Genomic DNA, 104,007 nt, shown 5'->3' on the forward strand with positions numbered 1-104,007 from the left:
TAATTTGTACAGAGAAAGCAATAATTGAAAACCTAAAGTAGGGGTACAATGCAGTGGTTGCTGAGGTAACAAAAGTGAAATAAATGAAATATGCATTGTGTGAAAAAAGCAGGGACCCACTAAAAAGACAAAGCTTGTGAAGTACGGTCCCTTCTCCGATTGAAAAAAAAAATCGACGCAAAGATTGATTGAAAACAGCAACAAAGAAACTCTTTAAAAATCTGACTATTCTTTATCGGAGCAGATCCAGGAATTCCGTAAATGGGGTGGGGGTGGGGATGGGGGAGGGATCTGTCATGGTGCCACTTCCGCAATTAAAGGGGGGAGACACGCCCATTTTCATTTTGTTTTCTTTTTATTTATCTATTTTTATCTTATCAAAAATTAAAGAAGGGGCCCCCTGGAGCTATCACTGCTGTAACATTAATCACTGCGATTGATTGATCTTATGCTAATTATGGTATAAAAGTGGTCAATGAGAATCTCATAAGAAAACAAAGGAAACAATAAAAAAACAAAGAAATACATTTGAAACTCAAAAAAAAATCATATACTAGTACATAATAAATTGGCTTTTGGAAGTCCTTTAATGTCTGAAGCATGGTCTTTAAACATGTAAAAACAGACTTACAAATGATTAAGAAATAGACTCTTAATGCTTTTAATTAGGCTAAAATAAGATGATGGGCCTAATTTGCACAAATCATTAATTGATTAATTAAAATTAGAAATTGACAATAAAAAAAAATATTATAAGATATATAACACATAATTTTGTAGATTACAATGTGGTTGTAACTTGGGCCAAATTTCGCTACGATCGTAATACTAATGGTTGAGATCTTGTGGAGGGGGGGGGGGGGGAGGCGAAATTCCCTCCCAAATTGCAATTTTTAGCATTTATAGCCAAATAAGCCTGGCCCGTTAAAGATAAGCAAAGTTTTGGAACTAATTCACATTGTGCGTTATCTCATACAAATTCCAAGTACGACCCAAAATATTATACCGGTATGTTCATGTAATAAATGTACTACAGCCTGTATTTAGTATATGTGTGAATGTGTGTAGTGTGTGTATGTGTGTATGTATGTGCTTGTGTGTGTGGGGGGGGGGGGGGGGTGTGGGTGAGTGCAAACACCCGGTTAGTACTAATATATCCATGGTACCAAGAACTGACTTCTTCCCATGCAGTTTAAACCTCATTAACCCAACTGGAAAATGTAACACAAGTTGATTCAAGTTGCACGAACCATGTTTTGACTTGGTTTCTGTATCGCTCATGAATATTCATGAGAGAGCATCTAACATGCAAAAGTGAGAAAATAGATAAAAGACATAAAAACCCAAAGTATATATTCTGGGTTTAAACTTTGAAGTATGTTGGGAAATTTCTCTTTTGTTACCAACTATTTTAACTTGTGTTATAACAATGCATATTCATATTTTGATAGGACTAATATTATGCATGACATGTAGTTAGTAACCATGCCTTAAACCTTTTCAGATATCAGCCCATATATAAAGAACTGATACACTAGCAATGTATGTAGGAATAGGATGTATACTCTAGGTATACAGATAGGTAGACCTGTATAGATTAGGATGTAGGTCTTGTACAATAGTGTAGAAACAGGTGTTTGAGGCCAGGTTATGTAGGTAACATACTAGTACTGCATGCTGTAAACACACGACCTTTAATGTTATTTTTCTTTTCAAATTGTAAATACCATGGTAATACCATGGTAATACCATGGTAATACCATGGTAAAATCACCTCAGAAATACCATGGTATTGTACCATGGTACCGGTAGGGCCTACCATGGTATTTGGTAAGCACAGTAATACCATGGTAATATACCATGGTACATGGTAAGAGCAGTAATACCATGGTATTTTGCCATGGTAATACCATGGTAATGTACCATGGTTTTACCAGGGCAAAATTACCAGGTTTCCATGGTTCATTACCATACCATGGTATTACCATGGTAAAACCATGGTTCTTTTTTGTAAGGGTTTAGTCTAATCAGGCCTCTTAAATTGAGAAAAAAGTCAGAAAACGTTGTGCTACTTTGCACATTGCAGACATTTTCCACAAAACATCCAGATCCCCCCACTATATATGTATGTATGTATGATGATGGTAACAGTGATGATAAAGATAGAGTTTTGATAGAATTAACAAGTGGGAAAAGGGTAACTGCTAGTTTCATCGTTTACTAGTACATGTAATTTGTTTCAAACACAGAGTGGAGGGAGCATTCAAGATTTTCTGGATGGCACCAAACAGACCCAGAGCCAACCGTTCCTTCTTGGAATTGGAAATTCTAAGGCCTGTATCAGCAGTTACTTGCTCATTGTCGATCACAAGGCCATTCCATGTGGTGCCCGTACGGTGGAAGGAGCAGTAGATGAACTCTTCAAGACGCACTTTGTCTTTGGCTTGCATTACTGCCAGTCTCTTCATCAGTTCTGGACCTTCATCCAGACAGCTGTTTTCGAGATTGATGTTGGAGTTTCCCGCGAATCACCGAGAGTGCGTGAACTAAGATCCAAATTATTCACACCATGATTTGCTTCAAATGCAAGAGAAATTTTGCAATACCAAAGTTGGTGCAACATTTAAGATTAAGTCATGGACTAAGTGAAGGAGGAAAAGAGGTGTTAATCTGTGGACAGGGAGCTTGTGCAAGAACATTTTATTCTTTTCGTGGATTTCGAGGGCATTTGCAGACTCACCTTAAATCTGGTTTGCCAGATAATCAAGAACAGTTTACTGAAAATGAGAAAGCTGGTGAATCATTCGAAGAGAGCTTTGCAGGAAACAGTAATGATAATGACGACAGTGATCAAGATCAGGATATAAATGCAGAAGATGACATTTTATCCGCTGAAGATTTGAATAGGCAGTGTGCAAAAGTAATTTCAAAATTTTCAGCAAACAGTGCAAACTCTGGAAAAGTTGTAAATGACATCGTGGAATCAACCAGTTTGATTGTAGGTGATGTAGTAAAAAGTGCATCAGCGGCAGTTAAGGCTACTTTCTTGAAACATAAACTGCCCATTGAGTCCGAAGCTTATAGAGAAATACAGACGCATTTTGCTATGCTTGAAAAGCCATTTGAAAATTTGAACTCAGAATATAAGCGGATGAAATATTGTGCAACACTTGGACTTGTTGAACCACAAGAAATAAAGTTAGCATCCGGTATGAAAGTCGTCTAAATAAAAGAAGTAAGCAGTATGAACAGATTGCTATTGAAGATACCTTTGTTTATATACCCATTTTAGAATCTTTAAAGCAACTTTTGAGCAATGAAGATATATTGCATTTTGCTACTCATGACCATAGGAGCACTGATGGTGTAATGAGAGATTACTGTGATGGTGCACAATTTGAGAAAATCCCTCTTTTCCATGAAGATGAAAATGCCCTACAAATTCACTGTTTTTATGATGACTTTGAAACTGTAAACCCCATCGGTTCAAAAACAAAAATTCACAAGTTAGGTGCCTTTTATTTCATTTTGAAAAATCTGCCACCAAAGTATAATTCTATTCTTTCCAATATCAATCTTGTAGCTCTGTGGTATGCTGAAGATGCCAAAAAATATGGATTTAATGCTATTCTCAAGCATATTGTGAAAGACATTAACATTCTGTCAACAGTTGGCATTACTCTTCCTAATGGCATTGTGAAGAGGGGAACCATTACTCAAATTAGTGCTGATAATCTAGGTGCAAATGCCCTGTTTGGTTTTGTACAGAGCTTTTCTGCTAATTATTACTGTCGATTGTGTGTGACAAGCAAGGAAGAGGCGCAGAACACATTAAAAGAGGTGTTAATGGAAATGCGCACCAGGCAGACTTATGAGCAACATTTACAAGAAGCTGAAGCTCAAACTACACTACTGTCACATGTGTTTGGAGTTAAACAAAAAACTGTATTGAATGATTGTATTTACTTTCATATCTTGACAAATTTTTAACTTGATATAATGCATGATCTGTTGGAAGGCATAGTTCAGTATGAGCTGAAACTTGTACTAGAATATTTCATCTATGAAAGGCAACCACCACTCTTGACCCGGCCATGATGAACTGAATCAGAGAGTTGCCAGCCATTGCTTAAACCGTACAGATAACAAGAACAAACCATCCTACATTAAACTGAGAACAGCTGGCAATGATGTGGGTCAAAAGGCAATGCAGGCTTGGTGCTTGATAAGAAATCTTCCATTCATCATAGCTCATGACATTGAAGAAGGAAACGTCTACTGGGAACTGCTGCTAAGATTACTAGATTGTATGGATATTATTTTTGCTCCCCAATTAACAGCAGGCTTGATAGCCCAGTTGTCTGTTCTCACTGAAGAACATCACACACACTTTCAAAAAACATTTCCTGCCAATAGGTTGTTGCCAAAGCATCATTTCATGGTGCATTATGCTACATGTTTGAGAGAAGTTGGGCCACTCGTACATGTATGGTGTATGCGGTACGAAGCGAAACATCACTATTTTGGCCGTGTTGCAGAATCTGTATGTAATTACAAAAACATATGTAAATCACTTGCAAAGAAACATCAGACAGCACTAACGTTCCATCTTCAGTCAAACCATCCTTTGGAGTGTCTCGAGGTTGGGCCAGGTACTTCACTTTTATTGTCAGATTTAGATGAAAATATTAGACAGACTGTGCAAGAGAAACTCCAAGTAGAGGAACTCTCTTCTGAAGTCTTTGATGCCAATTGGGTTAAAGTGTATGGTACACATTATCAGTTGTCTCTTTTGGTCTGCCATGATGTCAATGAGCTTCCACTGTTTGGTCAAATAGAGCATATCATTGTACACAACAATGACATTTTTTTTGTACTTCTCTTGCTAGATACATTGCATTATAATTCACACTATCATGCCTTTACAGTAGAAATAAGTTTTCCACGTGGTCATGTTGTCAAGAATCAAAAGGAACTTGTTGACTACAAACCACTAGATTTAATGACAAATTTGTCAAACACAGACTCGAGGAAGTACGTGGCACCAAGGCATGTTTTTTTCAAGTAATTTAGACCTGTAGAGCCGATGTTATGTATGGTTTTGGTAAATGGTAACAAAATGTTCAAAAATAACTTCAATCAATAAGATATTGTGGACTCTTGTTAACCCTATGTAGCCCGGGCTATATTTATCTGTAGCCCCCCCCCCCCCCCCCCAGATCTTGGCCGCCGATCATTAATTTAATCTTAAAGAATGCTAATTTTTGGTACATTTTTCCTTTTGAACATCTGACCAAGTGTGCACTGAAAAATTTTATAATATTTTTGTAATGTAATATATGTAATATTTTCCATCTTTTTTTCTTTCGGGAAAAGCAAATTTATGATGCATTTTTTTTTTTTTTTTTTTTTTTTTTTTTTTTTTTGGTGTGCGCCTGGTCTAGGTAGCCCCACTCAAATTGGGCTCTGTAATATTTCCTTCTGCAAAGTGTTTTATGTTGATTGTTTGGTACCTAATATGTAACACTTTATTTTTGTTGTCATCAGGGTTCTCCTAGACAATTTTGGTGCATCCTTGGTGTTAGATTTGCTATATTTTCCTTATACTTTATTTCAATGTCATTCTGCTACCCTGTGCCACCATTTTGTACATGGGTAAAGGTACCCATTCTGTATATTTTGCTTCAGTGGAGACTGATCCCTGTGTAGACAGACTCTTGTATTCAGTGTGTACTGACTCTTGTTCTTGAGCAACCATCAATGGAGGAGATTACCAAGCAGCTTGTCATCCATTCTTGTGAGCGGACACAAATTCCTGTGTAGACAGACTCTTGTATTCAGTGTGTACTGACTCTTGTACTTGATCGAGCAACCATCAATGGAGGTGATCACCAAGCAGCTTTTCATCCATTCTTGTGAGCTGACACAAATTCCTGTGTAGACAGACTCTTGTATTCAGTGTGTACTGACTCTTGTACTTGAGCTATCATCAATGGAGGGGTTTTGCAGGTGGCTTTTCATCTTTTGTGCAGTTCTGTCACCATTCAATTCATCCGCAGAGGATCAGTTCATTCAGCCTCTGGACCTCTTCAAGTGCGTGAATACCACCAAACATGACTCGTGGAAGTACCATGGTCATCCAATTGCATACTACAGTAACCACCATGCATGTTTCCAGCTTTCTATCTTGTTGTGTGGGGACATACAGCTGAATCCTGGCCCGACTCAGCTAGACCATCACCAACGTGACAATGTAAGCCTACGTGTGCATCATGACTCTGATCCACCCCATCGTGTAAGATATGATGTTCGCGCACTAACTGATTTTAACATAGGTACCAACCAATTTCTTCACCAAGATGTCTGGCAAAGGGTCTGTGAGCTTGGCATCAGACGACGTCGTCGTACACATCGTGGTCGCAGAGCTCACAAACCACATATTTCATCTCGTGTTTCAACAGATCGTCAGACAAGAACTACAGTAAGTGACAAATCCTCTGTAACTCGTATTGGTGTTTGGAATGCTCGCTCCCTGAGCAACAAGTCTGCGTACATATGTGATTTAGTAGTTGATGCCAAGCTCGATATTCTCGTTATAACTGAGACTTGGTTAACTGGTACACAAAGAGACAATCTGATAATAGCGGATCTGAAGGTCTCTCTTCCAAACTTTGATTTTGTACACTGCCCTCGAACGAATTCCAGAGGTGGCGGCATCTGCTTGCTTGTCCGTTCATCTGCACGTATTTCCATAAATGACACTTTCACGTTCTCATCATTTGAACTCCTTGATGTCACAATCAACCTTTCTCACTCATCTGCTCTGAGAGTATATGGCATCTACAGACCACCTCCTTCTGCTAAGAACAATTTAACCAATAACTTATTTCTGTCAGAATTCCCTACACTTCTGGAATCAGTGGCAATCGATGACTATCGTTCCATTCTGCTTGGGGATTACAACATACATGTTGACGATTGCTCGGATAATTTGGCTGTATCTTTTCTAAGCACCATTAACTCTCTAGGATTTCAACAGCATGTTAAAGAGGCAACTCATAAAGCTGGACACACATTAGACCTAGTTCTAAGCAGAAAAGTTGACAACATTGTATCGAATGTTAATCTTGTCACATTTCTGCCCTCTGACCACTCCGCCATCATCACCACTCTCAACCTCAAAGGCCCAGTGAACCCCAAGAAGCAGACTACCTCCAGAAATCTACGGTCTATGGACCTCTGCTCCTTTAAAAATGACATTGCTGCATCACTTTTCCAGATCAGAGAGCCAGCGTGTCCCTCCGAGGCTGTCCTGCTGCTCAACTCTCATGTAACGAGACTTCTTGATAAGTACGCTCCGCTCAAGACTAGATCTGTAACAGTGCGGCCAAATAATCCCTGGTACACGACAGAAGTGAAGGAGGCTAAGAAGCGTAGACGCCGTGCAGAGCGCCGCATGATCAAGTCTGGTCTTTGCATTGACAGAGAGCTGTATCGGCAAGAGTGTGAGTCCTACTACAGCCACCTTGCCGACGCCAAGTCAAGGCACCTAAGAGAGGAGATTGCTGCTGCAGACACCAAACAACTTTTCAACATCATCAAAAGACTCACAATTGCACATCCAGATTCTTCTCTTCCTGACCATACTTCAAATCCTGCACTTGCCAATCAGTTTGCTGAGTTTTTCGACAACAAGATTAGTACCATTGCATCTTCATTCCCGGTGTCTCCTGAAATCTCTCTCTCTAATTCCTCTCGCATAAATATAAACACTGAGTGTGTATTTTCTGAGTTTGGTTTAATCACTGAGTCACAAATGAAACGTCTCATCAATTCTCTTCCGTCCAAGTCTTGTTCTCTTGATCCTCTCCCCACATGGCTACTAAAAGAGTGTCTGGATGAATTTCTTCCTGCAATAACTCACATTCTGAACTTCTCGTTGTCATCAGGCGTAGTTCCTAAGCACTTCAAAAGGTCGCTCATATTGCCCTTTCTAAAGAAACCCAGCTTAGACCGTAATGATTTGAATAATTTTCGCCCCATTGCTAATCTGTCTTTTCTTGGTAAAGTTCTTGAGAAAGTGGTTGCTCGCCAACTCAGAGATCATCTTGATGAACACCAGTTGTTTCCTAGTAATCAGTCTGCCTACAGGCACTTCCACTCCACCGAAACCGCCTTATTGAAGGTACTCAATGACCTCCTCTTAGCAGTAGACAAAGGCCATGAAGTTGCTCTTCTGCTTTTAGATTATTCTGCTGCGTTTGATACTATCAATCATGAAATTCTCCTTAACAGATTGGAGACTAATTTTGGTCTAACGGGAATAGTCTTGAGATGGATTGCATCTTACTTACACGACCGCCACCAGATGGTTACTGTGAACGGTGCATTTTCTCAGTCGTTCCCTCTTAGACATGGTGTCCCCCAGGGGTCTGTGGTTGGTCCTTTACTATTTCTTCTATACACAGCCCCTCTGTCTTCAGTAATCAACTCTCATAACGATATTTTACATGTTATGTATGCCGACGATACTCAAATCTACATAATCATACAACCAAATACCCAAGTCGAAGCACTCTGCAAGCTTAGTAGATGCGTTGATGATATCAAGCAATGGTCTCACGATAATTATTTGAAATTGAATTGTGTTAAATCGGAATTTTTATATGTTCATTCTCAGTTCAGGCGGGGTAGCTCTCTAACAGAATTTTCCTTTGAAGATAGTACTATCCCCATCTCTCAGTCCGTCAGAGATCTCGGAGTTATTGTAGATAAGCATCTGAACTTTCAACAACATATTAAGAATTCATGTCGTTCTGCTGCTTGGGGTATTTGTAAAATTGGTAAAATACGTAAATTATTGGATCAGTCTTCCACGGAACGTCTCATTCACGCATTTGTTTCCTCTCATCTTGACTACTGCAATTCCCTTCTTGTTGGTCTCCCTGCTTCAAGTACTGCACCACTTCAAAGAATTCAAAATACAGCTGCTAGGCTTGTGACCCTTACAAAAAGATCTGACCACATTACTCCAGTTTTCCAATCCCTCCACTGGCTCCCCATCCATCAACGTATCACTTTTAAAATCCTCCTTATTGTTTACAAGATTTGTAATAATCTTGCCCCATCTTATCTTAAAGATTTAATTTCCTTCCGCTCCTCCACTTCAACCCGTTCTCTTCGTTCTTCCTCCGCTCTCCAATTATCACGTGGTCCCCGCACCTGTACACGTTATGGTGATAGGGCCTTTTCAGTTATTTCCCCACTTCTTTGGAATGAACTCCCTTTTTATATTCGTAACGCTGAAAATGTTGATAGGTTTAAGTCATTGTTGAAAACTCATCTGTTTACACAACCTTAATTTTGCTGTTGTTGTTGTTGCTGTCGTTATCATAATATGTACATAATGCTGTATTTTGTTTTTACGTTATATATGTTATTTTTCCCCGATTCGATGCGCTTAGAAACATCAGTATTAAGCGCTATATAAATGTTATTCATTATCATTATCATTATGAAAGCCAAGGATTTGGAAATGCACAGATTGATTTGTTGTTGCTTATTTCCTGGAGGAAAAAGAGAAAGGAAAATGCATGTTTTGATGTACAAATAGCTTTTTGTTAACTTGAATGACAAATTTGTCAAACACAGACTCGAGGAAGTACGTGGCACCAAGGCATGTTCTTTTCAAGTAATTTAGACCTGTAGAGCCGATGTTATGTATGGTTTTGGTAAATGGTAACAAAATGTTCAAAAATAACTTCAATCAATAAGATATTGTGGACTCTTGTTAACCCTATGTAGCCCGGGCTATATTTATCTGTAGCCCCCCCCCCCCCCCCCCCCAGATCTTGGCCGCCGATCATTAATTTAATCTTAAAGAGTACTAATTTTTGGTACATTTTTCCTTTTGAACATCCTGACCAAGTGTGCACTGAAAAATTTTATAATATTTTTGTAATGTAATATATGTAATATTTTCCATCTTTTTTTCTTTCAGGAAAAGCAAATTTATGATGCATGTGCATGAAAGCCAAGGATTTGGAAATGCACAGATTGATTTGTTGTTGCTTATTTCCTGGAGGAAAAAGAGAAAGGAAAATGCATGTTTTGATGTACAAATAGCTTTTTGTTAACTTGAATGACAAATTTGTCAAACACAGACTCGAGGAAGTACGTGGCACCAAGGCATGTTCTTTTCAAGTAATTTAGACCTGTAGAGCCGATGTTATGTATGGTTTTGGTAAATGGTAACAAAATGTGCAAAAATAACTTCAATCAATAAGATATTGTGGACTCTTGTTAACCCTATGTAGCCCGGGCTATATTTATCTGTAGCCCCCCCCCCCCCCCTCCAGATCTTGGCCGCCGATCATTAATTTAATCTTAAAGAGTGTACTAATTTTTGGTACATTTTTCCTTTTGAACATCCTGACCAAGTGTGCACTGAAAAATTTTATAATATTTTTGTAATGTAATATATGTAATATTTTCCATCTTTTTTTCTTTCGGGAAAAGCAAATTTATGATGCATGTGCATGAAAGCCAAGGATTTGGAAATGCACAGATTGATTTGTTGTTGCTTATTTCCTGGAGGAAAAAGAGAAAGGAAAATGCATGTTTTGATGTACAAATAGCTTTTTGTTAACTTGGTTGAGGAAAAAAAAAATGAGAAAGAGACTCAAGACAACCAAGTACCTACATGGGTATTTCTTTTCATATGGGTACCAGGAGTAATTGTGTGATATCATGTGATGTCATGTTCATGTTACACATGAAACATTTAGGGGCTAATTGTGAATGAACATGTTACCAAAGAAATATGCGAGTGTTTGTGAGTGTAATGATTATTGGCTTTTATCTTAGGTATAACACAGTACAAAACAGCTTAGTTTCATTACGTATTAACCAATTTGAGGTCATACTTTGGTACCCATATAAATAGAAATACCCACATGCATATTTTTTGCCTTTAACTACTTTAGTATACAGGGTGGCTCCCAAATTGGGCAAAACTTTGTACATTTTAACATTTTCTTCTCTTGATCCAGATGTAGAATACAAGTTGTATTCTTTAGGTGTAAGTTGTGTATTGTTCATCATGATAATTCCTTTTTCCAGTTTCTTGAATAAACAAGAACCAAGTTTTGTTTGTCAAGATAATTTGGTTTGTTCCTTTTCCCTTCTCTATGTGTAATGTGTAATGAATTTCTGTGTTTGATTCTAATGCATTGATAGAGTGAGTTGGATTGAATTGTTGGTGCTAAATCGTTGGTTTTTGTTTTAACAACAATTTGGGGTTGAATTCTGCATATCACTGTTGTTAAAATAATGGTGTTAAATTTTATCACCGAAAATAGAATTGAATTGCAACACCAAAGATTGGTGTTGGAATCTTTCTTTTTTTTTTCTTTTTAACACCAAAAATAGAATTGAATTGCAACACCAAAAATTGGTGTTGGAATCTTGTTTTTTACACCAAAAACAGAATTAAATTGCAACACCAAACATTGGTGTTGGATTTTTTTTTAACACCAAAAACAGAATTAAATTGCAACACCAAAGATTGGTGTTGGACTCTTCTTTAACACCAAAAACAGAATTGAATTGCAACACCAAGAGTAGGATTGAATTGTTTAATTCCAGAACTTGGTGTTAAATAACACCAACCGGTGTTTTCCGATATAGATACCGGGAAAGTGTTAAAATCAACACCCATGGTGTTGGATTTAACACCATTGTTTTTGCAGTGTACCATCTTGCTGAAAGGATGTTGGCGTCTTTTGCACTCTTTTTCGTTTAGAGGGAACCAACCTAAGTCTGCGATACCACTCGGTCTTGTGTTATGATTTAAAGGTGGAAGACGGGATAGGTTAGTTGTTCTCATCGTGTATATCTATAGGGGTTATAAAGCGACATAAAGGAGACTTTTAGTTTTTGGCCTATTGTGGGAAGAGGAAACTTTATATCTTCATTACAAAGGTGGCAGCAACAAATATATCTTTTCTATACATTCTGGTACTGGTATCATCAAATATACTTCCGAGTTGTTCATTAAACATGCACTTAATTGAAAAACGGCCCCCGGAATTGCACGTTTTGACCCTTACGCACTGTTCGCTTTCGATCGGCTTTTCGTCCGCTTGCGCGCTACGTACGCCTCCCCCGCGCGCGCCGTTGCATGATAATGTCGCGGCAGTACCAAAACACTTGCACCCAGAACGTGTGAAGAAGAAAAGAAAGAAAGAAAGAAAACACCTAAAATATAGACAGTTACTAACGTTATTCTGTACATTGTACCAACGGCGTAAATCTGTCCTGACGAGTGAGGGGGGGGGGGGAGGGGGGGAGGGGGGGGGGGGGGGAGAGGGGAGAGAGAAAGAGAGAGAGAGAGAGAAGCTTGGTGCCCCCCCTCCCATACACACACACTTTACAGGGATTGAATGTCCCACTCTTTTGTATGAAATAAAAAGTGGGAGGAAAGTGGCAGCAAAAAATATGAATACTTTTGTTGTTGTTGTTGTTGGGTTTTTTTTTTTTGTTTTTTTTTTTTCTTGTCAGATGACTTTCGGCGGAAAATCAGACCTTAAAAGTATGAAGACCTTTTCTGTGTTTGTAATATCTGTGCGAGGAAGAGGAGCGACCAAGCGGGAGGAGGGTGTGGGAGGGGGGTATCCCACAAGAGGAAGATTTTGCATTTTCAGACCCGAATTCCAGCGATATGGTGCACACTTTTGGTGAAATTGTGCATTTTTCTGTCAAAAAAATACAAATAAGAAAAGAAAATGAATATAATTGAATGACTAAATCGGGGTATTTCAGCTCTTGCTCCGCCTGTGCGACATAACTGTGAAGGCCTATCACCGGCGTAGCCGGGGGATGCGAGGGAGCGAAGCGAGCGAGGGGGGAGGGTGTAGGGAGGCCTTCCGCTTCCCACGGTGAGAACTTTTTGCATTTTCAATCTGTAAATGGTGCAATTTGATGCAATTTTTGCGTGTTTTATCGATTTGAAACAGTCCCACATCATTAAGGTAGCACTTAATTGTGATATAGATTATCATTGAAAGTTTTTGCCTATAAAATATTATGATTTATAAACATCTTGTACTAATTATTACACTGAATATCATGAACACGACCGAGCCCGAGCGAGCGAAGGGAGCGAGGGGGGGGGGGAGGGGTCCCCTCCCACGATGAGAACTTTTTGCATTATGATGTTGTGCATGGTGCAATTTGAGGCATTTTTGTTTAAGGTAGCAGTACATTTTGATGTAGATTATCATTGAACAACTTTAACTATAAAATTGTATCATTTGAATAAACTTCTTGTACATTTGTATTAATCATCACCGTGGGAGGGGCTATCTCCCCTTCCATGGTGAGAACTTTTTGCATTTTGATTTCGAACATGGTGCAATTTGATGCATGTTTTTGCGTGTTTTATCGACTTCAAATAGTCCCAATTGTTTAAGGTGGCAATGAATTTTGATGTAGTATTATTGAACAATTTACCTTTAATAGCATCATTTAAATAAACTTCTTGTATTAATTCTTCAACTGAATATCATGAACGCAACCGAGCCCGAGCGAGCGGAAGCGAGCGAAGGTGGGTGGGGGTGGGGGGTGGGGAGGGCGTTACACTGAATATCATGAACACGAGCGAGCGGACGGAGCGAGGGGGCGGGGGCGGTGGTGGGTGGGAGGGAGAGGGGTGTCCTCCTCCCACGGTGAAAACTTTTTGCATTTTAATGTTGTAAGTTGTGCAATTTTATGCATATTTGCGTGTTTTATCGACTTGAAATTGCTATAAAGTACAGCATGTTACGTGCACGAAGAACGCACGAAGGAAATGCGAACAACCCAAATTTTTCAATAATCATGGGAGAATTTAATGTACCCAAGGGTTGGTGGGAGCTGTCTTGAGTTTTTTTTTTTCTTTCATGAAATTTTCCTTTCTTTTTCTCTCATTTCTCTATTGTGTGCTGGCCTAGAGTTTTTTCATGGGACCTATCTCCACTAGTAAACCATTTGATTTTTTTTTTGGGCAGTTTCTTCAACACATAATCTCTAGTTTCAGATGTAGTTTTGGCATACTTTAGATTCTGCGATTTTTTGTACATCAAACATTTCTTTCTCTTTGGTGGTCTTTAATTTCTTTTTTACTATATAGTTGTTAATAGTTGTTCAGATATATGCTACAATTCTGATTTGTAGAAAAAGTAGGTCATCCAAACAAGCGCTAAACGTGCGTGAGAATGCCTCAGAAAGTACGCGAACAGTTTGCGGTTTGAAGTAAAAACGACATTCGCGAACGATTAACGACGCTTCCGAACCTTCACGCTCGTTTGGCGATCTACGGAAGCTTATAAGCGCCAACCAGATGACGAGATAAGAAGACGAGAAGACAAGTTAAATACCGAGAAGCCGAGTTATTGGAACTCGGCAAGTCGACTTGTTTGGATCAAGAAGACAAGAAGCCGAGTTGTTGAGTCGATTTGTTTGGGACGAATAGACAAGATGATGAGCTGTCGAAACTCGGCAAGTCGACTTGCTTTGGACAAAAATACAAGATGACGGGTTGTTGGAACTCGGCAAGTCGACTTGTTTGGGTCAAGAAGACAAGCAGCCGAGTTGTTGGAACTCGGCAAGTTGACTTGTTTGGGACAAGATTTCAAGATAACAAGTTGTTTGGGATAAGAGGCCGAGTTGAAAAAGATAACGAGTTGTTGAAACTCGGAATTTGACTTTTGGGGGATAAGAAGACAAGATGATGAACTGTTGGAACTCTCCAAGTCGACATGTTTAGGACAAGAAAACAAGATGACAAGTTGTTTGGACAAGGAGACAAGGAGCCGTGTTGTTGAAACTCTTCAAGTCAATATACATATTTCTTTGCGACATTTGCAACCTCATTGCGTCGTGGATTTGCATACTGAGTTTCTCTTCCACACGACAGCAATATCTGGGAAAATTGACATTCTTCCTGATTTTTAAGCTATTTGCCATATTCCACGAATTGTTAACATGGAAAGAATAGTACTGGAATACGTATTTGACAGACGGAAGGCAGCAACTTGCTCTTTAAAACATCTGAAACTATCTGAAATTATATTAAACTATAGGAATTAATTGCGACAGTAAATAAGCCTCTTCATTTGACATTTTGAAATTTTGTGGAAAAACTGAAAATAAATTATGCAACTAATTGGGATTAAAACCAAATCAAAGACATGGACTATTGAGCCATTCACTCTGGAAATTTAAAATAGAATCATTAAATAAGCGTTGACAATTGACACAAGTATTATCATAAGCATTTCTCAACAAAATGTGATATCAACACATAGCATTGATTTACCAAGGGCGGAATGGGGAGAGGGCATAGATTTTATCTACGGCCACTAGCACTAACTTTTTTGACAAGCTGCAAGAACTAGAAAAAAAAAAGATACAAGAGTCAAGCTTATAGATCGATTTACGGAGGTGGGGGGGGGGGGGGAGAAGGCAGCTCAGTTCATAAACCTGTCATTTATGTATATTATGGTCGTTCCTTTACTTCTACAGCAATATCATATTTCGCAAACATATTGTTCCCATCTCCCAGAGCACCCCTCCCCACCAAGCAGGGGCGTAGATAGCAGGGGGGGGGGGGGTGGTATGCACAATCATTCCCCGCAGGTTTCAGAGATAGTAAAATATATGTGTTCCTAATAAATCGCCTGATTTTTCCTCGTGAAGGGTGGGGGCAGTTGGCAATGAAAATATTGGGGGGGGGGGGGAATATTGTCCCCGGCCCCCATAATCAGGTCGCTTAATGTCAAAATTTGGGCTTACCGTTACAGGGCGGATACAATCACCAAATTTGGAGAGGTGATCCCCTAGGACCTACTCATTGATATTAGAGCAGGAGCCCTCTGGATTTTTTTTTTTTTTGATTTTTAGGGTGAAAATGCTGAATTTCAATATTTCTCAATTTATGATAGATACATACCGTATTTGCGTAATATATAGGGGAATATGGTGACATATAGGTTCAGATCTGTTGTGAATTGATTTATGTTTTCATGGATTGAAAATATTTAACGTAAACTTGAAACCATGATCAACATCATACCATATGAAACATGGAGTTGGTGGAATTAATTACCGATCAAATATGATATACATATATTACATACCAATCAAATATATGTATACAGTTTAAAAAGAAAATAGTTTCTGACATAAACGGTTTTCCTATACTCAATAGTGGATCCAGGTGGGGGCGCACCGGCCCCTCTTCTTTGTTGAAATAAAATAAATGAATAGAAAAAAAAAACATAGAGGGGGAGCACGTACCCCCCCCCCTTTTTTTTTTTTTTTTTTTTTGTAAAGGCGCCCCTCCCCCTCGTGGAATTCCTGCATCTGTCCCTGCTTCTCCCATAATCTGACACTTATTTTACACTGAAATTATTGTGCAGTAAGATTTTGAACTGTTTTCAGGTACAGTGCACCCTTGTAATAACGAACGTGGTAATAATTTTCGTCATTATAAACGTTTTCGTTTAAAGTTAAAAACCAGGTCCCAAAGCTATCATATATCCTTCTATTAATACTTTACTGTTCGGTTGTAACGAAATTTCGATATTACGGGAAGAAAACTGCTGGTCCCGACGACGTTTGTTATAATGGGGGTGCATTGTACTGCAGTCTTTTGGAAAACATTATTTTGACTCCCATCATTATTTTGACTCCCATCGTAAATCTAGCAAGGTCTAAATTGCATGAAATTGAATGGTCATCGATTAACTAATTACTTAAACCACGAACAACTTCCTGTTGTGCTACGGAAGGTCATGCTGAGATAAGTTATTCATCTAGAAACAGCCAAAGATAGACATCTTAGAAACCACTGGTGAGGATGTTTGACTACATTCAGCTACTGCATTATTCTTCTTGTGCCACCGAAACGTGTCTCAGCAACCGAAAACTTCCCTTCTGAGATTATGGGTGAACTTTATCTTTTACCAGGAATTTCACTGAATCAGATAATCATACCAAATGAGGACAGAAAAATATACACGATGTCTTGTCATAGTTGTGTTGGCCATAATCTATATTTGTGTTTACAGATGTTTGAAGTTTTGTGGGATGAGGGAGGTTTGTTTTGCAGAATGTTTCATCAGACGAAAGAAACTAGCTGACTGGCATAGTCGCTTTGTCCTTTTTCCCCCCAGAGGATTACCTTTATCATGTACATGTGTTTTCTGCTGTAACAGCCCAAGGCATCATAAATGTACATACCTAGAGATCAATTTTCACCAGAAAATGTCTTTGCTGCCAAATACATGACAATATTACTCCAATCCACCTTAAGTGAAATGATTGAATGGAATTCAAAGGTTTATACGATAATTGGATTAAATTCCAATACTTTTGCTTTTCAGAATGTAATCCATCATGGTAATAAAGTGGGATCGTTGCGTGATTTGCCAGCAAGACACCGATGAACCCTTGAAGTGTCCCTTGAAGAGTTCAAGGGCAAGTGGTGACAAGACAGATCCCTACAAGTCTTTCCTGTCGAATGTCGAACAGTTCCGAGTCATTAATGCTGTTCCAGTTTAACTCTGTTTTGGAACGAAGAAAGTGTTGAAAGCTTTGTTACAACTAAACTCTGCTCAATGGCACAGAGCTTACCATTTGCAATTCAATAAATCTAAAGTGGAGAAGCCAAAGAAAAGAGAGTTCACACCCAAAATAAAGACCAAAAAAGGCTCACCAAGCGCAGAGATGTTCAAAAATGTTTCTTCTGTGAGAAAGGAGCAGAGGGTGGAGGATGTCCTCCATGAAGTGTCAACATCCGACGCTGATAAAAATATCATTGACATGATCACAGAGCTCAATGACACCTTACTAATGGCCAGAATAGTCGTAGGAGATGTCATTACAATGGAAGCAAAATATCATTTGACCTGTCTCCTCAAGCTTAGAAATCAATATCGCAGTCACACTCGCAAGACAGGCCAGTCGCCAGAAACATATACAGTGAAACCCCGTTATAACGAGGTCCGTGGGACCGCCGAATTGTAACTGGTTCCTCGTTATCAACGTACGCACTAAAAACAAAGAAAAACATAAGCGTGGAGTCGCATACCAAGGAATCAAACTTATGAGCAGTCTTTGTATTGTTATTACACAAGTAAATGTATCATTATTATTGAGAAAGAATAAAAAGGAATCATTTGTGAGTTGATACCGTAGCCAAAAGAATAAAAAAGAAGGGGTTGAAAACGTGTTCTTTGTTTTTCTTCCGAAAAATCTCTTCGCGTGTGTTGTGCATGCGTTCTTGAAAAGTGCACGGCAGGGTTGAATTCGTAATCCTTTCTACACCTATCTCTTCCTCGTGTTTTGAACCATTCTGAAAGAATGAAAATATCATTTGTGAAACACAGTATAAAATTTTAATAAGCAAAGTCATATTGTATTAAAAACGTTTGTTACTTTTTTTTCTGAACATGGGTGCAAGCAGAGTAACATGCATTATTCAAAATCATTTTACGCTGTGTGCGCCCAGCGGGATCGCGATGATTACATTAATTATTTATGCTGTACTTAGTATTCCATGTCTGCACTTTGCGTTATTACATTACACAAGTAAATGTATCATTATTATTGAGAAAGAATAAGAAGGAATCATTTGTGAGTTGATACCAAAAGAATAAAAAAGAAGGGGTTGAAAACGCGTTCTTTGTTTTTCTTCCGAAAAATCTCTTCGCGTGTGTTGTGTATGCGTTCTTGAAAAGTGCACGGCAGGGTTGAACTCGTAATCCTTTCTACACTGACACCTATCTCTTCCTCTTGTTTTGAACCATTCTGAAAGAATAGAAATATCGTTTGTGAAACATAGTATAAAATTTTAACAAACAAAATCATTATTGTATTAAAAACGTTTGTTACTTTTTTTCTGAACATGGGTGCAAGCAGAGTAACATGCATTATTCACAGTCATTTTACGCTGTGTGCGCCCAGCGGGATCGCGATGATTACATTAAATATTTATGCTGTATTCCATGTCTGCATCAGCAGGGGTTGAAAATGCGTTTTGTATTTTTCTCCCCAAAATCTATTCGCATTTTATACATGCGTTCTGGAAAGGTAGACGACATGGTTGAATTCGTGATCCTTTTTACGCCTATCTCTTCCTCATTATAACGGACCATTCTGAAAGAATGAAATTATTCATTTGTAAAGATACAGTGTGAAATAATAATGGACATCACGATGATTTCATAAATTATTTCGGCTGTAATCTTTTACGTATAGTGTACACATCAATGTTTCCTAACCAGCAAAACAACTGGAAGTCGGAACTAATATGGAAAGGATTATGATAAGCTGCACATGCATTCCAAAAATATATTTCTCAATGTTCTGTCACCAGTTTGTTTTACTGGATGAAACATTTTTGAATGAGTTTTTTTTTTTTTTTTGGTCACATATTATAAGGCTCAAGAAAGGGACACAGAGCGGGAGGGTTTAGGAGAGGTACGATCCCCTCGTAAGCACAAGAGATTTTACATTGCATGCATTCTGGTGCATACTTTGGAAAAGATATTTAGACAAACGCAAGAAAATTTTCCTCATTTCGGGAATTATTTGGCGACAAAATGACATGTTTACCCCCACCCCCCCCCCCCCCCCCCCCCCCGTCGTCCAGAATCTACGTCCCTGCATACGAACTGGGCTTTTGCGTTCTTAGAATACAGATACAAATGAAAAAAATTTTGATGGCAAATTTGGAAAGCTGTCAACCCCCAGAATGTACTATAAGGTTTTTAATGGGAAACAAAGTGGGGAAAAGATGGATTCAAAGAAGATATCCCCTCCCACCGCGATGGATCTGTCGTGTTCTCTCTTGTAACTGAAGTGAGAGACCTGGTGCACTCTTAAGATAAAACTTTTGGGAATCTTGTAATCTAAAAAGAAAAAAAGAAAAGGACCGAAAGGGGAGGGGGTATCCCCCTCCCACGCGAGATATTTTTTTTTTTTCGCATTTTCAGAATTGAAATTCTGCAATGTGTTGCACACTTTGGATAAGATGTTTGGACAGTTTTCTATCCAAAAACGCAAGAAAAGTTTCCTCATTTCGGGAATCATTGGGGATCAAAATTATATGTTTGGTACCCCCTTGCATTTTTAGAATTCAGATGAAAATATGTCGCAAACACATTTATAAGGTAATCTGGGAAAATTTCAATCCCAGAAGTGTATATATTTTTTTTTTTTTTTGAGGGGGGGGGGGGGGGGGGACCCTTCAAAAATTGAAAGCATCTAGATATCTCCTCCCACCCACTGAACTTTTGCATTTTCTTTTAATTGAAGTAACAGACCTGGTGCACACTTTAGATGAAACATTTTAAAATCTGTCAATCTGAAGTGTACGGGGAGGGTATGGGAGGGGGTAGGCCTAGGCCTATCCCCCTCTTACTCGAAGGAGATTTTGTATTTTAAGAATTGAAATTCCGCCATCTTTTGGTGAAATATTAAAACAGTTTTCTATTTTGAAAAAAAAAAAGGTAAGAACATTTCCACATCTCGGGAGTTACGAGGAGGAGCAAAATGATATGTTTGTCCACGATACTTTTATTGGGGAACCCCCCCCCCCCCCCCACCGACGCCTCTGCATATGAGGGAGCTTTGTAAGTGAAAGATCTGCTGCACACTCTGTGATAAATTATTTGGAAATATACGTCAATCTCAAAAGTGTACAAAGTATATTGTAAGGGATCCAGTATATAGCGGAGCTTTTGCAGGTTTATGAGTGCAATTCAACGATCTGGGTCATAGCTCTGGCGGCATTTGGTCAATTTTCCATGAAGAAAGTTCGAGATTTGTCCTCATCTTGAAAATTCGTGGGGGACAGATGATTTGTCTGCCCAAACACTCCCATAGGGGCGGGGCAAATGCCCCTTTGCCTCCCCCCAGATAGATTCGACGCCCCTGCATCCCTTAGTATACCCATAGATGTATCCTGACTGAGTCAGCAGAGTCATCATCGTTTCTCAGGAATGATTCAGGAATTAATGGAGAGGGTTCAATTATGGCGGTATAGTTTTTGTTATTGTTTGTTTGTTTGTTTTTCGTACATATTTTGCAGATGGTCCCGAGTTGCTCGCGTCATAGCACGTTTACATGTAGGTCTATATCTATTGACGTTGTTAACGTCTGGGCCATTCCTTACAGTGTATGTCGATTATTACTTTCTTCAGCGCTTGAGAAAAATATGTATTTACACAACATCCTACAAGATAGAATACTGTTCAGTTCTGTTACCTGTATTTCGGGGGGGGGGGGGGGGGGAGGGATTCATACCCCCATCCCCTAGTATTTACGCCCATGCCTTGTACTCGTGGTAGGGTCATTGTCATGCTACTTAAATTCTGCAACATTGAATCGTGATATTTTGCAAATTGTATAAGCTTGCGTACTGATCATGGAAGATAGTAAAAAAAAACACTACAAATACAAATGTGCGAGCTTTTTTTTCTTACGATTGACACCCATGACACTATGTGACCGTGCACCACAAAACGAACAAAAAGTCGTACAAACTGATTTTGTGTGAGGACTGAAAATAAGTGAAATGGGCCAACTTAACCGATCTTGAGTTTTTCATATTTTCTGACAGAGCAAGTCTTCTTCTACATTATGCTAAAATTTGGGATCATAAAACGGGTAGAAAAGTGTGTTTTTTAGCAGTTTATCTTGAACATGTTTTGGTAGAATAGTGTTATCAGGTGTGTTTTTAGAGTCCCTTTTTCATTTCTTAAGAACCTTGTGCGTACTCTTCACTTTCAACTCTGATAACTTTTTAAAGGATGATGCTACTGCTTTGAAAGTTAGCATCAATTATGAACAAAATATGTTGATAAGGCACGCTCAATTTCAGTTTAATCTGATAATCTCTTCATTATTGTTACTTTTGTGGTTCACATCCTGTTTTTTGTCCCATTCATTGCACAGCCAGCGCGGCTTGGTAAAGATTTAGTTAGCGCTTGAATAGACACTGCACTTCAGAGCCTCTTTTCTCAGTTCACACTTTTCCTGAGTGTGTGTTTTCATTTCAATATTCAGATAAAAATATGTTAGGAGAGTCCATTTGATTTGAGTTATACATCATTTTAAAACTTAAAGTCTGCTATTTTAGACTATGCTCTTAACTAAAATTTCATGTCTGGCGACTTTCTGTGCGTTTTGTGATGCAGGATCACCTATAGTCTGTGGCAACATCTGACAGATTTTAGGATTTGTTAGGATTTAGCCCCCCCCCCCCCCCCCCCCAAAAAAAAAAAAAAAAAAAAAAAAGCCCAAGCTATTTTGACCCTTCCCAAGCACGGGGGGGGGGGGGGGGGGGCTAACTTTTTTTTAAAATCATTTAATGTATCACCGTCATATTTGGCACATGGATAGAGCAACTCACATGCTGCATGACCGTACATTTGAATTTTCTCATGGTCACCCATGGAGGGCGCTATTTACGAGAAACGATAAAGAAATACATAGGAAATATGCTAAAAACATGATTTTCCTGTGTAATATCTTCATCCCGGTATACATGTCTTATTATAGACCAATCATTCTCATATTTGCCACAAATGATAAGTAAGTAGAATCTCATTATTGGCTATGGTGGAAATTTCTCAAGATCATCACATGGAGCGCTATTCATATGACATAAAAAATACATTTTGAGACCTGTGACCTGGGATAGGTAGGCGTACATGTATAGTTATCACATTTCACATTTGCATGATATTGGAATTTTGAGTTTGTAGATAGATAATAATTGATTATGATAATGTAATGATATTACAGGCATAACTAGAGTGAAGGAATCAAAATGATTCATTATAGAAGGGCAATCGTTGTAAAAAGCGGGTTTTTTTATTTTCGCTATCAACGTTTGATGCTTTTGTCACATACAAACAATGGACATGATAAGAAAAACATTTTTAGGACCATAATCACTTCACATGTTGCTTCTCCAGCAAATTTCAGCCCAGAAACTCCCATTCCATTCATTGTAATTTTGTTAATTGAAAGTGGAACAGAAAAAAAAAATGAATCTGACTGACATGGTTATCAGTTTATGGTTGCCATGGTAGCCAGCAATATCAAATATAGCTAAATGTATATCGAAATGTTTGCAATAAGATGTTAGGATAAGTCACTAAATCTGGTTGAAATTGGATAGAGGGCAAAGGAAAGGCAAATGAAAATCGGAACGGGCTCAGTGCCCCCCTCCCCTTAATGGGCTTTAAAGGGTTAAGCTTATGGGGAAGGGTATGAAACTTTAAGTTACGAGTACTTAATTATTAAAACAACATAAGAATTGAATATTTCCTTGTGAACAATAGCAATAGCGTAGCAACAGAAATGCTATTAAAATGATAAGAAAAAGAAGGAAGAAAAAAATAATGTACGTATTGCTGTCAATATGTATGTGAATACGTGTGTACTTAAACTCTGTCTCCCTAATATGTGATACATAAATATGAAATGTGATATTGGCACATTATGGAAACAGGTCTCCCAGAGATACTTGTTTTTCAAAGTGTCTCCCTAAGGTGGACTCTTGGGTTAGAAAACCTAACGGAGACAAAATTATCACTTTTAGAATAAATATCTGAAATGAATTTTCTTGGCTCCAATTTATATTTCGGATTAAAAAGAGATCTTCATTTCCAATGTTTTAACGTAATATGCAAAAATAGAAACTACGACAAAATCACTCTTTTCAGGGTTTACCATATTGTCGCTGTAAGGTATGTATTTCACGAACGTCTCCCTAAGGTTTCTTCCAGGAGTATATATATATATATATATATATATATATATTGTATATAATGTGTGTGTGTGTGTGTTCTAAGAAAATTGTTCAATTTCTGTCACCGAAGAATTCATAATCCAACTAGTGGCTTGAAATAGCGCATGAAATGTTTTCCCGACATCCCTCCATCTTATCTAATAATGAAAAAAAAAAATTAAGAAAGAAAAATAGAAAAAATGGCGACGAAAAATGTAGCGCGGTTGACGAAATCTATTCAAACAGTAATTTACTATAGTATATAGGGCCGATGCCAATAGCACTTTTAAACACGCTATCGATAATCACACACACACACACACACACACACACACACACACACACACACACACACACACACACATACTCAAGCTATTCAATATTGAAGCATTACACGTAGTATTTTGTTGTATTGTGTACAATTCCGTGAATGTTACGTCACGGTATCCTCATCTTTTTTTTTTCTTCTCCATTTTGTCTTCAACACAGCAATGTTAAGTTCGGTCACATGAAGCTATGTAGACCAAATAGTGTAGGCCTACATGCATTTCATTAATGAAGGGTCAATAGTAATCATGGATATATATTTGATGTGGGAACGCTTGAAAATCTGGCGTGGCCTTGGCCTTAATGATTTATGTATCCGAATTGACACCTGAACGTTCATTTCACAGCCTTGGTCACTAACTCGCTGCTGAGAAAGCAACCAATAATATTATCAAACTCAGATTTTACATACAGTATTCATGGTATAGCTTTGTATATCATACACAGCTGAGTTTAATAGAAATTCACCTGCATCGTACATGTTAATCATATTAGTTACAAGGGAACATGCGAGTTATGCCAAGATCAAGGAACGTTCCATTCCAACATCTTTTGTTAACTACACCGTACAGTGTTTTAGAAATGGTTGACAGATTGTGTCAGAAGAATATTTCTTTGTTTCTTTGTTTGGAAGTTTTTTGTGGGCAGAAAAATATTTTTCATTTTGCCACATGTCGAGGGCACCGTTAATCAAGTCAAGAGAACATCCATTTTGCATGTTGTTTCTTTAAAATGTTGCATCCGCCAAGGAGGTTATTGCTGGTGTTGGTATGTTTGCTTGTCCGTTTGCCCGTATGTCAGTTTGTAAATAACCCCAAAAGTTTTGAACGGATTGGGTAAAATTTTCAGGAAAAGTTGGGTATGACACATGGAACAGATTATAGATTGGAAGTGGCTGCCGTATCAGTGTCTGGAACCAGGATTTTTTTTTTTGAAATATCTTTGTTTTGTTTTGTTTTGTTTTGTAAGTTGTACGGACTATTCGTCATTGGTAGCCGCGGGTTCATCACGAACGCTATATAGATGGCGCGCTTGTCTTTGCGACCTCCATGACTGTCGCCTCCAGTATTTGCACAAAGTAGGTACACAAAGTACTAGTAGGCCTACTTGTTCGGCGGATCGGGCAGCGGAAGTGCATGTATGATCCTCAGTGATGGTGACCAAATCTAATAACGCAGATGATTATTATGAATGTATATAGGATTATGATATACAATATGGTGAGTATCACAAGATTGGTGGAGAATGAGCTGCTTGGCGAAGGTCTGCGTTTTCCGAGTGCTTTTCTAGTTCACTTCTATGCACTTTCGTGACACAGGCAGTCACATTCTATTTCAGGAGGCAAAGGGCCTGTTCGGTAATACCCACGGTGTTAGAAGAGACTGGAGATTGATGTAACTGAAGACCTACCTTTGAAACATGATGCTAACGAGAAGACGAAATCGTACAGGCCTGCATATCCGTTGGGAAAGGTCCATAACTTGTCCTCGCCAACGGAGGAAAGAAATTTTTTGCATGTTTTTTATCTCTTCGACCCAACTTCCTTCTCCCCTCACCAAACCCCTCCGATCCTCCCACCCTTCCTTCTGGCTCTCTCTCCCTATGGGCTCTCCCTCCCCCTCCCCCTCTCTCTCCCTCCCTCTCTTTCCCTTTTCTCTCCCACAGAGTTCACTAGTGAAACCCTCCGTTTCACTACATTATATTACATTTTGTTATAAGAGTGTATTATAGTGATGTACCAAACATCATTCTGCAAGTGATAGGCCCCTATTCAGCACGCAGAGTATGGGCATGTAGTTGATTGTGGGATGTGTGTTGTATGCAGGGTGAATGGCGACGATTAATTTGTATGTTTCAGAACGATCGAGTTGGGGGGGGGGGAGGGGTGGAAACACCGGAGGCAAAATAATAATATCCTCAGGAGAGAAAATAATACAGATAAACACAGGAAAATACATTCGTTGTCATACGCACGATTTCTTTCGGGGGAGGGGAGCCTTATTTGGCAATTTGAATTTAGTGTTGTGTTCAATATGGGGGAGGGGGTCATTGGGGTACGCAAGCGAGGGAGCGCAGCGACCGAGAGGGAGAGGGGGAGAGAGAGAGAGAGGGGGGGGGGGGATGTAGAGGTGTATCTCCGTTTACCTTGGCAGGAAGTCTTTTCTTTTTTGATGAAATTCAACGATCTGACTGCACACTGTTTGGTGGAATATTTGTAACAATTTCAATTAAATGAAAAGGCTTATTTTTGGTACAGGTCAACACAGATGCAACAAAAACTATCCGAAATTCTCAAATCTTACTCGATTAGTTTGGAACCCGAAATTTCAGTGATATCAATGAATAATTTCTCAAGTGGTTGGGCACATACAGAACCTATCCGCTGACGAGGACATGCTAAAACGTCACTTCTATTCTGCAAGAGCAGGGCCTTTTGCATAAAGTTGGGATCATAATATAAAACTGAATGTCACTGACAAGTTCTGATTGGCTAATACCTGACTTATGCTTTGTTTCCTAACTTATACTTTGAATTGCTTCTTTTTATGCGAAAGGATCTCAAACTTAGAGGAAGATTGTCATCTTTCCACAGATTATAATATATTTGATTGCACCAAAGAACTTAAAAACTACTTTTGCGTGCATTTTTTCTTTTGTGTATATACCCGCTTTTATATTCTATCGCAACTCATCTAAGTTTAGAAAAGAGATGCCTCATTTTCAATCTCTTCCGTCTTTTACAGGAGAAAAAAACGAATATTACTAAATACGTTATTGCTGTTAATGATAAGACTAGGCAAGACTTTCAAAAGTTTGTATTACTTTATCATATTATCATTATTATTATTTTTTTTATATTATTATTATTATTATTATTATTATTATCATTATTATTATTATTATTATTATTATTATTATTATCACCGTTCTTATATAGCGCGTAATACCTTTGGCAATGTCTCTATGCGCTATGATTATTTGTATAAGCTAGCACTGTGTTTTTGAGAGATATTTTATACATGTATACTAATACTTGCAACAGGTGGGCTCAGGTGCATGAAGGCTCTAACCTCGATTGCGCAATACCTTGTTCGGCGCCATCATTGTCACTTGTTCGATCGTAGACTAGGGTGAAAGGCGTTTCAATGATTAATCACTTTATACATAGCTGTTAAATCAAGTGATATACCAAAAATTAGACCCAAATCATCCTTGGTATGTTTTTATGACCAAAATAACATATTTTTAAATGCAAAAATATTCAGGGTTTTAATTCTAATTATCAGTTCTTTCATATGAATGCTTTTCCACAACTGACGCAACATCTGTGGTTATGCATCGATTTGATAACAAAAATTACACAATCATTACACACACGCTGCGCGCACATACACAGCTAGCATCGAAGGGATCTTGTTTTGAATGAAATTCCACTATGCAAGCATGTACGTACGAGTAGTATTAGTAACACACACACGTACCACCACCGCTTTGCGCCAGCTACTGTAGCTAGCTATGTAGGTGACAGTAAAAATAGGAGTATTCTACCGCTGAAGACACTCGGCCATACTCATTTTCTTGACGTAAGTATTTCAAGAAGACACTTGAAACCTTACTTACTAGACAGCATTGGTGACGGCGAGGATTTTGACCAGCAAAAGACCGAGAACCTGAGCTGGAAAGAATTTTGTCTGGTGAGACTTTGCTTTGTTTTTGACCAAGACTTTGCACAAGTGTTAGCGTATGCATGACATACGGCTCTACCACAGCACACATGCACACAGACTACCGAGTGAATGCGGCATTATGTCGCTCTGTGAGTCTTAGCTCTTCCTCTCGAGCTCTCGACCAACTGTAATTTACTCAACTGCCTTTCAACGTTACCATTCTTGGCTGGGAATGTCAGCTGTCTGTTATGCGTTTGATGTTCAATGCCGTTGCATACATTGTCAAATTGGCCATTTTAGGGCCCTGGGGTGGTATTCTGTAAGGATCCTAGGACAGCTCTCGCTCCTAAATACGCGATTGGTATTCTGTAACACCGCGCGTAGGAGGAGAAATAGGATAGTGACGTCAGGGATCCTTATTTCTCTCCCAGCTTAGGATAGGGGTGTAACTTGATATGTTAATTAGATATAATTAGATGTTAATGAGATCTTAAGATAAGTGGTATTCTGTAAGCACAAGTAGGATCAAGTTTAGGAGCAAAAATAAGGATAGCCTCTAGGCAATCTTTCTCTGGCGCTTTATGCCGGGCTATTGCGTATATAGGCCATACTGCCGACCTACTGTCTCTTATTTTGTATGTTCATACATGAACGAGAAAATAAATACATGAATCGTATAACAGAGTTATCTGTTCCTCTCATAATGAGGATTCTAAAACTGCAGTCTATAATGTTCGAAACAATTGTATTCTTTATCTAGCTGGTATGTGTTTATTCGTTTATTGTTCGCCATTTTCAATTCAATTCACACTTCATTAATTCGGCACAAAATAAATCAAAAGTATATTATGTGCACAATAACAACAAAAGCTATTATTATGATTATTAATATGGTAACAATGATAATCATTATTAATATCATTATTATCATTTTCATTATCATTATTACTATCATTATCATTATTATTATTATTGTCATTATTGTTGTTATCATTATCATTATGCTCAGCGTAGGCCCGAACGTCATGCGGACGCAGTGTAAGTAGCCTACCTTCGCCGCCCACATTATGTAACCCTCGAAGACGTTGCTATGAAGATCTAAACCAAAGAAAAAGAAACGTACGCAGTGCGCTTCTAGGTTGCGTGTAGAATATGAAAAGTACTAGTAACGCAACGATCCATACGCACACTTTATTGTTAAGACGTACGTATAGTGTGTGACGCAACCCGGTGACCTAACAGTCTATGTGCATGGGTTAACTTTTTTTTTTTTCAAAATGTAGTGAACTTACGTGTTTATACAAGGATATCATGGAGCTACAGTATAGTAGCTCCGTGTTTATATCTTTGTTTAATCTATCAGTAATCTCCTTTATTTATTATGTTATCATTGCCAAGCATGTAAGTCTATACTACCATAAAGATAGGGGAGAGCTAGCGGGGTGAATTAAATGGGACAAGAAAATTGTGATTTGATGAATTTTCTCGAATAACTTTCTGATATTTAGAATGGGGCACACATGTTAAATCGGACCCAAAGACTTTTGATGCTAGCCACAACGGGTTGCTACGCTATATTCCTGTAAGTGTCGTATTTGTGTTGTCTTTGGTTTTTTTTTTTCCTGGGAGAAATGCAACATTGGTTTGGTTTAAGTGGGACAAACAGTAACTATAAGCAAGACATTATTATTACAAGCATATCGATCATAAAATAATGTGAGCGCATGTGTGTGTGTATGTGTGTGTATGTGTGCATCTATTATTATCATTATTTTTATATTTAAGAAAATCTTATATATTTTATAATAACTTTGAATTAAGGGCGAAGTTTGGTATGCAGTGATGATTTACCAGTTTACCCCAACATCCTCCAAAAGTTCAAAATTTGAGCTAATTTCTGCAAAAACAAATTAATGGAACTCGTAAGGTCTACATTTATTATGGTGGGCTAAGTGCGTGCTAAAGCTTTGATGATCGAAATTCTATTCTTAACTGTAAAATTAGACTGACAATTACATTTTTAACTCCTCGCACAGTAGAGCTGCGTGAAGCGCACTCTTGAGCGATGTAGATCTTGGGCGCGCATTGCGTAAAATTAGCCAGATGATTGGCTTATAGATACTGCGTCGGGCGTGTCCTGTCTTTCCTCATTGCGAAATATTCATTATTCATAAATGACTGTCCTAGGATAGGCTTAGGACAGGCTTACAGAATACCGATTTTGCCTGTCCTAAGGGTATCCTATTTTCTGTCCTACGCGCGCTCCTAGGATCGAAATAAGGATCGCGCTTACAGAATACCACCCCGGGAGTGGGTGTACCCTGCTCTGGAATTGTACGAAGCTGCACAGTCAAGGCCGGTACCGGGTAAAACTTTCACACAGCCCCAGTCGCTGTATAAATGCGCACCTGTAACTGTTAGCGTCTGGTCGGGCTAAGTCAAGGCAAGAAATATGCAGATGTGTTGTCTGTGTGTGTACATGTATTGTAAATTTAGTCAATATCGTGTGTTCAGGATTTTAACCACTGCAGAAGCAGAGACTCCAACCCAAAGTACCTTCTGATCTGGAGATTCTCCCGCCAGAAACCCCTAGCAAACGGGAGACTCAAAGTTGATGTGTGGGAAGCGCGAAATTCCGAGGGCTCTAGATGCTCTCTGGTACTATCTAAGGCTTATTTTTTCAACATACCATAGACATAATGTAAGAAATCCTTTCCAACGGGAGACAAAGAGCCAGGGCGGGAGAAATTAAATCTCAAACGGGAGAACGGGAGATTTTGCAAAAATGGGTTTTCGGCGGGAGATCTCCCGTCGAAAACGGGAGAGTTGGAGTCTCTGCAGAAGTGATGTAGGCTTTGTATAAATGAGCCATTTCCAAAAGCTTCCGCTTTCTTTATAAAATAGATCTACAAACTGTATTTCTGTGTAAAACCATCAAAGATTTTTGTTTCTTATTGCTGTGGCTTTAATTACGTATTTAGAAAATCGTAGAGGAGAGTGCTGAAATTGTATTTGTAATGGCAGTTTTTAGTATTTTGTGAATCCATAATTTTCAGCTATTCCTTGGCTATGCTCTTTTCCTCTTATTTCTGAACTCCTAAAACAGGGAATATGGACTAACTCCTTATCCCCAAGTATGGAAAGGAAAAGTGATACAGGTAAGTGACATTCAGTGATAGGCACATGTTTTATGGTCGCATAATGACAATTAGATATGATTTGCCACATTGTTCAGTTTCAGGGGATAATTATTATTATTAATAGATGCTGGGCACATCCAAAAACAAAATAAAAACACAATTTTCAAGTGTTCAGTTATAAATACATGTGTACCTACGGGGTACACATGTGCATCAACAACTTAAATCATGTATGTTTAAATGAATTTAGAAAGTCGTAGAGGAGAGTGCCAAAATTGTATTTGTAATGTGCATCAACAGGCAGGTGTGCATCAACAGGCAGGTCGTGATGCACAAGATGATCCACAACAATGTAGATCTCCCTATTACGGATTACTTGGAATTTAAGAAACGAGACCCCTCTGTGTCTACAAGAAGATCTCACCCGCTCTCCCTTGAAGTTCCTTTTACTAGTTTTAGCAAGACCAACTACTTCAAACAGTCTTTTTTCCCCAAATCTGCCAAAGATTGGAACTCCCTTCCCCACTCATTAATTTCCATCAAGTATTCAATTATATTTGGGCAATTCCATGAAAAATGTTACCTGAGGGTGGAAAAATGAAACTCAAGAAACAACTTTGTTTTACCCTGGAAAGTATTCAGGAAGGGTCATATCAAACTGATATGATGAAAAAATTTGGTACAATATGGAAAAAATATAATTTTTTAGGTATTGAAATCGTGTGTTTTTTCTAAGACATTGCAGAAAAATTCAGTATAATTTGCATGTAATTCTTCTGAAGTAGAAATTTTCCCTATAAAATGACTTTCAGGCAACCATTTTTATGCTATGATAAAGCTAATGACTCATTTTTACATCATCCTCCTTGATATCAAAAGAAAATAATTCTTTCTTAAAAGATGAGCATTTCAATTTTTTGAATTTCCACCTCTTTCAAAGTGTAATGTCCGTAACGTTTTAGATGTAAAAGTTCTTGTAACACACTGTGTTTTGGTCTAATTTTGTTCTAAATTCAAATGCAAAGCTAAAATGTGATATCACACAACATATCCACACAGTTTTTCGGGAACCTGCATAATTCCTTTTAAAAAGCGTTACGGACATTACATAACTAATGCGTTACGGACATTACACATTTGTGGCAAAAGTATTAGCTACATATGATTATTAGGAATAGCTTGGATTCTACCCTACAATATTGATATACTGTCACAATGAATGCCCTAGCCCTTGCGTGAAAATTGATTAGGGACTTTACTCAGCAACAAGTGCAGTGTTTCAACAAGGTTTTGACTAATCTTCTGCATTCCTCTACAATCTTATTTCTTGTGTCTACTTATTTCTCCCATGAAATATGTGTACGTGGATGCAAGCTATCTTACAGCAACAGCATATCAAGTTGAGTAATTATACTATGATGGCAAGAATGTATATTAAAACATTGTTAAAGAAGAGAAACAGTCAAAAACATCTCTGGACAAGGCCTTTTACACAATGTATGGTCAGTTGTGGTCTGACTTGTCTGTTAAGGAAATACAGTCCAACCTCAAGTTCCAACCATATCGTGAACAGTAGCCATCTGGATAAAATGATATTGCTGGATAAGGGAGATATTATGCTCATGCATGACACTTGTAAGCAAATTGTGTAGGATATTATTAATTGACTATTCAATATTATAGTTTACATGAAAATTTCATGTTTTATTATTCAATAATGTGGAAATCAAATGGAATGTGAATGAAATACACTTCCTCATTATTCCTTCTAGCAACAGTATTTTGGTTGTTAGAAATATAATGTTTTACCATAGCGATTAACATTTATGTCCTAAATCACAATTACCTTGTAAAGAATAAAAAAGTGATACGTACTTTTAGTCATATTTTGCACCGAATTATCCAAAAATAAATTATGTGCCAGTCCATATCTGGATAATAGAGCAATCCAGAAAAGTGATTGCTGGATAACTGAGGTTGAACTTTATGTAATGAGGATAGTCCATCGATTATGAAATTTCTGAAAAGACAAGGATTCATGAATATTTCTTTGAGTGTAGTGAAGGAGAGCCATTTTTAGAACAGGATGGAATCATTAGTATTAGACCCTCTCCAACAATTGGTCAAGAACACCTTTCTTGCTTCCAAGGTGATTGATTTGGAAGCAGAATAAACAATATTCTCCAAAACAGACTTTCCTGACCCTGGAAAAGACTGTTGTACTTCAACAAACTGTTGGGGGAAAAAGAAAGTAAAACTAAACATTCATTGTGTAAAAATACATACTAAGCATTTGTTGAACCATTATTTTATTTGATTTTGATTATGGGCAAGTCCAAGATAAGGTCCCCTCAGAAGGCAAAATTTCATCTTTGCTCAATATTGACATGTTTGGTATCATTTTGAAGCTTATGAGTTGAAGTTTTGATTTCCATGGAGGAAAAAATTATATTATGTAAATTTATGCAAATTTCACGGGCTTCATTTGCATAAATGTGAAACACAGCGTTACGTATGGGACATTTATAAAAATTCATATTAATTCAAAGGAAAGCAAATGATATTTGATTAATATGTGGACATAAGAAGTTCATCAAATAGTTTAACTTGGTATGAAAATTTAGGGATTATGCAAATGATTATGCAAATTAGCTCGTGTCCTATCATGAGATGTCCCATACGTAACAAATTGAGGTCATTTTTTTAGGTTTTTTCTGAAATTGCTAAGGTTATATTAATGCCCTTTTGGAAACTTCTAATTTATCGTTTAGAGAAATTAAATACCATAGAAAAAAGAAAAAACAGTAAAAGAAATATTTTTTATTAGGCATTGAAATAATGTTACGTATGGGACAAATGCGTTACGTATGGGACATCCTCATACATATTGCATGTGAATGCATGTAGCTAGCTGGGAAGGTCTCTCAGCACACAAATGGTCAATCATCCTGAAGAAAGCATCCCAACATTGTAGCTACTTTTTGAGTTATAGACACTTTAAACAATACATGTACTTGACTGAACAATTTCCAGAAAGGGGGAGGGGAAAATGGCAAAATACACAATGAAAAATCAGCATTAAAGGGATGGTATAGTTTTTTGTAGAAATGGGGATTCAGTTTTCAACATTTAATGAGATGATTGGAAACCAATTATATGAATTACTAAAGAGCATACAATCCGAAGACTAGAGGAATTCAAAGTTTATGTGATGGAGATCCAATTTGAAATGGTTGTGATATATATTTAAAAAAAATGTAATGATATAAATATATAATGATTTTTTTTTTATTGCAAGTGATACACAAATTGTCCTTATTCAGTTTTCAATAGTAGCCACGACAAAATTCATGGGTATACATACTGAGGTGTGACTCGAATCAATGACCTGACTGCTAGACAGACATCATATCTACTTGATCACTGGGGTTCCACGCAGCAGGTATTGCTTATTTATAAAAAGTAATATTTCTTGTGTCAAGTTGTTTTTTATTGAAAATAAAAGCCAAACTGCCCTTCATCAATGGAAGTAAACACTTTAAACTATTCAATTTTTCAGTAGTAACTATCCTGATAAAAATAGGGCATGCATACTCAGGTTGGTCATAAAAATATAGAATATGATTAAATATGATTATGATGGTAAATATTTGAGGAATATTGTTCCCTTGTCAATCTGGCTCAGTATTTGAGTAATTTCAACTGATTCCATTTCAGTAATTATGCAAAAATTTGTTTATGGCTATTTTCCAAAATCATTTTGCAAAATACCCATAAACATGGTTCTCCACACACTAAACGAATGGGGGACAAAGGGCATGCATACTCAGGTTGGTCATAAAAATATAAAAATAAGATTGAATATGATTATGATGGTGAATATTTGGGGAATACTGTTTCCTTGACAATCTGGATCAGTATTTGAGTAGTTTCAACTGATTTTACTTCAATAATTATGCAAAATACCCATAAACATGGTTCTTCACACACTAAATGAATGGGGGACAAACTGTCCCATACGTAACTGTCCCATACGTAACACGTCATGTCTGTCTTTAATTAGAGCCTGTAATTATAGCTTTTTACCTAATGACATGAAACTTACCTGTGATAATCTTGAGTGTTGTGACTTTCATCACAGTGAGTTACAAGTTGTAGAATGAAATACTTTCAGAGAGTTTTGAGGGTGAAAAAAATGTTCAAAAAAACAAAATTTTTCTGGTCCCATACGTAACGGCACATATTTTCTCTTCTAGAATATAATTGTCAAGGTCATTTTTCTCAATTTTTTACATGATTATACTTCTCCTAGATATCAATCACCATGATAAAGTTCAATATGATCAAAGGCCATTAACACTATTTTTCAGGTCATAAAAGTCTCTGAATGTCCCATACGTAACGTGCGCGTTATCTTGGACTTGCCCTCATGCATTAGTTTTGATTAAAATAAAAGTTGTTTATTCGTGCAGAGTTATGCTCAGTGATGGCTATGTAGATGTGAATAAAAAGTGTAATGTCCGTAACATTTCTTTAAAATTACATTTTGAGTAATTAAAAGTTTGAATATCATAATAGAAAGTCAAAAGGCTGATCTATATGTTATTTATAGATCATAACTTTATTGCAGGCATTAAGTAAGTTGATTAAATTCCAATATGATAGAAAAGTCAACAAATTGTTAAAGTAGGGGTCCATACTGACCAAATAGTCCTCAAATTGGCAACTCCTGAAATAAAAAATCTCCTGAAAGGGCTATAGTAGCATTGTCCAATGTGTATTGATTACCATCCAAGTGAAAAGGATAAAAAATATTAATACTTGCATGTGACTCCTGCCACTTAATGAAAGTGGACAAATCTGTAATGTCCGTAACGCTTAGAATGTAATGTCCGTAACACCACAATTATGGCTATAGGAGGTACATGTGCCATCTGTTTCACTAAATTTGATTTTATTTTCTTTAAACATTTCTTTACCTTTCAATTTATTCCTACATTGGTCTAATTATGTGCTTAAACTCACAGACTTTTCAATGGTTGTATAGGCATGCAAAAAATCATGTCCAAAAAATGTAATGTCCGTAACGGCCAACATTTTATGCAGTAAGTGCCATATGATGTGGTGAAATGGATTGAAATTTTCACTGTTTATGATTTAGCCTCATATGTGAGTGATTCCATTGTATGAGTTCAGAATGAAAATATTTTGTTATCTTAATGACCTTTTAAAGTTGCAAATTTTGTCTGAAATGTAATGTCCGTAACGCTGGAACTGCCCATTTAAATAAAAGCTAAAGAGCACACAGCTTGATTAGATAACGTTCCCTCACAGACCGCTATCAACGTTGAGTGATGTTCCGGATGGAGCTTTTCAACCGTGATACCGTGAAACCGTGAAACCGGTATGTTTGGTGATACATGTATGTTGAGAAATGGACATGCACATTCTTTTTTTAAGTGACATACACCAATGTAAACCCACACTATATCATGAACAAATGTAGAACTGAATTGTTCCATGTACTGTTTATGTGCTTGATTAGCTGTGTGTTTGTTTTCTGTACAAGATCTCTGAGAATAGCACTTTGAATATGTTGGCATTCATACAACAATGAGTAGCACTGTGCTGATCTTGTGTATTTCTCATATCTTAGGAGTTAGGCACAGTAGGCTACGATGTGACACAGCAACAAGCTTTACCGACACAGACCAAGAGAGAGAGTGGGATCAACCTCGAGGTAGGCAAGACCGTGACAGGAGACAACGTTCTAAGTCACCTAGGCACCCAAAACATTCCCGCCACCTCGACCATCATTCACGGAGAAGCGAGAGTCCAGGAGATGGTGACGGGTACCACCACCACCACCACCGAGAAGGCAGTGCAGGACAGCGATCTCAGCGGAGGCATGTTCAAGTGTTGCAAAGGACAGGACACTCGTCGAGTCTTCCAGGTCGTAGACCCCTCAGTGAGCTCAACTCTGGTTTCAGGGGGTCATCTCCGGATGTTATTGAGCTGGATGATGGAGACGGAGAGTCAGTGAGCAGTCGGGAGGCTCACGGAGCCTCGGCTGGCCAGGGCTCAAGTCCTCCAACGACATTTGAAGATGAACGGCACGTGAGCCCAGTGGAGTCAGAGAAATTATGCTCTAAGGCAGGAGGTGATGGACTAAAGCCAAAGGTTGCCTGCGATGCCGGTGGAACCCCATTGCTCACTGCAAGTAGTCTTCCCCAGTTAGCTGGCCTTGCTGGCCTGCAGCCATCAGCTGTTCTCGATGCCAGCATCTCCTCCAGCATACAAATCTTACAGTATTTCCAGCAGCAGCAACAGCTCCTAGCAGCCATAGGACTGACTGGCCTGGGACAGCCAGGGTTCTTTCCCGGTCACCCACTTTCCACCCCATACGCAATGCCCTGTGCCAACGCTCTCCATGCACCATTGCATCCGTGCTCCTGCATGACTTGCCAGTCAGCCCTTTTGTCTCAGGACTGTGCCCGATACTTGCCCCAGTATGCCCACACAGGACAATTGCCGCTCCCTGTGGCTCCCATGCCAATGCCACCTTCTCAGAGTGTGATGCCCCCTGCCAATCAGGATGTCCAGGCCCTTCTCCAGCTTCTACGCCAGAATGACGGTCACGACTCGCCAGCGTCAGACTGCCAGGAGTGCGCATGTAACGCCGACTGCGAAGAAGCGGCATGTACAGCACCACCCTGTGAGCAACCCGCACCGGCCACACCGCAGAGGACCACAGCCCTGCCACCAATGCAGCAACCCGTACATCTCAAGACCCACCAAGGATTGCCTGGTAGCCCCCAACAGTCTGTGAGAGGTTTACAAGGACCCACTCCTGCTGCCATGACACCCTTAAGACAGGCCCTGACCAGCACCCTGTGCAGCAGCCCCCTGCACTCCCTCATGACACAGCTGAATGAGAGTGGGCTCTCAGCTGTGAGTGCCATACAGTTCCAAAGCCCCGACAGGCATAACTCCTCAAGAGGTAAATATGCAACAAATTCAGTGAAAATCTCAGCTATGCTGTTTTGACTGGTGATTTGCTACTGGTTCAGCAAATTGATTTGAAACATAAGCCAAAGGATTATTGAGCTATTGCAAGGTCATTTCTATAGTTGCCAGCTGTCATGCATTGTTTTCAACTCAATACTGAAAGCAAATGTACCAAGTGTGTTCATATTAATATTCTGTACTTGTTAATATCTCTGTATTGAAAGTGAGTGAATGGTTTCTGGCTGAGAACATTTTCTGATTCAGCTCAGAATACAGCTAATATAGCTGTTTGTATTTATTAGTAACATTGAGAGGTCCTTTCATTTCGAAACTCTTTGATTTTTTTTTTAATGACCTCATGTACAACTTGTTACAGATTGACAGTGGATTCTGTAGTGTAAATGCTCTGTATCAAATTGTAATGTCTCTGTCTATACATAGACGACCGCAACTCAGAGAATCCACCAATCGGAGTGTTTTGGGATATAGAGAACTGTGCTGTCCCCAGAGGGAAGTCCGCCCTGGCTGTTGTCCAGCGTATCAGGGACCGATTCTTTGCCGGGCACAGAGAGGCGGAGTTCATGTGCGTCTGTGACATTAACAAAGAGAGCAGTACCATTATACAGGAACTCAACGATGCACAGGTAGGCGTAAGGAAGGGTAGACTTGTTGGAAAGTAATATATTTATCTGTTACTTTCAGCTTTTTCCGAGATGTACCTACAGTGTAGGCCTACATTGTAGAAACCTTGTGGCAAACCTTGCACAAGATTGAACTTATTGCAGTCTGCAGAGCTCTGTAATTCTGCAGGCTCCCTGAAAAATTGAACTGTCTGTATGTCATGAAAAGAGATAAAGAAGCTCTCGATTTTGGAACTACTTGTGCCTATTGAGGTGTGGCCAACTCACAAGTACAAGTATCTTCAAGATGACGTTGTCGAACCTCTCTGATTATATGTGAATGCAGACACCTCCACCCTGAGTATAATGAAGTTGCAGTTATTTGTATTAGTGGTTGGTCACAGAGAGTGGTAAATTTGAAATATTCTGCCATTTGTGCACTACAAAAATTGGGCAAATTTGAATTGTATGGTTTCATGTATTTTTATTTCCCATCACATTAACGAATGTATCTGTATGTTTTATGCTCCCATCATTTTATGTACAGTATCAAGAGGTGAATTTGCTTGGTACAGGGGAAACTCGGTATAACGAACACTGCTATAACGAGATATCGGTTATAACGAGGAAATTTTCTCGGTCCCAAATTTCCTTCCACACAAGTCTATGTAAAATGCTACTCTTATAGCGAGATCGGCTATAACGAAATAACTGCTATAACGAGATAAATTTTGTGACTTCCAAACAAAGAAAAACATTGTAAATCAAACCTGCTATAGCGAGGTAAAGCAAAATGCCTTCGGTAAAGCTTTACTTCGCCTGTGCTATCATCTTCCGAGATAGTAAAGCTTGATGCGCCAAAAACTGTCTTGTACACACATAATCATTGTCTTCAGTGCACTCCAGCTAGCAGTGCATGTTGTACGTGTTAAGTGTGTGTGTGCACGCACACTGATACATGCAGAAAATGTGGTGGGACGGCCATATGTATACATGACATCATCATGACGTTTAGCAGGTGTGAGGCAATCTGATGCTGTGATTGGCCTTCTACTTAGGGAATTCCCCGTCTTCACACACACGCAGTCATAATGTGCATACAGAATGTGTCACATACACACACAGCATTGTGCAGGCCATATTCAAGCTTTCCACACAACACACACCCATACGATAACCACATACCAATCCACAGACGATCTTGATACAATCGCTAGCTATATAAATTTACAAATTAAAACATCTACAATTAATAAGAAACACATTCTTGATATTGGATTTCCTTGGCGAAAAACATCTTCTTACCCATAAAGGTGAGTAATTCCCTCACACGCAATATCAAGTTATCAGTATTGATTGAAATGTGATGGGTAGTCCCACATGTGCAAATTAATGTCTTTATTTTATGCCTTCTTTTATGCCTACTGATATAACGAGATATCGGCTATAACGAGGAAAATGACTCGGTCCCGACCATCTCGTTATATCGAGTTTCCACTGTACTCACGTTATGTTCATTTCACTATTGCTATGTAGTGTGGCAATAATATGTACACGTATGAACTGTTTTCTCACAGGTGACTGTGGCACACATCAATGCCACGGCTAAGAACGCTGCTGATGACAAGCTGAGGCAGAGTCTGAGGCGCTTTGCAGACACCCACAGCCCACCAGCCACTGTTGTCCTCATCTCAGGTGAAACCTACGTGTAACTTGTCCCATCTGTTAGTATCAGGGTATGGAAGGTAGAAGCCCACGATAACGAAACTAGACTTCTGAATTGTACGGTTAGTCACATAGGGATGGGATGATGACACACACTCTGTGTTTTACATCATTCGATGTATACTCCAAGTCATAGTTAGAAATTAGAGTGACCGTGGGGATAGTCACCCCAACTAGCACTGTCATTGTGATGGCTTAAAAGCTAACGTGACATTTGCTGTCAGCAGTGCTCGAAATACCCATCGGCCATCTACAGTATGCCACCATGCCCCTCCCACTGGTCGGAATGCCCCTTTCAAAATCAAACTGTTCACGACCACAGCATTTTATTACTCTCTTGTGCCCCCTCTATAAAGTGGCCTTGACCCAAATTTTACGAATTTTGAGGCACGCATTAGAATACAGGGATATTGTGTGTAGATGTAGGTGTGATGTGCAGTTGAGTTGAGTAGCATATGCCACAACACTTGAAATTCGCGGAGTGATAGTTTTTATAGAAGCCAATCACACACCAAGAATTTGTTATGGCTGAAGTGCCTTTTCTTTGCCAGGCATGATAATGTTTAACAAGCAACTTGAAATTATGGTACGATTTTAGTGGATAAATGAGTGGATAAATGATTGCATGAATGAATGAATACATATTTAGACATGAGTCATTTAACAACTTAATGAATGATTTATGTCTTCACATCCACATTCACTCTGGCCTGCCTATCGTTGAAGGTGATATCAACTTTGCCCGAGACCTGTCGGACCTGAGGCACCGGAACGGACTGAACGTGATTCTGATCCATGGCCAGGCAGCCTCGGAGGCTCTCAAGACCTGCGCCAACAAGTCTGAGAGATACGACGAGCTCCTGGCTGACCTGCCATTCAGATCACCTGCCAAGGTGAGTGCTTCTATCAAAGTCCAGCGTAGGACTGGTCAGTGACTCCTAGTGACCATGGCGGCTACACCCCCTGGGAGAGGCTGTGTTCTGTAAAACGAGGAATGTTCGCGATGTGGCAAATTTCGCAAGAGCCGAGATTCATGAAATTAAAATGTATGCGAAAGTTCTTATGGACACTGTATGCATTGAATGCTAGAGGCAACTTGCGAAAATTTCATGCTACGAAAAAAGGCCATGAGCTCCAATTCACGAAAATTTCATGTTCCGAAAATATCGTGCTTTAGAGTAACTCTTTCTTGTTCGGTCCTACTTTGGTAGATGCATCTTCCGGAAAACAGGAAAATTAATGCTCACTTGAATGTTCTTATTTTGGATTTTGGGTATATTTTGTTCACATAGCAGTGAATAATATTGAAAGCCCCAAAATTAGATAATCTTCTGAAAAATCCCTTTCTCTAGGAGTAGACACAATCCAGTCAATGATGATGTGAGTAAATACATTTGTGTGTGGACTTCTCCAAAGTTGTTTGTTTGTTGTTGTTGTTGGGTTTTTTCTTTAATGGCAGATCCAAGGTTGGCCCTTTTTGGGGCTGGGACCAATTTTATTGGATGCCAGTTTTCACATTTTGATCTCCTGTTTGAAAATGCATGATAACGTTTTCTATTAAATTGACAGATATTATCACTGGTGTGGTAGAATATGGTACAAAATATGGACACCATGCCCCCTGGGGGCTCCCAACCCCAAGTTTACTATGTTCTCCTTATGTAATAGTCTGCATGGTAATGCATAGAAGGTGAACTTGCAAAGTGCAAGACCCACTGGATCTGTCATTAAATGATGAATTTAATGGTTATTAACCCATTCAGGAGGAGTCCCAAGTGTACTCGGGCAGGTGTCTATGGGAAATGCGTGTCGTAGAAAAATCTTGACCTCAACGGGTTAAAACAATAACATTGTTTATTCCATGACCCAGACTGGCAGCTTTGAAAGCTCTGAGCTGGTCATCCACAACCTACCTCCCTGGAAGGACAACAACCTGCTGAGAGCTCGCCTCAAGCAGCTCTCAGAAAACTGTGGTGGCAGGGTCGGCAATGTTGTCAATAATACCGGCTTCATCAAGTTCCCAAGTCATGAAATTGCAAGCAGGTAATCTAACCCCTGTTTGTAATATGTGTCATGCCTCTTTGGAAATTAATCATGAACTCAATTCATACATGGAGCACTCAGAATCTGTTTGTGTATAATGTATTTAAGTAGTAACATAAAGAACATATTTCTTGGTTTGCAGGATTTGTTTGTTGTCCCCGCCGAACGAGTTCGAGCAGGGGACTATGAAACGGGCTCCGTACGTGTGTGTGTCCGTGTGTCCGTCCGTCCGTCCGTGTGTCCGTCCGTGTGTCCGTCCGTGTGTGCGTCCGTGTGTGATCAAAATGTTCCAAATGCTACTCCTTCGCCATTTCTAACCCGATTTTGATTCTGTTTGCTTTATATGATAGCACTACATGGGAGCTTTGAAACTTGTATACAGAATTTCAGTTGTGACCTTTGACCTTGACCTTTGACCTATATTGTACATTTTGCTTCAAAATGCTACTCCTTCGCCATTTCTAACCCGATTTTGATTCCGTTTGCTTTATATGATGGCACTAGGTAAGGGCTTCAAAACTTCTACACAGAATTTTGACCTTTGACTTCTTTGACCTTTGACCTTGATTTTTGACCTATATTGTACATTTTGCTACAAAATGCTACTCCTTCGCCATTTGTAACCCGATTTCAATTCCGTTTGCTTTAAGTGATGGCACTAGGTGAGGGCTTCAAAACTTCTACACAAAATTTTGACCTTTGACTTCTTTGACCTTTGACCTTGATTTTTAACCTGTATTGTTCATTTTGCTACCAAATGCTACTCCTTCGCCATTTCTAACCCGATTTTGATTCTGTTTGCTTTATGTGAGGGCACTAGGTGAGGGCTTCAAAACTTCTACACAGAATTTTGACCTTTGACTTCTTTGACCTTTGACCTTGATTTTTTTACCTATATTGTACATTGGCTACAAAATGCTACTCCTTCGCCATTTCTAACCCGATTTCGATTCCGTTTGCTTTATGTGATGGCACTAGGTGAGGGCTTCAGAACTTCTACATAGAATTTTGACCTTTGACTTCTTTGACCTTTGACCTTCATCTTTTTACCTATATTGTACATTTTGCTACTAAATGCTACTTCCGGCGGGGACATATATTACGCACCGCGTAATTTCTACTTTTCCTTGTTTTAGTTTGTGTAGGGATCTAACTTTTTGTTCTGCTTTAATTCAGTGAGTTGAAGAATTTTTGTGGATAACTTTGTTTTGAAGTTGGATTTCATGGTTTTGCCCCCCCCCCCCCCCAAGTTCTGTTTGACATTATTGTATCCAGCGTTGACCACTCTGAGAAATTGGCAGTAATGCGTGTAGGATCAGACTGACATCCCTCTTTGCAAAGCACACATTGAAGGCTACTTAGTAGTATATTGTATATTATATATACATCAACATTTCTTTTACTTGGATTGATTACCACATTCAGCGATGACTTGCTGGAACATGTCACCAGTAAATGACCAGTACATGCAGCAAAGGGATGCAAAAAAAAAAAAGTTTTAAAGACTTGCTATGATGAGTCCTCATGTGGATGTACTTATCGTTTTTCCCATAGGGCAAAGAAGCGATTGGACGGGGAGAAAGTCTATGGCAACGTCATCAACACGTCTTTCTCGCGGGGCCGTCCTGGATTTGGCAGTCCCCGCTACCTCAGGCACAACTACCACAGGAGGGACACCGAAAGCTTCAATGAGTCGAGAGAGAGGCAAGATGAGGTGTCGAGTCATGGTGAGTATGTCAGGGAAACAAGAGAGAGAGATTTTAAAAAAAGGAAAAAAAGAGAGGAAATGTATTATGCTGTATGTCCCAAAAAGAAATACAATGGGATCCTCCGCTATGATAACTTTAAAAATAGTGAATCAATCCAAATACAAGTTGAGGGCATGAAACTATAACTCATTGCCCACATCTTACAGAAACCCCATTCAATTTGCTTCAGTGGTCAAAAAGAATTGAGGAATTTTGTAGAGCATGTCAGGAATCTCTTCCCTCCAAGTACTGTCCATTATCTTTTCACACTAACCCGTTCCTTCCGCAATTCTTTGTGTGTCTTAAATGCCTCCAAACGAGATTCTGTTTGCCTGTCAACAGAGAACAGGTTGGTAATCCACCTGAGCGAAAGCAGTCAAGCGCTACATGTATCCCCTTTTCACGGTCAACTACATGTGCCATCGAACAATGAAAACTATATCCATCGAGTGCAAGGTATGAATAGAGCGTGCGCTGATGGGCTCACAAACTCTTTTGTTCTACACAAAACCGGGCACTTGAATGGGATGACTGGGGTCAGCGAACACAGAAATCTACTCGAGCTCAGCTTTGATGGCTATGTACATGTTCATACGAGTTTTGCAGCAGAGCAGACACAAGATAAATCAGAAAAAGAAGATAATAATGCTGTGATATACACATTTTTCCAACAGAAAGAGAACATATGGTGATAGAATGAACTCTTATCTTTTTGTCGACCCATTTTTCTGGGCATTACAACACAAAGAAACATGAATTTAGGCCTCGAAAGTAGGAACTCTTATCTTCATCTTGGGAACCTGGTATACCAGGTTCTGTATATCAGTTGCACCCACGGGAACCTGGTATACCAGTTTCCCATAAGGAACGGGTTAATATGCAGTTCCAAGAGCATCCAAGTGCTAAACTTGGAAGAATCTGATCCATGACATGCTTTACAACAATCAACATTTCTCTGTGACTGCTTGACCAAATTGAATGGGTTTTCTGCAAAATAGAGCTAAGATGTTATGTTTTAAGACCATGAAGTAGCATTTATACAGTTTAATCACATTGGGAGTTATCACATGCAAAAATCCAATTGTAATTTTTTTGGGGACATACTATATTTCCATCTGGTGAATGTGTCATCAATCATTTCAATCATTTAGTTCACACTATGTTGACTAAGCTTGATTTGTTTTACATGCAGGTTGAGAGAGGATTGATATGCATAGATTATGAGATGCTCTCTGTAAAATCTAGAGAATTCAAATTTTGGTGATGGATAGGCTACTCAACCAACGAAGTTTGTTTTCCGCTAGTTTGCATACCTTGATACTTGGGTCTTGGCATTCTGTAGAAGTACCAACCAAATCTTTCCTAGCTTGTGGAAAAGTGAAGGTGTAAAAAAATCTAATGGTAACAATATCAAGAGTGATTATTGATGTCATAGAGATATTTGAATATGCCCCTAAGCTGTGTGTTAATTTCCACTTTTTTTTGCCCATGTTAATACAGTATTCATCGCATAATCGGGCATCTGATAATCGGGATCCTCGCTTAAATGATATACGCTTCCCAGAAACATTTCCAACGCACGTTATTTTCACTGGATAATCGGGCGGGGACCTCTGATAAACGGGACAATTTTTCTTCAAGCGATCTTTGATTTTGTTAATATTTTACACAAAAAATCTACCAAAATACCACAACAATATTTCAAAGATAGCCACGAATGCGCCGTGTATAAGTATCCATGCCATTGCAAAGCACATGCCTTCGCGAACATTCTTCTCCCCTACATAAGCAAAGCCATGTGCTCGCTTGCAATTCCTACTCGACTCACATCCAATAAAAAACATGCCTCGCTCATACAGCCCAGGCTGTGTGCGTTGTTTAATCTCAGTCATACACTCTGAGGGCAAAGTCCATTGTTATCGCGCGCCTTCGTATCTTGTTAATCTGCTGTCTTTGGTTTCAACTTTCAATACAGCTGTACACTGTGATCTGTGTGTACGTCACAATCTTCCTCAGTTGTGACTGGGCAAAAGTTACGTGATTGAAATGAGGGCTATGAACAGTTACATATTCAGTGAAATGGGGGAGAGAGTGGGAGGGAGAGCGTGAAAGATGAGAAGGGTTCAGTGTATGTGCGAATACGTAACGTTTTATGAATCTAGACTATGAGCTGACATTGATTACGTGTACACGCGTGTTTGACAGAAGAATCGAACCCGGTTGCGATTACTCTACATCATTGCGAGAATGCAGGGAGAGCTGGAGGGTCGCACCGAGGGGTAGCGTGTTGTGTATTCATGTACATGTACAGTACGTCAGTATGCATGTGTGTGTGTGTGTGTGTGTGTGTGTGTGTGTGCACTACATGTATATGTCGTATGCCGTTAGTGTATGGTGAGTACTCATCGCGAAATCGGGCACCTCGCTTAAAGGGGCCGTGTTTGCTACTCCCAACCTGTCCCGATTATGCGATGAATACTGTAATAATACATTTTACTATTAGGGATTTCATGTCAAAGTCTGTGCTACAAGATGGATGTCACATATAGTATGCAAAAATGTTGTGTTTTTATCTTTGGTGGAACATAAGAAGAGACAATGGTGTTTGCTTCTGTCCATGTAAAACCTTACAGATTGCCGTGGTTTATAGTCAGTTTTGTGTATCTCCATCTTCATCTATAGACTCCAGTAGCAGCCAGGGTACCAGTGAGCCGCCAAAAGAAGAAGTCAAGGATGGAAGAGACCGGTCCTGCTCCCAGCATGGACCATGCCCTAAACCCACTCCCATGCCATCCTCGCGGTACGTGGAAAACGCTAGCCCACTGGGAGGGCGAACCAACATGGAGATCAGCCGGGGGCTGGCAGAAGCATTCCGTCCCATCCAGCCCATGCCTCCGGCCTCCGACCCCACCCATGTAATGGCCCCGCCCCCGCCCCCTCCTGGGTCCATCAATCTGGTGATGGATGGTGCTGCCAAGGGTCCCTATCCACCACACCTTCCTCCTCATCCACCTCATCCACCTCATCCTCCTCCGCCTCCGTCACAGAGCTGTGATGCACCCAATTCCAGCGGACGATCGGAGTGGAAGCCCTTGATACCAACTCCCCCACCCCCGCAGGAATCTACCTCGTACGGCAGTGGTGCAACATTCCGTCCCATCCCGGCAGTGCAGAGGATCGCCGGTTCCCAGGGACCCTACATGAATCTCAGGAAGGACGGCACCCCGGGCAATCCATGTCTCAAGGGCTGCTATAGGTCAGTGACAGGTCAACCCCCAAGATTGCTTTCTTTGTAACTAAGTCAGTAAATGCAAGATTGTAGAGAACACTTAAACTCTACAAATGAGTCTTTTTATGATACCAGCAGCTAAATTTCGGTGGACAAAAGTCTAAGATTATTCAGTCTATATAGTGTCTTCAAAGATGCTCCTAGAAATAGAAGGGCATGAAACGGACCAATTGACCCCTCCCTCTTGCACCATAATCTCAGCTACGGTACAATTCTACAATATTCACACAAATGATTTAATGTGCTAAGCTAATTTCAGTAAATTCCACTTGTTGGAAGTTTACTTCGTTGAATGTAATTCCGTACATATTTTGATATATCACCTGCTGTTATTTTCATGCTAATTTGGTAGAGCATACGTGCACACTGCAAAACATTCCATACTTATAGTATGTAGCATTGAATTAAGCACATTTCAAGAATTGAGAGAATAGTTTTAGGTCTCAGAATGACATCTAAGAACAAATCTATGATTTATGCTGACCCTCTTTGCCTCTTCTTAGTCATTAGTGAGTAAGAAATGTCACATTGCAACTTCTCTTTGCATCTCCATCATTGTACCAGCAACTTCCCGCAAATGTGGCAAACACCGGCATGAATATAATTAGTGCATGGCTGTTCAATCATTTTTGTAAATGGGCACAGTACTGCTCTCCTATTATTTCTCTGAATGAATAACGCTGTGTAACAACTGACCGTTTGACCTTCCCTATGTGTTCAGAGCACCATCTCCTCTAATGGTCACCAGCAAACTCAAGCCCAGCTGGCAGCAGCAGCAACAGCAACAGCCTCAGGGCATGCCAGTGCCCCCTGGGGTCAAGCCATGGACACCCATGCCGGGCATCGACCTCCTGGTCACCAACCTGGACATCCAGATGTCACGCAAGGAGCTGAAGCGCCATCTAGTGGCGGCAATTAGCGAGCACTGTCGGGTAAGGGGAGATCTTGTGCAAGGCCCTTTGTATTATAAAAAGCACCTACCCTCGGTGAATGGCTTGTTGGTCTTTTTCACAGGATTATCTGTTTTCATTGATCATCGAAATGTATAAAACAGAAAAATAGAGATGTATTCATGCTTGTTAAGATACCTCAGAAATGCGAGATTACAGAAAAACCTTGTTAATACTGTGTATCGCAGCCCTGCCTTTTCTGTCATTGTTTATGCTGTTTTTGACCAAGAAAAATGTATCTAAAGAAGGAGACTCCAGCTCATTCACTTATTCGTGATTTGAAAGAAATAGAAATGGCTTAGAGTGACATTTTCAGCAATTATGTACCAAAATAAGAAATATTGGAAGAAATATTTTTGTTGATGGTGACGACAAAGATAACAATAGATTTCTACCAGTATCTTAACATCAGCTTAAACATGTTTAATAACAGCACAGCAGAGCACCGTAATGCACTGTCCTGCTCTCACTCTCTCTCACAAGGTCCTACATGTGTTCCTGGCAGCCCCCAGCCAGGGTCACTTCCAGGCGGTGGTTAGGGTGCCCTCTATGGGTGACGCTATCGGAGTCCTGGCCAATGTGAATCGGAAGCAGATCGGCTCCCGGATCCTCCACCTCTCCATCATGCCCCCAGGAGACTGCAACGCCGACAGACTGAGGTGAGGGGAGGCTACCAAAGCCAATAGTACATACTGGTATCTGAATGAAATCAGGGTTTATCTACTACTGTGCATGCTTAAGTGCTGATTGATTTAAAATACATTTCTCCTAACCTTTTATGTGTCAAGCACTTAGCTTAACTGGCCAAGCTTTTCCATCAGCTTTCATCAAGCCATCATGAAGTGACCTCCTTGTGAATTACAGTGCACTCCTGTTATAACGAACACGGTTATAGCAAAATTCTGGTTACAACGAAATAAAAATTCAGGCCGCAACATTATCAGCTCTTTGTATTTTCATTGTTATTTTGTTTGGTTATAGCGAAATTTTGATATGACGAAAGAAAAATGCCAGTCCCAAGGACTTCGTTATAATGGGAGTCCACTGTAGTAAGGTCTAGTTGTGGGTAAGTAAGCCCCCACTCAGGTTTAGCAACATGCCTCAGTCCAACTGCAAGGCCATGGTGACACAATGGGGATTAGGGGGATTAGGTAATCTCTTGTCATTGACAGTTAGTTTAGAGACAGCTGCACAGTCTGCAGAGAAAGCAGTCTAGCTGCATGCCAGTAGGCAAACATGGCACAGTAAGGGTTAGACTCCTACTGGAGTTATAGTATTGAAGCTGTACTTACAGAATAGGTCTAGTCTTACAGAACAAGGCGATTCTCTCAGTTTGACATAAATTGTCTTTAACAAGATATGATTCTTGGTTGGCTGGCTTTTACAATTGAACAATGTGATGAGTGACCACTGCACCTGACTATCCATGGCAATGTTGGGATGAGAAGTGCTATGTACGTTATTTACTCTGTTGATCAAAGGAAGAAGTTGTCTAGATTGCTTTATTCATAATGCTTCCTATTTTTTTTTTTCCTCTGCCAATTTTGGTGGACACAGAATGATGCTGATCCAGATGCTGCAAGAGGTACCTGGCATGAGTATGCCTCTCTGCAAACTGAAGCCAGGATTTGAGAACAAGTGAGTTGAATGACTCTTCCTTCCCTCCCTCCTATTCCTCCTCCTTTATCATTCTCCTCCTCCCCCATCATTATCAGCATTAACCCTAAAAAGACTGGGGGGGGGGGGCCCTAAAAGGCCCCCCCCCTCGACATTTCGCGCGATTACTCAGCAACACGCAATGCTCTCGCCGCGATGCTCTATGACTTTTTTCTTTCGAGTTTCCCGCACATTTTGACACCAAATTTGTGACGCCCGGGGGTACGGTTCTGAAGTTACATAACTTTTTGTACATGCACGTGAGACCGAAAATGGCTCAAAAATGTGATTTTGTGTACAAAGTCAATACAAATTGAGTTTTATCACATGGTTCATATAAATATGCTTATTTTTACTCTCAATGGCTAAAATCAATTTGTTTTAGTAGTATTATGCTTCAAAAAGGGTCTGCCACAAATTTTGCTGAAAAAAACAATAAAAACAAAAGGTCAAAAAACAAAGAAATACATAAGAAATTCATAAAACAATAAAATGAATAAGAAATTAATTTTGATACCGAATTTTTTTTCAAGTACATTTGCTAAGAATGCTACAAAGAATATCTAGACCAAAAATGAGCACTTTTGGAGCTTTATTTACTGATTTAGATAAAAAAGTCTGATTTCTCGCATAAATTAGCATAATTAATCAAAATAAAATAAAAGAAGACTATTGTGGAAAATTTAAGTATATGATCTTGTAGAGTACATCGCACACTACCATTGTGCAAATTTCCGCGGCGATCGCGCGATCCACGGCCGAGATCTTAAGGGGGGGCCCTTTAGGCCCCCCCCCCCCCCCCCCCCCCAGTCTTTCGAGCTACCAAAATAGCCCAGTCTTTTTAGGGTTAAGACAACATTGTTACCATTTTGTGTCAACCTCCAAGTCATGTAATCACTGCAACCACCCTCATCATCATTTTCATTCTTACCCTCATCCTCTGAATAGTTGTCATATGTCTTTATTCTACTTCTCATCACCACCACCATATGTCATCATTGGCTACCATCATCATCAGTATCACATTTACCATCATCAATATTGTCATCTCATTCTCAGAGATGACTAGTGCACCTGCAACCCAATTTTGTAATACATTTCTTCCCTGTTGCAAAATATGTCTGCCCATGGTTATAAGCAGCGCATGGTAAAGGGAAATAAGTCTATCATAGGAAAACCCCCCACAAAGCTCACACTAGTGGAGTTAAGTAAAACGATGAAAATACCCAAATAAGAGCACATAGATTAGAGTCAAGTCAAGTCAAATCAACCAAATTGAAGTACCCTTTGAAACAGAAAGTGAGATAGGTAAAAGTGATACAAAGCAAAGTGAAATGAAATGAAGCAAAGCACAGTTACACAAAGCCAGACAAAATGAAGATTAGTCTTCCCCACAATGAAAAAGGATTATCAGACCATCGCACTATCAGTCCCGTCTTTGTGCTGGGTTCTGTTTTCTCCACCAGGTACCAGCAGCAGCTGTACGTAGCCGATCTCTACCAGATACCAGACACCGTCACCATGAAGGATGGTCCCGTCGGCAAGCTGGTCTGTCTGACGGCTCACAGTGCCTCCAACTCACCGGCTCCCGGTGGTTACTCCTCCCCCATGGGATGGCAGTCCCCAGCCATGCCGTTTGTTCCCCCCAGGTACGTTGCCCTCAATAAACTTGAATTTATCCTTCTTAGTTGTGTTTGTATGCATAAAAATACTGCAGTCCAACATGCATTGGGACCTGACACTGTATTGATATATAATTTGTTAAGTCCATTGCATGCCAATGCACCTGGGTGTCTGTGGTACAAAGTAAACAATGGCCAGTCACCCTCTGTGGGATTTCTTCTCACAAGGTATAACAACATTGATGCAGTGGAGTTTTCCCAGTATGTGAAAGACTTGCATGCAGGTAAATCCAGCTTGTGCCCTGCTTGGAGAGAGAGAGAGAGTTTACTTACCTTTTTCAGAAACTGTTAGCTTCTGTATTTTATGCTTTGATGCCACCACTCCAAAGAGGCCTGTGTGTGGAGTTATTCAAACATAAATTCAGACAGTGATGACGTTTTGCAGAAGAAGCTTGACCTAACTGAAAGTGTGCAACTTTGATTCCTATCTCTCTCCACAATCTCCTCCTCCTTCTCCTCCCCTCCCCCTCCTCATCATGTCTCCTCATGATTCATTTGCCCCCTTCCTCTTCCTGCCTTCATCTCCCCAGTTCCTCTCTTTGTAACTACAAAAAGAATACTGCCATCTGTTTCAATTCATTTTTTTTTTTTTTTTTTTACAATCAGGGAGCCCAGCCCGGAGCCACCAGAGCGATACTGCAGCCAGCACGACTCTGACGGCCAGAGCCAGTACAGGTTGCTGGACACTGACCTCTGCGTCATGGTGGCCTACCAGTCCTTCACTGCCCAGGTCACTACTCTGCTCCACATGCACAACGGCTCCATGTCTCTTCTCAGGTCAGTGCACCATGGTCATGTATATCGATTGGTGTGGACATAAATGTCACATGTGTTGTTGTTGTTGTTCAAATACATTTGCGTCAAGAGTAGGGAAGTAGACCCCACCAACCAATAACAGAAACAGAAACCTAAATGAAATAGTTCAGCTAAAAAGTTACTTCTCTTGGGAAGAGTGTACATGGATTATGTAGGTTTTAGAGGAAATACATTTTTTGATAGAGGTTACCCATTTGCATTTCTGATATCTGTCAATCAGTTCTAAGTGATACTAATCTTTTGTCATTTAGACAACTGGTTTTTATGTAACCTTTAGTTTAGAGCTGGAATATTATAATTTTTTAATAGTCCATATTAGGTAGGATTTTGTAGAATCTGGGGCTTCAGGCGCTGATCTGGGATTTACATTGTACCTCTGTGTTTATTTCCATTCGCAGCTTTCCGCTCTGCTACCAGTCTGAGTTTGACCCGCTGGAGGAAGACTTTGAGCGGGGAATCCCCCTGGAGCACCTCTTGAGCTCTGTGCCTGGAGTGAGGGTAGCTTTCTGCCGGGAGGGCTTCAAGGTGGTGTGCTGGAGCCAGCAGAAGGAGGAAATTATCACAGAAGGTCAGTTCATCACCAAAATTTTTTGTGGAAATATATGAATTATGAATTTCTGCTCCTAAATGTAGAAGATCCTTGTACAATGTGCCTGACTGGAGTTTGTAGGTATCATCAGTTTCATCTTTGCATATGTGACCGTGCACCTCAAAACGAACATAAAGTCGCACACACTGATTTTGCGTGAGGACTGAAAATAAGTGAAATGGGTCAACCTAGCCGAACTTGACTTTTTCATATTTTCTGAAAGAGCGGGTCTTCTTTTACATTATGCTAAAATTTGGTATCATAAAACGGGCAGGAAAGTGTATTTTTTAGCAATTTATCTCGAACATTTTTGGTAGAATAGTGTGATTAGGTGTGTCTTTAGAATCTCTTTTTATGCCTCCGCCACGAAGTGGTGCCGGAGGCATTATGTTTTCGGGTTGTCCGTCCGTCCGTCCGTCCTTCCGTCCGTCCGTCCGTCCGTCCGTCTTTCCGTCCGTCCGTAATGAATTTTGTGGACAAGGTAACTATCAAAAGCTGTTGAGGTATCCTGATGAAACTTAGCATGTATGTGTATTAGGGGGTGAAGTTGTGCCTATCAACTTTTGGGTGCATGTGCTCAAGGTCAAAGGTCAAAAGGTCAAGGTCAAATACATAAAATTTCACTATTTCCACCATATCTATGCAATGCCAGAAGATATTTTCTTGAAACTTAGTGTATACATGTATTACCCAATTTAGATTCTCTGGTGAAAGTTTGGGTCATGAGGTCAAAGGTCAAAGGTCAAAAGGTCGAGTAAAAGTATTAAAACTTCTTTTTTTTCTCTGTAAATTGGAAAATTGTTCAAGGTATCTTCATGGAACATAGTATATATACATGTACTGACTGGCAGTGATTATCTAGGGAATGTAGGGTTCATGGGGTCAAAGGTCAGGGGTCAAAGGTCAAGTGCAACACTTCAAAATTTTACTATTTCCCTCATGTTCATGCAATGCCAGCAGGATTAGTATTTTTTTTTTTACACTTGGTGTATGCATGTGTAACCTAATAGAAATTCTCTGGAGAGTTTTTTTTCTTTTTCTTTTTTTATTACCTCAAAGGTCAAAAGGTCAAAGATCAAGTGAAAGTGCTGAACTAACTTTTTCCTCCATATCTCGGAAGTGGCTCAATTTATCGTGAAACCTACTGCATATCTATGCATGTTCTACCTGAAAGTGATTATCTTATGAATTTTAGGGTCTAGGGCCAGATGAACATGGTAACAATTTACTATTCAGTACAGAAATTGCACTTTTTCTCCATACCGGTACCATGAAAATTACTCAATGCATAAATGTATGAATGGGTCAAAGTCAAGTTAAAGTCCTTAAATCCCCAAATACATGCTCTCCTATTCATCCAATTAAACCAAGTTCAAGGAAGGTGAACATTTAACACATTTCTGACAAACTTGTCATTTCAATATTTTGCCAGTTTTGTGAAAATGTAATCACACATTGTCCACATGGACTATCTAGACCTATTAGGAGAATCATGCATTATGGCGGAGGCATACCAGTCGCCATAGCGACATTTCTAGTTCATTTCTGAAAAACCTTGTCCACACTCTTCACTTTCAACTCTAATAACTTTTGAAAGGATAGTGCTACTGCTTTGAAATTTGGCATTGATTGTGGACAGAATGTGTTAATGAGGCATGCTTAATTTCATTTTAATCTGATAATTCCTTCAGTGTTGTTACTCTGGTGGTTTACTTCCTGTTTTTGTCCCATTCATCGCACAGCCAGCACGGTTTGGTAAAGATTAAGCGCTTGAATAGACACTGTACTTCAGAGCCTCTTTTCTCAGTTCAAACTTTTCCTGAGTTTGTGCTTTCTTTCAAATATTTAGATAGGTTAAGAGAGTCCATTTGATTTGAGTTATACATCATTTTAAAGCTTAAAGTCTACTCTTTCAGAATATGGTCTTAACTAAAAATTCATGTCTGGCGACTTTTTGTTTGTTTTGAGGTGCAGGGTCACATATATACATTGAAACTGAATTCCTTTGGTCTTGAAGATTACAGCTCATATTTCACTACTTTCTTATGGGAGAAGTTAGTCTCATCACACAGACATTCAGAGCCTTGTTCCTACAATGGCAAGATACAGTGTTTTGATGCTTTTTGCATTTTCTTCTGCCTTGTAGATGGTCAGCCCATGTGTCCACCCCTGCTTGGCCGTGCCACGCCCCTCCTCCCGCCGCCCCTCTTCCAGTTCAGCAAGGAGGTGGTGGAGCTCCTGAAGCACTCCAATAAGTGCCGCCTCCCCTTCACCCGCTTTGTGCCCGCCTACCACCACCACTTCGGCCGGCAGGTGCGGGTGGCGGACTATGGCTACCTCAAACTGATTGAGCTGTTTGAGGCTATCTCTCATGTCCTTGAGGTAGGGAGACAATAAAATTTTTGTGGATTCTAGTTGTAAATGTAGCCCCTCCCACAAAAAACACACACAACATCAACAAAAAGGCAACAACATACTGAGGCAGTAGCACAACAGTGAAAGTCTCCCAAAATACAGCTACCAACTGTAACTCATGTTGGTCTCCAGGATCAGACTGCTTTTATTTATTATTAAGAAGCACAAAAACTGAAAGAGAGAAAAACATTTACTGTGAAGATCTGTGTCCTTTAATATCTCATAGCAAATTGGGCAAATTCTTTTCATTTTGTCTCCAAAGTTGTTAGCTTTGCATTAACTTAACCATGCATATAGATGTTCTGAAGAGATAAGCTACTTTGATGGAGTATGCAAAAACTGCGCTTTCAGATTATCTACTCTAAACTTCTTTCAGTGATGGTTCTTGCTGAAGTAGAGCTGTTAATCACTTTAGAAAGATGTATGTGGTTTGCTTTACTGAAATGTGAGTAGATAATTTTTCAAGATAGGGCACCATGCAGAGTGTTATTTTGTGAAGAGTTGGCAATCATATTCATTTTTATATAGAGAAGCTGAAACCTGTTGCATGCAAAAAAAAATATATATATGATTTATGACAAGCCAAAAAGATAAAACCCCCAAAGCTCTTTTAACTGCCTGTATTAGTTTGTCAAGAAAACTGTCTTTCTATGTTGAAGTTGTGATTCAATACTACCTGTACATGCACCAGGGTCCTGAATGACACCTGCTGCTGTATTTACTGTGTTATTTTCTTCCCCTTCAGATATTGGGAGCCACAGAAAATAAGACACTGACCCTGACTCACAGGTCACAGGTCAAGCGGTTTGGACAAGATCTCCTCAAGGTCCTCAAGTCACAGGCCAGCAAGAAAGTAAGTGATGTCCACTCAGACAGGTCAAAGTAACACGCTTCTGATATTTTTTTTGTGTGTGTGTGAAGAAAGAGAATTCTCAAGAAAGAAGACAATATCATCAGAATATGAAGGTTGGATATTCAGCAGATCAGCCACATTTTTATGAGTTTTTATAGATGCATTATATGAGTCAAGGGCTTTTAGAATTGCAATTTATTTCTGCGTTTTTGAGTTAGGAGATATAAACTTTTATTCATAGATACCTTTGTACAAGTTATATTCCAAAATGAAGACATGCCTGTGTAAAAGAGACCACAAAATCACTGATTATTCTTACTCATGACTGAATGTTGGGCAGATAAACTTCAGCACATCACGAAAGTCTTTGTTTCATTAGGAAATTTGTCTGCTTTACACATTTTCCCCATACCTTCATGATGTAAACTATAATGAGGTGGTTTGTAAGCTAACTGTGTGCCAAATGACTCACACATAAAAGCAAATAAAAGCTGAATGGGACATTGTTCCTTTGAATTACATCCCCACCACAAAGAGGTAGGAACGAGGTCCTCCTGAACAATACTTGTTCCTGTGCTTGTCAGAAACATAATTGCATCTCAGTTCAGTTCAGTGATAGTGGTCTCAAAAGTTTATTTCTCCTCCCGCAATTTAACTCACCCATCACTTCACGTTACCTTTCAGGTCACCATCCACGACTTTCCATCTGCATTCCAGCGGTGTCTAGGTCGTCCTTGGAACACGGTTGATTACGGAGTTTGCGATGTCCAAGATCTTCTCTTCGACCTACCAGAGAACTGGGTCACAGTGAGAATTGAAATGTTTTGAAATGCTCATGAAACAAAGCAAAAGACTCTAATGTAGCGTTTCTAATGACTAGAAAGCAATATACATTTACATGTATGTGCACACCCACACACATAATAGCATATACAGTTTGTATTTATATATATTTTCTTTTCTTTTCTTTTTTCATGAAAAGCATGGTAGGAAAACAGGGGTAGGGACTGGTGTGTTCTTTGCTTCTTTATCACTCAAATGATAGTTTCCTTTATTTTTATTTTTTTGTATATAGCATAGGTCGAGAAAAACAGCTCTTTCTTTTCTGAGTATTTCTGAGTATTTTCTTTACAAGATAAGGATGTTAATTATACAATAATTTGCATTTGTTTTAAATGGGAAGAAAAAAATCAAAGCTTTCATGTGTTGGGAAATGAAACAGAATAGATTGTGATCAAGAGATGGTGTCACTTCACCCATTGTAATTATTTTTGGTTGCTCAACGCTGACTTAATGCTTGGTATGCTTCTTTCAGGTTTTCACCTCAACTAATTTTTGAGCCATTGTTATCTTCAACAGACTTGATTCAATAGGCTGTCCTGACATCTTTGTTTTGTCTTTTATTTTCTCTGCAGATTGAATGGGATGGGGACAACACTGAAATTTCCATTCCAAAAAGAGGTAAGGAAACTTGCTGCTCATTTTGTACCGGTAGTGAGTGTGTGTGTGTGTGTGTGTGTGTGTGTGTGTGTGTTTGTATATTATAAAGTACTAAGTATGTGTAAGTATGCGTGCATGTAGGATATTACATGTGTGTGTTTGCACTTGCATATAATAGATATATGAAACTGTCATACTGGTGACGTGAATGATTATTAAAGACTTTACGTTTTGTCTCAAAAAAATCCAATTTTTCCATTTGACAGAATGTTTCTCCCTGTGTTGGATCTCATTCAGGCATGAATGCTAATCCAAAAAGAGAAGTGTATGATGTGATATGCTTGATCTGCTTAAGCAGGAAGATCCATCAAAACTACTAAAAGAGCACTTCCAATTCTTTTCTCTGCAAATCATAATTGAGTGTGAGAGATTAGTCTCCAAGTCTCGTCAATGTTTACCAGCCTGTGAAATGAAGTGACTCACTTTGCTTTTACTTGCATGATGCCAGTTTCACAGGCATCTGAAACATGATCATAGTTGAGAAGTTTGAATTTAGAACATAATGACTTTTGAAAGAAGTTCATGATTTCTTTTGTGGATTTGTTCAAAATAAAGAGCAAACCGATGAGGAGCGGATTCGCACCAGAAAGTTCAGCCGGGAGATCGTCGACCTCCTGAGCCGGCAGCCACGATGTCGCATCACCTTCTCCAAGTTCATCCCCGCCTATCACCACCACTTTGGCCGGCAGTGCCGTGTTGGGGAGTACGGCTTCAACAAGCTGGCTGAACTCCTCGGGGCTCTGCCTGAAGTGGTACAGGTAATGGTGATGTTCATCATTTCTTTTTTAACCCTTTGCATTTCTCTTTACTTCCCCTGAAGGATGTGGCAGTCGAAAGTTCAATTTGTTTCTCAGATCACTGATATTTTTATTTTGATTGAAACTGGTTCTCAAGCACCATCCTTTTTATGCAGCATTCACCCAATTCTAAAATAGATTAGGATTTTTTTGCGTCAAATATGTCTTTTAGAGCGCATCAGTTTGTATTTTGGTTGGCAGAGATTGGTTGCCTTGAGAAGAGCCCTGATACACCTTCACTGATGTATTTAAGGTAAAGTGTAAAACTGATCACCCGTCTGCCCTGCCCTACCCTGCCCTACCCTGCCCTAATATGCCCTGATATGCCTCGTTCATTGCAAATACTTCCCTCTCACACCCTCTTTCCTTACATCGTTCTTGACTTTAGATTGAGGAGTCTGGTGACGAGCGATGCGTGCGCCTGAGCGAGGCGGAGCGCCTCTCCGTCATGGCGCGTCGCATCAGCCAGCTGGTGCCGCGGAACCGCCAGCACTCCCTGGCGCTGTCGGCTCTCCTGCCAGCATACTGCAAGGTGTTTGGCCACCCAGTGTGCCTAGAGGACTATGGGGTGAGGGACCTTGAGGCCCTGGTTCGTCGGTTCTGCCACATGGTGGAGGTAAGGAGTTTGACAGGGAATTATTTTTTTTCATTGTTACTGTATAAGCTGTTATTTTCATGACGGTTTCATTTTTCGCAAATTTCATGAATCTTTGTTGGGCCGTGAATTTAACAACACACAAAGCTGTCGCCACGTGCTGGGGTATTACTATTAGTGCACTTTTGATGCTATCCATGTCCATTCGCGAAAACAACATCTTGTGAAAATGTCCGTAGTCTCCTCAATTGCAAAAATATAATGTATGTGAAAATTACAGCTTATACAGTATGCCATAATTTGTTGATCACATTATGATACATTGATAGTGGTTTGTTCAGATGCTCAAGGGATAATTCGTTACCCAGAAATCACAAGAGTAGCTTAATCTCTTCCAGTACCATTTATTCCTTTGAAAACTGTAAGAATGATCGGTTATCAACTTGTACGAATTGTAGTAATATCGATATAGTACAATGTATGTACTTGTGTATGTGCATATCTGTATGTGTGTGTGTGTGTGTGTGTGTGTGTGTTTGTTTGTGCATATTTGTACATGTGTTTGTACAGTACTTTTCTTTCTAGATTTTTTGAATGAATGCTCCCTTGCACCAGTACTAGCCAAGTCCAGAGGTTATGCTTGGTTTTCTTTTTACACTCTTCCAGATCATCACAGAGGACGATGACAAGCGTCTGCGCTCCGTGGAGCGCCAGCACCTCAGCGACCTCACCCAGCAGATCCTGGTGGTGCTCCTCCTGGAACCCCAGGGTAGGGCACTGGTGGAGCAGGCCCAGCGGAGCTACGCCCAGTTGTGGGGCCAGGAACTGGTGGCCACACAGTACGGCTTCAGCAGCGGCACCCTCCTCATGAAGGCTCTCCATCATGTTGTCACTGTGAGTCATCGGTTTCCATGGTGATGATGAGGAGGAGGATAATTATCCCATCATTGCTTTTATTATCTTTATTTTAGTCCTCCTCCTCCTCCATTAGTATTGCTATAATGATTATAATAGTCATTGTTGTCATCATCATTATCGTCAATATCATTATCATCATCATTACTATGATTATCAAGTTTGATCAAGTACCTGCCCACAATGAAGTGTTTAAAACACGCTACAAGAATGTGTTAACTGGATCAGTGGCTATGAGGTCGGTACACAGAATTGCAATAGTGTATTGAGACTTTAATCATGTTTTTGCACTCTGAAAATGGCTTTTCATGAAATATCTTCATTATCTGGCTACATTTAATTGCTGAAGGATAAGAGTCTGAATATTTTGTCTCTGAGCCATCATACTATTCTCCAGTTTGCCTCCAGTTTGCCACTGTAATGTCTGAGCATTGAGACTGCTGAATCTAAATACCCTTACTTTATCTAAAATTCATACACCCACAATATCAGTCCAGTAGAAATGTCACTCTACGGTAAGAATCACAGATTCCTGGATCAAAATACCCTCATTCTTTCTCTGTTTGGTTTGTACACTGATTGTTTTTTCCCTCCTACTGTAGGTGAAGGATGAGTGGTCCGATGACCCTGCTGTGGAGTTGACCCCAACCTACCAGTTTGCCCGGAGTGCTCGGGCCGTGCTCCTGGGGGCACCCAGCCAGACCCTCAGCCTCCAGGCGTTTGTGGCCCGGTACCAGACCACTCACGGCTGCGAGCTTCAGCCCTATGACTACGGCCAGACCACGATCTCGGCGCTCATCTCCTCGGTGCCGCGGGTCCTCACGCTGATGGGACGTGGGTCCAAGCGTGCCATCATGCTCAACCCGTGCTGTAATGGTGAGCCTCATGCACCATCATGTCTTCGATTTATGTTAATTCAAACACCGCCTGTATCGAGTCCTCTTACCAACTGCCAGCATAGTGATGCAGAGTTACGTACAGCTTACATTTGCAAGCACAAGACAGTTTGTGGGAGCTGTAGAAGTCATGTTTTGTAAAATTTGATTGCTGTTAGATACAGTATTCTTTTGTTAATCAATTGGCAGAAATGAACATTTTATGTGTAGTCATAAAGTCTAATGTGCAAGGCCCCTTTGGTGATAAGAACCCTTCAAAACTTACGTTGGGCATCGCTACGCTGCTACAGAGGAAACTACAATTGTTTGAGTTGTTTTGAACTGCTTTTTGAAGCCCAAGATTTGACTTCACAGCACACCCGAGGTGTGAACTGAAAATATTTCATATTTCATATTATTTCCTGAGAGTGTGTGATACTGTAGATTTCGAACTAAAATATGAAAGACTTTGACACTTGACATTCTGTAAGACCGATATGACTCAAGGAGCAGTTTGTGGTGCCTTATGAAAACCTGACACATTTTAGTGTATGGAATGATTGTGCATCTCAATAATAGAACATTCAACGTTCTTTTAAGCAGGGGATGGATTGACCAAGACATTGTACCCAGAAGTTGAGATCTCATTACCACATCTTTTCTGTGGATGTAGTTTCAGGTGGAGGCAACACCTACCAGGATCCCTCCCTCTCTTCCGAGGACACCAAGGCATCGCAGAGTACCGGAACAGGTTCGTTGCCAACATTACCCTCAACCACTCACTGTTAACTAGAGTGCTGGTATTAGCCATTCTAAGAGACATTCTGAGACCTTTCCCAGTGCACACAGGGCACACAGGAAATTTCAGATGAAGACTCCTGTTTTAAAGGACAAGTTCACCTTCATAGACATGTAGGTTGTGTGAATGCAGCAATATTAGTAGAACACTCCATTGAGAGATTGAGGAAAATCGGACAATCCGTTCAAAAGTTATGAATTTTGTAAGTTCTGTTCAGTCACGGCTGGATGAGAAGACTACTATAGCTTGTGATGTCACATGTGTACAACGATATAAAGAAAGTATAAAGAAAATTCTACGCATTTTTATTTTTCTCCCATAACACAAGAACATTCAACTTCTCTCTTTCAAAAGGCATGGGGAATAATATTACCTGTAACATACATCAGTGACAAGTTGAAGAAATGTGCACTTTATTCAAAAAGTAAAGTTTTGTGAAATTCTCTTTTTATTTTCCTTATATCGTTGTACGCATGTGACATCATACACTGTAGTAGTCTTCTCATCCAGCAGTGATTGTGCAGATACTAAAAAATTTAATAACTTTTTAACGGATTGTCGGATTTTCTCCAAACTTTCAGTGATGGGTTTCACTAATATTATTGCAGTCACTCAATCCACATGTATATGAAGGTGGACTTGTCCTTTAAACACCACATTGGATTTTCTGTCATGGTGAATTATTTACAAGCCAAGAATTCAGCATGTTCATGTGGATTCCCTCATATTTTCAGAGAAAGGTGCAATCAAACATAAAGAATTATTCTGCATCTCGCCAAACTGAAAGCAGTGCACTACCTCCCCTTGATGCCCTGGTTTAGATGAGATTTCATGCAAAATTGGAATGATTAGCATATGTGATATTAGTGTGTCATTGGAAGGCTTGCAGGAGTTGATTATCTTTGGAATTTGAGGGTTTGCAGGGCAAGATTTGAGATGAAATCATTTCTAGTATATCCAGTCATACCACCATCAAATCGAGCTATGTGGATATATTACATGTTGAGTTAGATTGTATTTACTTACCTAGTTTTTGTCATCGCCACTTTGTTTTTCTACCAGAATGCTTACTATTGCAATTATGATATATCTTGAAAGAGAAATCCCTCTATGTGAATTGTGACATATGATTTCACTGCTTGCCTCCATCACAGCGCCCTCTTCCAGCAATAGTGAGAAGGATAGCAGAAAGTCTTCTTCCAGCAACTCAACATCAGGTTTGTCTCCAAATCACAGAGCAGAAGATGAAATATTCTTCAATCTTGTAGAAATCCTGCTATAAACTGGATAGCACCAACAGATTCGTATCAATAAATGACTGTGTAGAGCACTACCCCCCCCCCCCCACAGTCCCAAAGTTTGAGTGAATGGTAGTAAGCTTTTCAAGTTTTCAGTTCTCACGATCTGATCCTGAGCACTGTGCAAATAAAGGCTATTATGAGATCCTCAACCACCAAATAGGAATGGGGATAGTTTATCATTTGAAGTTGCAACAAACATAAAATACCCATCACCATGAAAGGCTGACGAATAGCTGATAATCCTCTCATTAGTACTGCTGAAATTCTCTGCCTACTAACCTTCCTGTTGTATAATTTGTCCCTGTTAATCTGAGAAAAAACCTAAACAATGACAGTAACCTACAATAGACAAGTAGATACAAAATGGTAAGAAGACTAAAAGTAAACTATAATAACTTGACATATATAGAATCAGTTAAACATGCATTACACAAATGATCATGTAAACAAGTGGAGTGGTGTAGCTGTGTAAGGTACTGTAGTAACATTCTCCATCAAACTGAAAAGAACATCAGAAAGTTTGAGGAAACGGTTAAACCAAACCTTTTCAAACCAAAAATTATAAAACATTCATAGTATGGTCGTAACCATTGATTTCTTGACAAGATATTAAGTAAAATGCACTTGATACTACATTACAATATTGTACGTTACACATGTACTCTATACTGCCTTAAATATGATCATACAGTAAGTACATGTAGTTGCTCTTGAACTTCCCACTCACTAGAGATGGTAGCAGCATGTAGACATCATTCACCACACAGTTGTGTTGACACCATCTAGAAATGAGAGTGGGCTCTTGTTTTCATCGAAATATCATTATTTAGCTCTCATGTACCCATCATGTGAATAGTTCATCACTCTCCTAGGTGTATCACATAACAGAATGATATGGTGCTGTTGGTGTGGTTGTTTTTTAATCTTTTCAAGATTCACCCCAAACCCTTAATCTGTACTTCTTGATTACCCTCACAGAGTCGGATCTCATGAAGGCTTCCCCTCCCACGTGTCCAGAGGACCTCCTAACCCAGGGGGCCACACCCTCGGGAGACCAGGCGCCGTTCCTTGAGCCATCCATAGCCCCGATACCACCTGCCAGGGATCTCATCAGCTTCACCAGCCCCAGTCACTCACTGCCGGGTAAGGGATAGGGAATCGTCTTGCTGGTACAGAATCAAACAGGCCATCAAACTGAGAAACAAACATGTCATACAAAACTTGCCCTCCTTACCAGCTACCTAAAGCTGCAAGGGCTTCCTTCACCTGTGAGAGGTGAAAATTCTGACTAAAGTTAAAGTTCTGGCTTTGAAGTTAAAAGTTCCGACTCTCAAAGTTGTGAGGTCATTTTTGGGTGATATCAAATCATTGAGTAGCAGTCAGTGAAAGTGGAAGATAATGCTGTCAAATTAAATCTGCACTTGTATGGAACTGTTTCTCCCTCCACAGACACAAGTATGTGGGACTATTACAAGCTATGCCTTTCTGCAGTTTACATGCTTTTGCTTCGTGATTGTTATTTGTTAGCCATCATTGGCAAAGCATTCTCTTATATGGCCAAATGAGAAGGGAAACATATGCAGTAGACATAATTAACACATTCACTTATGAACCATGGTATAATTATATTATATTGGATGGCTATGAATGGAATACCAGGGAATATTGCACGAGTTAGGGCCAATATTGAACAAATCGAAGATGAGTGCAATATTGACCCTAACAAGTGCAATATTCCATAGTATCCCATGAATCAAGGCCATCCAATATAATTATTATCATCTATACAATCAAGTAGAGCAAGCATAAACTGCACAAAATTACCGGCTTCTACTCGTCTTTGAAGTTGACTCGGCAGTCACATCCCAGCGTTGAAAAGGGGAAGCCCCTAAAACATGTATGAAACAAGCAACACTACACATAGCAAGTTATAGAATGGGTAGCGAGAATGCTGCGATCTGATTGGTCGAGAGCTGTGTGTTCATTTTTACTGGCCGCACGCTGAGTCACAGTGGTAAACATGTTATCGCGCACTTAGCAAGAGTACGCGTACTTGTAACAAAGGTTCGCGCACTAAAGCAAGCGTTCGCGCACTCGGCTTGGCCATGCATCCAGTAAAAACTTATGCATGGCTGGCCATGCATCCAGTAAAAACCGTAAGTACGGGTATGCATGCCCTTTACGGAAAGCCAAAAGGAAATGCATCCAGTAATTTTGTCATCGGGTAACACGATAGAAAACTGGGTTTTTGACAAGAAAATTACCCATTCTATAAATCAAATGACGCACATGTCTTTTCGTGCGTCAGTCGGAATATAGTGTGCATGCGGTAACTATGGAATTTAGCCTAAACCCACTCGGCTTCGCCTCGTGGGTTAAGCATTCCATAGTTACCTTATGCACACAATTCCGACTGACGCACTCAGACCTGTGCGTCATTTGTATAATGTTTGCGCGCTTGTGAAATGTAACAAAATGATGCACACTAGTAGCAAGCGTTTGTGCATTCAGCAAGTGCTCGTGCAACAGACAAGGCAGAATTGAATATGATGTGATCTTGCTTGAACGGCAAGTACATGTAACTATGGTAGCCTATGGGGAATTAATGCGTTGGCCTATGAGTTTCGTCAAATATGCTCTGATATTGAACGGTAAAAACTGAGCGGACAACAACACGCGTTTTTTAATGCGCCGCTAAAACGTCCTATATAGATGATAATATCTATGGATTCTTCGTCTTGATGTCAGCTGATCAATATGATATTCCATGTCGTGAAAATTTGAGCAGTCTTTTCTCAGCTAACTTTGTATTCGCACTGGATGATTTTGATAGCAGAGGCTGTAAAATATGGAATTTGATATGCATGAAAAGGACTTGTCAGTAAAGCCATTGCAAATCCCAAAACATTTTTTAACTATTCCTTCAAAAAATAGATATATATATACATATATAACATGCTGCACTATTTCATCCATGGTATTTTATTTCTTTTCCTTGTGGGTCTATCCCTTTGCAGAGGCGGTTGGCCAATCCAGCGGTCAAGCTGGTAACTTCGAGCACATCGATCTGATGCAACTCATCCACCTTCTCCCAGACAAGGCTGGTCAGGAGGGCAGTGGCATCGGCTTTGGTCTCAGCCCCACCCCCACCCAGCTCAACCCGGCCTCCTACCCGAGCCCCGCCTCACTCCCCCACTCGATGTCATTCAGCGTGGACGGCAGCGAGCGGCCCATCCGTCAGGCCAGCTCGCTGCCCTCCTCGGCCGCCTCCTCGCCCCGACGCGACCTAGCCCGTGGCCGCTCCCGCTTCCGACTGGCCGCCAACTTCTCCCTGGGCTTCCAAGACGCTCTGCGCCCTGAAGAAGAAGACATGTAACCTCCCAGCGTATGTCATCTCACCCACTGCTGTGTGTATGGATGTACTAATAGGGGTATGACAATCTGAAACTACTTGCCTGTTTGATAAAGGGCAGGTGTTGCACCATGGAAATGACCAGTAGAATGATGTATTCATGGGATGTATTTCACCATACCTCTTTGAGCAATATTAAGAAAGCAAAACAAAAACAAATCTACGTACCAGAGAAGCATTCAAGGCTGTTGATAGTCTTTCCACATCCGGGTGACATAATTTAGCAGAGGACATTTCACTTTTCAGAAGGGATGTGGGTATTATTGTCCATGTGTTTATGATTAGGTCTGTTTCACCGTCTGAATGTATTTTGTAGCAACAGCAAGGTATGACAAGACAAGTGTGTGGTACATGGAGTTAATCTGGCATATTTCATTTCACTGGAATCAAGGCACACAAGGACATGACTATTGTTTTATATGTGTATGTTTAAAGAATGGAGTACTCTTGTAGTTTTGAAGTATTGCCAGTGAGTATTACTATGTACCAGCTATACGCTGTCTTTTCTGTACTTTACAAACTCAGGTTCTGCAACCAAAAATGCATCCATTGAATGATATCATTTTTATCTTGTGAATATTAAGAGTGTAGTGTTGAAGAAATTATTTTGTTACTTTGAGGATATTTGTCAATATTTTATCATAACTTGCCATTCACTGAGTTGTGGATTCATTTTGTTTGTTCCATTTGTTGATTATGTAAGATAAAGTTGATGTTGTTTCAGTTGCTGAAGAAAAGGGAAGGAAAAAAGAACAATCTGTAGTTCCCTCTTCATCAAGGGTATTAAGTGAAGTTTAATGAGCAAAGTTCCGTGAGATTAGGCCCAATTTGCACTGCAGTGTATAAAGGTTTCTGTCTCTGAAATATTCAAAGACATCTTTTGGTGTTTTTTCTAAGTCTAGAGTTATGGTTTGATGGATGGTGAATGCAATATTTCTGTTATTGCTGAAGAATGGCATCTGAGGGGAATTCCTGTATTAACCAGTGATCATTTGTTAGATGCTCTCCATTTTTAATGAAGGGGACGGGAGTGATGCCTGGCTTATCTCCCACGTTTAGTTTGGTCTAAGTTGTAGGAGATTACTTATTTTCTGATAGATACTTAACGAGAATACTTTACCAGGAGATGGTATTCACACGTAATTATATCTTTGAAGTTCATTAGATCACTTGTATGTGAAGTTGTATCGTCATGTTTGTTGGAGGTTGACAATTGCATGAAGAGTGACATATTTTTTTGTTGATTTCCTTTTTTTTTGCCAAACAAGCAAAAAGTGCAATGAATGGGATATTTGTGGAAAACTAGCAAATAGACACCATACTTATACAAGCATTACTTCTTTTTTTGTGTGTGTGTGTGTGTGTGTACATGTGGGGCAGGTGTCCCCATATGTACCCCAGTGTGAGAGCGAGGGACTTGCAAAAATGGTACATTTTGCATTAGTGTCCACGATGCGATATTTGTGGTGGAGTAAAGTTTGTGCTTGTGGTGTATGAGAAGCCAAGACAAATATATGCTTTGTCAGTATTTTAGATTGTGGATATGTTTGTTTTGTCATTGCAGCTTGTGAAGAGCAGAAATGTGTTCAAAGTAGAACAATGTTCTTGCGTATTCCCTGAAGTGGAGGGGAATATTGCAGTTTAGTGTAATATTTCTCTTTATTGTGTAGATGTTTGTAGGCATGTTGGTTGTTCTAAAGTCATTGTGATTCAGATTATTCATTGTTTCCTTCTTGTTTCTTATGTGCCAGCCCGTATTGGCACGTTTCAATGCCAACTTAAAATCCATGATTAACTTTCTTTGGCATGCAGAGAGACATTCTTGGAAATGTAATACATGCAGATGTGTTCACAGCAATATATATATTTCTGTATGTATAGAAATAATGCCAGCACATGGGAATTTATTGCTGTGATGTGTGTGACAAGACATCTGCTGTGGAGTATACTCTATAAATTTTTTTTTTAAATGATGGATTCGTACTTCAGGTCCTCTTCCAGTGGAGCTTTGCAGACAATGGACTCCTATCTTTCTAAATGATTTTAGAGATACTCAAGTGCTATTAATGTATTTTCTGACAGTATTACAAGTGGTTGGACAGAATGTTGTATTTCAGACACTTTGATGTCGTAGGACAAACCGTGATAGCTGAAAGGACTCGGTGCAGATTTACTAAGACATTGGCTGTAGAGTGGTCTTCTGGTGTGCAATTCAAAGGGGCACATGATATGTACAAGGCCCACTTTCTATGCTAGTGCATGTGATGAACAAGGTAGATGAAGTATTATGTAGTTGTAGACGGTAGCTAGAATTAGCATCTGATAATCAGGGCAAAAAAACACACAAAGATCCAGTGTGAATTCATTCAATATGTGTGTGCAGATATTCGTAGGGGAGTTTTCGGCAATTTGATATTTTGTTATTTTTTGTGACATTCCGATTCATTCTTCAAAGTGTAGCGTACAATAATCATTACATACTTAGGTGAAGAAAGCGGAGGAAAAAAAAAAACTTACGATGTCACTTTTTTTTGAAGGATCAGATTATTTCTTCGAAAATGATAATTCCCCAAATGTTGCATGTTTGATTAAGTGCATTTTCTTGTGATTCTGTGCAAAGAATGAACAGAAGCTTAAAGGGTGTGTACAGTTCTGGTCGAGGTGAAGATTTAGCTTTTAATGTTTTGCGAGATATTCAGAAACTACTCTATGAGATGTCAAAGAGCATGCAGTTCTAAGGGGGTATCAAAAGTTTATTCGATGAAAATCGGTTTTGAAATGGCTGAGATATCCAAAAACAAGGTGAAACAAAGATATCCTAATAAAGTTGGGGCATGTCGCCTTTTATTATTAGCACTTTTTTGGATATCTCAGCCATTTGAAAACCAATTTTCATCAAATAAACGTTGAATCCTTCTTAAAATTACATGCTCTTTCATATATCATAAGAGGCTTTTCATTATCTCACTTAGGAATGTTCAAAACATGAATATCTACCTCAACCAGTACTGTACAGTTTTAAGGAGATCTCTTGTCCATTGCTGCTTTATGTTATGATGGAATCAGCTATGGCAATTGCATTGGTAAATTCCAATGAATTGGCACTGGGAGGATACTACACAGTTACTGAAGAAAAGTGAAGATAACAACTCTACACTTATTGGCCCGAATTCACGAAGGTGGTACAAATGAAACCATGGTTTAAACCATGGACAAAAACCATGGAGTGCCAAGTGTCGCACAGAATATTTCGTTTCGATGAAATGATTATTTTATAACGAAATGACAACATTGTGTAACTAAATAAACACTTCGTCCAAGAAATGATAATTTCGTTGACCAAACGGTCATTTTGTCGACGAAATGACCAATTTCGCAACAAAATATTCTGTGCGACACTTGACGCTCCATGGTTTTTGTCCATGGTTTAAACCATGGTTTCATTTGTACCACCTTCGTGAATTCGGGCCAATGCCTCTTAGCTTGACCAGACGCCCATGTTTTTACAGCGACTGGGCTGTCTATAGTTAAATTGCCTCGGAGAATTCCCTGCTCATGTATGTAATTGTCTGATACTTGCAGCCATCGTAGGTGTTGGTTGGTATGTGTTTTAGAAAGTTACCTCCACGTTTCTTTCTATTCTAGATGGATAGAGTATATTTAATTCTATGCATAGAGGTCCTGTACCTTGTTATAGCATGCTAATGACCAACTGCAGCACTGGTTTACTACGGTGCTATACCTTGCTAAGGGTAATGAACTTTTTTTTTCAAAATTATGCTGTGAGTTTGATTAATTGCCATGTGTTTCTTTTTTTTTCTTTTCTTTTCTTTTTTTTTTCATTTTTTGAGGGTGGTATTTTTTGGGGGGGGCATGGGGAGGGCTGGGGGCATTTTTGTTGTGGTTTGTTGAGTTTGTGTTTGTGTTTTGTTGTGTTTATTGTTGTTGTTGTGGTTTTTTTCGGGGGGGGGGGGGTTCTGACAGCTACTTTGGCACCTCGAGAGCACTGCATAATTGATTGAAAGGCTTTTCCATAAACCTTGAGTTTCATGGTTTAGAGTGTAGGTTAGGCAGTATAGTCATGTGGTTCTATGCTCACTCGTATGTGTAGCATGACCAAATATGGCATTATCTGTCTGGAAATGGGAAGCACTCCTTGAAAATTCACATTTCCACCTTGTTCAAAGTTTTAAAGAAAAGGGTTTGTCTATCTTTACAAATAACAGGGATACACTTACGTAAATACTACTCATACATTCCAGGGGGAGAAGGCATTTTCTTTCTTTCTTGTTTGTTTTGTCTTAGTGGTTGTTTTGGAGAGGGTGTCTTTTTTTTCTTTTTTTCTTTTTTTGAGGGGGGGGGGAGGTAGGTGGTTGGTTTGTTTGGGGGAAGGTTGGAGGGAGCCAGGTTTGGTGTTTGTTATTTTGTGGTGTTTTTTTTTTTTTTTTTTTTTGGGGGGGGGGGGTTGTTTATTGCTGACAAGTGTAATTGTCATAAATGAAATAGTACTTCAATTGAAAAATGTAAGAGAGATGTATCCACTTCACAGTGTTGTTAATCAGAACTCCTTATTGGCAGAATCTGTGACTGTGCTTCATTTGATAAAAGTGAAATGCTCTTGACAATGCAAATGATTGAAATATGTCAAAGATGTGGTGGTGTTAGCTAAAAATTGGCTTCAAGGTGGTAGCAATGACTCTGCGCTTTGAAATAGTGAAATATTGTTTGCCATTGAAAACATTTCAGATGTCTGTGTCAAATTTAGGGCTCGTTTTCTTTGAGGCTGAACTTTGGCTGTGTGTGCCAGACTGGTTACATTTTGTAGAGATTGGAGAAGGAAAGAATTACTTTTCTTCCTCTTTTTATTTTTTATTTTTTGTATTTATTTTTTATTTTTTGTATTCATTTGTATGTGTACTTTTAGGTTACGTGTCATACAGTTATCTTTGAGTGACATGTAATTGAAATGGTAAACTTGTCATTGAAGATATTTATGCATGTCAATACCTTTTCTTTATGGTGCAAACATGAATGGAAAAAGAGAAGGCAAAATGAGAGGATGTACATCATTTCATCACTTGAACTTCCGTCTTGTTTGCCGTTTCGTACAAATAATCAAAATGCGAAGAAAAGAGTGGCGAATTGTGTAAACCATGAGACCAGTGAATTGGTCAAGAAATATGTTTAATGTCATCCCGCACCTCTGTTTTTCTTTCTTTTTAGTGTGTAGAAGTAAGGTAAGAAATTATGAGGCATTTATAGTGAGGTAAACTAATGTTCAACTGATGTATTGATGGATGTTTTCTTTCTTGTAATCAATGTATTAAATAGAAAAGAAATGTGAATGTACAGACAGGCAAATCTTGTTGAGAATTTCCATTGTGTGATCTCCTTGTTCAATGTCCACTATGCATTCAGTACACCATCACAGAGGTGAGAGATTAGTGGTGAATCGTTGCACCGACAGGATTCACTCGAGGCAGATTTTTGTAACATTTTGCAACCTGCAACTACAATAGTCTTGTAGGCAGGATCAGTAGCCTCCACAATCCAGTCTCCTCAAAGATGTGTGGTGTCTGTGATGCACAAAGGACAAGACGTTGGAGACCGCAAGAAAGTGGCTGGAAATTCTCCTTACCCTAAGAATGCAAGTTGCAGGTCTTTCCTACATGTAGAAGCTGTCTTGAGCAGGGTCAGCTCATGTGTAGACAGGTGTTTAGCTTGTCAGTTCTTGTGATCGTAGGATCTACATTTCATTTGCTGAAGTATGGTTTCATCAGTTTCCTTGCGAAAATATTGTCATTCGGCAAGAAATTATTTGTCTGACAAACCAAAGATCTGATTCGCTTGAGCCTTGAGATGAGAATAATTGGATGATTTGGGACTACATTGTACATACACTTTTAGTTTTCTGCATTCTCCACATCTCAAGAATTTCTCATCAGTCGATGTATGAAGGCTGAAATGAGAGAGAGGTGCTGTAATACAAGTCTATCCATGGATACATTATTTTTTCTGCTAGCATGCCAGTACATTTGTCCCTGTGAGCAACTGCAGAAAATTTGGTACTTGTATTTGCAGGAGGCATTCAACATAGATGCATGTGTCCATGAAGAGCTTCTGTGTGTGGTATCATAGAGTGCAAAGGTATAAGTCAAGTACTACTGATAGACCAATCAGAGAAATCTTTTTATACCCAAAGCACTTGGAAGTTGCCATAAACTAGAAGTTGTCTTCCAGAGATTTGGCCAATGATAGCCTGCCATCCTGTTGCCATGAATGAGTCTGTGTCTTCAGATTCATGGCATGTCGTGATGGCCGTTCAGTGGTAATGGATGGATGGATAGGAATTGCCTGGTTCATGGTCCATGTCTTCTTCAGCATTTAGTTGAATGTTAAAGGACAAGTTCACCTTCATAAACATAAGGATTGAGAAAATGCAACAATATTAGTAGAACACATCAGTGAAAGTTTGAGGAAAATTGCACAATCGATGCAAAAGTTATGAATTTTTTTAATTTTTGTGTTGGAACCGCTGGATGAGGAGACTACTACAGCTTGTGAGTCATATGCGTACAACAGTATAAAGAAAATGTAAAAGAAAATTCAACATATTTTCACTTTTTTGGCATAATAAAAGTGCACTTGACTTGCCTCTTTCTAAAGGCAGGGGGAATAATATTACCCATAACATTTGTCGGTAACGAGTCAGGGGAATGTGTACTTTTTTCAAAAGATGGAATTTTGTGAAATTCTCTTTATATTTTCCTTATATTGTTGTACGCATGTGACATCTAAGTTATTCATACACTGCAGTAGTCTTCTCATCCAGCGGGTACTGCACAAAAACTTCAAAAATTCATAACTTTTGAACGGATTGTCTGATTTTCCTCAAACTTTCAATGATGTGTTCTACTGATATTGCTACATTCTCTCAATCCTTATGTTTATGAAGGTGAACTTGTCCTTTAAACCGAAAGGGAAATACATGGAATATATACAGTATATACTGTATATTTGCCTTGTGTGGAAATGTATTGTTTTGTTACAAGAGGGTTATCTTTTCCCTCAGAAAAGGGTAGAATAGCCTGAGGGTAGTCCGTCTTAAATGTATGTGGAAAAAAATCCATGTGTAATTGTACTTTTTGAAGCGTCATTACGATATGTTTGTATGTTTCTCGTAGTGTATACGGTAGCTGTGCAAATGCCAGAAATGAGCAGAAAAATAAGTTTAACTTCATTCTGTGTTTTTTCTCTTATAATCATTCCTAGTCCTTGTGATTCAGATGTAGGCACTTTTCTTTTCCAGATGTTTGTCATCAGAAAAATAAAGGTTTCATGATGAAGTTTAGCCTAGTGTGTCAACCTTCCTCTGTGTTTGAGGAAATGGGAAGAAGTGTTGTGACAATCTCTGTATGTCTGTTATTCATACAAGTGTCATGATTTAACATTTTGATTGTTAAAGGGGAATTCCAGACCAGTTCATAAGGGTAGAGTAAAATTTAATGAGCACAACGGTGAAAATTTGATTTAAAAATTTGATAGAGGAAGGTATGATACATGTGTTGTGCAGTTTTGCTAAATTTCACGGAACAGTTCTTGGGTAGTCAATATAAATAATTCAAATGAGAGGGTTGGTGATGTCATCACCTCACGACTTGCCTTACAGTTTGTACACAAACTCTTGAAATGTTTTTGTTTCAAATGCTAGTGTGTCACAGTCTCAAATCCAAATATATCTGACTGATTATTACTTTGAAGTTGTTTAGTCAGGAATAACATTAAGTCTTAAACTTTTATAGCAGATTTTTATTTTGTCAGTTGTTATAAACTCAACAGATAATTTTGATTGTGACCATTTGCATATTCATATCAACTGTTTAGGAACTGTTATGCAAATATGTGCAAAACTTTGCGATATCATAACTTCCTTCTTTTTATCCAATTTTTATCCAATTTTCACTATTGTGCATCAGAAAAGTATTAATCTGTCTTATCAAACTACATTTGAACTGTTCCAAAATTCCCCTTTAAGCAACAAGCAAATTTGTCATCGGTATATTTTGTGCTCTAGATGAAATCGTTTCCAGAATCTGCATTCATCTAGAGAGGAAATAGTCTCGCTTCTTTCATAGCTATTTTACCATTTTAGACAAGTCATGTAGTGCATTTGTTGTGGCAGTACTCTGTAAAATGCTTTCCAAGTTGTTTGTCTTTGTTTGGTTTATTTGCAGAGAGATTTCTGCTTACAGCTAGCACAGCCTTTTCTTTCCTATCATTCTTCTTGATTTGTATCAGATGGATAACATGTAGGATAAACTTATGAAAATGAAAGAAAAAAAGAAAGCATGACTTCGTGTCTGATATTATATGTTGAATTTACAGACATAGCATGTTAAATGCTTTCAAATAAGTTTGGTGCAAAAGTGAACAAGCATTAGTTTCATGTACAAGTTATTCCCTGAGTTGCGCAGATAAGTATCAAGAAACGAGAATCTTTACCAGCCATTGAATTAATTCATGCTGGGACATAGGGAGTCCAAAATTATTAGTTTGTTTTGTTGGTGCATTCAGTCCAACTTTGGGACTGCATTTTGATTTGATCAGGTCATTAAGATTTTGATTATGATTTTTTTTTTCTTTAAAAACAAAATGGTCACCATGAGAAAACATTTCCTGAAAAGACTAACATAAGTTGTTTTAAAATACCCTTAGGGGAAAGTTTAGTCTTTTTTCTGTTCTTTTCTCTTCCTTTTCTTTTTTTTTTTTTTTGTGGGTCCATGTGCCACATATTATGATGCACAAATTTCCAAACAAGGTGTGATTACGAGTTCAAATCTGCAAATCTATGTTTGGCTTGAACTGGAATTGAAAGTCACCTCAATCGAAGCTTTTTTGCTGTCCCCTTCAGAATGGACCTGGTCTGCATTGATAAGACCACGGGCATTGCTGTATTAAAAAAGGGGGCAGCACAAAATTTTGAGGTGAAATGTTTGGTTTCTGTAACATTTGGATACAACTGGCAGCTCAGAAACCTAATGAACTTCAATACCAGTCAATCAACACTGTTTATTCAGGCACTTGTTCTCACTGTCAATTTTAAGTTAACTGTAACTTTTCTTGGTCAGCAAGTCTCTTGCATATGCTCACTAGCAGCTGACTTAAAGTGAATTTGATACTGTAAAAGTGAAAATTTTTGCAGTGTTGACATTTTTGCTTGCCATATGTTCCAACAGTTGATATCTTGATTGCACGGAGAATTAAAAACACGTGAAACTCTTCTTGTCCCGCCGAGTACGAAAAATTAGCCGTGCGAAAATATCCACTTTTACAGTAGTTGAATATTAATCTAAGTCAATGCATGTAAGCTTTTGAGGTACAATGTAGCAAGATTGCCAACATGTGCAGCCACTGTCAGTTCTTGCAATGTGTTGTTATTTCAAAAACCAGTGTCAATTCTTGCAATGTGTAGTAATTTCAAAAACCAATGTAAATTCTTGCAGTGTGTAGTAATTTCAAAAATACTCTGCCCAGCCACATCTTCATGAAGGTGTACATTGAGCTTTGAATAAGTCTGTGGCTGCAGTGTAAAAGACAGTGAAATCAGTAGTTGAAACCTTTTATCTTTACAAATTCAACTAAAAGGACATTGACTGGGTATCATGACTCACATCTATTTTGAAGTTCAGCAATACAATTTATTTTTATGAGAGGAACTCATTTGTTTTCACATGATTTGTTGGTTAAAAAGATTGGTATTTTGTTACTTTCAATAAAGAAAAAATGGTGACCATATTTCTTTGTTTTGTCATGAATTTGTTGTAATGCAGACTCCTTGTGTAAGGCAGTGTGCGAGTCTTGGCAATATCCATGATGTATGACTGATGACTGAGTTTTGATGTCAAAATGCAATTGATTTTGCGGTCGATGCATTGCGAGGAAGAGTGCCAACATTGCAATATTCAACAAGAGTCAAGTGAAACTTTACTATTTGGTAGGTAAGGTTCATGAATGTTTGGTTGAAGAACCTTGTTTATAAAACACTATTGCTGTGTTTTCATGAATTAAAGTAGAGAAAAGCATAAAAACAAGACTGCAACAATCATAATCCAAACTTCAGAGAGGGATTGTGATGGTGTACAAGAGAGGATAGCTGAAGAGTCAAGTTACATGGCATGGTGAAATTTTCCACTTGACACTACAAGTCCCCATTACTCGACATTTCTTACTGGTGAATCAAAATTACTTTCCTTCACGAACAGATACTCGCCATCACACACACTCAGAAGCATGTGCACATACGTACACTACACGTTAAAATGTTATGAAATGTGGACTTGTGCACCATAGAACTACATAGTATGAATGGTATTTTTTTTTTCCTTTTTTAATGACTTTACTCGATATTGAATGGTGGCTTGGATATTGTGAATAGAGACAATGGACCGCGCAATTACACTGTACCTTGAAGTGTGTGTATTGATACTGAAGAACCATACACAGCAGTACTATACATTAACACTGACTTTCTTCAAACACATATCTGTCAGATCTGCAGCAAGATATATCAACTCTACATTTTAGGACATCATTCATTCGTGTTAGTATTGGTGTCTACAGAAAACTGGTAGTGTATTTGTAATCAAATGCAATGGTCCATGATCTATAAACACACAGACACACATGAGCACTTCTCTTACCACATTTTTTGAGACAAGGGCAAAGGAGAAAAAGAAAGCAAAATCAAGAGTTTCACTGAAGTAAGCAATCTGTCACAAGTCTTTAATAATTCCCATGCAACGACATGGTCCTTTAGCTTTCATAAGTCACAGCTTCAACAAAAAGCTTGTGATCCCTACACAAACTCGACAATGCATGTTCACAAATTGCTCATCGAATAACTTTATATATTTACACAATCAACATGGCTTCTGTGAACATATTGAGTCCAAACAAACAACAAGCCATCTGAAATCAATGAGGATACACAAGCACATGAAGGTAGGCAACCTCCCAGCTTTTATCTCTGTTGGGCCATGAGTAATCCTTTGTGCCTGTGTTCCTCAGGTCACGAAGCACCCATTGCTATTATTTCAATCAAAAAGTTGTTTGCAGGACTTCCTTTAAAGCACAACTTTATCGCACATTTAGTCAGAAATATTTGTTATGCAAAAGACCAGAACTGGGATGTCATCTGAAATAGCCTTTTGCAGACTTGAAATCTTGCAGATACGCCTACAGCTGCCACTACATTTGCTTGTCCTGGAAAACTGCTGCATAATGACCCCAAAATCTGCAATACAAGATTTATCATGCCAAAATACCATCTTCAAGGGCAGCAAATGGATACTCCTGCCTATTTTCAAATGGAGATGTAAACAGAGCTCCATGTTACTTTGGACCAAATGCTTTCATACATGAATGCTCATTGCAGAAAACAACTGAAATAGATTTGATTTCTATGTATAAAGGTATCCATGTGGGCCTCAACTCTTACGAACAAGAAAAAAAAAAATCATATTGGTGTGCTGTCATACTGTTGTCGGCTCTCCTGTTTTCCCTTCCACATACCGGATTGGTGCTGCAGGCGATAAGGGTGGAGAAAATTGAAAAGTAGGTGTGAACAAGTCATCTGTTTGCTGAAACAACTCATCTCTTATTTCAAAGGAGAAAAAAGATGAGGATACACAATTTCATCACAGGATTTAACTGAAACCATTAGTTGTATTCACTAAATGATCGAACACGAATAGCTGTATCTATCTTGTGGTCTGAAGGGTTTCTCCCTTCAAAACGGGGGTGGGGGGGATAATAAACTAAGAGATAAAGAGGTGTTAATTATCAGTCAGTATGACTAATCTTTACTTTAGTTTCTGCTGAATCAATAGGGCCTACGTCACATCATGATATCTGCGGCACATGTATGTTACACTTGGCAGTTTGTGGAGTCAAACTGATGGAGCACTGGTGCCTTAAATTACAAATAACAGATGCAAAAAAACAAAAAAACAATATTATCCAAATGTACTGTCCCCAGTGCTTCAATACAATCAGTTTGAAGTGATCAATGGACATACAGAGTGTATAGACTAGAAATCAAATAGTTTGTCCTTATCTACATAGATACTCTTTTTTTTTATTGGGGGGGGGGGGGGAATAACTTTACAATACATATCACCAGAAAGCAAGTACATGTAATGGTCTGAACATTACAACTTTCTATGTACCGGTAAGTCAAAAGAAGCACACACACACACACACACACACAAATGACAAAAATCACTTAAAGACCCAGTAGTAAAGGAATTCATGGAGTGGGAAGGTAGGTCTAATTCAGGTACAGCATAATCACGAATTCACGTAACAAATTGTGGACAGCTATATCACTGATCTCTATGTACAAATAAGTACGTAAACTAACACAAATAGCCAAAGAATTTTGAGTGGAGTCGACAGTTACTGAGGAGCATGCACTCAGATGCCTGTATTCACTGACACATGGCTGATGGGTGCTTTTCATGGTTTCAAATGTACTGTAAAAGTGGATATTTTCGCGTGACTAATTTTTCGCGCTCAGCAGGGTAAGAAGAGTTTCGCATGTTTTTGATTACGCGGAATCAAGACCTCAACTACTGGAACATATAGCACGCAAAAATGTTCGCGTGCTTTTATTTTTGCGCTAGTTTCTGGTTGCGCGAAAATTTCAACACCGCGAAAATTTCCACTTTTACAGTACCCCAATGGGTAGCGAATGAAGACTGATTCAATCAGACCACCCATGTTTCCCCATTCATGTTACTGGGTCTTTAAGTCACTAGTTACATGTGAATGAGGATCATCTTACTTGGATATTTGTTGGGGATGGCTTTATTCTCAGCTGCAACTTTTTCCCAGTAGGATCTTGGGAACAGCAAGTACGTTAGGGGCACTGACAAAAACAAAAACAAAAAAGTACAAAAAGCAAAAACATCAGTAACAGCATGATATAGTAAAATCCCATCACTTTTTAACACATATTGAATGTCAAGTTACTTCATTTTGCCTGCAAAACTATGTCATGCAAGTTCAATGTCATTCCAACAAACCCTACCACAATGGGCATGTACATGATGTATTTCCAAGATATTTAAAGGACAAGTTCACCTTCATAAACATAAGGATTGAGAGAATGCAACAATATTAGTAGAACACATCAGTGAAAGTTTGAGAAAAATTGCACAATCGATGCAAAAGTTATGAATTTTTAAAATTTTTGTGTTGGAACCGCTGGATGAGGAGACTACTACAGCTTGTGAGTCATATGCGTACAACAGTATAAAGAAAATGTAAAGAAAATTCAACATATTTTCACTTTTTTCGCATAATAAAAGAGCACTTGACTTGACTCTTTCTAAAGGCAGGGGAAATAATATTACCCATAACATTTGTCGGTAACGAGTCGGGGGAATGTGTACTTTTTGCAAAAGATGAAATTTTGTGAAATTCTCTTTATATTTTCCTTATATTGTTGTACGCATGTGACATCTAAGTTATTCACACACTGCAGTAGTCTTCTCATCCAGTGGTTACTGCACAAAAACTTCAAAAATTCATTACTTTTGAACGGATTGTCCAATTTTCCTCAAACTTTCAATGATGTGTTGTACTAATATTGCTACATTCTCTCAATCCTTATGTTTATGAAGATGAACTTGTCCTTTAAAAAATATGTACTGTAAACGTCAATATTTTCGCGCGATTAATTTTTCGCGCTGCGCGGCTCGAAAACATATTCGCGGGTTCTTAAATTCGCGCTCCGCAGCAGTTTAATACACAGTCGCTGTTTTAATCCAGAGCCTCTGCTACTATGCCAGCGTATGATAAGCGACGTAGCGAGCGGCGCGAGTGCGAGTACAAGCGCTCAACCACGTAGTACATGTATTTTACTCGATACATGTACTGTAGTACTAGTACTGTAGTCGCGGGGATGTAGCACGCCAATCGGCCGTAGGCTCGGGTGCGTGCGGTGCGTGCGATGATACTGCTATATTGGTGCGTAAACATGTCTGTACTACGTAGCAGTATCATCGACGAAGCGCACACAATTCAGCCCATTCAAAATGTGCATCGAAAATTGCGAAGATATGTTCGCGCATTTTTGAATTCGCGCTAGCCGAACGTAGCGCGAAATCTGCGAAAATTAATGTACCCCGAAAATTTCCACGTTTACAGTATATCAGGTAAACAAACAAAAAATGGCAAAGAATTACTTTTAGAGAATGAGGACTTTTTATATGAATATATTGCGATGGGCTTTAATAAAGAGAGGGATATTGTAACTACAATGCACAAGCCCCCCGGGCCTTGAGCTATAAAATTGAGGAGTAAATTGTATTTCAAATACATGTACTCCTCAACTTTACTAACTCAGTTTGCATAAAAGATAAAAGTCTTTTTCAGAATTTGAGGAGTTCAAGCACAACTCACAGAAGTCTACATTATTCTAATGTGGAGACAGGCAGAAAGTGCAGACTCATTTTACTTTTGTTGGGCGAATACTGTAAATGAAACTACAGTGTATGTCTCATGCTCAGGACAGTGGAACAAAATGCATTAGAAATACAAGAGCATGGCTGTGGAAAAGAACACTTTTAGTTGACAATGAAGGTGCATCTTAGTAAAACTCGCTAGATCCGCACTACCTGTGACTATTAAATGTGTAAATTAAATCAGACCAATTAAGTTAAAGACACCAACATAGACAAGATTGAAATTGACTCAACCTTGCATTCTCGAGTCATGAATGAGAATTGATAAATATGAAGATCATGACCAGATGATCATGCATGTTTACTTACATGTTGAGCCAAGAACACACGATACAACAATCACTGGTTCTTTATCCCACGCAAACTTGAGAAAAGGGAAGAGACCTATGGAAAGACGATCAAAAATGTTGCAAGAGAATAGGGAAATCAGCATTTTGGTTTGGCACGAGGAGATGCAAATGCACAAGTGATGCAACTGGTGTATGATTGAGGGTACCACCTATCATCGTCACCCTATATCGTAAGGTAAGGTACGCGAAGAAAATGGATCGCATGAACTAAAATTGCGTTATCTTGCAATAAAGATTCAGAATCAACAGGGCCAGGGTGGTCTAGATATTCAGAACTGCTGTATTTATGGCATGGCATAGGGTCCTATTTGAGGTAAAAATTAGGTGAATTTGATTTATACTTTTGGAATAAACAAGCTACATATCCTTGTTAGAGGTCTATAGGCCTATAGACCTCTACAAGGATCTGTAGCTTGTTTATTCCAAAAGTATAAAACAAATTCGCCTAATTTTTACCTCAAATAGGACCCTATACCATAAATACAGCAGTTCTGACTATCGTGACCGCCCTGGCCCTGTTGATTCTGAATCTTTGACTTTATTGTAAAATAACGCAATTTTAGTTCATGCGATCCATTTTCTTCGCGTACCTTACCTTACGATCAGCACCCCCTCCCTCTATAGGTATTGAAATACACGTGAATTTCAGTCATGCGTCATTACTGAGCGGATGTGTGTGTAGCTAATTGAAACGTGTTTAAATTTAGTTTGGTTTGTTGTAGGTTTATGAGTTTGATTTTCGTTTCTTTGTAATTATTGTTTACAGTTTTCATAGCTAATGGCACTGCACTAATCCCACCCGTACCTTTTCGTTTCATACGCAATCAGCCATGATACGCAGGGTGCCGATCAAGGTACCCTGCCGATAGGTGGTAAATTTCAATACCCTAGCCTAGGCTAGTGTGAGCCTAGGCCTTACCATACAGCATTAGAAATTGTCAACATAGAATATAACATGTGGGACTGCACAATCGCAGCTAACCATACACAGCAGCGTAAAACAGAATAAAAACTCATATTGGAAACTTTCAGTGACAGCATGTTGATCCAGAAAATTAGAGCTGCATTAGGAAAATAAATTTATTTCGAAAAAATAACGACCAGTACTGTCTGGATGGTTACAATCACCTTTCCTCCAGGCTTGTCTCGCTGGACTGATCACTCGTGTCGCCATTTTGAATTCCAACCCTGCATGCATTCGATTCGATTCTCCCTGCCGATCGAATCGATACCGAGCGGCTAGCGAGTAGCCCAAACCTCCACGGCCCAGCTGCTAGCTCGGGAGGGTATCCCCCCCCCCCCCCCAAAAAAAAAGTCAATCTCCAAAGCTGAGATCAACTTAAAATTCTGGTTTGCTGCTCTGTGTCATCAATGTTTTTCTAACTTCCTAATAAGCATGCAGTCTCCGTAATATCAGTTAGATAGAAGAAGAAGAAGAAGAAGAAGCTAGAAGAAGATCGAAGAAGAAGAAGAAGAAGAAGAAGAAGAAGAAGAAGAAAAAAAAAAGAAGAAGAAGGAAAAGGAAAAGAAAAGAAGAAGAAGAAGAAGAAAAAGAAGGAGGAGGAGGAGGAAACAAAATATGTAATATAAGGAGAATATAAGAAGAAAAGAAATAGATGAAACGAAAGAAGAAAGGACGTCAACTGAAAGTTTAGCTATAGACTTTTTAAAAAGAGCCTCCTTATCTATTAGTATTAGCTAGGCCCCGATTTGTTTTAGTTGCATATTATGCCTAATCATGTGTATGGTTTTTTTTTCCAATTGTGAGTAAAGACATTGATTGTAATCAGTGGCGTATCTAGGGAAAACGGCGCCCGGGGCAAGCGCGAAAATTGCGCCCCTAATTTCTGAAAAAGTGTTCAACCCCAACCCCATCCCGGTAGGGACGTTTAGAAAAAAGGTCCACATATGCTTTTTCAAGCACTTAAAAGGGGTCTTTTTGAGGGTGATTTAAATGTAATAAATTTAGATAGATATTGGCGAGCGAGCGCAGCGAGCGAGCCGAAAATTTTTGTATATTTCGCGTCATCATCACGTTTGGTTCATATCTTCTTCTTTTTGATAAATTGCGGCGAGCGAGCGCAGCGAGCGAGCCGAAAATTTTTGTATTTCAGCTTACAATACATGGAATTCTTGTCATTTTTTGCTTACTAAATCTTACAATTCTAATCAAGATATTGTGACGGCCTTATAGATAACGATTTATACCAACAAACTTAGGACTTGAAAAAATACTCCAAATTAGTACTCACGAGTGAGCCGAAATTCGTATATTTCCGCGCCATCATTACGTTTGGTTCTTATCTTCTCCTTCTTCTTTTTTTTTTGGATAAATTTTGGCGAGCGAGCGCAGCAAGCGAGCAGAAAATTTTTGTATTTCAGCTTACAAAACATGGAATTCTTGTCATTTTTTTGCTTATTAAATCTTACAATTCTAATCAAGATATATAAGTGACGGCCTTATAGATAATGATTTATACCAACAAACTGAGGAGTTTAAAAAATATTCCAAATTAGTACGCACGAGTGAGCCGAAATTCGTATATTTCCGCGCCATCATCACGTTTTGTTCTTATCTTTTTTTTGGATAAATTTTGGCGAGCGAGCGCAGCGAGCGAGCCGAAAAATTCTGTATTTCAGCTTACAAAACATGGAAATCTTGTCATTTTTTGCTTATTAAATCTTACAATTCTAATCAAGATATATAAGTGACGGCCTTATAGATAACGATTTATACCAACAAACTGAGGAGTTGAAAAAATATTCCAAATTAGTACGCACGAGTGAGCCAAAATTTGTATATTTCCGTGCCATCATCTTGTTCTTATCTTTTTTTTTGATAAATTTTGGCGAGCGAGCGCAGCGAGCGAGCAGAAAATTTCTGTATTTCAGCTTACAAAACATGGAAATCTTGTCATTTTTTGCTTATTAAATCTTACAATTCTAATCAAGATATATAAGTGACGGCCTTATAGATAACGATTTATACCAACAAACTGAGGAGTTGAAAAAATATTCCAAATTAGTACGCACGAGTGAGCCAAAATTTGTATATTTCCGTGCCATCATCTTGTTCTTATCTTCTTTTTTGATAAATTTTGGCGAGCGAGCGCAGCGAGCGAGCCGAAAATTTCTGTATTTCAGCTTACAAAACATGGAATTCTTGCCATTTTTTTGCTTATTAAATCTTACAATTCTAATCAAGATATAGTGACGGCCTTATAGATAACGATATATACCAACAAACTGAGGACTTGAAAAAAAATACTCTAAATTATTACGCGCGAGTGAGCCGAAATTTGTATATTTCCGCGTCATCATTACGTTTTGTTCTTATCTTGTTTGATTTTTTTGCGCCCCCCCCCCCCGTAATGTTCGACACCTTTGGTGCCCTCGTTTGATCCAGTAGGCGATCGCTTCAGAACGAAAGAAATAAAATTGCAGCCGCTGCTCCGTGTAACATTTTGCTTTCTAACAATGGCATGTGTGAACACAATATACATTGTCATTTTGTCCGCGTTATCATCACGTTTTGTTCTTATCTTCTTTTCTATACATTTTGTCGAGCAAGCGCAGCGAGCGAGCCTAAATTTCAGATTACAAAACATGGAATTCTTGTGTGAACATAATTAACATTGTCATTTTTTGTTTTTATCTTGTTTGATTTGGTTTTCTCCCCCCCCCCCCCCCCCCCCCCCCCCGGTCCGGGCGAGTTTTTTTTTTTTTTTCGTCTTCTTTTTTTTTTTCTTCTTCTTCTTCTTCTTTTTTTTTTTTTTTTTCGTTTTCGGCGCCCCCAAGGAGTGGCGCCCGGGGCACGTGCCCCCCTTGCCCCCCCCTAGATACGCCACTGATTGTAATCACGTTTCAACCTATAAGCGCACAACATCATTGCTTATCTGTCAAAGACTTAGCGCTTTTAAATACTAATATATGTTATGACTTTTGTTTCACACGGATAGAAAAGTAACTGAAAGAACACCCCCGTTTTGAGCGTCTTACACATTTATGAAAGCAATGAAGGAAATATAATAAGTGGAGAAAAAAAAAGCAAGTTATAGGCTTAGAGCAAAATATAATGTTCCGCATAGAATGGGGAGGTATGGCCTCTTTATTTTCCTCAACCCTATCCTTAGAGAGTGTGTTGATAGCCCAATAGACCAATTCGAATACTGACTGACCAAAGAGCCTAATCATATTATAAGAACAGCAGACTGCAACAGCTTATTAGGATCGCTTTTTTGTTTTGGATATCTCAGTCACTTCAAAACCAATTTTCATCAAATAAACTTTGAATTCCTCTTAGAATTTGCATGCTCTTTCATATTTCATGTGAGGTTTCTCATTACAGTGTATCTCACACACACACACACACAAAGTTGGAAACCTGAAGCCCCATCTCAACCTGGGGCCGTATTCTGAGGGCTTAATTAGCAAATCGGTATTCTGAGAGCTTAATTAAAGTACCGGTAAGGGGTTTGTTATTAACCTTCAAATTATTGGTCATGCTGGCACTGCGCTCATTCGCGTTGTCTACTCGACTCATGCTCACCTAGTACCTACCTAGCTTACTCAAGTAACTTATTTAGCAACAGAGGGCGACATTCCGTTCAGCCATATTTGATGCTCGCTCAGAGAACGTCTCAGAAATGTCAGTGGCAACTTTTAGACCGACAGTTTTCCACTTTTCGGTAAGCTTTTTTATTCGTATTACATTTCTATCACATTATTCAAACATGTACCATTAGTTTTTCGTAATTACTTGAAATGTTTTGAGAGATAGAACTGAAAACGTTGTAATTCTAAAATGCCGGTTGTCGCCGGCTTGCGTAAAACCGGTAAGCACGGCTGGTGCACGAGTTCATCCTGCTGGCTGGTGGCGGTGCGGTGGGCAGCCGCACGCACGTAGTCTGCCGGGTGTCTGCAACACCTACCGCCTCCTAAATCATTGTAAATCTGCCTAACCTACAAGTGTACATGTAGTAGCTAGGCGGTTGGGCTCACCTGTCCTCATTTACAACTCGGCTCCGCTCCTCAGAGTTGGAAGCAAAACTACTGTTAAAGTAATCCATTACTAGCCATGACCAATATTACAAAGAGCGCTAATTAATGTACTTTCGAGTAGGGTGTCTGGAGCATTTTTGTAACTTTTGAAATTCTGTGAGAAACGAATTGTGAATTATTTCATATGAAAGAGAATTACATCATTAAGATATATTTCAAATTTCATGGCGAAATGATGCTTCTATCTTGAGAAATTTAACTTTGAAATCACTGCAATATCACCCCCTTTTTTTTATGAGCACGCATGAAAATGTGACCCAAATCATGTTTGCAAACAACGCCGAAAAGCTGCATTTGCGTGTGGATCTCCAGCGATCAGATAATGAGCGTACAGCGGTTAGAAAATACGCGTAACAAGCGCAGAAGCCACTCCCCCTATGTGTTGTCATACCCTGTGTGCGCTGCGTGCGTACGTACGTGCTCGGTGGGTATGCAGTTTACATTCGATTCACATGTACCGTATTGAGCGCCCTACAACACGTACGAACCCCGCGTATGTATGCAGGCGCAGCTAGCTAGCAGCAGCTAGGCAGCCCCGCCGGTAAAATTCGGGGAGCCGAGCGGAGAGCATCGCGATTGTAGGCCAGGGCAGCCGGCATGGCGAGCATGGTTCGAAGAAATATGCAGTCGAATGTCGAGAGCAGGTGCATGCAGCTCGCGTGAAATGTAAAAGCTACAACCTCTACAGCCACAGGCTTGGAATTGATGCCACATTACCACTATTCGTACATGCAAAAATGGCCAAATAAGACTCTTCCGAAATCTTTTGCACGCCCTTTTTGTCGATCGGGTGTTTGTAATACTAGTACACCGCTGCCGCTACCACCACAACGTTAGTTAAGGCCTACTTCGTTCGCACTTGGCTAAGCGGACATGATTGTATTCACAACCAACTTCTCGGCTTAGTGCCAGTGACTCGAGCATCGCGAGTGCACTTTCGAAATATAAGATCATAATCAATCCACAAGTAAACTAAATAATAGTAGACAGAAATTTAGTAGAGTCTGGTTGTTTCGCAAGACGTTGTACAAGCAATGTACGTGATTTATGAGCGTGACTGTAGTGTATCCGATATGTACAGTACAGAGTGCATGCTATGTGATGCGTGTTTATAGGAGCTATCGCAAGCGACAGCCCAGTTTCCTGCCTCATGATATGCACATCATACACAACACATACACACACACACGTAGTGACACACACACAGACTGAGGTAGCTCTTTGCTGGCAGCATCTGGCGCGCGCCGCATGCACACGCCATCCATCCCTACACACCGCAGAGGCCATGTGGTGGTAGACATTGATGCGTAATTAAATTTACATATGCATTAGCCCCTTCGCGCGAAGTTACTATGGATTCTTGCATACGAAGCCCCGCCTAAAACGTTCGCTGTGACCAAAAAATTATTGCAAGGGGTATCTTCAAGGCGATATCCCCACACCTAGGCGTGGAGCTAGCGAAAAACTAGCGGCACCATCGGATTCAGCATGTCCTCAACTACTACTACTAGCATGTCTCACGGCGATACAAATACCGAAGCAGACGCTGAGATATGGGGAGAGATGTGCTTCTATCGATTTTTACATCAATTTATCGTCGGATTCATGCACCGCCTTTCTGATAGGATATGGAGAAAAACTTCCTCTTTCATATGATACCAAATTTGTCAGGATTCGTTAATGGCATGGTCTGGGGATTTGGCAATAAAGGCGAAATTTGGCTCAAAAATGCTGGGTCAAAACAGCGTAGGCGCGCGGCTCCATTGCATTCTATGGGACTTGCGTGTTATAAGATAGGGGCGCGTTTTGGTCGAGGGTTAGCAGTGCGCGATCAGACACCCTATTTCGAGCTTTCGCATCCAATTTGGTTTTGTCTCAGGTCGTTCAACAACATTACTCTAGATCTACTTAACGTACTAACTATTAACTAGATGAGTGGACAAGTCTATTAGAAAGAGGTGGTTCTGTTGATGTGATTTATTTAGACTTCATTAACCCGTGGGGCGTTGAGGATGAGTCCCGAGTATACTCGGGCAAGTGTCTATGGGAAATGCGTGTTGTAGCAAAATCAAACCGTCCTCAACGGGTTAAAGCCTTTTGACAAGGTACCGCATCGACGATTGTTCGCAAAAATCGAGTCTTTCGGCGTTGCTTATCCTTTGCTTGACTGGCTGAAATCCTTTCTTCTTGGGAGGAAGCAACGTGTTTGTGTTAATGGTGCTGTTTCATAATTGGGACGATGTCATTTGTGGTATTCCCCAGGGAAGTGTCCTTGTACCTTGGTCCTATGTTGTTTGTTGTGTATATTAATGACCTTCCCGAGCAGGTAACATCCAGTAGTATTTATTTGTTTGCTGATGACACGAAAATTTTTAAACATTTTACTTCCAAGTGTTTCTGCAAAAAGATTTTGATTGTCTTATTTCTTGGTCGAATAAGTGGCTTCTTAGGTTTCACCCCCCAAAATGTTGTGTTCTTACGTTTGGCAACCAAGACAATTTGTATGATTACACTATGAATATTGGAAACATGTACATTACCTTTCACACGTAGATTCATGTAAGGACCTAGGAGTCACAGTTGATTCTAAACTTAAGTTTGAACAACATTTTCAGGAACAAATAAACAAAGCCAATAAAATTATGAATTTAATAAGAAGCACATTTGTTTATTTAAATAAAGATAATTTTCTATTGTTATACTGTATAAAGCTTTGATAAGACCTCATTTAGAATACCCCATGCGGTATGGAGTCCTTATTTGAAAAAAACATGTATTAGCTTTAGAAAATGTCCAACAGAGGGCCACAAAATTAGTACGTGAAATAAGATCTTTATCTAATTAACAGAGATTGAGGCACCTTGGACTCTCAACTCTAGCATACCGCAGGGCGAGAGGTGACATGATTGGGGTTGAAGCTTTTAAATTATTTCATAAATATGATCAGGAGGTAGTGCCTGATTTGGGTGTAATAAAGAAAATGCACAAGAGGACATAGTAAAAAGTTATATATTTTTCGATCACATACCACTACAAGAAGAAACTCATTTTACGTGTGTATCAGGAAACCATGGAATAGTTTACCAAGAAATTTAATAGATGCACCCAGTGTCTTCAGTTTTGAAATTGGTTTGGATAAATTCTGGGACAATGAACCCATAAAATTTTAAGTTCGACGCCACGCCACCTGGTCATGACCCAGCTCATCTTAAGGATTAAACCTGGATCTGAATACAGAGGCTCAGCCTGCGTTCAGAATCTTCCATAGGTATCGGAATCCATAGGTATCCATGTACCAGTAGATATTCCACTGACACTGTTTAATACTAAACTGCTAAACCAAATTGCACCTAGATCTAGATAGAAATAGAATGGCAAAATCACAGGATAGAGCTTCTGTTCTAACATGTTAGATTTTCTATTTGTACTCAAAAGCAGAATGGGCCATAGAGAATCTATAATGAATGATTGAGGGTATTTTCTACCACCTATCACCACGCCACTGTAAGGATCTGCAGCTTGTTTATTCCAAAAGTGTAACACAAATTCGCCTAACTTTTGCCTCAAATATGCCGTAAATACTGCAGTTTGGAATCTCGTGATCGTCCTGTTGGATTCTTAATCTCCATAGTGACATAACGCCATTTTAGACTTTGGTGCGTGCGATGCATTTTCTTTGTGCGGCTTAGTGTACCTCAAGATTGGCACCCCCTCACTCAATAGGTAATACACATGTTCGTAATTTACTAAGCGGTTGTGTAACTGAACCGTGTTTAGTTTAGTTTGCAAGTGTGTTTATGAGTTTGTTTTTTTGTCTCTTCGTTTTCATAATTTTCATAGCTTATGGCACTTACTCCCATGCATACCTTTTCCTTTCAATACACTAACAGCCATGATACTTAGGCAGGGTGCCGATAGGTGGTACCCTTATCATACATGATGTAAGGTGTCTAGCCCAGGTTATCACTCACGTAAATTTAAACCAGATCAGTGATCAGGAAATCACTCTTTGTGAGTGATTGTGGCTTAGATCTACCCTGCCTGCACAATCTGAAACTGAAGTTAGCTGTCTAAAAATCTCGTGCAACAAGGGACTCAACACAGGAGCTGAAAATAAAAATGTGTGATGATTGTGGCGAATTGAAGAAGTCGCAGTTATTGAGAAATGGCAAATGCATAATATATTTGTGTGTCTGTCTGTCTGTTTGTGTGTGCGTGGACATGGTGTGGTCGTGTGTGATCTCCAAACTGACTTTATTCAACTTGCCATAATTGTTTTTTTGTACATTTATTAATGATCTTTTGCTCAGGGTTACTTGAATGAGTCGTCGTATAATAACGGCTAACTTAATTTTCAGATTGTGGAGTGATGGAAGCAGTCTACACTTTGATCGTTCACAAAGGGAGAGTTGTTTTGAGTGACGACGTGAAAGTCAACCTTGATATTAGCACATCCCAATTACCAATTTGGTTCAAATTTATGAGTGATCGGAAATAAGCTAAATAAAAGTCTATCCGGAGTAGTGAGATTTTAATGCAATTGGTTCAGTAGAATTTGAGATATCTACAATTGTACATGTAGGGATACATTGTACAAAGCGTTTTTGTTTTTGTTTTATCAATTTCTGTCAGATTGTCATGACATTGTAATTATGTTAGTTCGTATAGCTGATTAAAATGAACATTTTTATTGATGTTATTATATAATGTACATTGGTCATTGATTGGCTGTCATCTGTGTATTGGTCATGGACGTGGTAAAAATACGAAAATGAGCTGAATATGCACACACTTTAGCAATGAGAGGACATGTCAAGGGAGTTTGATACTGCCATTGTCAATTGAGCGGACTCTGAGACATTCTTGCATGAGAGACACGGCTGTAATATTCTAAGTAACATTGTGTAATCGCAAACAGGAGACCATGCTCGTAGCATAAGAAATTTTGTTCATCTTCCACAATTTGTCCTATGCACAGAGACGCTGGTTTTCAGCACAAGCTGCTGCTCAGGTAAGGCAGGGAGAAGTTGAGAGGCAAGATGTCCAGGTACAGTATGAAAAGCAATGTTATTGATACAACGTGTATGTTTCTTTTTTTATGTATCAAAATAGCGTGTTTTTTTTTTGTGTTTTGTTTGTTTGTTTGGGTTTTTTTTAAGGGGTGGTAGAAACTCTACATTATAATTACTGATTTTGTCCCCTTAGGTGTGTTTATTGTTGTAGAAAAATTATTTATATGATGCTGCATGTAGATTCTGATGAAACAGTTTCAGTATGCAAATCAGATATGCAAATCAGGGTCTACAAAGAATTTGCAAGAGTTTCATTCTTAAATTTGCATGTTGTATTGTCGTGTGTGAATTTGTCTGTGCTTGTAGTCTTATGAAGTTACACGTATGTGCCATTATTGTTGTGTAACTTCTCTGTGCTTGTAATCTTGGTAATCCTTATATTTGTTATTTGGGCACATCCCTATCTAATAGTCCTTAGACTCAGGTTTATCTACTGACAGTCAGTGTGAAATGTGAAAGATATCAAATAGTAAGGACCTCCTACATCACCTCTCTCCAAATATCTGGATGAGAAACTACTTTCTATTTTTACTGGACCTAACTAGTTTTTCACTGAATAAAGCATTGAAATTCATTTTGAATTCTAAATTTTAAACATTTGAATGATTTTACAGATTTATTAAAAAGCAAGTACAAATTCTGAACGAAAATGTATTTCAACCAAGTCTGATATTGTGAGACAAACACACTGAACAGGTTGGACAAAGATACTAAATATGACAATTGCACGGGCAGGATATGACTGCACTAAAAATTTGTTGTGTTAGAGAGATCCATGAAAGCTCAATGTTAGCGACAGTTGTGTGATTGATTTCCCTGCTATCAGATATTTCATTGGTACAAACTGTTATTTGTTGTGGACATGACTGTTGTGTTATCTAACCTTGTGTTCACACGCATTAATATGATATTGTCTTTCATATAACTAAGGATGGTAGTGAAAAGGGGAAATCATTTTAAAGGGATTTTAGAAAACTACTTGACTCTAGACTTGCAGGCAAAATGCAAGATAGATGAAAGAATATCTGTAGTACTCATTTAATTCACATTTAATTGTGAATGGTTCTGCATTCTATTGTAGCAACTCACCTACTAGCATCCTTCCTGCTCTCTTACTATGGAGTAGAGTGCAAGGAACCCTGCATAAGTGCTGGACATGTTACAAAAGATGATACTCATTAGGCATTTTCACATCAGCCCGATGTTTCGAAATAGCACGCTATTTTCTGACTTGGGAAATTAACCCGATCACGAAATAGCGTGCTTCATGTATCTGATGTGAATACAAATTAGTGCGCTAATTGATCGAGAAAATTTCTTGAATCTTAGTCGGGAAATTTCCGAAATAGCGGGATAATTTGCGAACTAGCGCGCTATTTGATAATGTGAAATCACCTCAAGAAATTAGTGCGATGCATCCCATAATGCCTAGTGCGTGTGATGGCGATCATACGGGTAATTTTTTTTGAAAGCGCGCACTCTACTGGTATACCCGACACTGTTTGCGCATGCTCAGCTGTCGAATTAGCTCAAAAATATTTCGGGCTAATTCTCTTTGGGCTGATGTGAATAGAAAATGAAATAGCGCGCTAATTTGCAATCGCGAAAAATATCTCGAGCTTGGATTTTTATCTGGCTGATGTGAAAACGCCTAGTAAGTCTTTTTGATGCCATTTCCCGAGACCCATGTGACACATACCTTTCTGCCTCTTGACTGCAGGTGACAAAGTTACCGAGTGGGCTGACGGTAGCCTCTCTGGAAAATAACTCCCCCGTGTCCAGACTAGCTGTCATCGTGAAAGCTGGCTCCCGCTATGAGAATGCAGAGAATCTTGGTGTGTCACATTGTCTTCGAGCATTCAGCCATTTGGTAAGAGTGATAATGTCATTTCAAGGCATAATGAAACAACTTAAGTTTGCCTGTGCCAGGGCACCGTTTCATGAAAGTTGTCAGACCGGGGGGCATTTCATGAAGCATTTAGGTCAGATATTTTTCTGACAAACTGTTACAAGCTACTGAAATCCTTGCATCTGATTGGCTGAGAGCAAGTTTGTCTGACTACTTTGTTGGACAGAATGCTTCATGAAATGCCCCCCTGACAAGTTGTCAGTCTCTGACAACTTCAGTAAAATCCTAGGTTTTGATTGGCTGAGAAGCTCTGGTGTCTGACTGTTACTATGGTGATTGTCAGAAACTGACTACTTGTCAGGGCTGACAACTTTCATGAAACGGTGCCCAGGGGGGCATTTCATGAAGCAGTTTGGTCGGATATTTTTCTGACAAACTGTTACAAGCTACTTAAATCCTTGCATCTGATTGGCTGAGAGCAAATTTGTACGACAACTTTGTCGGACAATATGCTTCATGAAATGCCCCCCCTGGTGCACATCATGACCTCATAAAGAACAGTAAGTGTTACTGCTTGATATCAAGGAGTGCTCATGGTCAGTATTACATATGATTACTACACTATTGAGAAATTTCTGAGATGATTCTTCCATGTGCCCAGATAGCTCCCATTTAATGAATTCCATATCAATCAGAGCAACTCTAGATTAGTGAGTAGCACTCATATCAGTTTGGAGAAACAGAATTTAAAGGCAGCAGTACACTTCAATTTCTTATATTGGAAACTGGATGAATGGTTAATCTGAGTCAAAGGTTAGCAATTTGAGGCAATCCACGAATGCATCCTATAAATGTTTAAGGTAAAAACTAGGGCAATTTTTAGTAATATTAGTTAAACTGTGTACTTCAGTGTCACCCCTTGCCTTAGTAGTATGCAGAAAAAAGAGGGAAAAGACACGCTACCGATAACTTGTTTGCATGGCACACTTCACATCACATAAGGTGTTATGAATTTTCCTCATGTCAGGGAGAAGGAAGGCCAGTGTTTGTATGTGGTAGCTGTAGTTTCTTGGTGATTCTCAAGAAAAAGTACCAGTACTTGCTAGCAGCCAGCTGATCAGTGAATCAGAAGGAATGCCCACAAATTCTTTGGATGATTGTCATCCACTTTTGGCAAGGCTTTACCCTGACAAGAGTTTAAGCACACAATTCCTGTTTGCTTCGTGATCCATAAAACACACTACTTTCTGTCCCAACTTCCAACAATTTGTCTCACCACCCCCCTCCCCTTCTCCCCCTTGATGACAGACCACGAGTGGAGCCACCACTTTCAGCATCACTCGGGGCCTGGAGGAAGTGGGTGCCTCACTGGAGACGAGTACCACCAGGGAGCACATCACCTACAGTGTGCAATGCCTCAGAGACCACCTGTGAGTCTAGTCAACTCTCTCTCTCTCACTGCTTTCAGCTTTTTCCAAGTACAGTATATGTTGTTTTGTAGTTGCCATAAGTGAAAAGATGAACCTATGTGTGATTTGTGAGAGATTAATAGATCCGTATAGCATATTAAAATGTTATATCCTCTGAGAGCTGTCAACTTGTGCAGAGGAGAGATAAAGAGATAATAGCACATTTATCTTTGCCTTCTGATTGTAAGTGCCCCCAAATTAGAAAATGATTGTATTATGTGTTGTTTGTTTGTTTGTTTGTTTGTTTTTGGGGGGGATGTCAGAAGATGTATTTGTCCCCGGGGTAGGGTTGCAGGAGGTGAATAGGGATCACTTTAGCAAACGTTTTTAGTGGTGGTGTTGAAGTGTTCGTCATTAACTGAATCTGCAGAAAGCCACAAAAAATTGATTCTCTTCATTTACCAAATGGTTTTTCTAAAGAAGATAAACTGATTCATCTGGTTTTCTTTCATGTTTGTTTCTCTCTGAATTTTAAGGTTTACTTTGTGGTTATAATTGCACACCCTCCCCCTCCCCCTCCCCCTCCCCCCCCCCCCCTCCAAAAAAAAAAAAGGAAGAAGGACAGCATGAATGGACTGATATCTTCTGTGCTTTAGTCTGGATTATTTTAGTGAATACTAATACTTCCCAAATTTACCATAATGTATGACTAATAACGAATGGTAGCAAAAGTCGTGTATATTTGTGTGTTTTCTCAAGTTAAAAATTGGAATATTGATGAACAAACTCCGAACATCAATGCACCAAATCTTGTCTGCAGAGACACAGGGGTGTTCTACCTCAGGAATGTGTCCACAGGCCAGGAGTTCAGACCATGGGAGATAGCCGACAACAAGGGGAGATTGCTCTTTGATCTCGCGTGCTTCAACGATCAACAGCAGCTTGGTAAGTGTCTAATAGTGATAAAGACTGGATGTCATGATGGTTACTTTATTTTGTTAATTATGATGATGACATTAAGGAGAAATAACTCATCAACTTTGGTGATTTAGGGGATCACATTCAGCACAGAAAAGGAGAGAATGTCATAAATATTGTTGAAGTGTGATTTGTAAGAAATATTAGATATTTTATTTCAGGTGATCATCAGGTGCATGCTGGATTAACAAATGACATTCTTTTCCATTGCATTACCATACATTTGTCAGTATTTGCCAGTGAGTCAAATGATATACATGTTCTTGTATTTTCATGCACTTTTGATGACCTTTACTCTGATGTTCCAAGAGATATGACTCAGTGACAGTGACCTTTCAACCTATCAACCTTTCAACCTTTCATCCTTTCCCAGGTGTGATGGAGCAACTGCATGGTGCAGCCTACCGTGACACGCTTGGCCGATCCATCTACGCTCCAGAGTACATGGTCGACTGTTTCACCACGGGCATGCTGACTGACTACGTCAAGAGCCGCTTCACTGCTGACAACATGGCTCTTGTTGGCATCGGTATGCAGTTGCAGTTGCCCCTCCTCCTCCCCCCCCCCCCTTTCTCTTGCTCTTTATCTCTCATACACCTTGTGGCTATGTTGATGTTGAATTTAAAAAAGGACCAAAGAGGAGACTCGCTGAAAATGTAAGAGCCATTCTGGGTTAGTGGACAAGACCCAAGCTTTTGCGTCCTTTATCAAGGCGCTTAATCCTTGCCTTCAGCTGCTGCTCCACAATCCTGTCATTGCTTGCTTCACATGCATGTGAATGCCTCCTTAGTTGCCACATCAAATAAGCGAAGACACAGTTCACAAGACCCAGATTTCCTCCTCCTCCTCCTTCCACTCCTGTTATTTGTTTTTTTTTTTTTTAAGTGGATTTTTTATAGCAATTTGGATATTTCATAATGTCTTCTGTTTCAGCGCTTTTCTTGGAATAAGGATTGAGAGTGTCATGTCTTTGTAACATCTTTTGCATGCCTCTATATTAGAGTCAAATTTACCAATAAGAGACCAATAAATGATAAAGGAGTTTTGTGATAAAGAATAATGTCATTGACATAGACAATATTTTAAGGGGCAAATGTTGGATGTGTACATGAATGTATTGGTAGTTGTAGGTTGTGACTACAGTAAACTTTTACAAGGCAACTTATGAATGATTTGTGGGCTTAGTTGTGAATTTTCAAATTTTCATTAGTTTTGCTTGCCTCCTTTCTCTGTACCTAGGTGTGGACCACAATGACCTCAAGGCCTTTGGCGAGACATTCTCAGTGGCACGTGGAGATACTGTGGACAACAAGGCCAGATACATTGGTGAGGCAGCTACTCATTCAGAGCGTTGATTGGATAATCTGAAGAGATACGGACTGTTCAGTGTGTGTCAAGAAATTAGCAAGAATGATTGTCCATTCACTACTGCTTTTTGTGTTCCGGATGAACTTGGCCATTCTTTGCAAACTTGAATGACTGTGCTTTGTGAGATTTGTTGTTTCTCATTGGTCTGCATCATCAAGTTAATGTCATGATTTTTTTTTTTTCAAGAAATCTTGCACATTACTTTTTTGAGAGACATATATCAGATGGTTTAATTACTAGTTGTCAGGGGGATTACTGGATAAGAAGGAGATGAGCTGCATATTATATGTACATTCTGTGTCTGATTTAATCCATTGCATATTGGAATGCCATAGGCCATGTACAAAGTCTATGGGGTTTTTAGGACCTAATATTGAATATCGAAAGGAAGTTGGGTGTGATGGGAGCAGAAGATGAAAACAGCGGATTTATTGTGTGCGTCGTCTTTCCATGATTCCAATGCCAGGCGGAGAACTGAGGGACCATTGCAACAGCCCGCTGACCTATGCTGCCCTTGCCGTAGAGGGCGCCTCACTGGATAGCAAAGACCTGCTGGTGACCGGTCTGCTGCAGCACATGATGGGCAGCGCCCCCTACGTGAAGCGTGGCAGCAACCTGGCCACTGCACGCACGGCCCAGGCTGCAGCCAAGGTCACCTCCCTCCCACACGCTGTGAGTGCTCGACTCAATTATTGCCATGATTATTACTATAATGATTACTATTATTACTAAGATACAATTACGATGTCTGATTTTGTGATTCTAAATTTATTCGCTTTCCAGTACCTGGCTTTTTTAGTGGGCCTAAGTGTCATTCTATAAAATGATGATGTATTACTATGTATGTTTGAGAGGAATGTTTGTTTGCTTGCTTATTTGTTGATTTGTATGTTTGATTTACTATTCTTCCTGTCTTTCTTTATGTCAGGTGAACTGCTTCAACCTGCCCTACTCTGACTCTGGTCTCTTTGGAGTCTTTGCCATCACTCAACCCAGCGATATGGCAGCAGTAAGTTTCCAGCTTTATAATATAGTGTGCCTCCTATGTTTACCCTGATGAATGTCCTTAGTGAAATTTATTCTATTGAATTTTTGCTCCTGAAGACTATTCCACCTACACATTTCAGCTGAAGTTTTAATTGTCTTGATCTGTCTCAAAGGTTACAGCTATGGATTGTCAAGATGTTGTGAACAGTGATGCAAAATCAATAGGAAAAAAATATTGGAGACAGTTTGATTGTCTCAAGTATCATAGTCAAATTAAGGGCAAATTTATCAGTGCATGCTAGTGCATGCTTGCCATCTTGTAAGAGACGGTCGGTACGTAGCCTATTCATTATGAATAATTTTGTCTTTCACATTGTCATGTTGGCCTTTTCCATGAACTTTATTTAATTCATCACTGTGTCTAAAGCATGTCTCATACATTTCAGTGTGATTTCTTTACTGTTCTTGTATCAGAAAACATGATGCCAGCATATAATTCTCCCAACATTTTGATTCAGGGACTTTTTTAATGCCTCCACCACAAAGTGTTGCCGGAGGCATTATGTTTTCGGGTTGTCCATCCATCCGTAATGAATTTTGTGGACAGCGTAACTAAAAAATCTTTTGAGGTATCCTAATGAAACTGGGCATGTATATGTATGACAGGGCGAAGTTGTGCCTATCGACTTCTGGGTGCACATGCTCAAGGTCAAAGGTCAAGGTCAAATGCTCAAAATTTCACTATTTCCCCTATATCTATGCAATGCCTGGAGGTATTTTCTTGAAACTTGGTGTATACATGAACTACCAAATAAAGATTCCCCAGAGAGAGCTTTGGGTCACGAGGTCAAAGGTCAAGGGTCAAAGGTCAAGTGAAAATGTTAAAATTGCACTTTTTTCTCCATATCTCACAAATATTTCAAGGTATCTGCATGGAACTTAGTATATATGCATGTACTGACTGGCAGTGATCATGTAGGGAATTTAGGAGTCGGGTCAAAGGTCAGGGGTTAAAGGTCAAGGTCAATTCATCAAAATGTCATTATTTCTCTCTTATCTATGCAATGCCTGCAGGATTTTCTCTTGAAACTTAGTGTATGCATGTATTATCCAATACAGATTCTCTTGGAAGTTTCTTGCCAAAAGGTGAAAGGTCAAGTGAAAGTGCTAAATTTCATTTCTTCTTTAAACTTATAGATGGGTCAGAAGTTGGGTACAAATCCCCAAATACCTGCACTCTTAGACAGTATAGCCATTCATCCAAATAAACCTAGTTCAAGGAAAGTGAACACTCAGTGCATTTGTGACAAACCTGTCATTTTAATGTTTTGCCAGTTATGTGAAACTGTCATCACACATTGTCAAGACATTGTGCTATAGACCTATTCAGAGAACCATGCATTATGGCGGAGGCATACCAGTCGCCATAGCGACATTTCTAGTTCATTTTGAAACTTCATTTGCTGCAGTAGTAGTCAGTATCTCTGAATGTCTCTGTTCTTGTTTTTTCCAACCCAAGGTGCTCAAGGCTGTGATGTCTCAGTTTGCAGCCATGACAAAAGGCAACGTTGATGCCAAGGAGCTTCAGAGAGCTAAGTAAGCCACTCTCCACTTTATACAATGCTTGGAAGTTTTTTAATACATTTCACTCCTCATTTTGAAGGTCTACTTTTCAGCCTCTGCTGTTTATGATGCAAGAGGCAGTTTGTTTTTCATCTGTTGTTCCATCTATCCACATTGTCAGTTTTACAAAAAGATTTTTTTTCCACTTATCCATGATCCCACTTACTTTGGCCTTGTTTTCACCATGTAATGTAGGAGGATGCAGAGTAAACAAGATGAGAAATGTTCATTCATTTTTATGTGGGAAGTTGTTTCCTCACTGCCTCACTTAGATCTGTAAGTGATAAGACTAGTCTCTCCTCTGTACTAACCTGCGGTTTTTATTGCTGCCTTGTAGGAACCAGCTGAAGGCTGCCGTTTGCATGCAGCTTGAGAGCCAAGATGGCCTCCTGGAAGACCTGGCTCTCCAGGCACTTCATACAGGCTCCTACACTGGGTGTGCTGATGTCCTCAAAGCCATCGACAGCATCACCGCTGAGGACACATCGAGGGTGAGCCACTTGTAGCTTGGTTTGGCAGCCACGTAGACCAGTTTACTAGCATACTGTATACACCATATTTTAGTGAATCTAAATTTTTGTGAATGGGGATTTCCTGACAGTTTCGTGAATTGTTTCCTTTCCTACTTCAGGCTTGAACAATATTTTTCCAAGGCATATAGCATATATGTCTTAGTACCCAACTTTGTGACTATATTTTTCTTTTCAAGCTGAAGATGAATAATTTTGTTTTCCTTTCGTCTGAATGTGATTACATGGAGGGAAGCCTTGAGATTTTCACAGATGTTTTCATCTAGCTTAGGCTACCATAAATGCTGGGGGAAAAGTTTCATTCATTCTTTGTGAGGATTGTTAATGGATGTGGCATCCTCTCCCTTGTGTCTGTTCTTTTGGCAGGTTGCGAAGCGCATCTTCAACGGCAAGCCCTCAATGGGAGCGACTGGGAACCTGGTCAACACGCCATACCTCGACCAGCTACTCTAACCACACAGCACTCAGTCCATGTAACAGAATTAATTATTGCGTGAGATGTTCAGGAGAGGTTGACATGTTCCTCGTCACTTTCCCAGGAAAAAAATATGATACAAAGTCTGTTCAGTGGGAAGCATCGGGTAAAAGTAGTGCCCGTTCTCCAGAAGCCAAATATGAAATGCTGTATACATGTGTTATGTTGTTTTTTTATTCCCCACCCCATCATTCAAACATACCATATTTTGTTATACATGTGGTATCAAAAATGATATTTGACACGGCTTCATTTCATGCTTTCCAGATAGAGTTGAAAGTGTGAAAATACTTTCTAAGGATTCTAATCCCATCAAAAATATATTCAGACTATGATAAGATGGTACCACCTGCCAGTACCATAAATTAAAGTTGAGGTGTCTTTAGGTTAAAAAAAAGGAGCAACTTCAGGAGGATATTTTGTTTTGCCCCACCCCCTTCAGTTTGTGAAAGGAAAGGTTATTTTTGCACCCATTTGGCTTTGAATGATTCTACCCTTCAGATGTATGTATTGAATGACATTGAAATATACATTCATCTGGTTATAGTATGAATATAGTTTATTGTATGTGTAGCAGCCATTACATATATTTAAAGTCTTGAGGTGCATAAAGTATGTTTGGGCTCTCAGACACAAATTCATGTTTGTCGTACAAGTTTACATTTTTGATTCGACTGCAGGAGACTTGTGCAGAGAAAATAAAATGAGACTTGACTCTGAATGTGAATGATGTTTTCTTGTCTTGACCTTACATTATAGTTGTGTTTGATATTCTGAGTGGCTAATGATTCAGCTTGCCAAGGACTAGTTGTGTATGTCTCATTGTTTGAGTGGTTGAGTTGATGGCTGTTGAGGATGAATCACCTGCGTTTTCTACTTGAGTTGTGTATTTTGCAAAGGATGGTATGCATCCATCTTATTTCTGTTCCAACCTTTATCATGCATCTTAGCAATTTCATATCTTGTCAGCCAAAAGCTAATGCTTTATTCCATTTTTAAGACAGGTGCTCACACTAACTATTAATTGTAATTTCTACATAAGTATGTGACCATTTATTTGAATGTGGTTGTGTTCATGTTTGTATCTGTTAAGTGAATGTGCTTCCAGGAGCAAATTGGTTTAATTGAGTTTGACATAGTGTACTTCTGTATTCTGTTAACACAAACAAATTATGTGAACAAAATTACAATAGCGCATATTGAAAAAAAAAAAAGTGGATTCTTCCACTACCCAACAGTTACTGTCACACTCACATATAGTAAAATAAAAGAGTGAGTCGAGAATAAGGTATGTGTATTATTTTCCAGAACGCCTTCATTCAAAGGTCATGTTTATAGTAGTTGTCTGTCTGTGCTTTTATTACTTTTATTATAGCTCGTTAAATTTCACCCCAACTGTTAAGGGTTGTATAGTTTTGGTTGAGACCTAATTTCAGGTTTCTAAAATTTTTTGGTGAGATAGTGAGAAACCTCTTATGAAATATGAAAGAGCATGTAATTCCATGAGGAATTCAACGTTTGTTTGATGAAAATTGGTTTTGAAATGGCTGAGATATCCAAAACAGAGATTCTAATAAGTGTGGGACCCACACTTTATTACGATCACTTTGTTTTACTGTGTTTTTGGATGTTTCAGTTATTCCAAGCCCGATTTTCATCAAATAAACTTTGAATTCCTCTTAAAATGGTACGCTCTGTACTAATGATTTCATAAGTGTTTTCTTGGTATCTCGCAAAAAGTTAGAAGCCCAATTCTCATCTCCACCAGTTCTGTACTATCCCTTTAACGTGCTTCATAGTGCTAGGGAAGTTCGGGCTTACTAGATCATAAACTGGTATTTCTGCAAACAAGCATGCATGCACTCACACACACACACACACACACACACACACACACACACACACACATAAAAACAAAGCAAACTTCACATTAACATATCTGAATACAATATCGTCAGGTAAAGTTGTAAAACAAAGTCTTCAGGAATATATCTCTGTATACAGGTGTGTTTTGGGGAGAGAGTGTGTGTGAGCACGTATACATCTATGCATACAGTATGTACACTATATGCTTACACAAATCAATGCCTGGTGTACCATGTTTTATAGCACTAGGAATCGAAGTCAAACTGTCAAGAGCAGGTTTGGGTTTGCATATAATTATGTAGCCAGCATAGTACAGTTGTGTATGGCACATTTTGCCATCATACAATTGCAATCATAGTCATGTCAGATAGATATATCGGACAGAGGGTTAAGTAGGCCTACAGTTGTACAGGTGTATAACTAGGTAGGCCTATGCATGCACATTTGTAATACATGTACTTACATGTTAATATTTTCTGTAAAAATTCACATTTATGTAATTCTGTTGGAGATGCGAAAACAAATTAATCAATGAACATGATAGTTTTTGGTAAATGTGCGCACATGTATAAAACAACTGTATAATGGTATTTCTAATGATATTTTCTATTAAAGTAAAATTAAACAGTAAAAAAATGACCCGTAGAAATTCAATTGAAAAAACAAACAAACAAGCAATTGCGCCTATCAAAAGAATGTCATGGAATTTCGATATTGCACATTTTCATGAAACACTGATGTTAGGAAGTACCAAATATGCAAATTAGACAAGATGATAATCCCATATGGTGTCACAAGTCTCGTATATACCAACACACAGATCTTTTCTAAATTTTTGTTTTCAAAATAAAATTAAAGGGTGTGTACAGTTCTGGGCGAGGTGAAGATTTAGCTTTTAACGTTTTGCGAGATATTCAGAAACCACTCTATGAGATGTCAAAAAGCATGCAATCCCAAGGGGTATCCAAACTTTATTTGATGAAAATCGGTTTTGAAATGGCTGAGATATATCCAAAAACAAGGTGAAACAATTAGAGATCCTAATAAAAGGCATGGCCTGTAGTACGTCTTTTATTATTATCACTTTTTGGATATCTCAGCCATTTGAAAACCAATTTCCATCAAATATAAATATTGAATCCTTAAAATTACATGCTCTTTCATATTTCATAAGGGGTTTCTCATTACCTCACTTACGCATGTTCAAAACATGAATCTCCACCTCATCCAGCAGTACTGTACCGTCCCTTTAAAAGGAGAAATTTATCCTAAACACATCAAAACTTGGTTATGTTGCATTGGACTTGCAATTACTTTCATGGGGGGGGGGGGGGGGGGGAGGA

General features: G+C 39.3%; 4 protein-coding genes across 5 annotated transcripts in view; 3 read left to right on the forward strand and 1 right to left on the reverse strand.

Moving 5' to 3' along the window:
- LOC139738048 (uncharacterized) overlaps positions 1-3,899 on the forward strand; it is a 12,020-nt gene extending 8,121 nt beyond the window's left edge. The window contains exon 4 of the mRNA XM_071648711.1: positions 2,250-3,899. Coding sequence (XP_071504812.1) covers positions 2,250-2,573 — 324 coding nt within the window. The 3' untranslated portion in view covers positions 2,574-3,899. The remainder of the gene's footprint in view (positions 1-2,249) is intronic.
- A 23,834-nt stretch (positions 3,900-27,733) lies between these two features.
- On the forward strand, positions 27,734-66,532 carry LOC139738076 (meiosis regulator and mRNA stability factor 1-like). The gene is made up of 27 exons (XM_071648738.1): positions 27,734-27,867; positions 30,947-30,998; positions 36,637-37,988; positions 38,447-38,632; positions 40,186-40,303; positions 41,060-41,226; positions 42,204-42,376; positions 43,931-44,103; positions 46,807-47,380; positions 48,135-48,345; positions 48,847-49,022; positions 49,921-50,001; positions 51,486-51,668; positions 52,308-52,478; positions 52,916-53,085; positions 55,253-55,488; positions 56,267-56,374; positions 57,059-57,181; positions 57,790-57,835; positions 58,430-58,632; positions 59,060-59,287; positions 59,933-60,160; positions 60,784-61,057; positions 61,730-61,807; positions 63,010-63,072; positions 64,135-64,299; positions 66,174-66,532. Exons 2-27 carry the CDS (start codon positions 30,977-30,979, stop codon positions 66,530-66,532), a joined length of 5,868 nt encoding a protein of 1,955 aa, XP_071504839.1. The 5' UTR covers positions 27,734-27,867; positions 30,947-30,976.
- A 10,795-nt stretch (positions 66,533-77,327) lies between these two features.
- On the reverse strand, positions 77,328-82,643 carry LOC139738099 (NADH dehydrogenase [ubiquinone] 1 alpha subcomplex subunit 3-like). The gene is made up of 4 exons (XM_071648765.1): positions 82,575-82,643; positions 81,406-81,480; positions 79,413-79,496; positions 77,328-78,149 (listed from the first exon to the last, which is right to left on the reverse strand). Exons 1-4 carry the CDS (start codon positions 82,618-82,620, stop codon positions 78,100-78,102), a joined length of 255 nt encoding a protein of 84 aa, XP_071504866.1. The 5' UTR covers positions 82,621-82,643; the 3' UTR covers positions 77,328-78,099.
- Positions 82,644-86,061: 3,418 nt separating this feature from the next.
- LOC139738100 (cytochrome b-c1 complex subunit 2, mitochondrial-like) lies at positions 86,062-101,448 on the forward strand. Of its 2 annotated transcripts, none has more exons than XM_071648766.1 (12): positions 86,062-86,134; positions 91,486-91,554; positions 93,300-93,449; positions 94,737-94,858; positions 95,658-95,782; positions 96,189-96,344; positions 97,055-97,141; positions 97,650-97,855; positions 98,112-98,192; positions 99,690-99,766; positions 100,131-100,284; positions 100,690-101,448. In XM_071648766.1, the coding sequence occupies exons 1-12, from the start codon at positions 86,093-86,095 to the stop codon at positions 100,774-100,776; spliced, it is 1,356 nt and encodes a 451-aa protein (XP_071504867.1). In that variant the 5' UTR covers positions 86,062-86,092; the 3' UTR covers positions 100,777-101,448. The 2 variants fall into 2 exon arrangements, with proteins under 2 accessions (XP_071504867.1, XP_071504868.1); XM_071648767.1 differs by having other exon boundaries at positions 86,079-86,134; positions 91,486-91,518.
- The last annotated feature ends 2,559 nt before the right edge of the window (positions 101,449-104,007 follow it).

Source organism: Diadema antillarum, unplaced genomic scaffold (genome assembly GCF_040938485.1).
Source record: "Diadema antillarum isolate AM-2024a unplaced genomic scaffold, OU_Dant_1.0 seq00000720_RagTag, whole genome shotgun sequence".
Lineage (NCBI taxonomy): Eukaryota > Metazoa > Echinodermata > Echinoidea > Diadematoida > Diadematidae > Diadema > Diadema antillarum.

Bases quoted from the DNA above. Each gene is read 5' to 3' on its own strand.
- LOC139738100 (XM_071648766.1), top strand. From the start codon at position 86,093: ATGTCAGTGGCAACTTTTAGACCGACAGTTTTCCACTTTTCG. The intron at 97,142-97,649 runs GTGAGGCAGCTA...TTCCAATGCCAG, and splicing joins CAACAAGGCCAGATACATTG to GCGGAGAACTGAGGGACCAT. The intron at 99,767-100,130 runs GTAAGCCACTCT...GCTGCCTTGTAG, and splicing joins AAGGAGCTTCAGAGAGCTAA to GAACCAGCTGAAGGCTGCCG.
- LOC139738099 (XM_071648765.1), bottom strand. From the start codon at position 82,620: ATGGCGACACGAGTGATCAGTCCAGCGAGACAAGCCTGGAGGAAAG. The intron at 81,481-82,574 runs GTGATTGTAACC...GTCTTTCCATAG, and splicing joins GAGACAAGCCTGGAGGAAAG to GTCTCTTCCCTTTTCTCAAG. The intron at 78,150-79,412 runs GTAAGATGATCC...TATCGCCTGCAG, and splicing joins CATCCCCAACAAATATCCAA to CACCAATCCGGTATGTGGAA.
- LOC139738076 (XM_071648738.1), top strand. From the start codon at position 30,977: ATGGAAAGGAAAAGTGATACAG. The intron at 60,161-60,783 runs GTGAGTCATCGG...CTCCTACTGTAG, and splicing joins CTCTCCATCATGTTGTCACT to GTGAAGGATGAGTGGTCCGA. The intron at 63,073-64,134 runs GTTTGTCTCCAA...TTACCCTCACAG, and splicing joins TTCCAGCAACTCAACATCAG to AGTCGGATCTCATGAAGGCT.